This window comes from Lutra lutra, chromosome 1 (assembly GCF_902655055.1).
Source record: "Lutra lutra chromosome 1, mLutLut1.2, whole genome shotgun sequence".
NCBI classification, from domain to species: Eukaryota; Metazoa; Chordata; class Mammalia; order Carnivora; family Mustelidae; genus Lutra; species Lutra lutra.
This window is the reverse complement of record NC_062278.1, coordinates 220544432-220660157: the sequence shown is the minus strand read 5'-3', so window position 1 is coordinate 220660157 and position 115726 is coordinate 220544432. Positions and strand designations below refer to the sequence as shown.

At 57.9% G+C, this 115726-nt stretch overlaps 3 protein-coding genes across 5 annotated transcripts; 1 reads left to right on the top strand and 2 right to left on the bottom strand.

Moving 5' to 3' along the window:
* The first annotated feature begins 11294 nt into the window (after positions 1-11294).
* On the top strand, positions 11295-34966 carry PIAS4 (protein inhibitor of activated STAT 4). The gene is made up of 11 exons (XM_047706075.1): positions 11295-11403; positions 16351-16777; positions 27932-28016; positions 28774-28815; positions 29155-29245; positions 29340-29468; positions 29558-29663; positions 31604-31677; positions 31763-31923; positions 34197-34327; positions 34478-34966. The coding sequence occupies exons 1-11, from the start codon at positions 11377-11379 to the stop codon at positions 34747-34749; spliced, it is 1545 nt and encodes a 514-aa protein (XP_047562031.1). The 5' UTR covers positions 11295-11376; the 3' UTR covers positions 34750-34966.
* Positions 34967-41287: 6321 nt separating this feature from the next.
* On the bottom strand, positions 41288-58364 carry ZBTB7A (zinc finger and BTB domain containing 7A). 2 transcript variants are annotated; one of them, XM_047706053.1, is made up of 3 exons: positions 57711-58364; positions 46815-48097; positions 41288-43193 (listed from the first exon to the last, which is right to left on the bottom strand). In XM_047706053.1, the coding sequence occupies exons 2-3, from the start codon at positions 48080-48082 to the stop codon at positions 42695-42697; spliced, it is 1767 nt and encodes a 588-aa protein (XP_047562009.1). In that variant the 5' UTR covers positions 48083-48097; positions 57711-58364; the 3' UTR covers positions 41288-42694. The 2 variants fall into 2 exon arrangements, with proteins under 2 accessions (XP_047562009.1, XP_047562017.1); XM_047706061.1 differs by lacking the exon at positions 57711-58364 and adding an exon at positions 56457-56588.
* Positions 58365-75923: 17559 nt separating this feature from the next.
* Positions 75924-96190, bottom strand: MAP2K2 (mitogen-activated protein kinase kinase 2). 2 transcript variants are annotated; one of them, XM_047706046.1, is made up of 12 exons: positions 95783-96190; positions 92158-92368; positions 88007-88153; positions 83994-84071; positions 83295-83346; positions 83084-83208; positions 82273-82486; positions 80406-80470; positions 79027-79088; positions 77883-77928; positions 76166-76314; positions 75924-76115 (listed from the first exon to the last, which is right to left on the bottom strand). In XM_047706046.1, the coding sequence occupies exons 1-11, from the start codon at positions 95872-95874 to the stop codon at positions 76204-76206; spliced, it is 1203 nt and encodes a 400-aa protein (XP_047562002.1). In that variant the 5' UTR covers positions 95875-96190; the 3' UTR covers positions 75924-76115; positions 76166-76203. The 2 variants fall into 2 exon arrangements, with proteins under 2 accessions (XP_047562002.1, XP_047561996.1); XM_047706040.1 differs by having other exon boundaries at positions 75924-76314.
* Positions 96191-115726: the final 19536 nt, after the last annotated feature.

The window sequence follows — 115726 nt, the reverse complement described above, 5'->3', positions numbered from 1 at the left end:
TCCCAGGACTTTGGGATCATAACCTGAGCCGCCGGAGGCAGACACCTAACACCTGAGCCACCCAGGTGCCCCTGTTGACTTTTTCTTAAAGGGCCAAGTAGAAAGCATTTCAGTCTTTTGGGCCACACAATTTCAGCCATAGCTTCTCAGCTCTGCCATGGTAGCATGTAAGCAACCACAGACGGACTAGCAAGTGGGTGTGGCTGTGTGCCAATAAAACTTTATTGATGGACGCTAACATTGGCCTCTAATGCAATTTTCACAAGACATGAAATATTCCTGTCCACAACCATTTAAAAATGTAATAAACCAGGGGCTCCTGGGTGGTTCAGTCGGTTGAACCCCCAACTATTGGTTTCAGGTCATGATCTCAGGGTAGTGAGATCAAGTCTGCATGGAGCTCCGCAATCGGCACACAATTTGCTTGAGATTCTCTTTCTCCTTCTCCCCCTGCCCCTCCTCCCCTCCTCCCTCCACCCTCTCCTGTCTTTCTCTCGCTGGCTCAAAATAAAGAAATAGATCTTTTTAAAGATGTAAAAACCGCTTTTAGCTCCTGGGGCATACAAAAACAGACAGTAGGGTGGGTCTGAGCTTGGGGTGGCAGTTTGCCATCCCCTGCTCCGGGAGAAGGGTGTCCCTATGATTTATCATCCAAAAGGGAACACTTGATGTTGGCAAAGTTGTGACTGAAGTTTAACCAATATACAAAAAGGGCATAAGTCGAATGTAAAAACATCTGATGGCTTTCAGACACTAAGCACAGCATGGTAACCAATGAAAATTAATTAAAATGAATCAATTAATGAGTTAAAATTAATGAAATTGAAATACAGACTTTGGGGGTCAGTGGGTTAAGCATCTGACTCTTGATTTCTGCTAAGGTCATGATCTCAGGGTCCTGGGATAGAACCCCGCAGGCTTGGTGGGGAGACTGCTTGCGATTCTCCCCCCCCAGCCCCCAAGTGTGCTCACTCGCTTTCTCAAAATAAATAAATAAGGAAATAAATGAATCCTTAAAATACAGACTGTGACCAGCCTTCAGAAACCCTAGAAACGCCCCTGTGTCTCTTCTAGTTGCTACCACCCCAAATCAACCACCATTTTGTCTTCTAAGGACATTAGATTAACGGGGTGCCCCTTGTGAATTTTGTATATGTTCCAACTTGCTGCATGGGCTCTTCTCAATGCTGAATTTTCCTTTCGAGACCCTGGCACAACGTATCTGCCCGTTTCACAGTTGGTGGGTATTCGGGCGTTTTCAGTTTGGGGCGGTTATGACTAACGCTGCTGTGGAACATTCTAGCACATGTCCCAGCAGCATTTCTGTTGGGTGCATACCTCGGAGGGGAATTGCTGAGTCATACACTGTGCCTGATTCCAGCTCCTGTGGATGCCTCCATCTACCAGAGTGCAAACTAGGATAATTTGGAAAGCAAAATGCATGTTAATTTCATGATAGCAGCATGATAGTAACTCAGGGTTGCCCCAGGCCCCTGGGATGTGTGATGTCCCCCAGCAGACAGGGGAGGATAGGAGTAGAGACCCCAGTGAGAAGAACCTTATGTACAACATGCTGCCTGTTAAGTCTCCTTTTTTGAGGTGGAATGGGGAAGCCACATGCTGCTTCAGCAGGTAGCCTCCAGGAGCAATTTTGTCCCCCATGAGGCACCGGGCCGTATCTGGGGACATCTGTAGTTGTCACAACTGGGCGCGCCCCTGGCATCAAGTGGGTAGGGACTGGGGATGCCGCTCAAACCCCGGTGCCCAGGACACCCCAAAGTGCCCAGCATCACCCCATTTTAGAGCATGATCGGGTTCTGAATGTTCACAGTGCTAATGAAGTAAAAACCTACGATGTGATCATTAAAAAAAAAAAAGTGCTCTAGGAGCTGGCTCAGTCAGCAGAATATTTAAGTCTTGATCTCAGGATCATGAGTTCGAGCCCCATGTTTGAGGCAGAGATTATTAAAAGTAAATAAATAACTCTAGATTTTTAGAAGGTGTATGATATTCATCTGTCCCACAGGTATCTTGTGAGAAGTCTGCCAGACATTGACTGAGGGGCTGGGGACACAGAACAATCGTCCCTGTCCTGGTGGGGCTAGCCAGGGAAAGCATGAATACAAATACAGTATGTCAGATGGCGAGACGTGTTGTGGAGAAAGATGAAATGAGATTAGGGGCTGGGAGCATTGGGGGGCAGATGGTGGCACAGATTTCATATGTATAAGGACACAGCAGAGCAGAGACCTGAAGATCGGGGGCAGAGCAATGTGGGTATCTGGAGGAAGGGCATTCCAGCTGGGGAAAACAGTAGGAGAAAAGGTCCTGGGGCAGGACCATGCCTGGAGTGTTGAAGGAACGGCGTGGAGGCTCTGTGCCTGGAACAGATTGAGGGAGAGGGAGAGAGGAAGGAGGGAAGGGCAGGGAGGGGATGGGGAACGTCTTGCAGGGCCTTGGCAGCCACGGGGAGTACTCCCCATTTTTACCCCCAGGGAAGGGGGAGTCCTGGAGGGCTGTGGGTAGAGGGCAAGAATCTGACTCTGGTGCTCGCTCGTGCCCTCTGGCGGCTGCTGCGGGGAGAACGGACTGGTGGCGGTAGAGGCCAGTGACAATTTTTCTGGTTCAGGCAGGAGACCATGGGGCTTAGGAATAAACAAATGTGCCCCCAGCCCAGCACACTGGAATGTTATTATGCCCTAAAAGGGAGGGAAGTACTGACATGCTACAACGTGTATGGACCTTGAAAACATGATGCTCAGGGAGAGAAGCGGCATACAGGTCATATAGCACATAAACGTCCAGAACAGACAAATCCACAGAGACAGGACAGTGGGTTAACGGTTAACAGGGGTTGGTGGAGGAGGAATGGGGAGCCATGGCTAAGGACTATCGGGTTTCTTTTTAGGGTGATAGAAATGTTTTAAAATTAGAATATAGAGATATGAAAATTCATTACACACATTGTCTATGGATGGGGCACCTGGATGGTTCCATTGGTAAAGCATTGGCCATTGGCTCAGGTCATGATCCTTGGGTGCTGGGATCGACCCTCACATTAGGATCCCTGCTCAGTGGGGAGACTGCTTCTCCCTTTCCCTCTGCTGCTCTGCCTGCTTGTGCGCACGCGCTCTCTCTCTCAATAAATAAAACATCTTTTAAAAAAGTGCTTTGGGGGCGCCTGGGTGGCTCAGTGGGTTAAGCCGCTGCCTTCAGCTCAGGTCATGATCTCAGGGTCCTGGGATCGAGTCCCGCATCGGGCTCTCTGCTCAGCAGGGAGCCTGCTTCCCTCTCTCTCTCTCTCTCTCTGCCTGCCTTTCTGTCTACTTGTGATCTCTCTCTGTCAAATAAATAGATAAAATCTTTAAAAAAATAAAAAAGTGCTTTGGAATGAAATTAACACTTAAGTCAGTGGACTGTTAAGTAAAGTAGGTTGCTCTCCCTGATGAGAGCAATGAGTGGGCCTCGTCCAATCAGTTGAAGACTTGAATAAAACAAAAAGACCGACGTTCCCCCAACAAGAAGGAATTCCACTTCACATCAGAATCACGGTGGCGGCTCTTCCTTGGGTCCCCAGCCTGCAGATTTGGGGACTTGCACTTCCACAGTGGCCTTAGCAAATTCCTTAAAGGAAACCTTCCTCCCTTCCTCTCTCGCTCCCCCTTCCTCTCTACGGATGCGTATGCAAGTATGAATCTATACATGCAGAGACACCCCCAACATGTGTGTGAATAAACACACGTGAGCACGCACACACACGTGTGTGTGTTTATTCTATACTGCACGTGCTGTTTCTGTGTAACACACACTGTACTACGTGTACCCAGTGTATCGGTAAAATGCACGCATTTGTAACAAACATATTGCCGTCAACATCTCAAGATCCTACTATCTTGGGGCACCTGGGCAGCTCAGTCCTTAAGTGTCTGCCTTGTGCCCAGGTCATGGTCCCAGGGTGCTGGGATAGAGCCCCGCGTTGCGCTGGGCTCCCTGCTCAGCAGGGGGCCTGCATCTCCCTCTCCCGCTGCTGCTCCCCCTGCTTGTGCTCCCTCTCCCACTGTGTCTTTGTCAAATAAATAAATAAAAATCTTTGAAAAAGAAACAGAAAACAAGAAGAAGAAGAAGAAGAAGAGGAGGAGGAGGAGGAGGAAGAAGAAGAAGAGGAGGAAGAAGAAGAAGAAGGTGCTTCTATCTTTTTCCTTTGCTCTCCCTAGAGTGTTCCCCTGGTAGCCCAGGATAGTACACCACATGGTCACATTGCAGCCAATAGAAGAAGGAAAGAGGAAAAGGAACAGGAGTGTACAATCACTACCATCATTGGCCAGAATTTAGTCACATGACCATACCTAGCTGCAAGGGAATCTAGGAAATGTAGTCTTTATTCTACAAGGCCATGCCTCGCTTACACTAGGAAGTTTTATTTTTCTTTTTTAAAAGATTTTATTTATTTATTTGACACAGAGAAAGGGATAATGAAAGAGAGGGAGAGAGCGCAAGCAGGGGGAGTGGAAGGCAGGCAGAGGGAGAGGGAGAGGCAGGCTCCCTGCCAAGCAAGGAGCCCAACCTGGGGCTCGATCCCAGGACCCTGGGATCATGACCTGAGCTGAAGGCAGACACTTAACTGACTGAGCCACCCAGGTGCCCCAATAGGAAGTCTAATCACTGGCAGAGGGACAGATATGAGGAAACAATTCATCTTTACCACCCTATGATAATGCTAAGGATTTTGTGAGGCTTGCCACTTCTTGGAACACCCAGCACAAATTTCCCCACAAATCACACACTTCCGAATTTACCTGTGCTGAGCTTCGGACTCATATAAGAATATATTTCTATGGAATAAGTTTCTTAAAGTGAAAATGCCAGGCCAAGTTATATGGCTACTTTTAATTCTTTTTAAAGATTTTTTTATTTGACACAGAGAGAGAGAGATCACAAGTAGGCAGAGAGGCAGGCAGAGAGAGAAGGGGGTAAGCAGGCTCCCTGCTGAGCAGAGAGACTGATGCGGGGCTCAATCCCAGGACCAGGCAGAGGCTTAACCCACTGAGCCACTCAAGTGTCCCCCTACTTTTAATTTTTAATAATGACGTGAATGTGTCATTCATGTGAAACATGTGCCTGGATGGCTCAGTCAGTTAGGCATCCGACTCTTCGTTTCGGCTCAGGTCATAATCTCGTACATCGTGAGATCGAGCCCTGTGTTGGGCTCTGTGCCCAGCAGGGAGTCTGCTTGCAGATTCTCTCTCTGCCCCTACCCCTACTTGTGCTCTCTCATGCTCTCCCTCTCTCTTTAAAATGAATAAATGTTGGGGCGCCTGGGTGACTCAGTGGGTTGAAGCCTCTGCCTTTGGCTCGGGTCGTGATCACAGGGTCCTGAGATCAAGTCCCATATTGGGCTCTCTGCTCGGCAGGGAGCCTGCTTCCCCTCCTCTCTCTCTGCCTGCCTCTGCCTACTTGTGATCTCTATCTGTCAAATAAATAAATAATTTTTTAAAAAAAATGAATAAATCTTAAAAAAAATAATAATAACACGAATGTCAGGGCACCTGGCTGGCTTAGTCGGTGGAGCATTGGACTCTTTATCTCAGGGTTCTGAGTTCAACCCCCCATTAGGAGTAGGAATTGCTCAAAAACACAGTAACACGAATGTCTGATATTATACATGAGATCAAATTGCATATACTACTTTTAAGATGCTTCTAGTACTTTCGTAGGAGTATTTATAAATGTACTATGGTGGACAGACTCTTAGGGTGGCCCTCCAAATCCCCACCTCCTGGTACTCACACCCTTGTGCCATCTCCTCCCCTTGAGTGTGTGTGGGACCTGTGACTTGCTTCTAACTAACAGAACACAGCAGAAGTGGTGGATGTCATTCCCATGAATCGGTTACATAGGATTTCTGTCTCCAGCCGAGTTGTCTTACTCACGTGCTGGCGGGGATGGAGTGAACATCCATGTTGGGAAGTTTCCCATGACAAGTCCTGGAGGGTGGCTTCTAGCTGACAGCCAGCGAGGAGCTGAGTCCCTCTGTCCTACAACCACAAGGAACGGAATTGTGCCGGTGACCACAGCACATGTGGAAACATTTCCTTCCTCGGTCGGGCCTTCGGATGAGATGGTGGCTGCACACATGTAGACTTCAGCTCAGACTCTGAGAAGCAGAGCCACCTGAGCTGTGCATTGGACGCCTGAACTATAGGAACTGTGAGCTGATAAACAGGTGTTGTACTAAGCTGCTAAATGAGTGGTTATTATGTTACGCAGCAATAGCTACACAGACAAGTTAAAGGGACTGGTACAGGGGCACCTGGGTGGCTCAGTGGATTAAGTCTCTGCCTTTGGCTCAGGTCATGATCTCAGGGTCCTGGGATCGAGCCCCACGTCGGGATCCCTGCTCGGCAGGGAGCCTGCTTCCCCCCACCCTGCCTGCCTCTCTACTTGTGATCTCTTTCTCTCTCTGTCAAATAAATAAATAAATAAAATCTTAAAAAAAAAATAAAGGGACAGTTATAAAGAACCATCACATACCAGTTGCAATTATACAACAATCAAGATTTTACAAGCTTGTAATAAGTCCTATATGCAATATATTCAAAATTTATGGAATTTCCTAAAAATGTCATTTTAGGGCCACCTAAAGGGTGGCTCAGGGGGTTGAGCATCTGCCTTCAGCTCAGGTCATGATCTCTGGGTCCTGGGGTCCTGGGATCGAGCCCCACATCAGGCTCCCTGCTCAAGTGGGGAGTCTGCTTCTTTCCTTCTACTTGCCTCCCACTTGTGCGCTTTCTCTCTCTCAAATGAATAAATTAAAAATGTCATTTTAGTATTTTTGTCCTTCCTTTGAACAATGTATCAATTTCCTAGGATTGCTGTAACAACAGATCACAAACCGGGTGTCTCAACCAACAGGAGCTTGTTGTCTCCCAGCTCTGGAGGCCAGAAGTCCAAGATCAAGGTATCTGTGGCACTGGATCTTCTGAGGCCGTAAGATGGGATCTGTCGCATGCCTCTCCCTCAGTTCTGGTAGCTTCAGGTGTTCCTTGTCTAGGAGAGGGGCTTCTCCTTGTGTCCTCACATTGTCTTCCTTCTGTACATGTCCAAATCTCCCATTTCTTTTTTTTTTTTTAAGATTTTATTTATTTATTTGACAGGCAGAGATCACAAGTAGGCAGAGAAGCAGGCAGAGAGAGAGGGGGGAAGCAGGTTCCCTGCCGAGCAGAGAGCCCGATGTGGGGCTCCATCCCAGGACCCTGAGATCATGACCTGAGCCGAAGGCAGAGGCTCAACCCACTGAGCCACCCAGGCGCCCCTCGACTGTTATCTTGAGCTGCCAAATTTGGGGGCCATTTGTCACACAGCTATACAGAACTGATGCATTATTGCCTTCCTCTTTCATGGCTAAAGAAAAAGAGGCTCTGGGGCGCCTGGGTGGCTCAGTGGGTTAAGCCTCTGCCTTCGGCTCAGGTCATGGTCTCAGGGTCCTGGAATCGAGCCCCGCATCGGGCTCTCTGCTCAGCGGGGAGCCTGCTTCCTCCTCTCTCTCTGCCTGCCTCTCTGCCTACTTGTGATCTCTGCCTGTCAAATAAATAAATAAAATCTTGAAAAAAAAAAAAGAAAAAGAAAATGAGGCTCTGATAAATTAAGTAATCTGCCCCAGGTCACACAGAACACAGGTCCTAAACTTGGTATTCTTTCTTTTTCTTTAAGATTTTATTTATTTATTTGTCAGTGAGAGAGTGTGTGCACAAGCAGGGGGAGTGGCAGGCAGAGAGAGAGGCAGAAGCAGTCTCGATCCCAGGACCCTGGGATCATGACCCGAGCCGAAGGCAGAGGCTTTAACCCACTGAGCCACCCAGGCACCCCTCAAATAATATCTTAAAAAAAAATCGTATTGGCTATTTGGGGTCCCTTGAGATTCAATACGAATTTAGGATGGATATTTCTATCTCTGCAAAAAAAAGTGATCAGGATTTTAACGGGGATTGCATTAAATCTGTTGACCCATCACTTTGGGTAGTTTTTGACATCTGAATAATATTAAGTCAGGCACCCAGGGAATAGGAGAACATATTTGCAAATCATATAACTGATGAGGGGTTAAGGGCCACAATACATAAAGAACTCCAATAGTTCAACAACACAAAACACAAACGGCCTAATTAAAAGAAAGGGGGGAGGGACGCCTGGGTGGCTCAGTTGGTTAAGCAGCTGCCTTCGGCTCAGGTCATGATCCCAGCGTCCTGGGATCGAGTCCCACATCGGGCTCCTTGCTTGGCAGCGAGCCTGCTTCTCCCTCTGCCTCTGCCTGCCACTCTGCCTGCCACTCTGTCTGCCTGTGCTCACTCTCGCTTCTCTCTCTATGACAAATAAATAAATAAAATCTTTAAAAAAAAAAAATTAAAAAAATAAAAGAAAGGGGGGAGCGCAAAAGACTTGAATACTTTTTTCTTTTTAAAGAATTTATTTATTTATTTATTTATTTATTTATTTATTTGACAGACAGTGATCACAAGTAGGCAAAAAGGCAGGCAGAGAGAGAGGAGGAAGCAGGCTCCCTGCTGAGCAGAGAGCCTGATGTGGGGCTCGATCCCAGGATCCTGGGATCATGACCTGAGCCGAAGGCAGAGGCTTAATCCACTGAGCCACCCAGGTGCCCCTTGAATGGACATTTCTTAAAAAGATTTTATTTATTTATCTGACAAAGATAGAGAAAGAGAGCATAAGCAGGAAAGCAGCAGGCAGAGGGAAAGGGAGAAGCAGGCTCCCCTCTGAGCACGGAGCCCAACGCAGGACTCAATCCCAGCACCCTGATATCAAGACCCGAGCTGAAGGCAGATGCCCAACCATCTGAGCCACCCAGGCGACCCTGAGCAGGATTCCTTAGGAAATGCAAATAAAACCCCAAAGAGATACTAATGACTTCACACCCAGGAGGACGGCTATTGTTAAAACAAAAGACAGGGGCACCTGGGTGGCTCAGTGGGTTAAAGCCTCTGCCTGGCTCAGGTCATGATCTCAGGATCCTGGGATCAAGCCCTACATCGGGCTCTCTGCTCAGCAGGGAGCCTGCTTCTCCCCCCCACCACCTTCTCTCTCTCTGCCTGCCTCTCTGCCTACTTGTGATCTCTGTCTGTCAACTAAATAAATAAAATCTTAAAAAAAAAAATGAGACAAACAAACAGAAAAACCACGGAAAGTAACAAGTGTTGTTGTGAATGTGGAGAAATCAAAACCCTTGCCCACGGTCGGTGGAAATGGAAAATGCACCAGCTCCCGTCCAGAACAATATGGCAGTTCCTTAACAAGTTATACACAGAACTACCACGTGATCTGGCAACCCCACTTCTGGGTATTTACCCAAAAGAGCTGAAAGCACGTTCTCAAAGAGCTATCTGTACACCCACCAAAAAGTACATACGAAAACCAGAGAAATCGAAACATCTGTACCAGAGTGCACTGTATAGTACCAGCATCACTTTCCTGGTTTTTTTTTTTTTTTTAAGATTTTATTTATTTGTCAGAGAGAGAGGAGAGCGAGCGAGCACAGGCAGACAGAATGGCAGGCAGAGGCAGAGGGAGAAGCAGGCTCTCCGCCAAGCAAGGAGCCCGATGTGGGACTCGATCCCAGGACGCTGGGATCATGACCTGAGCCGAAGGCAGCTGCTTAACCAACTGAGCCACCCAGGCGTCCCCACTTTCCTGGTTTTGACACACGGTGTTTACGGTAGACTAGACGTTATCACTGGGGTAAGGGTTGATAAGACTCTGTACTATCTTTGGGATTTCTTGCAAGTCTGAAAATGGTTCCAAAAACTTAAAAATTGTAGTAATAATAAAACAAACCCTGTAGGGAGCCTGGGTGGCTCAATTGGTGAAGCTTCTGCCTTCAGCTCAGGTCCTGATCCCAAGCTCCTAGGACCGAGTCCCAGGTGGGGCTCCTTCCTCCACAAGGAGCCTGCTTCTTCCTCTGCCTGCTGCTCCCCTTGCTTGCGCTCACACTTTCTCTCCCTCTGACAAATAAATAAAATCTTTTTTTAAAAATTCTGTAAAATTAGGTCAGTGAGGTCATACGCAATTGGAGTTGGATTCTGTCTTAAAATTTTTGATATTTTCATCATCATGGATTTTTTTTCTCTTGCATTCTCACTTTTTAAAAAAATCCCATTAACAGGGGCACCTGGGTGGCTCAATCAGTTAAGCCTCTGCCTTCGACTCGGGTCCTGATCCCAGGGTCCTGGGATGGAGCCTCCAGGCCAGCTATCCGCACAGCTGGAGCCTGCTTCCCCCTCCCTCTGCTTGCGTGCGCGCTCTCTCTCCGCTAAATAAATAAAATCTTAAAACACACACACACACACACACACACACACACTAACATACTTTGTAACTGAGTGATTTGGAGTGTTTCCTTCAATTTCTCTTAATTCCTGCCCTGAGAACCATGAACTCAGGGTACGAGCCCTGGAACATACATTTTTTTAAAATTTTAAAGTATTATTATCTCTAAAGTCAACTCGCCCCCGAACGTGGGGTTGGAACTCACGACCCCGACGTCCAGTGGCGCTAGCGCTCCCGACGGAGCCAGCCGGGCGCGCCTGGAACACACATTTTTGTCCTCTTGCTCCGGACGCAGACAGGTTGGAGCTCCGCTGCCAGCGGGCGCTGGGGAGCCGAAGAGGTCTCTGGAGCAGGGGAGGCTCCAGTTCGTGCAGATTCCAAAGGTTACTGTGGGTGGGGAGGCGGGACCCGGAGAGGGTCGCCCGCAGGGGCGGGGCAGAGCGAGCCGCGGGAAGCTGGGGGGAGGTCCTGGTTCCCCCGCCCAGGGCCAGCCCGGGGGGCGCCACGCCAGGACCCGGATGTGCATCGCGCCGGACCCGCCGCGGCTGTGCGGTGCTGGACCGCGGGGAGCCCGGCTGCACGCGCTGGCGACAGCGGCGCCAGAGTCCCCGTCCCCTCCCCTGACGCCGCGGGCATCCGGGCGCGCACCTGGCCTTCCTCCCCGCGCGCGGGCCGCTGCACCTGGCTGCATTGTTGTCCCCGCCGCCCCCTCCCATCTTCCTCCCCTCCCAGCCCGGGATCCAGCACTCGCCCCCACCTGTGTGGAGCTCGTATCCCTTTAAGTGGACAGACGCCGCCAGGGGTGGGCGTGGTCGCCGCGGGAGAAAAGGTGGGGGACGGTGTCGGGCAGCCCTGATTGGCCCGAGGCCCGGGCGGCGGTCTCAAGCGCCTGCGCACTGACCAGCAGCGCGCGCCGTTGGGGGGTAGGAGGGCACCCGGGTGCTAATTGGCCGCCGCGACGGCCCCGCCCGCGAGTGGCGGGCGGTCACGTGACGCGACGGCTGGGGGCTCCCGGCGCGGGGGACGCTGGTGGCCAAGATGGCGGCGGAGCTGGTGGAGGCCAAAGTGAGTGAGCGGCGGCGGCGCCGGCCCGGGCGGGCGGGAAAGGGGGCGGGGGCCAGGCGGCGGGCGGAGGTCTGCGCCTTCCGCTTGGGGCCCCACGGCGCGGCCCGGTCGCGGTTCGCCGCCCAGCCCCCTCGCCCGCCCCTGGCCCTGGCGCGCCGGGTGCGGGCGGGGGGCGGGGAGGCCGGGGGCGGGGTCCCCCAAACCTTACCCCAGCCTTCGCGCTGGGGGTTGGTTCGCGGGCTTGGGGCGGGGTCGCCCCCCCGCAGCCCTTGTGGTTAGGGTCCAGTCTCACTAAGCACGGGGGACAGGGCCGCGCCTCCCAGCTAGAGGCACAGTCCCCCGGACAGCGTGACGGGCTGAACTGCTCGTCTCCTCCTCGCCCTGAGCCGGGCTCCTGTTCCGTGGGCTGGGGGGAGCGTCTTCGCCTCTCCGCCCCCCGTGGCACCGAGGGCTGGCATCTGGGTCTCAGACTCCCCACCCAGCAGGCCAGCTGGGGTTGGCGACTTCCTCCTCTGAAGGGTCCCCTGACCCTTCTGCCACCGAGTCCACCATCCGGGGTGATGAGCCAGGGTCCTGAAGCGGCCCCAAATACAGTGTGCTCTTGGGGTTCGTACCTCGGCCTGGAGTTTGGACCCCTAGTTCTGCTCCCGCGTTGGTCCCAGAGCCCCGCCCCCCTCCTGACACCATCTCTCTCACCCTCGGAGTGGGCACTGTGTCACTCGAGTTTGCTTTCCTGCCTGGGATGGAGTCCTGACCCCTGTTCCCAGTTTAAAGCCTTCCTCGTTCTCTCCTCAGTTTGGGGTCCTGGGCTCTGCCTTCCTCCCCTTTCTACACTCGGGACCGCATCTGTGAGGTTTTGGACTCTGCTCCTGGGGTCTCTAAACTTTACACTAGCAAGATCAGACCCCATAGTGGCTGTTTTCCCTGTACGCCCTCGTGAGTCTATTGAGATCGTCGTGCTCCCTCTGCACAGCTCCTGAACCCTACTTCAGATCCCTTTATGCGCCCCAGCTCTGCCTTTGGAGGCTTCCTCTCCTTTTTTGCTGGTTTCTTGTGTTGATCTGTGGAGATTCCCTGGTCTCTTTCTTCAGTGCTCTCAGTGCTTCTCTCTCATACTCCATTTTGGGGTTCTGGTTCCACATCCCATAGAGGCCATCCCTCTTCTAGGGATGTACCTTCTTCCAGGTGCCTTCCCAGCGGTGAGACTCCAGAGCCCTTGCCCGAACTACACTAGGATTGTTCCCTTCCTCCCTGAGAAGTATACTCAAGGTCTTTGGTGGCAGGGAGGTGGGGGACTGGACCTCCTCTGGACAGAGGCTCCGCCCCCGCCCTCCCGCTGGTCTCCCCTCCCCAGGGTCCTGACCTGTAAATGTTTTCTTTCTCCTGTTCTCTCTCTCCTTCCATCTCCCTTCCCTTCCCTCGGAGATCTGAAATGGAGCCCCCTTCCTCCTAGAGCGTCCACCCCAATGTCTGTACTACACACTCTGCCCTTTTCTAGGGTTTTGAGAAATTGGGACTTGCCCTAGAGATGCAGAAGTCTGAACTCTGCAAGTCCACGGTGGCAGCCGGTGGGCTTGAGGTCCCCTGGAGTCCTGAAATTCAGTGGTCCCATGGGGCTGTGACTCTGTGAGTCTGGGCCCAGGCCCCTGCCCCCACCCCCGCCAGAGGGTAGGGACTCAATTCAAGGCCCCATCCACAGCCTTGAAATATGATCTGATGAACTCCACTTGACCCTCCGGTGGCTGGGGCCCCCCATCCCAATTAAATCAAGTTGACCCTTTTTCCAAGTTCTCTAGAACGGGAGCCTCTGTTCAGTGGCACAGCTAGCTTTGAGCCTCGGGAGGCTTCCTTTAGTCTCTGGCTGTCGCTGTGGAGTGCCGTACGTGTCATTGAAGTGTTCTCTTCTTTTAGGTGCTTACCCAGCCTTTTGTATTAGGAGCTGGAGATTGCATCTTTTGGGGTGCAAAACTGGCTGGTCCGCGGGGAGAAGGGGGGAGCTTGTTGGTAAACTTGGAAATCAGACTCTTCCGCTGTGGCCCCTCAGAGGGCTTGGGGGGAGAGGCAGTCTGAGAACCCCTTGGGATGGTAGCATTTTTCACCGATCTCCCATTTCCTGGAGATAAGGACCTTAACTTTCCCCCACGTTCCGAGGAACCTATATGCGAGTCCGGTTCCGTTCAGCCCAGCAGACCTATCCAGGCTGATGCTTTTCCATGCAGCTTCAAGCAGGCCCAGAGCTGAGACCATGGAAGCCATCGGGGCCCGGTGCTGTTTATAAACAGACCTGAAGGGAGGCAGGGAAGGATGAAGCCAAGGCAGGAAGTGATTTTGCAAAGCGCTTGGGGCTTCTTCCGGAACGGTTGTGCCCCTCTCACGCTGTCCCCCTCCCAGTGTCAAGGGCAGCCTCCTTGGTGGCGGCAGCTGCTGAGAAATCTGAGTCGTGAACACATGGCAGCTTGAGGGATGTGCCCCAGGATGCTCTCGCGGCAGCGCTGGATGTCCAGCTTGGTGCGAGGGCTAGGCCTCGCGGGGGCAGGGCGCTCCCAGGGGTGGGGTGATGTTGGAAGACGTGTTGTGGTCGGACTCGGCACCTCGAGCCCACCTGCCTTTAGCGCCGTGGAGGGCAGTCCGCTTCCACATGACGTCGCCTCTCCCCTCCAAGGCCGTGGGCCTCTTCCAGAAGAAACATCTTGCCTGCAAGCCCATTTTCTCTGCTCCAGGTAGGAAGTCAGGCCAAGGAAGGTGAAGTCTTTGTTTTCACAAGCGTTCCGGGCTCTCCGAGGGCCAGCTCGCTGCTTTGGTCCCGAGGCAGGGGGTGTGCTGGGATGGAAGGGTCCCCAGGCCCCCCAGACAGCTGGGTGGGAGTGGGAGGAAGTGCCCGCAGGAGTCCAGTGGACCCTGCCGCTGACACGGAAGCTTTGGGCCAGCCGCTTCTTCCATGGGGCCTTGGTTTTCTCACCTGCCTGGTGGGCGTGGACCCTGGTGTGATTCGCAGCCAGGGAGAGCCCTTGAGCTTGGCGTATGATGGATGCCCCACGTCTGTCGCATGGGAGCAGGAGGAACGCCCTACTGCAGGAAGAGGCTCCCTTTTGAGATTTTGTAGGCGGGGCGGGGCAGTCGCACACGTTTTTGTCTGTCATTTTGTTCCTTGACAGCCCCTCTGCCACCTGTGGGAGCCTGGTATATGGCTGGGAGTGTTCTTAGAGGGTTTCCCATCTCTCGTGGCTAGATGAGGTGCCCAACGTGTAGAGAGGCCTGATGGAGGACCCAGGGCCCCTGAGTCTCGGTGCTGCCGTCAGACGCCACGCCTCACCCTTCGGCAACCAGGAAACGGGCAACACCAGAGCCTTCTGGCACTGAGACCGCTATGTAAACACCCTGGCAGGGTTCCCACCTACCTCCGACTGTCAGACTCTCAGGTTGAATTTAAGGGCTTTATGGATTTCCTTGGGTGCCGTCCTGCCTGGTGCCGGCCAGCTTTCCGAAGGCACCCTCGTCACTGGTACCCATCTTCCCCATCCCGCTGGAAGCGTCTTTTTCCCACCACATTTCGTTCATCACAGGCCGGCTTTGGGGCTCGGTGCGGGTGGCCCTGAAAGCCCGCTGGCCCGTCCATTCTTCAAGGACGCTTTGCTTATGTGGCATGTGGGGAAGCGCGCCTCCCCTTGGCGTCCCAGAGTCTCCCCGAGGCCGGGCCACGGTCAGGCCGCCCCAAGGAAAACACTGGCATCAGCTGAACTCCCGTGTTTGGTCTGATCGAGTCGGAGGGACCCTGCCAGACCGCTTTCGTCACTGCGCCTCAGCTCGCTTCACAGCCTCTGGGGCTGCTGGATTCTCAAAGCCTTCCTCTCGGGTCCACGGTTCTCCATGGGCCGATCCTGTTCCAGGGGACGCTGGGCGGTGTCTGGGGAACGTTTGTGATTGTCACCACTGGGTTGGGCAGGGGGCTCCTGGCGTCAAGTGGGCGGAGGCCAGGGATGCTGGCGAGGACCCCACAGCGCCTAGGACACCCCCACCCTGGAGAACAATCTAGCCCCAACATCCACAGTACTGAGGTGAGGAGGGCCTGCTGGAACGGTCAGCAGACGTTTGACGCTCGCCTGTCCTCAGCTCCGTGTGGACACCATAGTGCGACGGAGAGAAATTGCCCCCGGCTTTAGAGTCAGGCTTAGGTGTGAATCTTGGCTGTTACGTGGAGCCCCCCTGGGCCTGGCAGGGATGTTTTGAGAATCAGAGTTAAGTATGTGATCGCATGTGCAGCTCGGGTCCTGGCAGGTGATGACTATTAAGTCGTGGCTCCCATCCTCCAGACCGAAGGGAAAACATGTTTGTGGCCAAAGCTGATTTACTCTGCTTTCCGTATGTTACCTCCTCTGGTCCTTCCCACATCCCGACGAAGTGGATCCTGTCATCCTGACGAAGATACTGAGGGTCAGAGAGGCCATTAGTGTTCTTGACTAGGGAGTGGCTGAGGTTGTTTACGGGTAAAGATTCCCAGTTCCTGCCCTGGGGATGCTTTCAGGCTTGAAGATGGGAGAAGAGAACCTAAAATAGAAGGCAGTGGTGTGTGCTGGGGGGGCGGTCAGAAGCTTTTGCTGCGTTGGCAGTGCTGAGGAAGGTTTGAAGAGGAGGGGAGCAGGGCTGAGCTGGGGAGGGGGCATCACAGGGACGGGTGAGCAGGCAGCCTGAGCAAAGGCATGGAAGGGACTGAGCCTGGGCCAGTGGGCGTGGTGCCAAAGCCTTTTCCTCCTCCTCCTGGGCTCCTGCTCCTGCGGCTTGAGTGAAGGGGACCTGGGGGCAGGGCCAGGCGGCCCCCAATGGGCTCTCACTTCGCTGTCCCCCCATTTAGGGCCCAGGTGGCTCCAGGAAGCCCCTTGCCCCATTGGCAGTCCCCGAATCTGGCTATGTCTCCTCTGAGCATGTGTTCCTGCTGTTACTCTTCCCCAGAACATGGTGATGAGTTTCCGAGTCTCCGATCTTCAGATGCTCCTGGGTTTTGTTGGCCGGAGTAAGAGTGGACTTAAACACGAACTTGTCACCCGGGCCCTCCAGCTGGTCCAGTTTGACTGTAGCCCCGAGCTGTTCAAGAAGATCAAGGAGCTGTACGAGACACGCTACGCCAAGAAGAGCTCAGAGCCTGTCCCCCAGCCCCACCGGCCCCTGGACCCCCTGACCATGCACTCAACTTACGACCGGGCTGGCACGGTGCCCAGGACTCCCCTCTCGGGCCCCAACATTGACTACCCTGTGCTCTACGGGAAGTACTTGAATGGACTTGGACGCTTGCCCGCCAAGACCCTCAAGCCAGAAGTGCGTCTGGTGAAACTGCCCTTCTTCAACATGCTGGACGAGTTGCTGAAGCCCACAGAGCTGGGTGAGTCTGCCCTCGCCCTGGGGGTGGGAGCGGGGCTGGGGGTCTCCCCTTTTGCATTCTCCCCAGTGCCTGTGGCTAGCACGTCACCACCCGGGAGTGTCTTCCGGGAAGCAGTGAGAGCCAAGGGGTCACGGGGGGCTTTCCCTCCCAGGAAGCGCAGGAGCCACCTCTGGGTCTTTATATTAGCGACCTGTAGGGTCGTCTCGTGAATAAGCCTGAATCTCAGCAGCTTAGCACCCCAGACACCTGGCTTGGGAGGGTCAGAACTCGGGAGTGGCTTAGCTGAGTGGTCCTGATGCGTGGACGCTGGTGCGGTGTCTGTCGGGCTGTTGGCTGGAGGCTGTCTCATCCGAAGGCCCGGCTAGGGCTGGGGGCTGCGAGCTCACATGGTTGCTGGCCGGTCTCGGTTTCTTGCTGGCCTTGTCTGGGGACCTCGGTTCTTGACGTGCGGGCTCTGTGGCCTGTGGCCGCGTCCTCACCGTGTGGAATGGTGGTTTGCTTCCTCTGGAACCAGTGGTGTGGGGGTGGGAGGGTTGGTGTGCGGACAGGCCGCAAGTGTAGGAGCAGCCGGAAGCCACGTTGTTTCTCTGATCTCCACCTGGAAGCGGCCTGACTTTGTGTTCACGTTTCATCGCTCGCATAGGCCAGCTCTGTGCCTTGTGGCCTGGGACCTTACCAGCCTGCACCCTAAGCGGGCGGGTGTCACTGGAGGCCACCGGGGATGCTGGCTTCCATGCTCTCACTCCATGTGGCAGACAGGCTGGAAGTTGCGTCTGACCTTCTTCCTTCCTTCCCCCCACAAAAAGCTCGTTTCCTGCCGGGCAGCTTCAGGAGCCTTGGCCATTGGGCTCCGGCTGATCACCGTGGCCAGCTGGTTAGGGGACCGCTAGTGTGCTCCCGAGAGATGGGACACCGCCGGGACTGGAGGAGACCGTGCCAGGGCCTTGTGGTTCCTCTCTCTGCTCATTTCTCTGGCCCCCAGGTTGAAGGTGCGCCGCATGCAGACAGGCCCCGGCCCTCACCAGCAGCTGTGATGCGGGCCATGGCGGGCATCAGCCTGGTCCCCGCTTCACGTGCTCCCTCCCGCGCGCCCCCTCCCACGGCTGTCCGTGCCTCCAGGGCTCCTGATGGCGAGTCTAGGGCCACGGGCTTCTTGGCGCTCCTGGGATTTGACCAGGTGCCCGCCTGGTCCTGGGAGGCCCCTCTTGTCGTCATTCTCACGTCTTCCATCTTACTTCCCGTGAGGGCCTGCTGGATGGGTGCCTGTGGAAGCCCCACATTGGGGACGCGGCAGGGAGCAAGTAGGGCCCCCCATCCTTCGGAGGGTTCGCTCTGGCATTCCTCACTTAGGGCCTAGAGGTGCCCTGAGTGCATGTGGGCACAGTGGCTTGGGCTGTTCCCCTGCGGCCGTCAGCCACGTCTCCCGCTCGGCCCCGCATCTTTACGGAGCCTCTGCTTGCGTGCCCCAGGCTCTGGCCTGGGCTGTGAGTTGGTCTCTGCCGATGTGGCTGAGGTCACGGCCCTGCCGTGCCCCTGCCGTGCCCCTGCCGCCACGCCCCCTGCTGTGTGGTTCTCTCCCTCCCCCCTGCTGACCCAGCATCCCGTCTTGCTCAGCCAAGGGGCCCCTCTGTGCATGGAGGGTTCCGTGCCAGCCCTGTGCCCGCCGGCCCACGCGGTCCAGCCGTGGCTGCAGGGAAACGGGATTGCAGCTGTCTCTTTTCCTCCTTCCTGTAGACCTTGAGCTTCGTGAGGGTGGGTGAGGGGGCAGTGATCCCGCTGAGGCCGCAGGAGGTGGAGGAAGGAGTTCCTGGTGCTCCGGACCCTGGAGTCCCAAAGCTCCATTTCAACCCGAGGCTCTGCCCTCTCCTGCCTTCCCTCTGGCAGTGTTGTCACCAGCCCCCAGGTGGGGAGTGAGCTGGCCTGGCCGCCCCTGTCAAGGGGTTGACGTGGCAGGGCTGGAGAGCCAAGGCCCTTTCCTCAGTTTCTCCAGGACGGCCCCCACCCCCTGCCCCAGCTCCGCTCCTCCCCACTTTCCTCTCTATGTGTTGGAACTCGTTCTCTCCCTGTGCCCAGGGGCTCTCCGGCAGGCTCTGGGGGCCTTGGGGCTGGCTGGCTCTGAAGGTCACGCAGTTTGGGCTCCTCAGGACTCAAGGGTGATGTTTACAATAGGGAGGCTGGGTTTTCACTGGGAAGCAGTAAGTCAGGCTTGGCACTGGGCGGGGGACAGAGGTGACTTTGAACTCGGGGGCCAGCAGCCTCCCTCCCCTGCCTGGACCATGAGCTTCCTTCCTGCATGGCCCGCTCCCACTCCCGCCCCACAATGCATCACTTTGCCCTGAGCCCCCGGGGACCCCAGTCACCTGATCTCCGGGAGAGTCTGCTCCCCTGTCTACACCAGGAACTACTCTGCTGGCGGCTGGAACAAAGAGGCCGACCCCGCCCTGCCCTGGCTCCCACCCACTTCCCCGCCCCAACCTGAATGTACCCTTTCCCTGGGGCTGCGTCCTCAGGGACCTCCGCGCCTGCCAGGTCCCTAGGGAGAGGAGTCGTGGAGCACAGAGCTGGCCCGGAAGCCTCCTGGTCCCCTCTGTTCCCAGGCCAGCGGTTTGGGCCGCTTACTCCCCCACCTGGGGGCCTCCCTGTGGTGACTCGTGCAGCGCTGGCATTGCCCAAGAGTCGCTTCTCGGGGCTCGGGCTCAGCCGGTCTCCCCTTCCCCCTCGCTCCTGACCGTGACCTGCTGACCAGAATGAGGTCCAGACACTCTGGTCTGTTTCCCCGGAAGAGCTGCTGGCCAGCCCCAGCTTCGGGACGGAGAGCGCGCCGGGTGCAGAGGAGACATAAATCACAGGGAGCGGAATGTTTGGGTTGGGGGAGGGGAGGAGAATAATGGAGCTGGGAGGACCATAGGAGATGGACGATCTGCTCTGCTCCAGCGGGTCCGGCCCCTAGAAAGGTCGGGAAACTGACTCAAGGTCACACAGCGTCCGGAGGATGGGGCCCTGGGGCTGCAGGCTTAGCCATCTTCCTGACTCTCCCGCCTCCCTGAGTCCTCGGTGCTTTGCCCCTGGGGGCGGGGGTGTACCCATTTTGAAGCACATGAGGGTTCTGGACGTCAGGTCTCCTCTTAGCTCAGAGAGCCTGGCTGTCGCAGCCATCCTAGGGCACTTGCTTCCTGACCCCTGCAGAACCCACGGGGGAGCCAGGGAATGCCGTCCTGGGCATGTCACCGCAGCCCATCTGACGGCCACCTAGGCTGTGAGCGGCCACAGTGTGACCGAGGAAGCCCAGAGCTCCGCCAGGGTGCATGGGAGAAAGGAGAGGCCGGCGTGAGGCATGAGATTACGGACAGAAGGAAGTGCTGCTCTGTGGGGCTCACCGTGTCCTGTGGCCGGTGTCTCAGGCTGGGAGGCTGGGTCCCTACTGCCGCAGAGTGAAGGAGCCACCCCATGTCGGGACAACTCCCAAGGGTCTGCTGGTTGCCTCCGTGCCCTGCAGGGTGGCAGCACCAGCACTGGCTGGGGACTGCTGGTCCGGCGGCTGCGCTGTTGGGCAGGGCACATGTGTGTCCCTCGTCCAGCCTCTCCGGCCTTGGGCTGGTGTCACCCAAGCAGCACGGGAGGTGTGTAGTCCCCACCCTGGCGTGTTTTGCCGGGAAGCTTCACTAGAGGTGAATGAATCGGGCCAGAAGAGGAACGCTGTGCTTTCCCCGGGGTCAGGGCCAGGAGCTCCTGGTGATACATTCGTGGGGAGGTGGCAGGTAGGAGGCTTCCCAGAGGAGGCCCCGTTCCACACCTGAGGGCTGAGTAGCCAGAAGCCTGACCGAGGAAAGAGCAGGCCCAGGCCTGGCAGTGAGCGAGGGCTCCGGAACAGGAGTGGTCAGGCCTGGAGCCAGGTGTGGTGTGGGAGGAGAGACGGAGGGCAAGGCCAGAGAACGGAAGACAGGTGGGCCCCAGGGAGAGTGGCGATGGTTGGGACTATCCTGAGAGCTTCACGGGCGGGATCTGGTGAGCTTTCCTGGATTTCGTTTCCTGGGGTCCTCTCTGAGGTGGGTATTAGCCCCTGGGGTACACAGAGGCAGAGGGCCTGTGTGCATCCATGGGCCCGGTGGGGCTCCCATGCCGGGGTATGCTCGCTCTCCGGGTCCTCGGGTCCCTCCCGTGCCCTGGGGCTGGGGTGGTCACATGGCATCCCAGGTTTGGCCTCACAGCTCCAGGGGCAGGTGGGCCAACCCCCCCCTGCCCCCCCCCCCCCCGCCCCACAGCCCACCTGCGCAGCCGCCTCCCTGCTTTCCTTCCTCCACGTTGCCAGTCTCCCCCAGCAGCCAGAGGAAACTTTTAAAATAGCTGGCTTATTATGTTCTTCCTCTGTTCAAAACCCTCCCATGGGGGCGCCTGGGTGGCTCAGTGGGTTAAGCCGCTGCCTTCGGCTCAGGTCATGATCTCAGGGTCCTGGGATCGAGTCCCACATCGGGCTCTCTGCTCAGCAGGAAGCCTGCTTCCCTCTCTCTCTCTCTCTGCCTGCCTCTCCGTCTACTTGTGATCTCTCTCTGTCAAATAAATAAATAAAATCTTAAAAAAAAACAAAAACAAAAACAAAAAAAAACAAAACCCTCCCATGAACAACTGACTTTTCTGCTTGGTTTCTTCTCTGCTCTCCTCTCCTCTCTCTCCCTTCCCCTTGCCTTGCTATTTCTCCAAAACACCAGGCCCAGTGTTGCCCCGGGGCCTTTGCACGTGCTATCCCTTCTGTCTGTCACACTTTCTCAGACGCTTGCCTGGCCCTTTCCATCCCTGTCACCTAACCTGAAGCTTGTCTTCCTTTCCTCCTCACCTTTCCTCACCTTCTCGTCACCCCCCGCCTTTCCGTGGCCTTGCCTCCAGCCCTGATGTAGTTTATTCATTTGTTGGTGTTCTTCTTTAACACTTGGGCCGGGTCAGTTCATTCCCTCCCTACATCCACAGCGGGGAGCAGGGCAGGAGGCGCCCAGTTCCAGGAGCTGAGAAGCGGCCTGGGGCTGCTGTGAAGGTGACAGCGAGCTGGCGTTGTGCGGCGCTCCTTCGGTGTGTGACTTTTGTGAAAGTGTGTGTGCGTCGTAGAACATAGAATCAGGCCCCTGCTGGAGGCTTCGGCTTATTCTTGGTACCCTCTTTTCTTTGCCTGTGTGACCCTCCGAAACAGTGGCTGTGCCCTAACTACTGTTTTACCTACCCTCCTGCCCATTATGGCGTGAGCATCCGCTCGGGCCAGGAAGTGTTCTCTGCTGGTGGTGGTTTGCACAGTGGGCTGGCAGCCGGGGCGGAGATGGTCATGCTGGGCTCCTCGGTTGGTGTCTTGGATTGAGCCAGAGGCCGGTTCCCAGTCCTCCCAGAGGACCTGGAAGCAGGGGGTTCCCTCCCTTTCGTTCCTGGGGGGACTCTGAGGCCTGGGATGGGTACCTCATCCTAGCCTGCGCAGGGCCCCCACAGCCTTGGGGCAGCCTGTGGGACACAGCAAAGGCACTTTGGGGTCAGTTTGGTGTTGGCAGAGACACTGGGAAATTGTGTTGATTCTTTTTTTTTTTTTTTTTAAGATTTTATTTATTTACAGGAAGAGAGAGAGATCACAAGTAGGTAGAGAGGCAGGCAGAGAGAGAGAGAGGGGGAAGCAGACTGCCTGCCGAGCAGAGAGCCCAAGGTGGAGCTCAATCCCAGGACCCTGGGATCATGACCTGAGCCAAAGGCAGAGGCTTTAACCCTCTGAGCCACCCAGGCGCTCCAGTTGTGTTGACTCTTAGGAGGTAAACATTGTAGAGAAGAATCGAGTGGGCGGGGAGGTACGCGCAGTACCAGCATGGCAGGGGCTGTGGGGGGCTTCCGGCTTCTAAATAAAGGCAGTCAAGGTAGTCTGTCCTTCCGACGCCATTTGAGCAGACTTCGGAGACATCAGGCCATCTAAGTAGCTGGGGGAGGAATCTTCTGGAAGACGGGATGTTGAGCACAGAGGCCCCCAAAGCAGGATGTCCTTGGCACGTGAGGAACACGAGGAGGTGGCCTGGGAGATGGCTTTGAAATCAAGGCCACTGGGGTGAGGACAGCACCCTCAAGTGGCAGATGGTGAGCTTGGGGGGGCCAGGGGGCCAGCCAGGGGTCGCATACAGATCAGGGGGCAGGGGTGGTGGGGGAGGGACCTTGCTAGTGTGTTTCAGAATCGGAGCCAGCTGGGAGCCGGTGCTGTGGGTTGGGTGCCAGGAGTCGTGGATGCCGCCTATGGCCCAGCCCTGAGCAGCTGGAGGGCCGTTGGCAGTGAGTGATGGAAGCCGGGGTTTGGGGGACCCCCCACCTCCATCCTACCGTGCAGGGTGTGCTGTGTCCCCGTTGAGGCTCACCTCCCACTGGCCGCTTGGCTTCCTGAGGGAGCTGTCAGCCACCTGGGGCCCATGGCACAGCAGAAAATCTGAACGCCATCCCTGCGGGGGTGTCATCTAGAAGTGGCAGCCCTGGAAGGGACCCCAGACTCTTGGCCTCCCGTGACCATGCCCACCTGCCTGCTCTGTCTCTGGGGACAGCACTCCCTGGCCGGTGGGTAGGGTCACTGGTGGTACTCTTGGCTTCCCACTCAGCCCTCGCAGCCCCGCCTAGGTATGGGGAGCCGCACCCTGCCCCATCAGAAATAATTGCCCCACCTCCCCAGGGAGCCTGCGTGGCTCAGTGGGTTAAGCCTCTGCCTTTGGCTCAGGTCATAATCTCAGGGTCCTGGGATCGAGCCCCACATCGGGCTCCCTGCTGAGCAGGGAGCCTGGTTCCTCCTCTCTCTCTCTGCCTGCCTCTCTGCCTACTTGTGATCTCTGTCTAATAAATAAATAAAATCTTTTTTTTTTTTTTTTAAAGGAGTAATTGCCCCTTGGCTGTTGGGGCATGTCTGGGCCTGTGTGCACCCCCACCCCCCAGTTAGCCCTCAAGGGCGCCAACCAGGATTCCGTGGGGACTAGCCAGGCCCTCGGCAGACAAGCAGGAATTGATGGCAGCAGCTTGGTGGTTTCGGCGGCCCTCGCTGAGCTCCAGCCACACGCCCAGCTCTGGGCCCTGGGAACTGTTTCCCGTGGACAGAGGGCACCCAGGTTGGGGTGGGGGCAGGGATGTGTGCCCCAGGCAGAGCTGGGCTATGAACCCCCGGGTCTGGGTTCTGAGTCTGAGCTGGTTTTAAATCCAAATTGTGTTTGTGTTTTAAATAGGTGATCTTCTGTTGTGGTTTTAGAGTTCAGAAGGTTCTGGAGCTGGGGTGGGCCAACTAGGGCCAGGGGCCAACGTCACGGGCTGCCTGTTTTCCTAAACCAAGCTGTATTGACACACAGCAACACCCATCTGTCTGTTTACTGTCTCTGGTGGCTTTCGTGGTACGAGGCAGAGTGGGGACATTGAGGCAGAGACCGTGTCTCACTAAAACCAAGACTGTTTGCGCTCCAGCCCTTCATAGGAACAGCAGTCACGCCACTGTTGGAAGGGTTGGCAGTTCAGAGAAAGCTGGCTCCCTGCCTCTCCCAGTCATTCCGAGGAGGTGACCGTGACCATCCTTGCACAGATGAGCCGACCTGCATTTGCCCAGACCCTTCCCTCTGCGGGTGACCTGAGCCCGGGTGTGGTGCGTGCCTGCCTGCACCGGCTGCTTTCAGCTGGCAGAAGCATCTCGCAGGTTACCCCTTAGCGGAGCACGAAGAGCTCCCGGGTTCCTCGCTGTCTGCGTCAGGGTCACGTGCTCGTCCTCCGTCAGCTGTCCCGGAGCGCGTCATCGCCAGGCGGGCTCGGCGGGCGCGGATTTGGGGCATCCGCCGTCTGGTGGAAACCATTCTGAGCAGGGCTGTCTGCAGGCCTTGGGCGTCCTTTGTGTGTGAGCCTGTCTCGGCACGGCTCCTGTGTCCCACGTCGTGCGCGTGGCAGTGACGAGACGGCCTGCTCTCGAGTCTCGTCTTCTGATCAGGCAGCTTTTCAGTGTGGTTGGTGGGGTGTTTTTTTTTTTTTAAGATTTTAATTTTAGGGGCACCTGGGGGGCTCCGTTGGTGAAGCGTCTGCTTTCAGCTCAGGTCATGATCTCAGGGTCCTGGGATCGAGCCCCGTGTCGGGTTCCCTGCTCAGCAGGGAGCCTGCTTCTCCCTCCCCCTGTTCTTGTGCTCTCACTCACGCTCTCTCCCCCCCACCCCAAATAAACAAAGATCTTTTAAAAAATAAAAATTAAAATATTTTAATTTTAAGTCCTCTCTGCACCAACATGGGGCTTTAATTCACAACCCCCATATCAGGAGTTGCGGTCTCCACCAATGGAGCCAGTCAGGCGGCCCGAGTTCAGCAAAGACACCAGCGCTTCTAAGTTGAGGCAGAATTTACATCCAGCGAGGTCCGCAGATACTTAGTGTGACCTTGGAGTCTTACCAGGTGAACGTACCCCAGTTACCCAGATGCCAGCAAACAGAACACATCCGTCCTGTAAAGCCCCTCACCGTTGCTCCAGCGTCCCTGGCCACACCCCCTGGAGGCAGCTCCCATTCTGATTCTTGTCCCTGCGGGTTAGTGTCCTGTTGGGGGTGCAGCCTAGAGGACGTGCAGTGGGTGCTTCGGGCGTCTCTGACGGTGGCTCACCATCCTGATTTTAGATTTGCCCCTGCGCTCGCCTAGGTCACCTGTTTTATTTTACCGCGTGAACACACCGCCGTCTGTTTCTGCTTTTCCACTGGTAGGCACTCAGGTCGTTCCATTTCTGGGCTCTCAGGAATAAGTTTGCCATGAGCACTGTTAGGCAAGTCTTTTTTTTAGCCCATGTCCATTCATTTGGGTGTATGTTTAACTTCGCTAGCTGACAGTTTTATAGAGGGGTTGTGTTTGTGCAGAGAATCCCGCTCTCTCCACGTCCCTGCCAGCGCTTGGAGTTGTCGCTCTTTCCATTTTAGCCATGCTAGTGGATGAGTAGAATGCCGTCTTGTGTTCCTGGGCTAAATCCCAAGATCCTGGATATTTGCTGATATTTTCTAAAGGACTTTCGTGTCTGTCTTCATGGGAGGTGTTTATCTGTAATTTTCCTTTTTTGATGTGTCTTTGTCAGGTTTTGATACCAGGGTCGTGTCAGCCCTGTGAAGTGAGTTTGCTGTTCTCTTTGTTTTCTGAAAGTTCAGAGAAGTTTATTTACATGGTTTCTTAAATATTAGAACTCAGCAATTGGATCTGCAGTTTTCTTTGTGGAAAAGTTTTTGTTCTTTTTTTTTTTAAGATTTTATTTATCTGTTCATTTGACAGCGCATGCTTGCGCACAAGAAGGGGAAGCATCAGCGGAAGAGGGAGAAACAGGCTTCCCGCTGAGCAGGGAGCTTGATGCGGGGCTCGATCCCAGGGCCCTGGGATCACGATCTGAGCCGAAGGCAGAAGCTTTAACCCACTGAGCCACCCAGGTGCCCCTGTGGAAAAGTTTTAATTATGAATTCAGCTTCTTTAAGTGATAAAGGGCTTCTCAAGCTTCCATATTTTTTGGTGCGAGTTTTGGTAATTTGCAACTTCGGAAGAATTTGTCTATTTCATGTAAGTTATCAGTTTTATTGCTATAAATTTGTTGTTTTCATTCCTGTATTAAACCAAGAGACTGTAGGATCTCTTCTACTGTCTGTCTTTTGTTTCTGGCAGTGAGTGTGCTTGCGATCTTTTTTATTGTTTGTTCTAGTAGCTTATCTAAGAAGTTTGGCTTGATTGATTTTCTCTGTTGCTGACTTTCTGTTTTTATCTTTAACTTCTTTCTGGTAAGTTCAGCTTTAATTTGCACTTCTTTTTCTAGTTTCTTGTGGAGGAGTCAATCGTTTGAAACCTTTTTCTGTCTTTTTTAGGAGAAGCATTTAAGGCTGTGATTTTGCCTCCATCGACTGTGTTAGCTGCTCCCTCCCGGGTTTTGCAACACTGTGTCTTTTCGTTCAGTTCAGAGACTTTCTAGTCACCCTTGGGGTTCTCGATGCAGTTTTGTTTTTTTTTTTTAAAGATTTTATTTATTTATTTGACAGACAGAGATCACAAGTAGGCAGAGAGGCAGGCAGAGAGAGAGGAAGGGAAGCAGGCTCCCTGCTGAGCAGAGAGCCCGATGCGGGACTCGATCCCAGGACCCTGAGATCATGACCTGAGCCGAAGGCAGCGGCTTAACCCACTGAGCCACCCAGGCACCCTCGATGCAGTTTTTTTTTTTTTTTTAAAGATTTTATTTATTTATTTGACAGAGAGAGATCACAAGTAGACGGAGAGGCAGGCAGAGAGAGAGAGAGAGAGGGAAGCAGGCTTCTTGCTGAGCAGAGAGCCCGATGCGGGACTCGATCCCAGGACCCTGAGATCATGACCTGAGCTGAAGGCAGTGGCTTAACCCACTGAGCCACCCAGGCGCCCCCTCGATGCAGTTTTAATGGACAGTGAAAAGCCAGCTTGTCACCACCATGGTCCCTATCCTCTGGCAGACATTCCTCTACTTCTGCACCCACTGGGCATTTCGGGATAGCCAGTGTGGCTCTGTGTGTGGTGTCCCTGCGCCCTCCTCATGTCTTCTACTGTGCGCGAGGCTGTTCCGTGACTCTTGTTTTCTGCACTCGGAGCTTCGGGGCTGTTTCACTTGCCTCCCTCCTCCGCTGGCCATGAATGCCCAAGGCAGGACCTCTGTCCAGCTTGTCTCTGTTCCCTCCAGCAGTGCCTTGCAGGGCCTGTGCTGAGCACCACACAGACAGGCAAACACTTGCCGGGTGCCCAGAACAGTGGTGCGAGGTGGGAACAGAGTTGTTACTGGCATCTCACAGGCCCCAGGGGAAGCAGCTGGCCCAAGGGCATGCAGTCTGTCGCACTGCCTCCTGTCAGCTAGGCAGGCTTCTCTCCCTGGGCTGAGCACTTCTGTCTTCCTTAGAGACTCCTGAACCCCCGAGGGCTAAGAAGGTTGCTGCTTCCCAAAGGGCCCTTCCGGGGTTAGGGGTGTTCCCTGAATCATAGGCTGCGGTGTGACACCAGCAGGGGTTGCGCTCCCCACACCCTCGTCCCTAGTGGCCCTGCTTCCATCCCACGGGCCTGGCTGCCTGGGGGTGCTCAGCCTCCTGCTCCCTGCTTCCCCTCTGAGGAGGGGCCGGCTCCCTCCCTGGGGACTGGACATCGCCCTGACGCTGAGTGTGTCCTTAGTCCCGCAGAATAGCGAGAAGCTGCAGGAGAGCCCGTGCATCTTTGCGCTAACGCCGAGGCAAGTGGAGCTGATCAGGAACTCCAGGTGCGCTGCACCCTGCACCCCTGCTGGCCTCCCCAGCGGCCGCTTCGCCAGCGTGCTCTTGGGCCACCCAGGGCTGGGCTAGGGGCGCCTTCCGCAGACTCGATGTTGACCCTGTGCCCCATGCTGGAGGGACAGGGAAGCCCCGTGCGCCTGACTGCGTGCTCTCCCTGCCTCTAATCTGCAGCCTCCAGACATGGGCCCCTGTCCCCCTTTTAACAGGACTCCCCTCAGCACTGTTGATGTCAGGGCTGGGTCCCTCTTTGTGGGGGGTGCCCCAGGGGGTGTCCCAGGCCCTGTGGGGGGCTGAGCTGCATCCCTGGTCCCCACCCACTTGATGGCAGGACTCCCCTAGTTGTAATGCCCGTAGCCGTCCCGAAGCTGCCTGGGGTCCTGTCAGGCCAGCATCGCCCTGATGAGGACCCTGAGCCTTAACAGCAGAGAGACAGAGGCCGTTCCCAGTGTCTGCTGAGATGTAACTCCCCAGTGAAGCAGCCGCTTGGTGCCCCCATGGCCCATGCCGAGCTTACACCTGCCGACCTATTCAGTAAATCCCCACGGCCGCCCTGCCTCGTGCAGAGAAGGGAGGCCCTCTGCCCAAATCACAGTGAGTAAGCAGGAGAGAACGTTCCAGTCAGCACCCAGAGGTCTTCGGCTGCCGAGGGAGGTAGCGGGGGACCCTGTCTGGCTAGCCCAGGTGAAGGGCTCTCCTGCCTCACTGAGCCCTCTTCTCCTCCCCTCTGCTTCCGCGGCCTCGCAGAGAACTGCAGCCCGGGATCAAGGCCGTGCAGGTCGTCCTCAGGTAAGCCTGGGCCTGCCCGGAGACCCCGTGCCCGGAGCCCGGCCCTGCCCGCCCCAGCGCCTCCCTCCTGACGGCGTCTCAGGTTCTCCGCAGTCAGAGGTGGAGCCCTGCTCCTCCTCGCTGCCTGCCGTCTTTCCTTGCCTGTGCACCCGTCACCATGGAGCCTCGCTCAGGCCGGATCCGGGGCCCCGAGAGCCGCTCTTGCGGTCTGGCAAGGCGGCGCCCCTGCCACGTGGACGCAGCCCTCGTGGCCCCTGCGCCAGCCCTGCGCCCATGCCCCCGGGGCCACTCCTCTGTGCCGAGCCCCTGCTGGCCTCACGGTGCGCGCTGTCATTGCAGAATTTGCTACTCAGACACCAGCAGCCCTCAGGAGGACCAGTACCCACCCAACATCGCCGTAAAGGTCAACCACAGCTACTGCTCGGTCCCGGTGAGTGGGCACCCCTGGGCCGCTGTGGGGGACGGGGCAGGGGGGCCGCCACGGAACCCCTTTCCGAGATGTGAGCCCCCGCGTCTGCTTCCAGGGCTACTACCCCTCCAATAAGCCGGGAGTGGAACCCAAAAGGCCCTGCCGCCCCATCAACCTCACCCACCTCATGTACCTGTCCTCGGCCACCAACCGCATCACCGTGACCTGGGGGAACTACGGCAAGGTGAGGGGGGCCGCCACCCACCTGCCCCCTGCCCTGCCCCCCTGCAGGCCCGCCTCGGCCTGACCGCTCCTCCCCCACTTCTGCCCCAGAGTTACTCCGTGGCCTTGTACTTGGCGCGGCAGCTGACCTCTGCGGAGCTGCTGCAGGGCTTGAAAACCATCGGGGTCAAGCATCCGGAGCTGTGCAAGGCGCTGGGTGAGCTGCTGGGCCCGCGCGCCACCCCGGGGGGTGCACAAGGAGGGGGGCAAAGCAGTCAGTGCAGAGGCCCTGAGGCAGGGACGTGGGAGGCGGGACCAGCTGGGGTGGTGAGGTAGGGGCCAGGTCTGGTGGCATGTGGGCAGGGCGGGCACATGGGGGTCACCCCCACAGCAGCTGGGAAAGACCCCCGGGGGATGGGCATTTGAGGCCGATGCTTCTGACTGCCGGGTGGGGGCCGGGAGCCCCGGGGGGGCAGGAGCAGACCCGATTCACAGCTGCAGGTACGGGCTGATGGAGCCCAATCCGAGCCCAAACCAGCGATATTGGGGCCGGTGGCGGGGGTGACACGGGGAGTGTTGAAAGTGAACCACCGCCAAGATGGGTAGACAAAACCAGTCCTGTTTCTCGTCTTGCGTCCATGTGTGCGATGGCTGTGTGGCCTCAGGCAAGTCACTGGCCCTCTCTGTTCTCTGCGTCTTCTGACCAGATCCTGGGCCTGGGCCGAGGGACTAGGCGATGTCCCCATCTGACCATTGGGGACCCTGAGGCGCAGAGTGGTGGGGCTCCCACCTATACACCCCAGCCCACTTTCCTCAAAGAGCCCTTTCTTCAAACCCGCCCCCCCAGCCTGCGCATCACCTTCCCACTGGCCGACGTGACCAGAGGGGACAGGCATTGGCGTGGGGGCCAGGCAGGGTTCATCCAGGCCTTGGCCTGCAGGGGGGTGGGCAGGGCATCCGGAGGTCTGGCGGAGGCCTGGGAGGGGTGTGTGAGACCACTGGGGCTCCTGCTTGGCATGGATGGCCTGGTTTCCTCTTGGAAGCCAGCTCCCAGTGGGGTCGGCAGCCGCTGGGCTCCTGGTTGCCGTGGGAAGTCCCGTGCTTATCTCACTTGTAGCCTTTTTGCTGCACTGAACCCTCTCCTCTGTCGGGCGGGGAGGAGTGGGCCCAGCTTCAAAACCCGATGCACCCGAGTCTGTCGCTGGCGTTCAGTCTGAGAGGCAAGCCCTGAGCTGGGACTTCACGTGGGGGTGTGAAGGGCTGATGTGGCCTTCGGGACACGGGGGAGCTTCTGGAGGAGGGGCTGCAGGGGTTGCGTAGAGGAAGGAGGGGCAGCTCTGGGGTCAGTCCTGAGTCTCCCTGTTCCCACTGAGAGCAGAGCAGACGCAGGGCGAGCCTGAGAGAGAACGGAGAGGAGACTGTGCGCACCTGCGGACCTGCCTCGGGGTTCACTCTGTGCACCTGCCTCTCCGGTCCCTCTGCCAGCCCCGCGCTCACCGTCGCGAAGGGGCCTTTTGTGGCGTTGTGGGCATTTTGCACGCGGCCTTTGGCTTTGGGCACTGGCCGGCTCTTCCAAAGTCAGGTCGACTTGGTCACCCGAGAGGCTGCGCTCGTGGGCTCACTTCTGCCCCTGCTGGGTTTGGGGGCGTCCAGGAGTGGGGCCTCGTTGTGTCCTGGCTCCGCGTGTGGTGGCCACGAGGACCTTCCTGGAGCGGCCCGTCCCCCTCCTCGCCAAGTCTCGGGGATGGTTGGCGTGGCGTGCATGGTCGCAGAGGACAGCCCTGTGGGCGGCTGGCCCTTGCCTCCATCTTTTTCCGAAAGAGGCCCGTAGGCTGTGAGAACGCGCCGCGGAGTGGGCTTGTGGGCCAGCCTGCCCCGTCAGCCTGCCAGGTCGCACGAGATACCGGCTGCTGCCCAGAGTGCTTTCGCAGGTGACCCTTGCGGGCCCGAGCCCCAGAGCTGAGCCGTGCAGCTCATCCTGGGAGGAGGATGTGAGGTGCCCCGTGTGTGGACTATCTTCCCTGAGATGGAGGGGCTGAGGGTGCTTGCCGCTGCCTGCCCTGGCGTCGATGGGCACTGGAAAGGCCTGCCTCTCAGCTCCGCCCGCGCGGACGCCTCTGTCCCTTCTGCTAACGACGGCTACTCCCTTCTCCGCAGTCAAAGAGAAGCTGCGCCTGGACCCCGACAGCGAGATCGCCACCACGGGCGTGCGGGTCTCCCTCATCTGCCCGGTGAGTCGGCGCGCGTGCGTCCTCTGTCCCCACCTGCCTGCGGCGCACGGCTGCCCCGGGCCGCTGACCGCCCCCCTCCCCGCAGCTGGTGAAGATGCGGCTGTCGGTGCCCTGCCGCGCCGAGACCTGCGCGCACCTGCAGTGCTTCGACGCCGTCTTCTACCTGCAGATGAACGAGAAGAAGCCCACGTGGACGTGCCCGGTGTGCGACAAGCCGGCCCCCTACGACCAGCTCGTCATCGATGGGTGAGGCTGCCGGCTGCGCGGCCCTCTCCTCCCAGAGCCCCGCGGGTGCCCCGCCACCCTGGCCGCAGGGCCGGCGGGTGTCCTCCTTGTGGGGCTCTGTGGGGCCCTGGCGGCGCAGGCAGAGGCCACCGGCTTAGGCTCTCCTGGCCCAGGACCCCGCGGACCTGGAGTCTGCTTTTCTCCAACAAAGCAGGGGCCCCGAGAGCCCAGCTCGAGCCCTGCACGAGCCGGAGAGCCGCTCCCCGCACGGCGCTTAGTGCCGCTTCCAGCTCGTCCCCCGCACCGAGAGGTGGGAGGCTCAGCCGTCTGCCTGCCTCCGCTCTCCTGTGCCCTGCGTCCCGGGTGGCACCTGCATGCGGCCGGGCCCTCCCCATGTCACAGGGAGATGAGGGGAGAATGGCTGTTCTCCCCAAAAGGGAAACTTTGCTCAAGTCTTAGGTTTCCAGAAACTGAGCCCAGCACCTGACCGGGCAGCTCGGGCCAGACACCAGCCACACCCATCTCCTCTCCCGGTGCTGGGGATGGGGCGGGGAGGGAGAGGCTGCCCGGCTGGGTCTGTGGCCACACTCAGTGGCAGAAGTCTGTGCAGCCCAGATGCATGTTGCACGATGTGTGTGGGGGGGGGGCCTGGGGATGGCCCGCGGCCAGCAGGGGCTTGCGTACGTCTGTGCCCACATTCGAGCGCTCGTCTTCGTCTGGTCCCCACACGTGGGCGCTTATCAAGCCATCCCTCCCAACCGTACTGAGACGTGGTGGGCCTAGATCTTCCCCACCTTACTGACGAGGAGACTGAGGCTCAGAGGGGACAGTCACCTGTCTTAGGCGTGCCCAGTTCACAGGTGGCCGGGCCAGCTCTGAGCCCGGGTCCCCTCCTTGGGCTGAGCTGCTGTGCCCCAGTGTCCCCACACCGTCTGGTCTTTGGGTGGAGTGAGGAGGCCCCTGGGGCCGGGCACAAGGGCCAGGGTTGAATGGCTGCTCTGTTCCTGGCCTGGCAGCCGTGCGGCCCCGTGCCTGCCTCTCCCCTCACCCCCACAGGCCTCGAGCGGGTCACCCAGGCTCCAGTAGCAGCAGCTCCGACAGCTCCAGGGGCAGATGGGCCTGGGGCTAGGGGGTGTGGCTGTGCTCCATACACCACAGTCCCAGCACCCCACGGGGCCTGGGCATAGCCAGGGAGGCTTCCTGGAGGCAGGGGCCTTGATTATTCCTTTTTCTTGAGGATTTGGTATTTTGTCCCACCCTTGGCTCTGAGCCGGGTTATTCTGGGGTCTCCCTAAGGACTGTGTCCCAGACTGCCTTCAGGGAATCCCAGCTGGCTTGGGGAGCGTGGGGACCTGAGCCAGACAGAGACGCTCCTACTGCTTGGGCTCTGCGGGGGGCAAGAGACGCTGCGGACTGGGGCGTCCTGGTGGAGACGTCCACGGCAGGCAGAGCTGTGTTAACACTGCGGAGTGACCCCGGAGTGGCGGGTCTGTGAGTGGCCTGGGGGGGTGTCCTGGAGCAGGAAAGGGCCTCCCTCCCTGTGACTGCATTTGAGGTAGTTGAAGTCACATGGAGGCAGGTACTGTTTTGACCTGGAACAGATGCTGGGGGCCAGGTTGGCCCGTTGCCGCTGGGGCATGTGTGTCCCTTGTATGGGACCTGGCCCGGTGTGGGCCTCCCGGCCGCTGGAGTTAGTAGGGAGGTGGAGGCCCCATGACCGGGAAGGGGCAGAGCCAGGAATGGAGCCCAAGCGGCCTGGTTTCCAGCCTTGTTGGCTTCGGGGAGCTTCCCACCCCTCTCTGGGTCTCGGTTTTTCCATCTGTAAAATGGGTCTGGCCGAGTACCTTAGTGAAACGGTGCCCAGGGCCAGAGCGTGTCTTGCCAGGCCGGGCTCGTGATGGGTGCTCCCTTGGGGTTGCTATGGCATGTGGGAATCCAGTGTCCCCACTTCCGCTTCCTGCCCTGCCCCAGAGCCTCTCCAGGGGGCTGTGAGCAGTGCCCACCCTCTGCACGTGCCTGGCGTCTGGTCTTCAGAGAGGGGGAGGTGCGGGGACGGGACAGGAGGGTAGGGGGCCATGGGCCAGAGGGGGCAGCCATAGGCACGGGGCGCGGTGCAGGCAGGCCTCTCCCTCCCGCGGGGCATTGGGCCCTCAGGCCCTGGTGGGCGCCGTCTTGAAACCACTTCCACGGAGAAGGAAGCAGCTAACTTAGCGAGTGTCCCGCGGGAGTCCAAGCAGTCGGGGAGGGGTGACAGCGGCCCTGCCGGCCTGGGAGTCAGCTCCTTGCCTCTCCAGGCTCCTCTCCAAGATCCTGAGTGAGTGCGAGGATGCGGACGAGATCGAGTACCTGGTGGACGGCTCGTGGTGCCCGATCCGCGCCGAGAAGGAGCGCAGCTGCAGTCCCCAGTGTCCCATCCTCGTGCTGGGTGAGTCGACTCCCGGAGAGCCAGGCAGAGTGGGGCTCGGGGCTCTGGCTAGAGTCCTCCATGGTGTCCGATCGCCCGCCACGTGCCGGGCCCCTGCCCCTCGCTGGCCTCCATGGGCCTGCTCTGAGCACCGCCCCCTGTCGCCCTCAGGCCCCTCGGACACCAATGGGCTCCTGCCCGCCCCCAACGTCAATGGCGGTGGCAGCGGTGGCGCGCTGGGGGGCGCCGGTGGCGGTGGCGGCGCGGCAGGCGGTGTGGAGAATGGGAAGCCGGGAGCCGACGTGGTGGACCTCACGCTGGACAGCTCGTCGTCCTCGGAGGAGGAGGAGGAGGAGGAAGAGGATGAGGAGGACGAGGACGAGGAGGGCCCCCGGCCCAAGCGACGCTGCCCCTTTCAGAAGGGCCTGGTGTCGGCCTGCTGACTGCTTGCCGCCGCCGCCACCGGCTGGACACACGACTTTCCTGGTGCTCACCCACGCGGATGGGGCGCAGGCAGGCCTCGGGGTACAGAGGGAGGAGTGATTTTTTTTCTTTTTATCGTTGTTCATTTGTTTTTCCACCCCTTTCCCTGGCTCCTGGCACCTGTACCTCTGGACTCTCCAATCGGAGGATTAAAAAAAAGTAAAATGACAAAAAAAATACAAAAAAAAAAAAAAAAAGAAACGACAAAAAAATATCAAACTCTTAAAAACAAGGCATCTGCCCTCACAGCTGCTCCCCCAGCCAGAGCCCGAGCCCCGGAGCCTGAGCCGGCCCTGGGCAGCGGCGGGCAGACCCGGGGAGCTGCACGCGACGCCCGCCCCACCTCGCCTCATCCAGGGACCATTCCAGCGGGTGCAGAGGGACGGGGCGCGTGGGGCGGTAGGGCAGCAGGGGGACAGACGGCGCACGACGCCCTCCCTGGCAGCAGCCACGACTCTGATGTTCGTCTGTTCCTTTTGCTTTTTTTTCTCTGCAAACACGTTCTCTCGCCCAGAGACCCTGGAGCGCACCGCCGAGCAGGGAGCATTTTAGCCAAGAAGCCATGGAGTGGGTTCGGGCTGGGGGGGGGGCAGGGGGCACGGGGGGGGGGGGCGGGAGGGGCCAGGGAGGGTTTAGCCACAGATGTGTTGTATTTTTTGAAAGTGCAATAATTTGGTATTTTGAAGACCCAGCATGTGGCCAGGACCCCCCGTGGAAGGCGGGGGCCCCAGGGTGCGGCAGCGTGGGGCGTGGGGGGTCTCCGTTTCCTAGCAGCTACCTCGGTAACTCCAATTCAGGTTAACTTCCCTACGGACCAGCGCAGGTGTCCACAGATGCTGCCGCCGCCGCCGGCCCTCCTTGGAGGGCGGGGCGGGCGGCCACTTCCCGAGGGGCAGCAGGGACTCCCGCCCCACCCTCTCCATGTGGGGTGGCTCCTTCCCCCTCTTCTTGCTCTTGGGTTTTCCAACGGGTAGAGGCCTGCCTGGCCCCCCACCCCCCCCAGGAGCCTCACTCTCGTCTTCCAGCAGGACCGGGCCGAGGGCCACCCGCCAGCGACTCGCCCGGCTTCGGGGGTCCAGCCATCTTGGGGGGGCCCCCACCACTGCCCCCGATGCCTCCAGGAACCCGCGGCTGGGTGCCCGGCCCCCCGCCCAGCGTCCTTGTCCTCTGGAGGCCACGCTTGGTTCTCCCACCACCTCTGCCCTCTGTTCTGTTCTTTTTTTTTTTCCTTGCTGCCCCCCCCCAGCCCCAGAATAATTTCCTTTGTGTAAACAGAGCTCTTCTAGTCAGGAAGCAATACCGTTTCAGGTCTGAAGAAGAAAGGGACATCAATCTGGCCGAGGGCAAATTCAGTTTTACTGTATAAACTCGGCTGTGCAGCTCGGCCCCCCTCCGGCTGCACCGGCAGCTGAGGGCCGCGGTTTTCTAATATTTGTATTCTAATTTAATTGTTTTTTAAAAACGCAAATAAAAAAGGTCAAGGTGAAGCCACCGAGGCATCTGCTTCTCTGTGCGTCTGGGCACTGGCTGGGGCGAGGGGCTCAAAGGACAAAAGCTCCCTGTGGCCGGTCCCCTGCATTGCATGACGTTGGGGATCCAAAAGGCGCAGCATTTGGTCAAACGTGGAAGGTTTCGCTTTGCGCTGCTGGGCCAGGTGTCTCCGTGCTAGGCTGGGCCAGGAGCCGAGGCAGAGCTGCCAAGTCCAGGACTGTCCCCGTGGGCAGCTTGGAAGACCCCCACACGGCCCGTAAGCTGGTGGGGGAAACACGGGCCATGGCCCCGAGACCCCAGCAAAGCCCCGGGAGGGCTGCGGTCAGACAAGAGTGTCGGCGACGACACGGGGGACCGGAACCCTCACGCGGGGCCGGTGGGAATGCAAAGTGGGGCAGCCGCCCCAGAGGACCGGACAGTGGCCCCTCCCCGGGGGAAACACAGAGCGATCGCGGGACAGCCGTTCCAGTCCTAGGTTAGCGAGACAAGTTCACGTACAAACCCGCACACGTGTGCACAGCAGCCAGAAGGTGGAAACAGCCCCGCATCCAGAGACAGGCTAACGGATAAAGGAGGGGTGTCCCCCACGTGCGGGCACGTCTCTCGGCCGCAAACAGGAGCGAGGCTCCCACACACGTGGCTCTGGGACCAGACCCCGAGCCCACGAGGCTCAGGGAGGGGACTAGACACAGAAGGCCACACGGGGTGTGAGTCTACACACGTGACATGCCCAGAACAGGCTCCTCCACGGACGGGGAGGGGGCTCGTGGGGCAGTGTGTAGGGGTGACTACTAACAGGGATGGGTTTCTGGGGTAATGGAATGTTCTGGAAGTAGGGGGGTTCCTGGAATATGCCGATACCCCTCGTTTTACAAGATGAGTCCTGAGTGAGTACTATTTAAATTAAAAGCAAACCCCTCCCTCCTAGCGGGGGGGGGGCTAAGGGGGGACACCAGGGCGTGTGGGAAGAGGCCCTGGTGAGCTGGTGGCTGCCTCAGGCCACTGGTCCCACCGAACCCAGTCCACAGTGGAGGCCGCAGCTGCCGGCCTACACGTGACCCCGAATCCCTCCGCACGACCCAGCTCGCGTTCTCCCGGGCTGCGGCATGGCCATCCTGCCTTTCGGTCCCCTCCATCACCCACCCCCACTCCCCACTCAGGGCCCTGGAAGTGGCCATGTTTGGTAACCCCAACCTGGACGTCGGGGCTGCCGTCCGGGACCCCTCATTGTGGGTGGGCAACGGCCCCCCTTCCTCCTGGGGGCATGTCAGGGGAACAGCAGTCAGCACAGATCCTTGATCGTGTCATGGGGCCCAGTGTGGGACGGCACCCCGGGGGCCTCTGGCAGATTTGGGGCTCCCCAACTAGATGCCCCGCCCCGGCCTCCAGAAACCGAGGAGCTAGAGGTGAGGTGACCAAGAAGCCTGTCAGGCCAGTTCTCCCTGCCCGCCCCCGGGGCCCCTTCCTGGTGCCATCTGCCCAAGCTGGGGGCGTGTGGGTCACCTCCTCTGTAGGGGCCCCAGGCCTGCCAATGCTGGGGATCCCCACCCAGCCTGGGAGCTCAGAGGCCAGCTTCCAGGCCCAGTAGGAAGGGTCAGGCTGAACATGGTGTGGATGCTTGAGGGCCAGACCCTCGGTGATGGGGGCCCCCAAGGCACTCCGTCCCCACCCCCCAGCCACCCCCCCCCCCGCCCCCACCCAACAAAACACAAAGAACATCAAAATCAGGCAAATGAGGCGGCAGCTTTCGTAACAGGCTGCATTTAGTGGTTTTTTTATGTACAAGAAAAATGACTTTTTTTGTCTGGTTTTTCATCTTTTGTCTTTTTGTTTTTGTTTTTTTATTACTTTTAAAGCTTCTCCCCCCCACCCCCAAAAAGTGCATTTTTATCAATTGATTTTTTTTTTTTTAATCTCCCACACTTTATAAAGACTCTCAGATACAGTCTATGGAATGTCTGCTCTGTGCTCTGTGTCCCCGGGCGCCGCCCTGCCCCCCATTCACCAACCCCAGCCCCCCAAAGTCCAAGGCACCTTGTATCTGGGCCTGGGAGAGGCAGGGGGGAACCGGGGTATCCGGACCCCTGGCCGTGGCCTCCAGGCAGCTCTGACTCCGGGACGGGGGCCTCCCCGGCCCCCTCCATCTGCTGGCCCTGCCCGCCCACCCCCCATGTAAATCTATGTACTTAGTGCGAGCTAGTTTGAACTCTGAGGTTATGGCTCCCGGGGCCCCTGAGCCCCCAGGCCCTGACCCGTCCTGCGCCAGCCGCCCCTCCAGGAAGGCTGCTTCCTCAGCTTAAATAACTTTTTAAAATAAAACTGCAAATATAAATATCTTTCTTTCTCAAAAAATAGGATTTTTGCTTTTTTTGTTGGTTTTAAATTTTTTCGTCCTGCTTTGCCTTTACTCTGTCTGGCCTCCTACAAGCCCGGCTGCCTGGACCGCCTCGGTCCTGGGGTGGGGTGGGGTGCTCCCCGGGCCCCAGCCCCTGCCTCGGTGCCACCCTGTGCCACACATCCACCACTGCCCCCCCACCCTGACCCCGCACTCCCGCCACCATCACTGGGTCTCAGTAGTGCAGAGACGCCCCAGAGGGCCCTGGAAGGGACTGGGTTATCTCCCCTCCCACCTGAGACCCCCCTCCCCCCCTGGAAGGAAGCAAAGGGACAGCCCTGTACAAACGGAACGGGATGAGATGGCCGCATGGGGTCTCCTGGGCAAGCCACCCAACGGGGCAGACTTTGGTACGGCCTGCTGAGCCCGGCCGGGTGCAGGCCCACACCCGCGCCAGGCTGGGCCTGCTCCGGCACTTTACATTCACTGGGTTTTAAGGTTTTTTTCTTTTTTCTTTTCTCTTTTTTTTTTTTTTTTGCCTTTTTTTTTTTTTTTTTCCTTAATCTCAGAAGGCAGGGTCAAGGTTGGGGTGGGGGCCTAGGCAGGGAGCAGTAGCAAGGGTGTTAACCTCTCTCTCCAGGTCCCATAGGCTGGTGGACGGCTGGGGGTGGGGGGCTCCGGCTCCCCAACCCCGAGTGCCCCCCGGAGCGCCCCCACCCAGAGCCCCAGGCCAGGACCTCACTCTTACACACGCGCGCACAACACACAGCCACACAACTTCACCAAGATGATGGAAATAACAATTTCGCTTTGTTTTTCTTTCTTTTTTTTTTTTTTTGTACCAGGCAGTTAAAAAAAAAAACACCCCAAAAAAAGAAAACACAAAAAAACCCCAAACAACCAAACAAAAAAACGTTTTGCTGTGTCCCTTCTGACCAGTCAGCACGTTCCCCCTCAAATTTTTTGTTTGTTTGTTTCCTGAAACGCGAGAATTCAGCAGTATCTTTGGCAACACTTTATCACGACCTTAATTTAAAGAATAAAAATAAAATCGATCCACGTCTATATACAGTATGTGATTGCGCAGAGTTGGGGGGGCTGGGGTCCCGGCGCTGGGCCCATGCAGACCCTGCGGCCCCTAGGACGGGCTGGCGGGCAGCAGGAGAGGGTTAAGGCGGAATGGGTGGGCAGGGCTGTCAGAAGCTGAGCTCAGAGCTAGGGGCAGGGGTTTAGTGCAATTCCCGAGGAAGTTTGTTAAAAGTGTGCTCGGCGGGGGTTCAGCCCTTGCCCCCACCGCCATAGTCCCAGAGGCCTCGATCCCCCAAGTCCAGTCGCCCCCACTGGCCAGGACGACAGCTGATTTTTCAGTTGGTTTTATTGCAAGGGGGGTATACGGGTAGGGGGAGGGGGAGAGGACTGTTCCCTCAGGGAACTTCTCGGCTGGGGTGGGGTGGGGGGTCCCTGGCCTGGGTGCTCGAGCTCTCTGCTTGGCCTCCACAGATGGTTCCCCAAAAGAGCTCACTCCGTGACACGGGGGTGTGAGTGAGGCCACCCTGGGCTCCCTGCCACCCCCCTCGGGGTGGGGGGCAGTCCTGAGACATTTGGGGGAGCTGATGGGCTTGGGGGGGGACGAGACACAAAAACTATCCTGTAGAAACGATGATGAAAGTTGCCTTCTTAAAAAGCTTCCCTTTAAAAAAAAAAAAAAGAAAGAAAGAAAAAGAAGACGAGAAGACGGGGTCTGTGTCACAGAGCCAAGGGGCATGGGGAGATAGGCCAGCAGCTGGGGGGGGAGCAGGGGCCCCTCACCTTGGGCTTCGATGGGGAAGGGTCTCGGCTTGGCAGAGGGTCTATTTACAGGGTCCCACGCTAGGCATTGCATATGCGAGAGGGCGTTGGGGTGAGGGTGCCCTGGCCTCTGGCAACACGGTCCCCCCAGCCCTGGCCCCTGTCCGTGGCCTGTGGCTCGGTAGGTACCGGGCCTTTGGGGAGCCAGGGGCTGGGGGGAGGCAGGTGCCAGCCCCCAGATTACAGTCAGTGCCTTTGAATAAAAAGAGGGGTGCCTGGGGGGGGGAATGTAAGGCCCTGGAGGTGGGGCCCCGTCACCCACCTCGACGGGGATGGCATGTCCAAGATGGCAGCTCCTTGGTGGCCACAAGGAAGGGCGGCCATGCTGGAGGGCGGGGAGCCCCGAAGTGGGCGAGGGGCAAGGGCAGGGGCCGGTGGGGGGGGAGGAGGGGGGCTGGGGGGGGCTGGGCTGCTCTGGCTGGTCGGAAGGCCAGCCCTCTCTCGGGCCCATCCCTGAGCTGGGGCGTCAGTAAGGAGGGTCCCCGCGGACAAGGGTTGGCCATCAGTATGGCTGGCGGGTGACGAGACATCTCCAAATCAGAACCAAAAAGGGACAGAAGGGGGGTGGGGCCGGGGGTGGGGGACACGGCAGAAACACAAAAACCCCACGGTCCTGCCTGCAGCACAGGCCCCCGTGGCGAAGCACGAAGACGGCCTCAGCCCTGGCCCGTGCCTTCCTGACCCCCTCCTCACCTCGGGGAACAGAAGTGGATTCTGCATCTGTGGTGGGTTTTTTTTTTTATTATTTTGTACAAAAATAAATTGACTTTTAGGAATTTTCTTTTTGCTCTCTCGCTCTCTCTCTCTCTCGCTCGCTCTCTCTCTTTTATTTTTTATTTTTTTTGTCTTTTCGACTTTTCATAGAAGTTGGTTGCGACTTGTAAACATGTTTTTAAATTAAGAATTAAGATAAAGTGTAGTACCCGTTCTGTTACAAAGTGCCGAGACTTCTATTTGTGGTTGGTTGTCTTTTTTTTTATGTTTTTTTTGTTTTTTTTTTTTTTGTTTTTTTTTTGTTTTTTGTTTTTCCTTTCATTTTGTAAAATCTTGTTTTTATTGCTTTTGTGACACCGGAACTTCTGGACTCGCTCCCCTCCTCCCTGCCACCACAAGACCCTGGGCTCCCTCTGCTCTGGGCTGGTCTGCCCCACACTGTTGTCTGCTCCACTGAGGAAAGTATATTTTATATATATATATCTATATATATCTATATATAAATTTTGTTTTTAAGGAGGAAAAGAAAAAAAAAATCTAAAAAGTGCTTTAAAAACTTGGGGAGAGGGCAGGGGTCGGAGGGTGAAGACAAAAAAGTTTCGAATCTCCAAACGTCGTCTCGTGGGGTCTGGGCGGCCTGGTCAGGGAGTGCAGGTGGGGCCAGGGGGAGGGGGGCGCCCTGAGCGGAGGTCCGGGGTGGGGGTGGGGGTCCGCCGGGGTGTAAGTGCCGAGAAGGGAGGCGGCGGGAGCCCCTGGGAGCCGCCCTGGTGCCCCCCGCACCCCCCACGCCCCGGGGCTCCCCTCTCTCCAGGCCTGGAAATAAATAGATTTGTGTCACAGCGGCCAGGAGACACAGAGGACCACAGGCAGGACCAGGAGGTGGGGAGGCCATTGGGGAGACGGAGGCGGGGAGACCCCCACTTAGTAAGTGCCCTGAGGAAGGAGGGTGGGGGGTGGGGACGGGGTACATTTTAACGTCCACTCACAGCGGACAGAGAGCGTTTAAGGTCCTGTCTGAAAGACTCGTAGAAACCAGCGAGGGGAGGAAAACAAAAGCCCACCCCACCCCCCGTCCCCAGCCCCTCACGGCCACCCTCACCCCCACCTGGGGCCTAGGGCCCTGACCAGGCCTCAGATGGGACCCCAGACTCCGCGCTGGGGGACGTCCGGGGGCCTCCGCATCTGTGTCCCACAAAACCCCCAAAGTGAGCCCCGAAACCCATCGACGGGATGGGGGGATGGGGAGCCGGAGCGGGGGCGAGGGTCCCCGTGGAGGGAGAGAACATCATGAAGGAGAAAAATCTGAGAAAAGCACTACCCTAGATTCTGTGACGTTTCATATATATATATCTGTATATATATATATAGATATAGATATCTGTATATAGATAGATTTTCTTTTTTTGTGTTTTTTGGGGGGTGGTGGGTGATTTTCTCTTTCTCTCTCTCTCTCTCTCTCTGTCTCTGTCTCTCTCTCTCTCTCTCTCTCTCGGGTTTTTGTTTTCTCTTTTTGGTTTTCAGGCAAGTCCGGCCGCAAAGCTGCCGTCGGCGGTAGGCCCGGTGCCCCCGTCGCCTCCCCCTGCGCCGGCACCCGCTACATTCAACCTGCTCAGGCCCTCGGGGCTGGCCGCCTCCTCGTCCTCCTCCTCGTCCTTAAAGTGCTTCTCCTGGCCGTTGCGCCGGGCATCAGGGGAGCCGGGCGGGGCCGGGGCGCCAGGCGGGGCAGCGGCCCCCGGGGAGGGTTCGGGCCCTCCGAGCCCCCCGCCCCGGACGCGGGGCTTGCGGCCGCGGCGCGAGGGGACGCCGTTGCAGCCGTCCTTCTTGAGGTGTCTGTGCAGGTGGTCGGAGCGGACGAAGGTCTTGCAGCAGCTGTCACACTGGTAGGGACGCAGGCCCGTGTGCACGCGCATGTGGTTCTTCAGGTCGTAGTTGTGGGCAAAGGCCGCCCCGCACTGCTGGCACAGGTACGGCTTCTCGCCCGTGTGCTTCCTCATGTGCACCTTGAGCTTGTCCTGCCTGTGGACAGGGCGACGGGTCAATGGGCACCGCCTGGGGGCACCCCCGCCGCCCGCCCCCCACCCGCTGGCCTGGCTGGGGACGTGAGACATCGGCGCTGGAGCAGGGGCAGTGCTGGGCGTTCTGGGGCAGAGGAGGGAGCCAAGGGCCCAGAGGAATGGAAACGGGCCTCGGACCCCACTCGCTGTGTGGCCTCATGACAATGGCTGAACCTCTCTGAACCCCTTTTCTCAGCCACAGAAGGAGGAATATAAGGGGCTTCCCCCCAGGACTTTTATGGAGTGCCTGCTGAGTACCAGGCCCTATTCCAGGGTCTGAAATATACTGCAGGGCACAAGGCAGAATGCCGGGGTGTTTGGTAACAGATGGAGGGGCCAGCTGTCCTGGTTTTTAACACCGGCAGTCCTGCATCCCGGGGCCATGAGTCTCCACCCCACGGCCCCTAGGCCCCATCAACTCTCCCAGCACCTCTGCTTCTCTTGGCTGGCTCCGGCCACCCCGGCTTCCTGGCTGTCACAGCAACACACTAAGCACGTGCCTACCTCAGGACCTTTGCATGTGCTCTTCCTGATGCCTGGAGCACTTTCTTCCCAGATCTTCACATCTAAATTCCAGCTCAAATGTCACTTCCTCAAAGAGGCCCCTCCACCACCTACAGCTGACCCCACCCCATGTCACCCCAGCCTCATACCACCACCATCTGACTCTCATGCCAGTTTCCTTGTTCCTCATCTGTCTGCCTAACTGGACCATGAGTCCCAAGACAGCAGGATCGGGGTGATTCCAGGATCTCTGCCTGCCCATCTTGCCCCACAGGGAACAGCATGGACCTAGCTCAACCTGGGGCCTTTCGGTCCCCAAAGCTGGTCAGCGTGTCAGCCTTAAGCAACTTCAGGCCAGCTGCGGCTCTGTCCCCCAGCAGCCACTGCTCGCACGTGGCCCCTGAGCCCTTAAAAACATGTCCTGGCCGAACTGAGAGGTGCTAGAAGTGCAAAATGCATCCCAGATTCTGAAGACTTTATCTGGTTAAAGTAATGTAAAAAAAACTCATTTATGATTTGGCACACTGGTTACATGTTAGATGTATTTAAAAAAAGGATACAAAGTATGATTCAAATTACTTTCACCTGTTCCTTTAACTTTTTTAAAATGTGGCTATCAGAAAATGTAAAATCACAGCAGTGACTCACATGATGCTTTCCCGCACTGTGTTGGTCTGCATTCACAGGACAGGGCTCCTGCTTGGACCCATTCGGCAGGGGCAGAGACCTGGGTCTCAGGAGCCCTGGCCAGCAACGTCTGAGATACACTGGGTCTCTCACTTTTCACATGTGGCCAGCCTGGTCAGAGCCAGGAGTGACAAACTCCTATTCATCCTTCAAAGCCCCATCTCAAATGCCCTCCTCCTCCAGGAAGGCTTTCCCACCCCTCAGTCAGAGAGTTGGTCTCCCTGAGGTTCCTCTAGCCCCAGGTCCCTCCCTCTGGAATCACCCACAGAGCGGGTGTCCTTACTTCATCTAACCCTTTCTTGACTCTTTACTGCTCTGAGGGTCAAGGCCTGGCCCTCTGCAACCACACTCCTGCCTATTCTCCAGCTTTATTACTTCTAGATGCATCAATGGAACTCAGACCACATTGAACTCATCGTTCCCTGGGCTGACCGGGTCTGTCAGCAGTGAGGGGATGCAGCCGCCAAGTTCCCTTCCTCTCACCCCGCCCAAAGTCCACTAACATAGTCCTCCAGCTGCCTTGTCTGGATCCTAGCATGGGGCCAGGTCCAGACGGGACAGCAGCCCCTCGGACTATACAAGCAATGCACAGAGATTTCCCCACGTGAGGCCCAGAGAGGGAAAGTGACCTGCCCCAAGTTGCACAGCAGGTCGGGGCCGCACAGTGGTGGGGTGGGGGTGGAAGCAGCCTGTTCGTCACCCCCAGCCCTGGTCCGGGTAATTATAGCCCCGGCTGCCACAGGCCCCGCTTACTCAACTCTCTAGTGTGACTCAGAGGGGCCCCTGGGCTCCCTGGCCTGGAGGAAGGCGTGGGGGCTGGGGCCCTGGGTTGGGGGCAAAGAGGAGCCAGGTGGGCACATGGGGGAAGAGGCACAGCCCAGGGACCTTCTCCCTGCCTCAGCTTCCCTGAATGACAAACAGGATCAGCCCGAGTCAGGGTGGGGTAATCACAAGTACAGCAGGTCAGAATGAAACTGTCAGGCCTGTGGTTAGGGTAGCTAGGGCAGTGGGGCGGGGGTGCTCCAGGCCGCTGCTCAGCCTGGTCACCTCTCCAGACCCTGGCTTGCTGGGCCTCTATCAGGCTGCTCCTGGGCCCAGAGACCCCTGAGGGCAGGGCCCACAGACGCCTTAGGACTCCTGTCTGGAGAAAGAGGGAGGCCCCAAGACTCTGAGCACCCCAAGCTCACCAAAGGGGTGGGAGCTGGGCCACCAACTAGACTGCCTCCCTCCCACCTAGCACCCTTGGCCCCTCGCTGGGGATGCCGGGCCCTGCAGTCTGGGCCACACCCTCTTCTCCTGGCCTGCTGGGGAGGGGGCCAGGGGTCAGCCCCTCTGTCCTGTCCCCATGGGGCAGGGCCGGGAAGCTGGGACAATGGCCTCTTTCTTTAGCCTGGGTGGGCGTGGCTGGGGGAACCCCAGGGCGGGTGGGGGTAGGGGGTGATGCTGAGTCACCCAGCCTGGCCAGGCCCCTGCACGCCAGCCCCCCCACCCCCACTAGGCTGGTCCACAAGGCCCAACCAGCCAGCTCTGGACTCTTAAGATCCAATCACAAATTCCCCTAGCCTGGCCTCGGACTCCTCCTGCCTGGGGACCAAGCCCAGTGGCTTGTAGGCCCATTTCCCTCCACAGGTAGCTGCAACCCCCAAGCCCACTGGCCTGAGGACCTTTGCACCGGCTGTTCATGTTGCCTTTCCCTTGCCTCCTTGGGATATTGGCTCTGTTTAAAACAGCTGCTGCCCCCCACTCTGTTCTCTGTAGCTCTGCCAACTCATGTTACCAATTCTGTGGTTTCGTCTCAGATGCGCCCCCTCGCCCACACAGGGCCTCTAGCGTTTCTCTGCACTCCTGGGTCCCCACCGCCTAGGACCGAGCCCAGCACCCTGCAGGTGTGCCATAAATGTTGGCCAAGGACAGTGAGGCCCCCAGGACTCCCAGGAGACTCAAGGAGATAACACGGCTCCCCATGCCCTATGGGGCAGCCACCCCCTCCCAAGGCAAACATCCGCCTCCAGCACAGCGGAAAAGAACCACCCCTGGGAAAAGAAGAAGAGCGACTCCCTGTGCCTTCCCCTTGAGCCTCCTGTGGTTCAGCCCCAGCGCCCGCACACTCCCCGTGGTGAGCACCCAAGCTCCCCCTGCACCCGAAGGCTGTTCCCCGAGGGCCGTAGGGGAGGCAGGTGCCCAAAAGCGGAAGGAGCGCCCTTCCAGGCAGGACCGCGCCACCCCTGCGTGCGCCCGCGCTGTGTGCATGCGTGCGTGCTCGTGGCTGGGTCCACACGTCGGGGGAGGGCTCCACACGTGCCTGCAATCGAGGCAAAGGGCCCTCACAACACCCCCTGGCCACGCCCCCGCAGCAACCCCGCCCCCGGCCACGCCCCCACGGCTGGCTCACCTGGTGAAGCGGACCTTGCAGATGTTGCACTCGTAGGGCTTCTCCCCAGTGTGGGTCCGGATGTGCCGAGGCAGCTTGCCCGCGCCCTGGATGACCTTCTCGCAGATGGGGCACTTCTGGAAGGCCTTGGCCCGGATCTTCTTTTCCACCTTCTGCGACCAGGCCGGGTAAACATCCCCGTCGTGGGCGCCACTGAAGTACTTCAGGTAGTAGTCCACGACGCCCTTGTCGTCTGCCCGCGACTCGTCGTCACTGTCCCCCGCCGCCGCCGCCCCCGCCCGGCCCACCGATGACATCATCTGCTGCAGCAGCGTGCTGGCCGCCAGCCCGTCCGCTTCGGGCCCGTCCCCGTCCCCATCCTCGGCTGCACCTGACAGGAAGCCCGGAGAGTCGCCCGGCTCGGGGGCTGCCTCCGACAGCGAGGCCGCCTCCTCCTCCCCACCCCGGCCGTAGTGGCCGTTCTGCGTGGTGGTGGCCGGCGGGACCACGGGGGGTGGGAAGAGACCCCCGGTGGGGGCATCTTCATCCCGCTCGGGCCACAGACCTGGGTTGCTGTCGCCCTCATCCCCATCCCCGGCTGAGGGCCGATCGCCCGGCGGTCCCGGCCCGTAGAAGTCCAAGCCGTTGCAGTCGCCAGCGGCCACGGCAGCCACGGCCGCGGCCACGGCCTCCTTGGTGGCATCCAGGTCGTCATCGGACGCGCCGAAGGCAGACCAGGGGAAGGCGGCGGCGGCGGCAGCGGCGGCGGGGGGCAGGCTGTTCATGGGGTTGCTCTGGAAGAACTCGAGGTACTCCTTGGCCCGGAGCAGGTTCCGCTGGTCGGTCTGATCGACGAGGTCAAGCTGCCCGGTGTCGGCTCCTGCGTCGGCCGCCAGGATCTGCCGGTCGAGGAGGTCAGCGCAGACGTGGCTCACGGCGGGGATCTCGAGCAGGCGGGCGGCACTGAGGATGTCGCCCACGTTGGCCGTGCTGACGGTGAGCGTGGCCGTGTAGGCGAAGTCCATGAGGGCCGTGAGCGCCTCGGCACTGACGAAGTCGATCTCGTACACGTTCTGCTGGTCCACCACGGCGCCCGACGTGAACAGCTTCTTGAAGTACTGGCTGCAGGCCGCCAGCACTGAGCGGTGCGTGGGGAACTCCCGGCCCTCCACCAGGATCACCACGTCGCACAGCAGGCCCTGCGTCCGCTGCTCGTTGAGCCCGCTCAGGATGTCGCTGCTGTGGTCAGGGAACGGGATCCCGATGGGGCCGTCCACGCCGCCGGCCATCTTCCGCGCCGAGACCTACAGCGCCGGGGAGGGAGGGGTGCTCGTGAGGGTGCCAGCTGGGGACCCTGGGAAAGGAGCACCCCGCCCCGCCCCCCCAGCCTCAGTTGCCCAAGGCGGGGGGTGGGGGGATTGCAGTTCAGCACCATCGAGGTGAGATGACATCGGCAAAACCCACACTGGATGCTTCAGGGGGCGGACCCTGGTGCCCTGTCCTCCACTAGAGGGCCCACCAGACGACCCATCCAAGAGGTGATCTGCGGTGGGACGAGAGCACACAGTAGGTGCCCAACGAATGCCTCCCGGGACTTGCTTCCTCATGAAGCTGAGCACTGGCTTCTGCCCCTGCCCCCAGCCTCTCTAGGAGGCAGTGACACAAGCCACCCACCAGGTGCCAGCACACCCGAGCCCCTAGCCATCCCCCCGGGGCAGCACCATCTCTGCCAGGGAGATAAGAAACCAGGCCTCGGGGAGGAGACCAGTGCCCACGGCCCCACAGCTGCACCCCAGCTCAAACCTAGGGTGCATGACCCGAGGGTCCATGTCCGCCTGGCCTCTTGGCCTCCCGGACCCTCCCTCCCACCTCCCAGTGAGGCCCAGTTCTCTTGGGGGGCTCTGAGTCAGGGAAAGAAGAGGCTGAGACCCAGAGACCAGGCTGGGGTCACCAGGCTGTAGGCGTGCCCCGGGGGTGCAGAGCCAGGGACGTCACAACAAACCCCGGTGGCCTGGGGAGCCCCCATGGAGCAGTCTGGCCCTGGGACACTTTCCCCTGCCCGCCACAGATGAACCCTGCAGAGGCGGAGCAGGGGGCTGGGGGCTTCCTGTCCATGTCAGGCCCACCCAGCCCCCCCGAACTCTTGGCCACCCTGGCCACTGCTGTTCGGCCTGGGACTCAGTCTCCCCATCCGTTAAATGGACAGAGGGCTCTGGAAGAGCTGGCCATGGCGGGGGCGGCATTCAGTCCGTCCTGCCCCTCTTCCCCACTCCTTTTTTCCGCCTTCCCCTGGGCTGTGACTCATCCAACCACTCGGGCGCTTGTGCAACCCTCTGGCTCCTGTCCTCAGCCCTCCGCCCTCTCTGGGGAGCCCCCAGCTGCCCTGAGCCACCCAACACAACCCACAGTCCTCTGGCCAGTCGGCTCCCGGGACAGAGCTCCCCAGACGTCTCCCAGGAGAAGGACGCAGCTGTGCCTTCCTCAGCCTCCTCAGGACCTCCGGAGCGCCAGCCCCCAGCTCCAAGCAGCCCAGCGCGGCTCGAACCCAGATCCCTCCCTCCTCGAGGGGCCAGCCGGGCGGGCCACGGAGCCCAGGGTCGGTGGGGCCAGCCCCAAGGCTGCGGCGGAATGGTCCCAAGCCTGGGCCGCCCTGGGGACGGGGTCCAGGCCTTGGGGCTGACACAGAGGCCTTTGTGTGGCCACACAGGCACAAACTACACTTCCCAGGATGCCTCTCTCTGCGGCCCGCCCTCTTTCCCGCTGACCGCACCAGCTGCTTGGTTCCCCCCTCAGTTCCGCCAGCCTGTTGGCAGGGGGGGAGGCTGACAAGTCGCTGCTGGGAGCAGGAAGATGGGGGGCTGACCCCTTCTGAGAGGCTCAGCCCCGGGAAGCCTCGGAGGAGCCCCCATGGTGGCTTCCACCCCCTGCCACCATCTGCTGTCTGGCCCCAGGCCCCCGGGAGCAAGCAGGCAGATGGGCTCCGGATCAGACTGGCCTTGGCCGTCCTCACCCCCTTCTGATCCGCCTCAAGATGGCCACCCTGGCTGATCTGTCCCCCCCACCATGGTGCCCCAGCGTCCCCTCGGACCCTGAGGTGTCTCTGGGGGCCTCGAGGTCGGGCCCTGAGATGGTTCGATGATTCACCGGCCCCCCTTCCCCGGCCACTCCGCCCCCAACTTCCCACGGGCACTGAGCCCGCAGGGCAAGGGGGCCCGCACAGCCCTACTTCAAGGGTGAGGAGGCCCAGGTTCTCATTTGCTGGAAATTACCCGGCTGGGAAGGAGCAAGCCTGGGCCTCGGAATTGGTGTGAGGCACCAGGCCAAGTCCTGGGGTCTGCGCCGGGTCCGAGAGCATCTCTTTGCCCACGTAACCACAAGAGGTCCTCCGGAGGGCCTGGCCTGGGAGGATGGATACAGGCCAAAGAACCCCCCCTGCCCCGTGAGAGCAGCATGACTCCCACTGACAGAGGAGAACACAAGAGCCTAGACACACCTGGACCCCTAGCCTGGGGCGCCCGGCGACCCTAACCCTCTGGGTCTGGCCTCCCACGTCCCTGCTCCCGCCACCAGCCCAACAAGCCGTCACCTTGTCCCTCACCCTGGAAACTAAACTGGCTTTGCAGACACCTGGCCCACACCCTCTCTCCAGGAACACAGGCCACCTGCCCGCCACACCCTGGGCCACGGCCTCCACCCAGGCCTCCTGGGGCCCTCCCTCTAAGAAAGAGTTAGAAGACGGTGTAAGCCAGGAGAGGGGAGGCAGCTGAGGCCCTCACTGGGTCAGGTGGGCTCCTGGCAGCAAAGAGCCGCGTCTGCTCCACACCCACTGAGCCCTGCGTCTTCTCCTGGGAGAGCCTCACGGCTTCCTGTACTCCAACAGGCCCGGCTCACACCTGACGCCTAGTAGGTGCCCCCACACCAGGCGGTTTCCTTGGCAATGACAATCCAATGAAACTCCTCTCCTCCGGGAAGCCCCACCCCCATGCCGGCCAGGCAGGGAGGCTGGGGGGGTCCCCTGAGCTCAGGCCCACACCCACCAGGCCCATCTTTCATCAGGGCTCCGCCCCCGCGCTCGCCTCTGTGGGATTTCCGGGGTGCTGGGTGCTGACTCTGCGGCAGAGGGGCAGGCCTCAGCAGGCTCCTCCCGGGCTAGAGGTGGGGCACCCCTTCTCTCTATGCTCCCCGCCCACCCCCCTCCCGCCACCGCCGCGGGCGCGGGCGCACAGTAGGGGCGCAGCAAACCGGATGAACCGAAGACCACAGAGCCAGGCGCTGGAGAAAGCCCACACCCAGCCCCGCCCATCTTGCCACCGGGCTCCCCAGTCCCACCTCCCATCTAACCCGGGGTCGCTTGCCGCACTTCTTCCAGGGAGGCAGAACCCTGGCCGGTTTCGGCCCTTCTGGGGCCTCCTCTGTGCCCTGGACATTTCAGGAACTAATTCAGGCACTAACCAGGCACCTTGACTTCATCCTTCCCGCTGTAACCCTGGGCTTTGCAGACGAAGGGAGGCTCAGAGCAGTGAGGAGACCCGGGCAAGGTGACACAGCAGACCAGCGGCTGGGCTGGGACTCAGACTAGCAGACCCGAGCCGCTGCCACACAACGGCTAGGGCCCCAGGGTGAGGTCAGAGGTTCATTCTCCTGGTCCCAGGAGGGGCAGGTGCCACCAGAAAGGACCCCAGGACTGTAGGAAGGGCATCCCAAGCATGGGGGACAGCAGAGGCCCAGGCCCGGAGGTGGGCGCCTGGGAGAGGGAGAGGGAGAGGAGGCTGCATCTACCAGGCTTCCCAAGGTCAAGGGTGCAAAGTGAGGGCTGGGGCGGGCCTCCTCCTTCTCCCCCACCCCTCAGGAAGGAGAGGGGGCGGGCAGCCCAGGGTGGGCAGGTTAATGGCCATGTGACGTCTTCCTGGAGGAGTCCTGGGGGCGGTGCTGGGGACAGCTTAGTGAGGGGTCAAGGCCTCTCCACCCCTCACCCGCAGAAGAGAATGACAGGAAACCAAAGGGAACTCTAACACCTACTATGTGCCACACAGAGCAGCTGGGCCCATCCCGGCTCTTCCACTTCCAAGCAGTAGGACTCTGGGCAAAACGCAGGGTCTCTGTGCCCCGGTCTCCTCAGAGGTCACGACAGCGGCAAGGGGACTGCAGCTGCTCTAGGCCCAGGGTCCCACTCTCACCCACTGGGCAAATTCTGCCTGAGGACCTACTGTGTGCCAGCACCGGTCCCCAGAGGCCCAATGGGGCTGTTTGTTGACCCTCTCCTATGCACGGGGGGGGGGGGGGGGGGGGGGGGCGCTTGGAACTTAATCTCTGAAAGTTACTGCAGGAATTTAGCCCCTCCCCACCTACTGTGTGTCACGGGAGTGTGTGGGGGCGGGCCCAGGAGGAAGCCAGGGGAGAGGAGCTGTCACCTGGAGGGGAAAACCAGGCCCAGGCCCAGAGAGGGTGGGTGGCCCACCCAAGGTCACACAGCAAGTCTGGTGCCCAGGTGTGGCTGCCAGGCCCACACCCAGCCACCCCCGCCCCCTCCCAGGCCAGCGGCCTGTGTTGCAAGGTTGGTCCCAATGGGTAACCCCGCCCTGACCTGGTGCCAATCCCTGCCTGGCCCGGTCCCCGGCCTGGGGTTTAATGGGACAGGAATGCAGCGTCCCGATTAGGGAGTGGGGGGCACCAAGGGCCTGGCGTGGCTGCCAGGCTCCTAGCCTGCCTGTCCTCATAGGCCTCCCTCCAGGCCAGACACCAGCAAACAGGCCCTCGGCCATTTTATGTGTCCATTATTGCCCTAAATGGGGAGGGGCTTCCTGCCCAGGTCTTAAAGGGCCAGAGGCAGGAAGGCTGCAGGCCCAGTAGGAAGTGTAGGGGGGGAAAGGTGACGAGAAGGTCATGGGGATCCCATCTGACCCCCAACTCATGGGTGGGGCTGAGGCTCACCCTATTCCCACGCTCTTGAGTGCCGTCACAGGTCAGGAAGTGACAGCCCTGACACCAGTACCGGGTTCCAAAAGGAAGCCCCAGGAAGAGAGAGGCCATTCATGGTGTTAGAAGGAACGAGCTTCCCATCACCTGGGGTAAGTAAAGCCAAGCCTCACAAAATCCCATCCCTGCCTACCCCACCCCTGCTCAGGCTGCACCTGTTTGTACAAAAAGCCGGGAAGAGGCCTGGGGAGCCTCTAGGAGCCAGACTCCTCTGTACCTCCAGCCTCTTCCTCCCTCCCCGGAGGTCTGCTTGTTACCAGGAGGTGCTTGCACCAGCCCCACCCCTGCCCCCAGACTGGGCAGGCGGAGGGCTCCGCCTCCAAGCCCCAAAGGGGAGCTTGGCCTATCAGGGCCTTTTGGGGGGCCCTAGTGTCCCGTGCCCACAAAGCCAAGTTCCCTCCCATCAAATACATCCTGATGGGAGGTGGGACCAGGCCTTGTTTTCCAGTTAAACCAGAAAGGCGTGGGTGGGGACACTTCCACTGAGTGGCCGTTCACAGCCTGCTGGGGGGACAGATGGAGGGGCCGGTCCTTTGGCCACGCTCCTCACAAGCGCCGGATTCTCCGCAGGTATCTCTCCCGCTTCGGTACTCTGGACTCCGGCCTCCGGCCCCAAGGGCAGGGGCTGCTCCCCCACTTTGGGGGCGGGGGTGGGGGGCCCGACCTCAATCATCTCGACATCAAGCATCACAGGGTCTGTAATCACTGCCCCACTTTACAGGTCAGGAAACTGAGGCTCAAGAGAGGGGAAGGGACTTGCCCAGGGTCACAGGACAGAGCTGACTTTGAGCTCTGCACCGTCTAACTGGTCCTGCCAGGGCTCCTTCCCCCCCCCTCCTCCACACTGCCCCGGGGGCACCAGCAAGGGACTAAATCCCCCTCCCCTGGGGGCCTTGGGGCCGAGGACAGCTTATTCTCACGCCCCCTCAGCACTGCCTTGTGATAGCCCAGGAGAGGGATAGGTTTGCCCGAGGTCACACGGGGAGCCTGGGGCAGGCCTGGAGTCCGGAGCCCTGGTCCTCAGGAGAAGGATGCAGGAGGGGTTCTCCCAGGCCTTGACGCTCCCTGGGAATCACTGACCAAACCCTCAGGCCCAGAGACTCGGGCTGACGGCAAGACTGAGGTGGACAGAGGGGTAATGACCTCCCCAGGTAGACCTTGGGTGAGGCAAGGGGTAGGCTGGGACTGGGCCACCCTGGCCCCCACCCAAGCCTGTTCCTCTGGTCCCCACCGCCCAGGGCTGTGGCAGGGTGGTTTATGGCCCATCAGGTGCCTGGAGCACAAGGAGACAGGTGGGGGCTGCCACACGTCTCAAGGGGCTGGGCTGGCGACACACTCCAGCAGAATCCAGGTGGTGCCCTGAACTGACCTAGGGGCTCCCTCAACGGGGGAGGCAAGGAGCGAGAACACTGCAGCCACCAACCGCAGAATACCCTGTAACACCACTTTACAAGGGGTGGGGGGGACATCCAGACTCCGAAAGGCTGAGGGGCTTGTCCGACGTCACAGAGCGGCCCGTAGGGCGTCATTTGAAACCCCCGCAGAGCAGCCGGCCCCGAGACTCGGCTTTTTCAAGGTGACCTCAGTCATCTTGGGTATAATGGGTCATAAAACCCAGAGCCCTGCCCGTCTTCAGGGGCCAAGGTGCCAAGGTGCCAAGGTGCGGGACTGTGGCTCCAAGGGGGTGGGAAAGGCCTCAGTAAGTCGTAAAAGGGCCGGCAAGAAAAGACTGGGAGGTGAGAGGTCAGGGGTTTGTGCTGTGTGACCTTGGGCACCTCGCTGGCCCTCTCTGAGTCTCACTGTCCTCTTTGTGCAAAGGGGTTCGAGAGTCCCAGGAAAGCTCCATTTGGCTTCCAGACGCCTGCTCTCAACTCCCAGGCCCTCTGGAAGACAGGGGTGTGGGCGCCCCTCCACTGAGAGGAAGGAAGATTGGGCCTCATCCTGAGCTGGGAGGCAGGACCACAGTGGACAGACCCTGCTCCAGCGAGGTGACCTTGGGCTGCTCTCTGCTTGCCCCTGAGCCCTGGTCCCCACCCCCCTCACCACGACACAGGCTCCCACAGGCTCCCAAGGCTGCTGTAAGCCCCCCTCGCCAGGGTCCTCTCCCTGCCTTGGTTTCCTCCTAAGGCAACGGCGGCCAGGCGGGTGGGGCGGGGGGGGGGGGGGGTTGCCACCAGCCTGAAGCAGCCGTGGGTCGGAGGGCCCCGAGGAAGAGAAAGCAAGGAAAAAAGCAAACACAGGTGCTTGCTACTGCCTCGGGAGCCTGCCCTGCTGGACGGAAGCTGAGCTCTGCGGGCCTCAGTATCCCACAGGGAGAAAAGGGCACACCAGCTCCCCACCACAGCCCTAACACTGCTTCTCCCGGGGCCCGCGAGCGTGGAGAGTTTCGTGGCTCCCGGCCCGGGCCAGGGTGCTGACTGGCCACCACGCAGCCAATCAGAGCTAAATAATAAATACCCCCCCAAAGTGACCCACGAATTAAAATTTCAGTGTCCCCGTTGGCTCCTCTTTCCTTCATTAGGCATGCGGATCCCAGGGCTTCGCTCTCCCAGTCACCGGCTCCTGCCCCCCCTTCTCCCCTAGGCTCCCGTCGCCACAGCGATGGCTGGCAGTAAACAGAGCCCCGAGCCCAGCCGACAAGTGCCAGGCCCGGTGTGCTCCAGGGGCCCCACTGGGGGGTGGTCCCAGGGGAAATGCCCCCTGCCTGGAGCCCTCGGCCGGCAGCAGGGGGGCCCAGCCTGGACTCCCCGGACCTCTCCCAAGACCAGCTCTGCCAATAGGAAGTGATCGGCGGGTCGTGCGGAGGGCCCCCCCAGTGAGGGAGCGGCACACTCAGGGTTACGCCCTGGCCCTGTTGGGGGGTGGGGGGGGGCTGACATGGAATCCCGGATGCCCTCTCCAGCCAGCCCTGCTCCCGGAGGCAGCTGGCAATGAGGAGGGGGGAGTAAACCAAGCCTGCCACCCATGGGTGAACCAGGTGGGCACAGCCAGGGAAGGGGCACCAACACCTCTCTCACTTCCGCCGCCTGGCTAGGGGGAGAGAGAGAGAGAGGCTAGTTGTCGACCTCCCCCTGCGGCTCACTCCACTGCTGGCTGCATTTCCCAAACATTTCCTGGGCGCCCACTAGGTGCCCCGGCCTGGTTGGACAGCAGTCTCTTGCTGCGGTCCACAGGGCTCCCCCGCAGCCAGCCAGCGCGGGCAGTGCCTCCCAGAACCCGCAAAGGCCTGTGCCTGGGGGTGCACCGTCCCCAGCGCTCAGCTCAGGCCCCTGCCTGGTTCCCAGGCCTGGGGCCGGGGGAGGGAGCTGGTTCCCAAGCCAGGGAGGGAGGAAGAGCGAGGGAGGGGGCCGGATCCCACCAGCTCACCCCCTCCTCTGCCGGGGCTCAGCGTTCGCACGTGGTGGTGGCGTCAAGGGGAAGGAGGGGGGTCCGGGCCAGAGGAGACGGGGTCACGCGCTTTGGGGGCGCGGGCGGGGGACCAGGGGTGCTCTCCGCCCCCTCCTCGGGGGCCGGAGCCGCGCGGCCGCGCGCGGGCGGGGCAAGGGGCCAAGCCGGTCCCCCCACCCAAGGCTGAGTCAGGCCCGGGCGGGGGCAGGAAGCGGCCCCCTCCCCCGCCCCGGCCGCGTCGCGCGGCCCCCGCCCCGGCCCGCGGGCCCCCGCCGCGCCGCCCGCGCGGGGGGCTCCTACCTCCTTCCCGGGGCAGCGGCGAGGGGGCCCGGCCCCGGCGGCGGCGGTGGCGGCGGCTGCGGCTGGGCTGGCTCCCTCCGAGGGGCCGGGAGGCGGCAGTGAGCCTGGCCCCGCGCCACCCCCCGCCGCCGGCGGCCAATCCCCACCCGGGCTGGGGGGAGGGCGATGCAAATTACCCCGGATCTGGGTCCGCCCGCCCGCCTCCCCCACGCCCGAGCCCGGCCTGCACTAGGCCGCGCATCCCCGGGCTCGCTTGCGCCGCGCGGCCGCTCGGGCCGCCGCCCTCCCCGGGGAGCGCCGGGTGGGTGACCCCCCCCCCCGGGGCGGGGGGCCGAGGGGAGGGGGGCTGGGGACGGTTACACAACCAGGCTGGGAGGGGCCCCGGGGCGGGGAGGGGGCCGGCCCGCGGGCCGCGCAGCCGGAAGCCGGGGACCGCCACCGGCCCCCGGCGAGGGGAGCCCGGCTTCAGGCCCCGCCCCCAGGCCGCCTCGGCCCGCCCCCGCGCCGCGCCGCGCGATCAGCCCGCGCCCATTGGTTCGCTGGCCCGCCGCTCACCGCCCCTCCTCCGCACCGCCCCTACCCGCGGACCGCGGCGGGCCGCCGGCGCGAGGCACCCTGGGACGTGTAGTCCGAGCCGCCTGCCACCTGCCAGCCGCTAGCGGCGTGGAGACTACGACGTCCAGAAGCCCCCGCGGCCGCTCCCGCCCACCGGGACACTCCACCCCTTCCCCCTCCTTTGCAAAGCCCCCCTCCCTGTTTTTTCAGCCCCCTCCCCCCCATCCCCCATGGAGCTCAATCCTGGCCAACTCCAACGTATGCACGCAGCACCGAATAGGCCCCCGGGGGGCGAGAGCACCCCCAGTACCTAGCTGCAAACTTAGCACGCGACGCGCCCCCCTACCTCCCCACGCCGGTTTCCCCCACCCTCAATGCGGCCCCGCTTCCCCTCCCCCGCTCCCCGCGCGCCTGGGATCCCCGAAAAGCCATGCACTCGCGGGTTGGGGGGGGCGCTGGGGCACAAGTCCATGCACTTCGCCCCCAATCCCCCTTCCCGGGCGGCGCCCCCTCCCCGCGCTCGGGATCCAGGGTGCCTCCAGCCTCCGGGCAGCTGCCAACCACCCCCTCCTCTGAAACTTGCGGACCGTCCGCGGCTCCGTGATCTCCCCTTCCCGGGAGGGCAGAGGTGGGCGCAGCGCCCCCGGCCCGTCCCCGCCCTGCACCCTGTGCGGGGGGCCGCGCCGGGCGCTGACTTACCTCGCGCGGCCGGGCCGGGGCCGGGCCGGGCCGGGGCGCGAGGGGCCGGGGCCCGGAGTTGGGACTGGGCTCCTCGGCCGCTCGCCTCCGGGGTCCGCGTCTCTCGCTCTCCGCCTCTCGCGCTCTCCCCTCGTCGCTCCCTCGCTCCGGCGGCGGCGGCGGCGTCACTGCCCCTACAGTAACTGTACAGTACAGCCAAAGCCCCGTATGATGCTCGCGACTCCCTTCCTGGTTTCTCCGAGGGCAAGAGGGGTCCTCCCTTGTCTTAAAGGTGCCGCAGCCGCCGGCCCCCCCCACGCCCAGCCCGCCCCCCCCACCCCGGCCTCGGAGGCCAGAACAGGCTCGGCAGGTCCCCTCTTGCCACGTCTCTGCCCTCCCGTGGGGCTTCGCCCGCTGCGCCGGGGAGACCGGGCTGTTATTAGGTTTTGTCAAGTTGGGGGGGGGTCCAGCCCGCCCCCGGCGCGCCCCCCCTCCTCTGACCTCTCCGCCCCGCTGCGCGGCGCCGTGCCAGCTTGCCAGCTTATCTGGCCCCAGAGCTCCCCGGGGCGCGGGGGGAGCGGGCCCCCCGGGGTGGAGGGGGGGTGGGGGCCTCCAGATAAACAGGCCCCCAGCCTCTGCGCAGAGGCGGGCGCGGGGGGGCGCGGGCTTTGCCCCCGACGCCCGGGGCGTGGCAGGATGGCAGCGGGGGCGGGGAGGGCTGTGCGCACTGCGAGGACCGACGCGGGCGTGGGTCGCGGCGGCCCGGGCTGCTGGGGGTGGGTGGGGGCGCGAGGGAGTGGGGACCCTGGGCCAGGCGCCGGCCCTCCTGGGGCCTCAGTTTGCCCAGCCGCAGAAGGGACCCGGGGGCGGGCTTTCGAATGACGGCTTGGGTCCGCTGGGCTCCTGGGTCCCTAAATGAAGCAGCCAACCTGCCTGCCCGCGATTATATAAAAGAGTCGCCTCCGCCCGCTGCGCCAGGGGCGTAGCGGGGGAAGGGGTTGGCGAGGGGCGGGCTGGGCGGTTGTTTTCCCGGCTTTCCGAGTTCCCCCACCCAACTGCGGGCCGCCGGGCTGGACGGGGACCGGGCCCCGGACGTCTGGGTCCTGCGGGCCGCTCGCGCCAGGGTCTGCGTGGCTCCGGAGAGGCAACGATGGGGAGTGGGGAGGCGTTGGCTTAACCCAACTTTTTTCCCTGTCCATTTCTCCCACTTCCTCCCCGGTCGTGGGAGAGGTCCGGCGGGGGACGGGGGAGGGGGAGGAGGGGACGAGCGGTGAGAACAGCCTGACCCGGCCCGGCCGGCTGCCCGCTGCACACAGTAGGCGCCTGGGGAGGGCTGGCGGGTGCGGTCCGCCGCGTGGGGGGCTCGGGGCCGCAGTTTTCCCTTCCTCCTTCCCTTGCACGGAGAGGGCCGGCACCTGCTTGAGAGCTGACTTTTCCAGAGGGCTTCTCGAGTGGCTGGCTCTGTCCGGGGTCCTGTTTACCTCCATTCTAACATCTAATCGCATTATACTCATTTATTGCTATTATCATTACCACATTACCTTCCAGGCAGGAAACTTGCGCTGCCATGGGTAAGGCGAAGTCAGTCTGTCCTTCTCTGACTTCAAAGCTTCCCACCGCCCCTTGTACTTTATTACTTCTACGCACAACATATTAAAGGCGCCTTTCAACACCCAAACGGGTTGAATCGGCTTTTGTAATAATAATTTGGCTTTAAGGGGAAACCCGGGAGGCCCCCAGAGGGGAAGTGACAGCCCCAGGACTTGCAGCGTGAAACCAGCCCCTAGTAGGTGGGAAGGGACTGAGGGAGGGGCCACGTGGGTCCCGGCTGAGGGTGGAACCCAGGGACTTTGCTCTAACGACCCTGCCTGGGACATAAGCCCTTCTTCCTTCCTTAAACCACCCTGCCATCAGCCTTGGGATTAGAAGGGCCAAGCAGAAAGACAATTTGCAGATCTCAGGGTTGGGTCTGGTCTCCCGCAGATAACTAGCTTGGTCCTTATTCCCCGGTGGTCTCACCGCCCCTCACCCCAAGCTCCACCCACTCGGCCAGTACAGGGGTAACTCCGTTTTCCCTCCTGTACCACCTAACCTCGAATATCCGGCACCCTTTCTCTACCATTAATAACCTGATTCAGAATGGGAAGGGAATGCATATAGAAGGTTGGCGTTGGATCTTATTCTCAACACGGCCTGAAAAGAGGCAGGAGTTATATAATTTCCATCTTCCATATGAGCAAACTGAGGCCAGAGGGGGAACCCCAGTCTAAAGCTAATAGGGTTATAAAAGACTGTTACTGTGTGACCTTGCGCAGGTCTCCTTCTGACTGTTACTGTGTGACCCTGCGCAGACTAGTTAACCTCTCTGATCCTCAGAGTCCTTTCCAGAGAATAACGATAGAGACTTCCTAGGGTTCTAACAAGGGAGGCACAGGATGGTACCTATAACATTTGTTTTTTAAGATTTTATTTATTTGAGAGAAAGAGACAGAGACAGTGAGAGAGAGAGCACGAACGAGGAGGAGAGGGAGAAGCAGGCTCCCCACTGAGCAGAGAGCCAAACATGGGACTCAGTCCCAGGACCCTGAGATCATGACCCAAGCTGAAGGCAGAAGCTCAACCGACCGAGCCCCCCAGGCGCCCTATATGTGACATTCTTAAACAGCACAGGAGGGCAGGGCAGGAGAGAAGTGTTCCATACGAGAGAGATGGTACTCTATCGATGTTACTACTACCGTTTGGGCCATACCCCAGCTCCTATTCCTGGCAGGGCAGTGACGAAACCCACATTTCTAAGACGACTAGTTCACACACACACACTCGATGCATTTCTTACGTCATCGACAGACCCCCATAAGGTGCTCACCGAAAAGGTTCTCAGGGTATGTCTAGACCAGCTCCGTCTTAGCAATAAAATGACATGAAAATCAACAAATGCTTGGCACTTGCCTCAGAACAAATTTGTTCCAGGATAGGCAGGAACATCGGCTCTGGATTTCTGAATTCCACCTTTGAATGCAACAGGATGATGGTGCAGAGACCCAGAGAAGGGAAGTAATTTGCCAAAGACACACAGCGAGTGGATGGACAGACTTGAATTCGAGGTATGTTGGCCAGGCTCCCAACCAATATATTTTGAGCAGCTAATCCTTGTCGCCATAAGCAGGGGTTGCTGCTGGGATGGGGGGTGACCCGCCCAGAAGGGGATGGGGACCAGGGTTAGAGACCCTGTGTTTACTCTCTTTGATCTTTTGAATTTTGCATCATGATTTTTTTTTAAAGTCATCTCTACGCCCAACGTGGGGCTTGAACTCAGAGCCCTGAGATCAAGAGTCACACGCTCTCCTGACTGAGCCGGCCAGGTGCCCCGACGCACATATTGTTTATAATGAAATTTAAAATAAAGTCACATTTCTTGACTTCTGCGCTTCAGAGAATACCATCAAGAAAGTGAAAGAAGGGGCACCTGGGGGGCTCAGTGGGATAAAGCCGCTGCCTTCGGCTCAGGTCATGGTCTCAGGGTCCTGGGATCGAGCCCCACGTCGGGCTCCCTGCTCCCCTGCTTCCCCCTCTCTCTCTGCCTGCCTCTCTGCCTACTTGTGATCTCTCTCTGTCAAATAAATAAATAAAAATCTTTAAAAAAAAAAAAAGAAAAGAAAAGAAAGTGAAAGAAAAACCCACAGAAGGGGAGAGCATATTTGCGAATCATAGCTATAGCTATGGTCAGGGTCTGCTGCTCAGAAGAGGTGAAGAAATCTTAAACCTACCCATAAAAACAAAATAACCAATTGTTTTAAATGGGCAAAGGATTTTAACAGACATCTCTCCAAAAAAGATATACCAAAAAGAAAAAAAGATACACACAAAAAAGTTGCCCAACATCGCTAGTCATTAGGGAAATGCAAATCAAAACCACGATGAGACACCACCTCACCCCTGCCGGTGTGGGCTGAGTTAAAAAGGCAGACGACAGCAAGTGTTGGTGGGTATGGGGAGAGACTGGAGCTCTCCTGTCCCCGCAGGGGGAGTCCACGATGTTGCAGCTGCGGTGGCCGGGCCGGCACTTCTTCCCAAAGTTAAACAGAAGTTAACTTCCCCAAGTCCAACCTCTAGCCCGGCAAGGCGTGTACCCAAGACAAATGGCATCTAGTCCGCGGCGAAGCGTGCAGAGGCAAACCCACGGCAGCATTATTCCTAAGAGCCGCAAATGAAAACCAGTCCTAACGTCCATCCACCGATGGATAAATGGATACAGCGCGTCCGTCCACGCTGGGGAGTATCAGCCGCGAGCAGGGCAAGGCCCCCACGCGCCGCCTCTGGACGGACCCGAGCCCACGACGCGCAGGGAGGGAACCAGACACAGAAGGCCCCACGGGGGGTGAGTCCACGCGTGTGACACACCCAGACCAGGCTCCTCCATGGACGGGAAGGGGCTTGTGGGGCAGTGTGTGTGGGTGATTGCTAAAGGGGACACGTTTCCTTTAGGGGTGATAAAAATGTTCCAAGATTAGATCATGGTGATGGTTGTACAACTTTTGAGTACACTGAAAACCAGTGAATCATAAACTTTAAAGAGTGGATGTTTTGGTACATGGATGACATAAATTTTTAAAAAGCAAAGCAACACCCGTATTCACAGCAGCGTTTTCCCCAATAGCTGAAATGTAGACACAACCCAAATGCCCATCTACAAATGGACAAGGGGCACCTGGGTAGCTCGGTTGGTTAGGCATCTGCCTCCGGCTCAGGTCACCATCTCAGGTTCCTGAGATCAAGCCCCACAGTCGGGCTCTCCGCTCAGCGGGGGTCTGCTTCCCCTCTCCCTCGGCCTCTGTGCTCTTTCTCTCTCTCTGTCGCTCGCTCTCTCTCTCTCTCTCAAATTAATAAATAAAAATCTTAAAAAAAAAACACACACGAATGGAGAAACACAATTCGGCCTCATTCATACACTGGAATATTACTCGGCCTGAGAAAGGAAGGAACCCTGACCCCTGCCATGGTGTGGAGGGACCCCGAGGACACGGGGCTCAGCGAGAGCAGCCAGACCCAGAAAGACCCATCCCGCAGGACCCCACTCCCAGGAGGCCCCAGAGGAGTCCTGTCCGCACAGACAGAGAGGAGAGGGTGGGAGCTGGGCCTGGGGCAGAGGGTGGGGAGTCCGTGCTTCGTGGGGACAGAGTCTGTGTGGGGGAATGGAAAGTTCTGGAGACAGAAGGTGGGCATGGTGACATGAGAACATGAATGTGCAATGCCATGGACTTATACAGGTAAAAATGGTTGAAATAGTGAATTTTCTGCCATAAATAGTTTATCACAATAAAAAAGTAAAAAGAAAAAGAAGTGTCCCTGTAGGAGGCTATGAGGGTGGCCGTGTTCGATCTGGTTCCAAAGTCTGGGAACTTGTGTGGTCCCTGCTGGATGGCACATTCCGTTAGTATCTACGTGTGGTTATTGAGGAATAAAATTTTTTCTTCCAAAAAATTAAAATTAAAGGGGCGCCTGGGTGGCTCAGTCGTTAGGCGTCTGCCTTCAGCTCAGGTCATGAGTCCGGGGTCCTGGGATCGAGCCCCACATCGGGCTCCCTGCTCAGCCGGAAGCCTGCTTCTCCCTCTCCCACTCCCCCTGCTTGTGTTCCCTCACTTGCTGTCTCTCTCTGTCCAATAAATAAATAAAATATTTTTAAAAAATTAAAATAAAAAAATGGAAAGGTGCCCCAAAACGGTGTGAGGGGAAGGCGTTAGCACTATTTTAAGCAGATGACGGCCCGCCTTCATGCTCCCTTCGTCAGACCCGTGGCTGAGTGAGAACCCCTGGGGAGGGCGTGGAACCGCCCGCTGGGGACCTGGCGTGGGCATCCGGGGAGCACAGATGGAATAGTGGTGGCAGAATGAAGAATGGGTCTACTTTGAAGGTCAAGTCGAGAAGATCTGATGCTGCATTGGATGTCGGCAGGGGGCAGGGGATGGGAGGCAAAGAACCCCAAGGGCTTCTGGGTTTCACGGGGCGTGCGGCAGGCCGGGACTCATGGGTTTGGGAAGACAACGAGCGCGAGGTATGAGCCGTGACTCCGTTTTTCCTCTTCACCACAGAGACATGTCCATCGGGGGTCCAGAGGCAGTGGACAGATGAATCAGGAGTGTCAGGGAGAGGGTGGGCTTGGTGCTAGGGGCGTGGGGAGTGGTCTTCCCCAGCTCGAAGGCTGCGTGGCACCCCAAGGGGGCATGGACAGAGAGGGCATCCCCGGGCACCCTGATGCCAGAGTCCAGCAAAGGGGGCAGAGAAGGAGGCCAGCGGGAGACTAGAAGCGGGCAGGTCCCAGCCAGCAGTTTCCAGGGAACAGGCCTGGCCGCTCACTACCTAATCCCCGGGGCTCAGGATACGGTTCTGCCGAGCAAGCCATGCCGCTAAACCCTTGCTTGAAGAATGAGCAGTTGTCTTTAAACACACAGACGACAAAAAGGGCAAGCATCAGGAACCCTCCCACAATCACCAAGGGCAAGTCACAGCCAAGGGGACGTCTTCGTTGGCTTCTTAGATCAAAGCATAGAAGGAGACAGGCAGAGCGTACCTCGAACTCCAGCAAGGTCAGGAGCCGGATGGTGCCCAAGAGGGAGGAGGAGTGTGGGGAGGGCAGCAAACGGAACGGGGTACACGTGGCCTGTTCCTGGACCCGCCTCTGTGTGTGTGTGTGTGTGTGTGTGTGTGTGTGTGTGTGCGTGCGCATGTGAACATTTATTTTTACTCTTGATCTCAATTATATATAAATAATATATAGACGATTATTTTTTTAAAAGGCTCATGATCTTTCTTCCATCTTCAGAACCAGCGGCATGATGTTCTTCCAAGATCTCTCCTACCCTCCCACCCTCCTCTTGGAATGGACCCCATAAAATATATCAGCCGCTTTCTTAGGGCTGCCGTGATGGGCTCCCCAGACCCGGTAGCCCAGATCTCGGTTCTGGGGCCGGAAGTCCCAAGTCAAGGTGTTGGCGGAGCCACACTCCCTCCCAAGCCTCCACGTCCTGACATCTCTCTCCTGGCTTCCAGGAACCACGTAGTCCTGGATGGCTTCCTTGCGCCCTTCCTCCGTGTGGGTCTGCCTCTCCGTGTCCAGATGTCCCCTTCTTATAAAGCCAGCAGTCCTGTTGGATTAGGGAGCCCACCCTCCTCCAGCATCACCTCGTGTTAACGAATCAGATCGTCTTCCATAACCGTCTCTCCAGAGAAGGTCACATTCTAGGGTCCCGGATGGAGGTTGGGACTTGAACGTGACGTGGTGGGTATGAATGCGTGTGCGCGTCCCCGTGTGAACACATCTACTTACCCGGCCAGCTATCTACCCATCACCTGTCAGTTTTACCAGTGACTTGAGCGATGTGTTGAAGGCGAGCTTATCGGCCGTTTGGGAGTCGCGTTTGGGGGAACAGAGCGATGTGTGAGTTCGAGGCGGACCACACACAAAAAACCACCCGCGTGAACACCAAGTTTTCTGGAAGGGCCGTAAAGATTCCGCGCAGGCTCTCAAAAGCCAGCTCACTGCATGGGGATGGAGGTCCAATCTGAGAGGACGAGAAAGTTCTGGAGAAGGTTGGTGAGCGGGGCCGAGCCCCAGCATGACACTGTTCAAGGCCACTAATCTGCACACCCAGAAAGGGTTAAAATGGTAATAGCTGCGCAATGTATAATTTACTGCAATTATTTTTTAAGATTTTATTTATTTATTGGAAACAGAGAGAGAAAGACCACAAGTAGGCAGAGAGGCAGGCACAGGGTGAGGGGGAAGCAGGCTCCCCGACACAGGGCTCAATCCTAGGACCCTGAGACCATGACCTGGGCCGAAGGCAGAGGCTTAACCCAGTGAGCCACCCAGGCGCCCCAAATAAATGAATAAAATCTTTAAAAAAATGTATCTAAAGGAAATATTTTGGGTTGTGCTTTAAGACGTAGCTGCAAGGATGTTCAACTGAGCATTGTTTATAGAAGCAAAATGCGGGGAGATGATGCAAATGTCCTGTGGCAGGAGTTTCGGGTAGTGAGATACACAGGGGTGATATGCAGGATATTTCACCCACTGATAAAACCGGAGCACTGAGCGGACAAGTATACGAGGGAGGGATGTCAGACCAGCCCTTGGTCCCCTCTGAGCCTCCGCCTACTGTCTTGCACATTTCATGGGACTCTCTAGTCCCTGGCAGGCAGATGTGCACAACCCCCGGAGAATTTCCTGAGAGCCTTGAGGGGAGCCCTTCCACCAGACTCATCAGGTCCAGCTCCAAAGCGCTGACAGGGCTGCTGAGGCCTAAGTCAGAGACCCCAGAGGGAAGTTCAATTCCTAAAATTATGTTGGTGTTTGCACACCCACGTTTGTAGTTGCCCAAAGGTGCGAGCACCCTGAAGGTATCCATGCATGGATGGACACACACGGCGCGGTCCGTCCCCACACGGGAACACGGTCTAGCCTCAGGAAGGGAGGGACCCTGACCTCTGCCACGATGCGGAGGGACCCTGAGGACAGCGGGCTCAGTGAGAGTGGCCAGACCCAGAAGGACCTGTCCCGCAGGACCCCACTCCCAGAAGGGCCCCAGAGGAGTCATGTCCACACAGAGGAGACAGTGGGAGCCAGGGCTGGGGCAGGGGTGGGGAGTCCGTGCTTCGTGGGGACAGAGTCTCCGTGTGGGGGATGGAAAGTTCTGGAGTCCGAGGGTGGGGGTGACTGCAGGATGGGTGAGTGTGCTTCACGTCGCAGAGCTGTGCGCTTAGAGACAGTTACGATGGTGACTTATGTGTATCTTACACAATAAAAATATCAAGAGTTCTAATTTTTTTTTTTTTCCAAGACTAAAAAGAAGGAAAGCAAAGAATATCAGGGTCCAACTCCACAGAGGCCGGCCTTTTTGGTCTGACAAGTAAGGACATTAGGAAAAAAGAAGGGGCACCTTGCTACCCACAAATACAGAGACAAGCCCTCCGCCCCCACGGCCCGCCACCCCCAGACTCTGAGTCCCGCTGGGGCCGCAGCGCTGAATCTGTGGGCCGGGACGTTGCAGGCCACGGGTGCCCGTGGATCCCGGGATTGTGTGCGGGCACGAGGAAGGCGGGCTGCCGCCAGGAGCCCCCCACCACGCTCCCCTCCGAGGATGAAGCCGCCTCCTGCCTGGGCTGCTCCCAGGTCCCCGGGTCTTCACCCGCTCGAGCTCGAGCTCCGGGGCAGAGCTAACATTTAACCAGCAGCCCAGGGTGGTCAAACCAGGTGTGCAGGTCTGAAGGCGCTACCTGCTCGGCAGACACAGCTGTCGGAAGCGCCCAGAAGCCTCTCCCTAGGACAGCACCCTGTAGCCTCCTAGCTGCCTGCCAGCCCCTGGACCCACGGAGGCTGGGGAGAAGCCTGGCCTCAGTGTGCCTGGGGGGCTAGGGCGCCCCACACAGGCTGTTTAGACTTGGCCCACGAGGTGGAGGAGGGGGGCTTTCCAGGCACCGCTGCGGTCCTGACTGGACTCTGCAGCTCAGGATTCCTATCTGTGCAATGGGCCTTGTGGCCCGCCACTCCCCGAGGATGCCTCCCACTGGCCCCTCTCTCCGCCTGCGCCCTGGATGCCTCCGCACTCCCAGGCGGGACAAGGACCCTGGGGGCTCTCAGAACCTGGACGGGAGCTCCAAAGCCGGGGGGCCGGCTGGCTGGGAGCTCTATGCCTGCCCCTCTCTCGCCAACCTGGCTTCACATTGTAAGAATTTGCTGAGGGAGGCGCCTGGGTGGCTCAGTGGGTTAAGCCGCTGCCTTCGGCTCAGGTCATGATCTCAGAGTCCTGGGATCGAGCCCCGTATCGGGCTCTCTGCTCAGCAGGGAGCCTGCTTCCTCCTCTCTCTCTGCCTGCCTCTCTGCCTACTTGTGATCTCTGTCTGTCAAATAAATAAAAAATCTTTAAAAAAAAAAAAAAGAATTTGCTGAGGGCCGTGGGTTACATGAGAGAGGCTGATACCCCCTCCCCGGGCTCCCTCCTGGGACAGAGGCTGCCATCTGGGGACATCAATAGGGGTGACACTAGGGGGTGTTCCTGGCATCAAGGGGTTGGGGCAAGGATGCTGCTAGAGCCCCCATATGCCCAGGACGCCCCCCCACCCCGCCCAATGATCAGGCCCCAAATGGCCACACTGCCAATGGGGAGAAAGTCTGGCCTGGGTCTAAGGTCAGTCCTGCGCGCTGCTGAGCGTGGTCCTAGCTTCTCCCTCTCTGCGCTCTGCAGGGAAGGAAGACTTGCCCCGTGGCCCAGGACACCCCAGGTCTTGAGCCTCCCTCTGCCCCCTGCCCACTGTCCTGCTGCCCCCAGGCAGCCGGTCTCCACTCAGGGCCTCAGAGATGGTCCTGGGGGATCCGCTTCGCCTGAGGGACCCCAAAAGGAGCGCGTGGGTCCTGGTCCCGGCCGCAGCCCTGCTGGAGACAGCAAGCAGAGGAGACCAGGCCGCGGGGCGGGGACGGGGGCGCTGGGAGAACGCCGCTGCATTTCTGGTCCCGGTTCTTTATTTAAAATCACCGCAGTTGGCGTAGCCACTCCTCCCTCCGTCCTGCGCCTGCCACGTGGGCCGCCGGCAGCCGCCGCTGTCCCCGACCCTCCCTGGGCTGGGCCAGCGGCAGGCGCTTTGGTTTCACTTTCCGGCAGAAGAAAAGAGAGGCTGAGTGAGGGACGGAGAGCGCACCGGAGGCTCAGACAGCCACGGGGCCAGCCGGCAGCCGCCGCCTCCGCCGCAGCCGCGTCCCAGGCCACGGCCTCCAGCAGCCCCCACGCCCCGCCCTCCTCCTGGCCTGGGGATTCTCCTCTCTCCTGGAGTCAAGGTCAAGGGGTCAAGGTCAAGTTTGCTACTTGACTGTGGGCGGGGCCAGCCATCTCCTCCCTCTGAGCTCCTTTTGGCAAGCCCCCCCCCACCGGAGCCAGGCTGAGAGTCCCTCCGCAGGCTGACATCAAGGACAGTCGCACCGCGTTCCCAGTGGGAGGGGGTGGGGCAGGGTACAGGGCAGAACAGGAGGTCGGGTCAGCTGACCTTCCCCGGCAGGGGACCCTTTGGCCCAGAAACCACTAGGAAGGAGGTTCCGTGTGGTCTGAGTCAGGGCCTGGATGTGCGTGTGTCGGTGGGGGACAGGACAGTGTCCCCGAAGCCACCTGCGTGGCATCTATCTGGCAGACCCAGGCTGGAAGCCCAGCTGCTCCGCTGGCTTTCTGGCACACCTGCCCCACTCTGGGACTCGGTGTTTTCATCTGTGAAATGGGCGTGGCCTTGTTCCTTGCCCCAAGTGCTCCCCCCGGCCCTGGGGCAGCGGTGGGTGGGGGGCGGTGCGCGTCCCTGCTGCCCTTGTGCGGACGGGGGATCCACAGCCTTCGGAGCCTGGCTGAGAGCCACGCCAGGGCAGGACCCAGGGGGCCTTTCCCCTCTCTCCGCAGCACAGGCTCATGGCCTGAAAAGGACTTGCCAGACAGGACTGGGGAGTCATGCGCGGCCTATGTCAATATCGTGGCGCGGGCAACACAGGCAGCGTGTGTGCTGATGGGACAGGGTGGCTCGTTGTTTTTAAGAACAGCTTTATTGAGATATAATTCACTTACTCAACCACGTCAAGTGTCTAGTTCACTAGTTGCTAGTACATTCACTCAACTGTGCAACCACTACACTACCAATTCTGGAACGTTCCATTGCCCCAGCACAAGGCCCTGTCCCCATCTTCAGTCCCACCCTAGCCCCGACCCCCACGAGCCCCCTTCCCGTCCATGGGGGAGCCTGGTCTGGGAGTGTCACACGCATGGACTCACACCCCGTGGGGCCGTCTGTGTCTGGGTCCCTCCCTCCCTGAGCTTCATGGGCTTGGGGTCTATCCCCAGGGCAGCGTGTGGCGGGGGAGGGGGGAGGACACACTGTGTGCCTGCTGCTCAGTCGGTGGGCATCTGGCCTGTTTCCACTCTGGGCTCCCGTGAGTCACGCTGCTGTGAACGAGGGTAGGCATTAAGGTGCCCACAGCAGGTTCTGGCCAGTGTGTCCACCCACAGTAAGTGATGCTTGGGGACCCTGTGTTTTGTGGGGTAACAAGCATCACCAAGTGCAGGGAGAGGAGCGCCTGCGGGGGACTCTGGCACCCAGGCTCTCCAGGTCTCTGCTGGGCTCTGGAACCCCTTCTCCACCCCCTAGGTTGTGAACCCGGAGCCCCCAGGGCTCCCCAACACTCAAGGGCAGCCCTCAGTGCTGGCTGACAGCGCAGGGGCCGGGCACGCTGGGAACACAGGTCTGCAAAGTGGTCCCTTCCCTTTAAAGGGGAGGACCCCTGGGCTGCTGTGGGCAGGGAAGGGAGGGGAGAGGCAGGGAGGGGAAGGAGGATGGGGGAGTCGGAGTCACACAGGGAGTCACTTCTTACTCTTCAGTGTGGGGTGAAGACAGGAGACAGCACACCTAGGGCTTCATTCAAGCATCCCTCCTGACCCTCACTCCAGGACCCTGGACCTGGGCCTTGCCAACGCACCTCCCAGGTCCTGGGGCTGGGACCCTGCCCCTCTGTGGACCAGCCAGAAATCCAGCCCAGATCTGGGTGTCACCCATGGGGAACGAGGTCCAGTGTCCCTGTCCAAACCCTCGCTTGCTTTGTAACTGGGGCGACTGTCTTTGGGTCACTGAGCTGTAAGGGTTCTTTATGCACCCTGGACGCCAGACCGGTCTCCCGCTGTGGCTTGTCTCTTGATGGGGTCCTTTCACGCACCCGGGTTTTTGACTTTGATCAGTCCGAGCGTACCTGTGTTTTCATCTCCTGTCCTGCTGCAGAGCCCACTGCCAAGTCCAAGAGCATGGAGATGGGGGGGGGGGGGGGGAGAATCCAACAATCAGTGATGCTGAAGGTCCCTGGAAGGTCTGGTGGCCCTTGTGGGGGGGTGGAGGGGGAGGAGCAGGCCGCCCTGAGTTGGGGGGGATGTCTGTCCTGAGCCTGAAGTTTGAAAAGAAGTTGGGGGTGGAGAGGGGCAATGACAGAGAGAAGCTTCCAGAACAGGGAGCAGCAGGTGCACAGACAGGGAGGTAGCAAGCGTGAGAGATTTGCATTTCCCCTGTACCCCTCCCCTTTCTCCCCTCTCCTCCCCCAACCCCATGACCCCTGGGTAGGCCCTAGGTCTGCACCCTGGGTTCTGGGGCCAATGGGTACGGGGGTGATTTGACTGTGTTTAGAAACACGGGTCCCTGTGAAAAAAATCCAAGCCTGTCCCTGGAAGGAGATGGGGGTCAGGGCAGGGGGATGGCCAGTGCCCCCCACGTGAGCTTGTACGTGAGCGGAGGGGGTGACTGCAGCCACACAGGACGGTTACAGGGGTGAGGGAAGCGGAGGTGGCCTCCCTGAGAAGGCGTATCCTGAGCAGATGCCCACCTATCAGTGAGCAGGAGCTCGGCTGGCGCAGAGGGAACAGAGTGTGCAAAGGCTCAGAGGCAAGCAGAATGGGACGTGCGCAGGGAGAGGACAGCCAAATCAGGTGCGCTTGGTCCTTTGGGGGAAGAGGGGACCCAGGACAGCTTCTCAGGGGCTAACCTTTACCTGCACAAGAGGCAGGCCCCCCAGCTAGGGTCTCTGTGGCTCTAAGGGCTGGACCCCAGAACAGGCCATGTGGGGGTCACCATGGGATCTCCAGGCCAAGGTGGGGGTCACCATGGGATCTCCAGGCCAAGGCCTCGCCCTGCCTTTTAGGACCCAGCTCTGTGACGTTCTTTGCAATCTGAGGTCTGCTTCCCCGGGGCTCCCTCTTGAACCTGGACATGCGCTCCAGCATCACTGGTGTGGCCCCCAAAGAGGACAGCCACGGTATGGGCTGGACCCCCGTGTGGGGTAATCTGTGCGTCCTGCTCCGTATGAACTCAGCTTCCTAAACCTGTTTGTCTGAGGTTACTGCCTGGCTCGCGGTCGGCAGCTGTCCCTGGCACAAACGACTAGTTTCTTAGCCAGAGCCCAACTGACCTGGCTCCCCGCGCGGCCACCACCCAGTCCTGCACCTAAGGCCGGTGGGGGGTTGCCCCATTAATAGGCTTCTGTTTCCCCTGCTGGCCAATGTCCTGTCCTGTTTCCCACTGTGACACCCGAAAGGGTCGGTTGACACAGGGCACAGTTTTGGGGGGGCGGCCCCCTTCTGAGCCCAGGTCCCTTCCCACGTCCAGGGGAGCGCTGACTGCTCTGCGGGATGCCTGGTAAATATTTTGAGCCCCATCCCGCCTCCCCAGCCCGGCAGATCTCCTCCAGGGCCCATGCAGGCTCCCCTGCTGGGGACGCCCTCTGCCTGGCACCCTCGGCAGCCCTCCCAGCCCGGGCCTATGCGAGTTCCGCTGCTGGGGTGCGCTCTGCCCGGCCCTCGGGACCCCCTTCACGGTTCCTGTCGCTTTGCCTTTAGCCTCAAGGGCTCCGTGAGCGGTGTTCAGCCTCAGGCCAGGCTGCGGGCCCCGCCATGGGGCACCAGGGGACGGAAAAGACAGCGGGTGACAGAGTCAAGAGGAAGCATGGCTCTGGCGAGGGCTGGATGACCAGCGTTTGTCCTGGGGGAGGCGGGACCCTCTGGGGTCAGAGAACTGTGCTGCCCACATTCCAGGCTGTGGCTAGGGTGTAGGGAGAAGGGATTTGGGCTGCCCTAGAGGGTCTGCTCCTTCCGGGGGGAGTGGCTGGCGCCATCTCTGGGCTCCAGGGAGGACCCCCTCCTGCTGGCGGGGGGCAGGGAGGGAATGGGGCCACAGACCCAGGGGGACAGTGATGTGGGTGTCCCAGGGGAAGGGGCAGGGCTGTGGGCCCGAGTCCCTCCCTCACCTGAGGCCCCTGGTTCTCCAAGAGCTGCTCTTCGGCCTCCCTCTGTCCCCTGGGAAGCCCGAGCAGAAACCCGAGACAGCCCGGGCCTGGGTTCATGCCGCGATGGGGCCCAGGCCTCTCCCTCCGGCCCTCCTTCCTCCTCCTCGGTTGCCATGGGGACGGCCGACCAGGCCGGTCCTCCTCTATGCACCTGGCTGGGCAGCCCCCGGGCTCACACACCTGGGCAGCTCCGGGCCCCGAGAGGGGTGGCGCCTGGAGGGCCCTCGCTGCTTTCGTTTTGAGGGGACCCCCTCCCCACCCCACTCCTGCTTGGACCCTGCGTTCTGGGAAACCCTGTGGCAGTTTCCTCTGACCTCTGTTAACCCGGAGTCGGTGGCCCACAGAGAGAGGCCGACTTCCGCCTCTGACCTGAGGCTTCCTGCCCAGCACATACCTCCGCCCCGAGGGCTGGCTGAGCACCCTGCTCTGGACTCCCCACCTTCCAGAAGGTTCCGGGGCCCCTCTTCCCAATCCCTCCTGACGCACCAGGCCCCAGGCTCCGGCCACCAGAAGTCCACTGGCTAGGGCACAGAGGCCTCTGCCTCTTGGGGCATTGAACTGGGGTGGGGTTTAGGGCTGGATTGTCCTTGGGGCGCTGTGGGGACGGGGAAGCACCCCTGGCCCCACCCCTTCAACACCAGGAGCTCCCCAGTGCGACCACCACAGAGGTCCCCAGACAGGACCGTGTCCCCTGCGGGGCAAGTCGGCCCCAGGTGAGACCCTGGATTGGGGGTTCCACCAACCCCCCAGGTCACTGCCTTCCACGGTCATCTGACTGCAGAGGTCCTGGAAACTGCACACATTTAAAGGCGAACACTGGGGGCGTCTGGAGCACGGGGCTCTTGACCTCCCGAGCTCGAGCCCCACGTGGAGCTTAAACACACACACTGAGTGGGGGAGAGGGGGTGACTCACAGACACCAGGGTCACCTGGGCTGTACCCCTGACCCCTGGGGATTTACTCTGGTGTCTAGTGTGTACAGAGTTCCCCCCACCCCACTGCGGCCACGGGGAATCCTTCTCTGCGGGGCCACCCAGGGTGCGGTGGGGGCTGAGTAGCACCCCTGGCCCCCGTCCACCACAGGCCAGGAGCCCCCAGTGTGACCACCACAGACGTCCCGGACACGGCCCTGCGTCCCCACGTAAGACCCAGCGGGCAGACAGCCCGAGCGGACACAGAGCAGAGCAGAGCTGGGCCTGTACTGTGCAGTCCTGGCCACGCGTGGCCTGGGCCCCAAGATGTGACCACGCCGGCCTGAGAGGCGCTGTGAGGGCAAAACACACGCCCGATTCCAAAGGCTCATGGAAGAAGAAACACAAAAGAACCTACAAGACCACACTGCTCGTCTCTCGTGTCGGTTACAAAATAAAAGGGTGGGGATTTGCTGCTACTGGGGCGAATAAAACATACCATCAGGTTACATTCCCCGGTCGTTCCCCGGCCTAGACGTGGCTGCCGGGAGGTCAGGCTGGGGCTGGCACGGTGTTACATGACCTTGCCCGGGTCTGCAGGCCTGTGCCCTGCGGAAAGGGAGCGCGGGCCCACACAGTGCAGGTGGGCTTTCCTGGGAGGGGCAGGGCCCCAGCGGGCCCTCCGGATCCTGCCCACCGGGGACGCAGGGAGCAGGATGAGAAAGGCTGGCGCAGACGGAGAACCCACCCGCTGCACAGGACTGCGGGGCTCTGACGCCTTCGCTGGTTGGTTGCTTGGAGAGAGGGCATTAAGAGGGGGTGCCCCGGGTCACAGGTGTGTCTGCAAGGGTCCCCGAACGTGGAGGCGGGGGGGCTCCCTTGGGGCTCCTGTACTTGATGGTGTCATGATTCTTCAAGAAGAGCCGAGAAACCTCAACGTGGCCACACAAAATGCTCCCTCTTTCCCAAGGGCCACCTTGTGCCCTGACCCCCAGGTAAGGAGACACCAAAACCACCAGCTCCTACAGGACTCCCGAGGAGCCTTGTCCCCTCGCCAAGGAGCCCCCGCCATCAGGTCTGGCCGGCAGAGAGCCCGGCGTGTGCAGGAGATGGCAGTGGGGAGGAGACCCCGGGAGGCACTGGCCTTGGTCCCCGAGGCTCTCGCGAGCCCCTGGCTTCCCAGGAGCCTGGTCTGGGGCAGACATGGAAGAGAAAGACCCACTCTCTGCAGTCCGGCCCTGCAGCAGCGCGGAGCGGAAGCCTTGGGGCGGCACCCAGACCTTTCTGGGGTCCTGAGCCTGGAGACATCCTGCTTTGGAATCGGCCTCCCCATCGATTCCCAATCCTCCCCGAGCCCTCAGGACCCAGCCACCATGGTCTCTTACTCCTTGAAAATGGCAGCCCGTTACTGGAGGCTCAGCAGCTGTGGCTAGGCGTGGGTGGGACAGGCCCCAACATGTGGCCCATCCTGGTGGCCCGCACTGGACCCCACCGCCCAGATGCTGACCCACCTTCCCGGCCCCACAGAGGGACAGCGGCAGACTTCAGGATCTTCTTTATTCTCCTCTCAACCAGGTGAGACTTTGGGGACTAGCAGTGGTGAAAACCTGGGAAGCTGGCACCAAGGAGCCAGCAACTTGTCTCTTCTTTGGCGTCCACAGAAAACAAGGCAGGAGACTAGAAGGGCTGCCTCCAGAAGCACAGGGCTGGCCGCCGGCCATGCCCCGCAGAGCAGCTGGACCCCGTGACCTGTCACGGTGTCCAGGGAGTGGCTCCCCCGTCTCCAGAGGTGGCCCTGCTTTCCAGCCGCAGTGGCCCAGGCCTGAGTCCTGGGCCATGTGCATGACCCGATGGACACAGGAACCGGGACCACCACACCCTCACCGTTTCCCTGCCTGGCAGCTGTGGCTGGACGGCTGGAGGGCCTGAGGGACGCGTCCTGGGCGAGCAGAGGGGACGCGAAGAGCCACGGCCTGCAGGTGCGGGGACGGCGCAGGCTCACCGGCGGGTCTTCGGGGCTTCTCCACCACACGGACAGCCTGGAAGCCCGCTGCTTCCTTTCTGCCAAGTGTCAGCTCAGCACCTGCCACGGAGAGCCAGGAGGGTGGCCCGGGCAGCACAGGAGGCGGTGAGCAGGTCCCTCCTGGGGGCATGTCACAGGCGGGTCAGTGGCGTGACAAGACGGGGTCAGGGAGTGGGCCCCATGGCCACCTCCAGCCGGGCCGTCGAGGGCAACACAGGAGCGCAGGGCTGTGGCTGTGGCGCGTCCCTTTCTCTGGCGAGACGCCAAGGTCTAGAGGGTCCCCTGACGCTGCATCCCTTGGAAACAGAGCGAAGCCAGTTCCCGGAGCCTCCCCTACCCCACGATGCTGCCCCCAGGTGGGCAGGGGGCTCATGGGGAGCTCTCCCAGCCTGGGGCTAAGCCAGAGGCTCACCCCCCCACCGTCCCCCCGCAACAAACTGAACAAGGAGTACACTGGGCACGGTTTGCATTTTCTTTCCCTGTTTTGTTTTAACCCTAAGAAGCAGGTCTGAGAAGACCCCGCGAGCAGCGTCACCCGTCACCCTTCCCCGGGGAACAGAGGCCACACCAGCTGGGACAGGCGGGAGCAAGGCTCAGTGTCCCTGTGGCATGTGCGGGTGGCTCCGCAGCCGGTGGAGGGAGAGGCGGGCCGGGGAGGGGAGGCACTGGCCTGGCCTGGCCTGGGCGGGAGGGGCGGGGCGCGGGTGGGACGGCGGGCAGGTCACCCGCAGGACCCCGTCACACGGCCGTGCGCGTGGGTGTGCTGGGCTGCTTCAGCCGCAGCGTTTTACACAACCAGCCGGCAAAATCCACTTCTTCCACCTCGGACCGCTTGATGAAGGTGTGGCTCTGGAGGGAGGAGAGGCGCGTCAGGAAGGCCACAGCCCGCCCAGTGGAGTTCACGGGGTGGGTGGGTGGGTGTGTGTGTGTGTGTGTGTGTGTGTGTGTTTTGGCAGGTGAGGTGGGCTCGTCAGTCCTGGTCACGCTCTGAGGGGGACGACACTGTCCCCGGTCCCTTGACGCCCAGAGCACCCCCATCGTGAAGCCTGCAAGGTCCCCAGACACCACCCGCTGTCCCCCACAGTCGCTCCTGGGAGAGAACACCGGATCTGGAAGGAGAGAAGCGTCTGCGAGGACAGTAAGTCCCCAACACGTTCTGTTTGGTGCGGCAGCCACGGGCCATGAGAGCCTCCTAAGGCCCTGACACTGGGCTCCCGGGGCTGAACAGAACTCAGCGTTCTGTTTCGTTTCCAGAACTGTGAGAGCCACATGAGGCCGGTGGCAACTGCACAGGACGGGACACTGGCAGCTCCTTCCTGAAGGCTGGGGGGCATGAGCAAGGCTGTCCCCAAGGGTGTGCAGGGCAGGGGCGGCCCTGGGGGATTGGGGGGCACGGGAGGGGTGCAGGCCTCCACGAAACGCCCAGCTGGGTGGCAGGACTCCCACGGTCTGGGGCAGCAGGCCCCACAGGAAGTGGTTTAAGTTGGGGCAGAGAGACCGGGGTGCCCCATGGGGACCTCAATACTAGGAGCTCATCTAGATCACTTATCTGTACACCTTACACCTGACACATATTAGTGATGTCACACGTGCCTATAACACATAAAACTGGAACTCTCTGCTGGAACCGGGGCACAGAGACCCTTCCCACGTGGTGCCCTCGGTGGCGCCCATGACCAGGAGACCCTGGCTGTCACCGAAACTAACAGACGAGGCAAGACTGGACGAGGTGCCTGGGGACACCTCACAGGAGGTGCCAAAGCAGAGACCCCTGGATGGGGACAAGCCAGCTAAGAGGGCCACAGGCGGTATCCCCCAGGGAACAGGACTGTCCTGTGCAAAGGCCCTGAGGTGGAGACTCTGTGAAGGAGGCAGGAAGGCCGAGACTCCCTTCCTGGAAAGGCTGTGTCCTGACACTGAATAGAAGGCTCACGTTCTGCCGCGCCACAACGGGGGCCCAGCGCCCGGGACTCACACAGTCTCGCGTTGTGGAGGTGGGTGAAGGGCAGGCTGCCGCAGGCGTGGCAGGGCCGTGGGGATGAGAGCAGGCAGTGGAGGGGACTGAATGCGCTAGTGGACTCACTGCCCCGTGTCCCCTGCCCTGCCAGGGGAAGGGGAGTTTCGACACTCACCCTGGTTCTCAAGGACATCAGATGACAACCCTGGGACGGACAGGGAGGCTGGCAACCCTGGGTCTCCCCAGCCTGTGGGGCCCCACCAGCCCCAGGAACACCCCTGACCACGCCTCCAGGAGCCAAGAGCGCCAGGGCCGCTCTAGACCCGCCCACTAGTGGAGCCAGGAGACCACAGACAGGGGCTCTCTGGGGGGACACGCCGTGCAGGACGGCAGAGCCTCTCTAGGGCTGCCTGGGGTCTCTCCTCTCCCGGGGGTGAGCCAGTGCCCTGGGGTCACTTACCGTGAGCATCTTCAGATCTGCTCGCTCTGCTGGGTTCTTTACTAGGCTGGAGAGAAAGAGAGAGAACGGGGGAGACGATGCAGGGCAGTTAGCCAGCGGCCATGCGACCCCACATTCTGAGCCATGACAGGTCAGCCCCGCCCCCGCGCCTGGCCCAGCTGAAGCCGGTGGCGGCAAGGAGCAGGGGTGAGGGCAGGACCCCTGGGGAGGAAAGGGCAAGGGTCTGACACCAGGACAAGAAGGAAGGGGAAAGGCTGTGGGGACCCCCGGCCGCTGCTCAGTCTGAGGCCTAGCAGCAACAGCAAATAAATCCCCCTGATCTGGGAGTCTGAATGCCAAAATGGAACTTTTTCCTTCAAAAAAGCAGAACTGCTCCTGAAGACAGTTGCTCAAACCAGCCCGAAGTCAAACGGTGGCTGTTCAGAACCAAAAAAAATGCAAGGTGTAGAAAAACATTTACACACACCCCTGGTTCGTGCGGCAGTGTGCTCGCCAGTGGTGGCCCAAAGGGCCAGTGGTCCCTTCACCACCGGGAGTGGGTTTGCTACCGTGTGGGATGCAGTCCCCAGGCAGTAATGAGGCCGGTAGACTCCACCCGCCCTGACCTGGAGGACTGCCCTCAAGGTGAGGGGGTGGCCCCAGGCCCCCTTCCTACGCCAGAGCCTGCTCACCCCAGGCCCATGCTGACGCACTGAGAACAGCTGGCCACTTGCCAAAACCCAACTTGGAAGGCTTGTTTGGAAGCTAGTGGGTTACAGGGCTCGAGGAATTAGGAAACCGGGATGCCTGCTGGCGGAAAGCAAGGCGGGAATGGCGTCATTTCCAAAGAGCCTGAAATCCTGGTTTGTTCTGGGCTTTGGGGACAGGATGGGGACAGCAGACGGACACCACGACTCAGCAGTCTTGGAAAGGGAACCTATCTGGGTTCTCAGGTGAGCTCCAGGTGCCCCCCGATGCCACTGCCCATGGGCAGTCCTGCCATTGATCCAGGAAGGGGGACCTGGCCTAGGACCAGGAAGGAAGTGTGCACCTGGGCCGGCGGCCGGGGTGTGGGAGCTGTCCCGGGAGGCAGGCGGGGCCTCTGGCGGCATGGCATCCTGCCCTGGCCCGCCCGGAGACCGTGCTGGGGGTGGTGGCACCTTACCATTTATTTACAAACTCCTGGAAATCCTGGGTGAAGACGCCACTGGGGAGCTTGGGAGGCGGCTGTGGGAGAGAGCAGAGAGGTGGGGATTAGATGCTTGAAGAAGGTTCCAGAATCCTGGGGAGGTGCTTCTGGGCCTGAATCCATGAGGACAGCCCAGCACTTTTGGGGGGCCCTCAAAAGGCATCTCTCCTGGCCTTAGTCCCTTCCCCTCGCCAGAGGCGGAGCCCGCCCTGACCTGTCTCCTGGCAGCTTCCACACAGGACCTGTTGCCCGTCCTGCCAATTTGGTCTCGGGCTCATCTGGGGTTCTCTTTGGGAAGTTCTGGTTTTGGGATCACAGCTGGTTCCAGGGGGTAGGAGAACAGGGCCCACCTGTCTCCAGCTGGGGGTGTGGACCACTGGGGGAAGGGGTGGGGTATGAGGCAGCCGATTCCAGAAGCCCAAGGAGCCTGGCCCCATGCGTATGTGCTGGGGTGGGCACAGCCGGGTGCAGGGTCAAACCCCTGTCAGGGAAGGCAGCGGGCAGACTGCCCGGTGAAACCCGAGGGGCCCCCTCCAGGCAGGGATGGGAGGTGGCGGCAGCCTCCCTGGGAGGACGGGCTTGCTGGGCCTAGGTGTGGCTGCAGGTGCAGGGCGAGCTGTGTCACCAGAGCCTGCCCGTCCTGTTCTGTCATGACCAGCCCTGCTCCAGGCCACTCACCCACCACCCTATGCTAAGCCAGTGCCACATGCCATCCCCTTTCTCTGCCCTGACTCCAAAGGGCCCCTGGAAGCATACTTTGGCCCAAAGGAGGCCTAGGAGGGGCAACACGGCCAGGCGGGGAGGGCGGGCTTTGGGGACAGGTCCCACTCTGTCCCTTTCCAGCCGCAGGCCCGAGGAGGCTGCTCCCATCCTGCGATGTCTACGACAGAAACAACCCCACTACCTGCTTACGCGGTGGTGAGGAAGATCTGGGGGGTCGGGCCCACCACGCCTCCTGCCCCGAGCTTTCCCTGGGGAAGGGGGTCATTTGTGACTGTGCGTGCAAGGACTCCGAGATGCGTGGAGAGCTCCCGGGGGTGGGGGGCAGCTTGGGCCGGGGGTGGGGGGTGTTCTGCAGCAGGACTATGGGGTTGTCTTACTCCCCCCATCCCCACACGTGCACGCACACACGCACACACACAGGCACGTGAGCTCCTCCTAGGAAGTGGAGGACTCGTGTGGCACAGCAGGAAGGTCACATTCCTACCCCCGACGACTAGCCATCGGGAGGTCCTGCCCATCCCGACTCCTCCCCAACACAGTCCGGTTTCCGTGCGGCTCTAGGTAATGACTTCCTAGTCCAAAGGTTTCACCCGCCCGCGTGAAGACAAGCCAGAGGGGCCTCAGGTACGCACCTCATTCACAATATAGTCCAGCAGCTCGAAGATGGCCATGGCAGGCCGGCTGTCTGTCCCGTGACCTGCATGGGCCGAGACAAAACAGGGGTGAGGCAGGCGTCAGCCGAGTATCCTGCCCCTGACACTGGCCCAGACCAGGGGAGGCGCCCTGGCGGGCTCCCTGCTGCTAGGTTCGCTTTCTGGGGAAAGCAGCTTCTCTCTGAGCCTCCGGTGAATTAACGAAACAAAACAAAGCAAAATGCCAAAATGAACAGGAGCGTTTTTTGAGAAGTCACACATTTGGCACGGTGCTGCTTCCAGGCTGTGCCAAAGTCACAAGCCCTGCCGTGTGGCGCCTGGCGAGGCTGTGCGGGTGGTGCTGACCAGCAGCAAGGCTGGCAGCATGACCTTGCACGGAGCCGCGGGTGAGGGCAGCGTCAGGCCCCAAGTGCTGTCCAGACTGGACGGCCAGCTGGGGGTAGCTGACCCCTGTCTTCGACCCAGCTGGACTTTTGCCTTCTGTCCCCTGTCCTGAAAACGGGCATGAGGGCCGGGGCTGGGGGAGGTGCTGGCAGGCCAAGGTGGCCTGGCATGGCCCGCCACTCCTCCCTGCTGGGACAGGGCCACAGCTGAACACCCGCGATGCCATCTGGGAGTTGGTGCTGGGAGGGCCAGGGCCCGGGGACACAGATGGGAGCGGGGGTGGGGGGGTTTCTCCCCTTGGAGAAAATCAAGACACCCCAGCGGTGAGGGTCTGTCCCTAAAAAAGGAGAAGCTGGGCATAAAAATACTGTGAAAGCTGCTGTTGGATGGCCCCTGTCCGTGAGCTGCAAAGACAACGTGGTCCACTACACTGGGACACACGGCTGCGAACAGGAGCAAGGTTTTGACCTGTGCCATCCCGGGGACAGACTCTGAGCCCACGACACTCAGGGAGGGAACCAGACACAGAAGGCCCCATGGGGTGTGAGCCCACACATGCAACACACCCAGACCAGGCCCCTCCACAGACAGGAAGGGGGGTCGTGGGGGCCGGGGGAGGAGATGCGAGTGGGTAAGGGGCTTCTTTTGGGGGTGATGGAACGTTCTGAAACTAGACACTGGTTATGCTGGCACAACCTTGTGAAGATACAGAATTCCACGAACCGTACACCTACCACAAGTGAGGCCTGGGGAGCGTGAGGCCTAAGGGCTCCACAAAGCCGGCAGCAAACGCCCAGCCGTGCTCAGCCACGCGCTCCCTTGGCCTCGCTCAACTCCCTTCCTGTCACTTGACTTGAAAAATGGAAATCAGAGTCCGAAGCGCTGCTTCGTAATTACGCTGCGTCCACTGTAACCCTCACTCTCCCCACCTCCAGAATGTGCCCGAGGGAGCCCCCCACCTCCTGGGGGATTGTGCTGGCCCGCAGAGTCCCCCAAAGCCCCCTGGCCTCTTGTCCCCTTCCCACACTGTGTGTCAGGACTGAATTGGACAAGCCGCCCAAGGAAATTCTGAGCCATCGCTTCCAGATTCTGCAAGGCCTGGCCCCAACACAGCAGAACGTTCGCCGTGCAGCGGGCACGTAGAAGGTTTGCGGGGCCATCCTCGTGCGATGAAATGCCGGAAAACCCACCAACCAGTAGCCCGGCTGAGGAGGTCGTTTCAGAACAACTGCCCCCCCCCCAGGCTGGCCACAACACGCGCAGCTGCCTTAGATGGCAGCGGCCTGGGGAACTGTCCCCAGAAGCCTCGGGACCACCCGGGGACGCTGAGCACAGTTAGCGTGACCGGGGACAGCTGGTGCTGAGCGGGGCCAGAGCAGAGGCAGCTGCCGCCCCGCGCACGGCACTCCCCATGTGCGGCTCGCGGCCTGTCCCAGCCCGAAGTTCCAGAGTCAGGCCGTACCGCTGATGGGGCGTCCAGGGGGTCTCGGCCGCGGCGAGATGCTGTGAGGCTCTCCTTCTACCCCGTCCACCACGGGCCGGCCAAATATGGCCTCCAGCTCCTTGGCGTCTGGTGGGGGGATGGGGTACCTTCCGATGGACAGCTCCACCAGGGACAGCCCCATGCTCCAGATGTCTGACTGCACGGAGTAGTGCGTGCCCTGCAGCCGCTCCGGCTGTCGGCGAGAGAGCAGAGAGACGCCCCGATGGGCGCTGGGACCTGGGAGCGTGTGTGGCGCTCCTCCTGCAGCCCCATCCGGGCCTGGGCCGCCCTCCAGAGACCCAGCCACGGAGAGAGAGCGACTCCCTCTCCTCCCTGCCCCTGCCGCGGGACCACGATGCTCCCAGCTGGGGCTGACAACGGTGCTCAACAGCCAGACCTCCGGCCCTTTTGGAAAAGGGTGGCCGCCCCAGGAAAGGCAGAGGGGTGCCTCCTCTTCCACGACAATCCCAAGACTAGCTTCTTAGAGTCTGCTCCTGAGGTCACCCAGATGTTTCCTAAGCTATCTGGGGGGTAGACTCTTGGCCCAGAGGCTGCCTGACTGCTCTCCTGGACGGGGCTCTTCCTGTTAGCGGGAGGTACCGGGTGGGCACTTCCAGAGAGAGCCCCGCGTGAGCAGACAGCCACAGCGAGAATCTGGACAGAAAAGAGAAACCAAGCGGAAACGGCAAGTGTACTACGGAGAACTGCAGGCTTTGGAAAAGCTTCTGGAAAACAGAACAGCTGACAGGCTGGGGAAGATCCAGACCTCCTCACGCCGCAACGGACTTACAGACATGTAGGACCGAGTTCCCACGAAGGAGTTGGCCATGGAGTCAATGAGCTGCCCGCTCACCCCAAAATCGCACAGCTTAATCTCCCCTCGGGAGTTGACGAGGATGTTGGAAGGTTTCACATCTACGGGCGGGGCCGGGGCAGGTGAGGGGGGAGCCGGGCCTGCCTGCCAGCCCCGCCCAGCCCCCAGGCACCCCTGCCCGGCTCACCTCGGTGCATGATCTGGTGCTTTTCCCGGAGATACGCCAAACCCCGGAGAACCTGTGGGGGAGCCCCAGGCTGGGGTCAGCAGGGCAGCACTGTGGGCAGACCTAAGGGGCCGCTAGTCTGCTAGACCTAAGGGCCCACGAGTTCAGGGAGGAGCCCCTGTTGAGGGGCGGGGGCAAGTGAGAAGAGCAGCAGGGACAGTCATACTGTCCCAGGTCAGTGGGCACATGCCCGGCTCACCTACCTGCACGCACGGCCCACTGGCCGGGCAGGCGCTCAGCAGGGACTGGCCAGGCCCAAGGCCCAGCAGGAGGGCCGCCCTGCCCCAATGGGGATAGTCTGGGGAGTGCTTCTGAGCTGGGTTTGCATGGAGGCCCTGCAGGCGGACGGCCATTTCACCGAGGGACAGTGGCACTGTGGGGTCCTATGCAGCTGGGGCCCTTGCCACTCGGGCCCTGGGCACCCCGACACCTGAATGGGGAAGGGAAGCATCACTCCCATTTTATAGGCCACAAGATGCCACTGGCCAGGCCTGCAGATGGCAGAGATGGGTGTGGGCTGCAGTCCCGGGCTTCTGGTGGCTGCTCTGACTCTGGCCATGTGGAAGGGGGTGGGGAGAATAAACCCGGGCAGAGCACTGGGCCAGGAGCATGAGCACGGCCCCCAGCGCTTGCCTGGCCAGAGGGGCCGGAGCCACTTACCGCAATGCTGACCTTCCCCAGGATCTCCTCGGGAATTCTCTTGGCTTCTTTCAACACCTGGTCCAGGGAGCCACCATCCTAGGATCAGCACAGAAAAAAAAAAAAGCCAGCCGTGCTGAGTGGGCGGCCGGGCAGGGCAGAGGATGGTCCCGAGAGGGACACCGGAGCAGCAGGTAGGAAGGCGAAGCATTTCCCCGGTTCCCGGCAAGCTGAAGCCTGGCTTCCTCCACAGGAAACAGAGGCCAGACCACTGCCAAGTGCCACCCGCTGGCCCAGAGTGGGGCCTCCTTCAGGCCCCAGCAGCTCTGGGGCTCCCGAACAGCCCATCCAGTAAGGAAGGACAAGGGTGGCAGTACGCTCCCTCAGCAGCCTGGCTTTCTGGGAGCCCAGGCCTCTGACTCAGCGGGCCTTCCCAGGTTGCCACGGCAGCGGCGGGCGAGGCAGAGAGCCGGGCTGGCAACCGGAGCAACCACGAAGGCGCCAGAGCTCCACCGCCCGCTTCTGGGGCCTGGGTTCCAGTCCTGCCAGCCCGCAGCAGCCCCACCGCACCGGGGTCAGAGGGCTGGGAAAGGAGGCCAGGAGGCACCAGGGGAGGAAGAGACGGAGGGAGTTGCTCCCCTGCCTCTGGCCAATAGGTCTGGTGCTGTGCTCCCTGCACAGGTCCTCCCGCTCAGCTCCCCACCCCAGGCCTGGCCTTAAATCCACAGGCTGCCTGACAGCAAATCTGGAGACCAAGCCCAGGCCAGGGTCCTCACTGGGCCCCGGGGACGCCAGGTGGACACGGCGGGGAGGGCTGGGGCCTGCTGTCTCCAGCACTCCTACCCCAGCCTTGCTCAGTTAGAAAGGCCGGGGGTGGGAGCTCTAGAACACCCAGCGCGCTGTGAAGCTTCTACAACTCTGGCCTAGCTTCTGCTGGGGTGGGGGGTGGGGGTGTACACAGAGAGAGGCCGGGCCCCGGGAGAAACCCACGGGCCGGCCTTCCTGGGTCTGCTGCAGGACCAGCGGGAAGGCCTTCTAGGGTCAGCTCTCCCCTCTATCACCCGACCGTAAAAGCATACTGAAAAATTCCTTCTAAACTAGGACCCTGCTTTGCAACACAGCTCCTTTCGCTCTGGACTTTTTCATGGAGCCGCGGCAGGTTTATAGATGAGGACGTCCGGGGAGAGCACCCCAGAAAGGCCACGGTAGGCCAGACCCCGTGCGGGGACCTCGTCAGCGGCTCTGACAGTTTGGGGAAAGGACAATTCTGTCCCCTCTCTGGCTGCTGCTGCTTTACCCCATGCCGGCGCCCACCACAGACGCCCGCAGACACGGCCCAGCGTCTGCTGGGGCAGGATCGCTTCCGGACAAGACCCCGGTCCACGCTGAGAAGACAGTAAGTTGCTCAAGTCACGCTGACAGGAAGTGGTGCAGGAGACAGCACAACTGGGTCCCTCTGGCCCCAAATGTCACACCCTGTGCGGCGTCACGCGCTTTCGCTTTGTGTGTGTTCTCAGTGTCCCCGGAACGGCGCTTACTAAGCAAGCGTCGCTCGAATACCGTCTTAGAAAAAGCTCAACCGTAGGGGCGGCCGGGCAGCTCCGCTGGGGCGGCGCCCGGCTCCCGGCGTCGGCTCTGGTCGTGATCTCAGGGTCGTGAGGTCAAGCCCCGCGTCTGGCTCTGTGCTCAGTGTGGAACCTGCTGGAAACGCTGCCCCTTCCCCTGCTCACGCTCTCCCCCCCCCTCAAAACAAAAGCAATTATAGGTAAGCGACACTCTCCTCTCCCTAAATTTCCACTCGCCTCCCCTGAAATGTGGCTTCCAGATCCTTCTGTGTATTTGCATACGTTCCCATATGCGCTAGAAAACACGGTGTTTAAAAACTGTACGGAAGTGGGCTCCCATTATGCGCATTTTCTCCTGCAGCACATAAGCACCATCTCCCCGCCCTGCCGGCAAGTGGCCCGGTACGGGTCCTTACCCCTCCCTGGGCAGCGGGTGTGTGATTTTCACTGTCACAGAACAAGAGAGCACGTGCTTCAGACGCAACCAGACGCTCAAATACCAACAGGTACCGCTGGACAGGCAGTAAGCCGCCCCCCACACCCCCGAGTTGTCAGTGACAGCCCCAGAAGCTGGCAGGTACCACCTGGAGAGTCCCCCCTCCTGTGCTGAGTCTGGGTTGCTCATCCCCCACTCGGGGGTCTCTGCTTGGAAGCCGGGGCTGGAATCGACCCGTCGGGAACAGGAGCCGATTCACACCCAAACCGACATAGAGACGACGTCTCACCCTCTGCTCCCTGCTCCAGACTCCGCGGGAAGACTGGATCCCTCCACCCCCACCCCGGCCCCACGGGCAGGCACTGCCACCCCTCAGGTGGAGGTGAGGAGAACCTGGTCCCAAATCACGCCTTTGGGAGGTGGGCGGTGAGTACAAGCCGACCCCAAGCTGTTCTGCAATGTGGCACATGAGTGAGCGTGGCAGGAATGTCCCGCACACTCAGAAAGGCCCTGGGCACACGGGGCAGTTTTGTGCACGGGTCACGTGACGTGGAAACACCACGAAGGCCAGTGGGACAGTCTCCCCCTTCCGGTACGTTATGACCTGGTATTTTATAATCCGTCTGTTCTCACCCCTTCCTTGCCGGCAGCGCCCCCTCCCAAAGGCTCATGGCTAACCTGCGAACTGGGGCATCGGAGCTCGGCGCGCTGTGCCAGTGCACACCTCACCTGAGGGCGTCTTTGCCAGAGGGAGCTGCTGCCCTCCTCCTACACCCGGCAGGAAAGCTCACCGAGAAAATCCAACCAAGAATAAGCAGCGGATGGCCATGACACACCCCTGGGACTGCCAGCACCTCCCCCGCCCCGTGTCACAGCAGCTCCTCCTCGTGCTGCTGGGGGCAGACGCCTCACGCAGGAAACCTCTGCTTAGGTTCACCGACAACTGAAGCAAAAGGCAGGCCAGGCTGAACCGCTCCCCCTCCTCTATGAGGGCAAGAGGCACCTCTAAATTCCCACTGCGTTCAGGGAAAACAGGGAGAGGAGGCAAAGGGCGCCCCTTGGACCACAAAGGGACGCCCCATCCTTTCTCGCGCTACATGCCTGTCTGCAGTGACCGCCAGGTGGGCGGCGGGTTTGACCTCCCTCTCCCTCTGCGCTGGGTCGCTGCGGGGCCAGGAGCCTGGGGGCCAGGTAGGGGCAGAGTGGGAGGGCGGGAAGTACCTTCTCCAGGGCAGGGTCACACCACGCGGCTGCTCACAAGGCACTCCTCCCGGCTGCTTGCTCAAACTCACTTCCTGCCCCCTTACAACACCATCAGGGAAGAGGGCGCTGTGCCTGCAAGGCGTAGCCAAAGCCCCCGGGCCCAAGGTCACCGCATCCTGGTTTTGCAAGGGCCCCAACGGGCAGGAGCCCCGACAGCCCAGCAGCAGGCAGCCCCGTACCGGACGGCTCAGGCTCCCCCCAGGGCCCTCAGCGTTGACCACTTCTGCTTTCGTTATCCCCGATCCCACCCATTTCTGAGGTTCAAGACCAGCGTTTCTTAACAAGGGGGCTCATCAGAACCAGCAGGGCGGTTTGAAACAAGATCAGTTCCTGGGTTCCACCCCAGAGCTCTGATTCTACAGACCTGAGCTGGGTGGCAAAGCCAGGTCTCACCCTGAACAGAGCGCGCAGATTGCTGCCCCCTGCTCCGGGGCCGCTGGGCCCAGCAACTCCGCCTCCGGGACCTCATCCCACCTCTGGCAAGGACATTCCTTGCGCTGCTGCTCCCAACAGGGGGAAACAACCTGTGTCCGCCACCCCGATGGCGCTCGATGAACTACCTGACAGGCTCTCGCCGTGGCCGGGACATGGACCGTGGGGAAAGCGACGCCGGCTGCCTGCGTGCCAGTGGGGAAAGGCTTCCACTAGGTGTGCGGGTGGAGGCCAGGCTGCAAGGGGGGCGTCTCGTGCACACAGAACCGGGGACCTAGGTGCATACGGCCGCGCGGCACGGAGTGCCTCCAGGGACCGCTGGCAGTGGGCACGCTCACCATGTGCTCCATGCAGATGCTGATCTCGCCGTCGCTGTAGAAGGCCCCGTAGAAGCCCACGATGTACGGAGAGTTACACTCATGTAGCACCTGCAGCTCGCGGATGATCTGGTTCCGGATGGCTGGCTTGATCTCCAAGTGGATCAGCTGCGGGGGGAAGCGAAGGGGGCTCACAACCAGGCTTCTAGGGGGCCCAGGAGGTGGCGGCTTTGGCCCCCGACCCATAATGTGCTCTCGGCAGCTTTCGACACTGTGCAGTCCGCGCCGAGGCACTTACCTAGAGAACAAAACCACACGTCCACACACAAACTCATCCAGCTGTGTCCACAGAGCAGGACTCACAACGGCCAGAGTGCGGCAGCCGCCCAAGTGTTCCCCGCCAGGTGAAGAGATACGCGCCGCCCACACCCACACAGGCACGCTGCTCTGCCAGGACAGGAGCGGGGCACCCCATGCGCTACCCCGGGGATGGGCCCCAAGCGCACGACGCTCAGGCAGGGAACCACCTGGAGGAGGCTCCCGGCTCCCCCACGACATCCCAACGTTCACATGGGAAGAAACCAAGGACTGTCTGGAGATACAGTCACGGCTGCATCAACGCCGACAGCCCGACAGGAAAGTGTCGAAGCTGGGGCTCCGCGTCCGGGCCGCTTAGAATCCCAGCTGCTCCGACCACTGCAATAGGACAACAGAACGTTATTTCCACCTGCCTGTCAGGGGCATCTGAACCTATCGCCAGAGGTCCCACATTTCATTGGAGCCCTGTGACAGGGAGAAGGAGCGGCAAAGACTTGCTCGAAGGGGACCCGCGCCTGGAAGGACAAGTGGGAGTTGGCCGGACGGATGTGGTGGCCAGTGGGGGGCAAAATGCTGACTGAGGCCACCAAGGCAGGAAGGGGTGTGCGTCAAGCTCAGGGAGGTACACAGTATGTATGGGGAGCAACACCTGCTCCCCGATGACTCCGGCCACCTTGAGAACAGCAGAAGGGCTTGGTGGGACGATGCCTGGTACCTCTCGCCACTCCCCGGCAAAGCTTCATGCCTCCATTTGTGAAGGCAAGCTCTGGCCACGGGTTCCAGGCCCTGTGCTCCCTGCCACGGCGACCCCCAGTGGGACCTGGGGACGCTCTCTCCTCTGGGGGGACTGCACCTGTGACGTGATGCCAACAGGCACACACGAGATGCTGGTCTGAAAATGAAGTGTTGCCGTCTACGTGGAAGGCAGGAGGTCTGCTCTCCAAATCCCGGGAAGACTTGTTGAGGCCGAAGGATGTGCCCCACAGGGTGACAGAGGCCGACATCAGCCACAGAAATGCAACCAGGCCTTGCGTTCAGTTGTAGACCCTCCGGCGGCCGCATCACCAGAGTGCAAAGAAACAGAAGTGACTCTTTCCACGTATTTTAATTCAATGCAGCATATCAAAAAATGACTGTTTCAAGGGTTCCTGGGTGGCTCAGTGGGGTAAGCCTCTGCCTTCAGTTCAGGTCATGATCCCAGGGTCCAGGGATCGAGCCCTTCATCCGGCTCTCTGCTCAGTGGGGAGCCTGCCTCCCTTCCTCTCTCTCTGCCTGCTTGTGTCCCCCCCCCCCAAAAAAAAGACTGTTTCAACTTGCAATCCATGTAAAAAATATTCATGCAATGGTCCCATACTGAGCCTCTGAAACCTGGTGCCGTGGTTCTCTGCACGACAGCACACCCCGGCCGGACCGACCGCGTCTCGGGGGCTCCGTGCACACGGCTGACCGGGCTGGCCGCCACGGACACTGCAGCTCTCGGCCGAGAACTTCAAAGGAGCCACAGATGAGCGACTGAGCTGGGGAACAAGAACTCCAGGCTTGCACCAGAGGAAGGGGTGGACAAAGGTGGGCGGCACTGGATGGAAACCCAGAGGTCACAGGAGCCTGGAGTTGGGGCCTGGCATGGGAAGGACGGCCACCAGAAGTCAAGATGCTTCTGGGAAAGATGCAGGGAGGACGCAGGGGCTCATGGGCCACTTCTACCCGGGCCTGCAGGGTGGGCCTTCCAGGTCCCCAAGGAGCCACACTGAGAGCATATGGACAAAGAGCGGGCATGGGAAGGGGCACGCTTCTGAGCACACGTTTCCACAGCAACGTGGGGACGGGAGAACCGCCCCCACTGCAGGTTCTAGAGGCTCGATCCTGTTTCAGGGGCACGCGGCTGCCGAGCGGTCAAGTGTGTGTCAGGGCCAGGCTCCCGGATCACCAAACCCACGCTCTCTCCACGCCACCACCTGGGGTCAGGCACGCTCCGGGAGCTGGTGACACAGGGACGGCGCAAGCCATTCAAACCCAACACCAAGCCCGTCCAGGAGTTTCGGCGACTTTTACGGCGGAATGGGGGTGCACACAAGAAAGAGAAGGGAAGACATTCTGGAGGCAAAACGCTGACAGCTTCCTCCAGGTCAGGCCCAACGGGAAAGGGCAGGCCCGAGAGGGCTCACACCCAACTCAGACGCCGACCCACCTTGGCCCGTTTCCTTGTGTGTAAAATGGAGCTTTTGCTCCCCTGAGACCAGAACAGGACACCAGCTCTGCCGCGCAGCAGCCACTGGAAGGATGGCAGCCAGGACCACGACGCGGCCTCGCAGGGGCCACAGACCCCCATCAGAGGCAAGCAAGCGCTCGGGGCCCACACAAACGCGATGCCCAAACAGGCTCCTCTGCCCGAGTTCTGGGGAGCCCAGGAGAGCACGTGCCCAACACACACCCTAATTCATCCTACGGCTCCCGGGGCCCGAGCAACGCAGAGGTCTCGCCCCCGGGGCTCGCAGAAGGACACAGGAGTCAGAACACAACGCGTGGGTCAAGAACACACTTTCTATTGCACGTGATTGTAAACCTCAAGACCAGTTCACTCGGGGCTTACATGACTGCTCTCCCTGCTCTCTCCCAGCAGGTCATACTGGTTAGGAAAGCCCTCTGCCGATCCAAGGGGCCACAGGGATGCTGGCAGCAAATGGTGCTGCACGGGGAGAAGCACCGCCCCAGGCTGTTTCTGGAGATCTGGTGACCTTATGTCCTCACAAAGCCATACACAGCACCTGTTGGTGCCCCTGGTGACCGCTCAGCTGGTCTGGGGGATCTCCAAGGTCCCCAATGCCGACCTGGGCCAGCACGCTGTTCGCAGGGTCCCCCTCCCCACCAGCCATGGAATCTCACATCTGCCTTTCTATCCCTGCTCACGGCGTGACGCAGACCCGAGATTTCTCGGGTCTCCAGCTCAGCAAAGGCTGCCTGCGTGGAGGGGGCAGAGCCAGGTCTCGGAGAGCTGGCGTGCTCCAGGGACAGGAGAAACAGGCCAGGGGACAGCCAGCCAGCGCAGCGCTCCCGGGAAAGGCAGGACAGCGGGCACCCACGGAGGCATGGGGTTCCCGGGTTTCTGAGCATGCGAAGTAGGACCTATGGGGAAGGGGATTCCAGAAGAGGTGATTTTCCCTGCCTGAGAGAACGTGCCCGTAGGAGCAGAATAATTTGTCACACAAAGTCCCCTGGTTATGTGAGCCACTATCCCCAAAAGTCACATCCTCCTCTTCTCCACCCATCAAGCTTGCAGGAAGGACTCTAGACCGCTCAGCTGGGAGGGTGAGTGCGCCAGTCTAAAATGATCCGGACGTTTCTGAGGACGGGAGTTTAAGTTCTGGAAGGCAGAAGTCAGGGATGGAAGGGAAGAGATGCTCAAGGCAGAGGGGCACTGCTGTGTCCTAACCAGAGGCCGGCTCTCCCTGAGGACGGGGGAGCGCTGAGCATGCCAAGCCCAGGGGCCAATCAGAAAGCAGAGGCCTGGGGCGCCTGGGTGGCTCAGTGGGTTAAGCCTCTGCCTTTGGCTCAGGTCATGGTCTCAGGGCTCTGGGATCAAGCCCCGCATCGGGCTCTCTGCTCGGCACGGAGCCTGCTTCCTCCTCTCTCTCTCCCTGCCTCTCTACCTTACTTGTGACCTCTGTCAAATAAATAAATAGAAATCTTAAAAAAAAAAAAAAAAAAGGAAAAGAAAAAAAGCAGAGACCTGCACCTTTCAAACCTCCCTCTTATTTCGGGGGGTGGGGGGTGGTGGTGGTGGGCAGGGGCTGCCCCACCACACACCGCCGCAGGGCACAGGGATGGAGGGCCCGCCTTCACCGACCACCCCTCACCTTTCTCGCCATGATGAGTCCGGATGGTCTGTGCTGGACCTTGGTGACCACGCCGCCGTTCCCAGCACCCAGCTCCGAGATCCGTTCAAAGTCATCATCCTTGAGCTCCCCGACCTTGGCCTTCTGGGTGAGGAAGGCTTCTAGTCGCTTCTTCTGCTGCTCATCCAGTTCTAGCTCTGCCAGCTTCTTCTGGAGGTCCACCAAGTTTGCTCTGCAAAGACCCAAAGGGCAAGGGCCAGTGAAGACAGTGCAGGCTGCAGAAAGAGGACCGGACCCGGCCGAGCTCAGGGTGAGGCCGCGGAGTGCCAGGCCCCAGGTGCGTGGCCGCAAGGACACTGGGATGGATCAGACACCAGCCCCTCCCTCAGGACCGGCTCTGGCTTACTGGTGCTAGTCTCAGACCCAGGAGCTCCCGTTCCTGACATGAGGACTCTAGACCACATGGGAAGGAGACGCAGGAACAGGGAGGGGATGGGCTGGGGGCAAGCCATGGGTCAGGTGAGGGAAGGCTCAGGCGGACACAGAGGAGGAAACTCGTTCTGAGCGGGGTCACGGCCAAGAACAAGAACTGTGGGGCAGAAGACAGAAGTTGCAAGATGCCTGCCTTTAAAGTACACGAATGACACAGGGGCACTTGAGGGGAAACGAAGAGGGGCAGACAGCAAACAGTGCAGACATTTCCAGGGCGCGGCTGCCCAGCCAGCAGGTTCTTAGGACGTTACTGTAAACACGAAGCATTTATGTGCACAAACGTTCAAATGACCAGGGGCGCCTGGGTGACGCAGTCGGTTAAGTGTCTAGCTCTTGATCTCGGCTCAGGTCATGATCTCAGGTCGTGGGATGGAGCCCCACATCGGGCTCCATGCTCAGTGTGGCGTCTGCTTGGGGTTCTCTCCCTCCCCTGTGCTCTCTCAAATAAATAAATAAATCTTTAAAAAAAGAAAAAAAAGGAAAGGAAAAAAACCAACACCCCACCATATACACCCCTTTGTTAGGTGATATGAGGAATTTCCCAAGGAATTTTGACTGAAAGCTATTCTCACGAATGCCTTGACTTTGACCCAGACCTGGAGTCAACAGCAGGTCCCTGTAACAGGTGGGCAGACATTAGCTCAGTGCACCAAAGGACTAACCCAGTGCTGTCCCAAAGAAATAGAATAAAAGTCACGTGGGCAAATTTTTTTTTTTTTACACGTGTACAATTAAAATTTTTCTGGCTACGTTAAAAAATATCTATCAGGTGAAATTAGTTTTACCATATTCAATTTAACCCATCAAAAATACAAATTTCACGGGGCTCCTGGGTGGCTCAGTGGGTTAAAGCCTCTGCCTTCGGCTCAGGTCATGATCCCAGGGTCCTGGGATCGAGCCCCGCATGGGGCTCTCTGCTGGGCGGGGAGCCTGCTTCTTCCCTCTCTGCCTGCCTCTCTGCCTACTTGTGATCTCTGTCTCTATCAAATAAACAAATAAAATACTTAAAAAAATACAAATTTCAACATGAAATCAGTATAAACAAATTAATGAAAACTTATTTTTCCTTTTTCTTCATATAAAGCCTCTGGAATCTGGAAGGCATATTACACATCCAGCTCCCCTGAATTCGGACCTGGGACATGTCAAATCCCGGCGGTGGCCTGGGGCTAACTGGACCAGAGAAGGTGGGCAGCTCAGAGAGTCTCTAAAGGTCCCTGGGTGATGCCTGGCCACCGATTTCTGAGGGTTTTTAAGAGGCTGACCCCCAACTTGGGGGAGACCTGCTGGGGGGATTCAAGCAGAGAATGAAGCGGGGGACTGGGGCACTCTCAGGATACTTCCAAATCTCAGATTTGACTCTAACTGGGCTAGAACGTAGAGGTTGAACAAAGGGGCACAGCTGGGAATGAGACGAGGGAAGTCATCGGAGCTGCTACATCGAGAAGCTGCTAGAAGGCAGGGGACTAGGTGCTACTTCCTGAACACACATCAGGGCTTACAAATACCACCCTGTTTCACTCTCAAGATTTTCCTGGGAGGTGGGTATCTTGTAGTCCCAGCCCACATAGGAGGGAACAGGCTCAGAGAGGTTAAGTAACCTGCCTGTGGGTCGCAATGCAGGGAAGTGGCAATGCCTGGAACCAAACCCGTGACCATCCTCACTGCCAAGCCCTGCTCATCACGGCACGGTGCTGAGCCGGGACCGAGGGCCTACTAGGCGCTCCCTGAAAGCCTGGGTAACAGAGACCTGGACGAGGAAGGGAGAGAGGAGGGAAGGCAAAGGAATCAATGTACACGACAGGATTCTTTCCTAAAGGACTGAAGAGGTGGCTTTTGAGGCCAGACTGTGCAAAGTCGTCTTCGCAGGACCCTGCGATGTGAACGTGCGTCCTGGTAGTCAGCTGGTCCATCCACTTTCCATGCAATAGCAACCCAGCTGAGGCTACAAAGAAACCCTGGAATTCCAATGGCTGGCTTCCTCTGCAGGGGGCAGTTCTGGAAGGGGTGGAAATCAGCAGCGAGTAAAAGAAAGCAGAGAGAGAACGGAGAAGGCGCTCTCCTGCGAGAAGAGTAAGCAGCGGGCTTTTGAAAATAAGGACCCCGTCCCCATGTCAAGCTGCCTGCTCAGAGACAGAGAAAGAGGTCAAGTCGCACACGCAGGCATCAGACCCTCTTGCCCGGGGCACAGGGGCCGGGTCCCCTGAGTGGGGCCACACACGATGCTCCCCCATCGTGCCTGGTTCTCAGGGGGTCATGCCACACCCACAGCAAACAGACCCCAGCCCAGGGCCTCTGCAACCATCCTGCTCCTCTTTACTGTGAGGGACAGGAGTGGGGAGATCCCAGGGACGTCTATGGCCAAGGGATCACCCTCGCTTGACCTCGCAAGTGTGTGCCCCTCCCACAGTAGGATTCCCGGTCTCAAGACCCCCCTGTCCCAGATGCTCCTTTCTGTCCCTTCCCCCAAATCCCTCCTCTCTGCTTCCGTGCCTGCCTGCGGCTCCATCCTTGTCCTCCTCCCTGCCAGGATCCTGCAGCTGACCTCACCGCTCAGGGGCCTCACCTGCCCCTGTGCCCTTAGAGACCCTCAACTAGTCTTCTCCCTAGGGGGTCCTGGCTCATCCTAGCCCTCTACCGCCCTTCCCCTCCAGGGACCCTTCCCCCCACTCTTTGGTAGGCAAGCCCCCCCCCCCAGTTTCACTACTGGGGCCCCATACCCCATCTTCTTCCTCAGGGACCTCCCCCTGGCTTCATTCTCCACTGAGACTCCCCGCCCCCCTCCGGGCAGGAGCCCTCCCTCAACTCCATTTCCCTCCTCCAGAACTCCCACCCCGTCCTCTTCTCCCAAAGACCCTCTCCCCAGAACACACGACAGGGACCCCCTCTCCTGACTCAATCCTCAGGGTCCCGCATCCCGTCCTCTCCACTCAGTGACCCCCTTCCCCTCAACCTCACTACTCAGAGCGCGGCACCCCATCCTCTTCGCCAAGGGACCCGCTGCCCCGACCTCACTACTCAGGGCCCGCACCCCATCCTCTCCACTCAGGGAACGCCCGACCCACCTTTTCCTCTCAGGTCCCCCCTCCTACCCACCTCACTACTCAGGGACCCCCCGCCCCTTCCTCACCCCGGCCAAGCCCGGCCCACTCACTCGGAGGCGCCCTCGCTGGTGGGGGACGGGCCCTCGGCGATGGCGGGGTTGATAGTGAGCGCCGGCAGCACCGGCTTCCTCCGGGCCAGCATCGGGGCTCCGCGGGCCGGCGGCGGCGGCACCTCTAACCGGGGCCCATAGGGGGCGGGCCGGGAGCGGACGGCGCCGACGCGAGCCCGGGGCTGCGGCCGCGGCCTAGGCGGGCGCCGGGGCGGCGAGTGAGGGCGTCGCTGCGGACCCGGGCCGAGGCGCGCCGACGGGCACCGGGGCTGAGGCCGAGAAGCCGCCGCCGCCGCCGCCGCAGAGGAGGCCCTTCCGAAGCTGACGCTGCAGCCCGAGCCCGGGAAGCCGAAGGCAGGGAGGGGGAGCAACGAAATCGCGCGCCGGCCTCTCGCGAGAGCTAGCGCCAGGAGCCGCGAGGCCCCGCCCCCTCACCGCGGCGCGTGCGCACCAGCCGGAGGCCGCCTTCCCGTGGTGGGGCGGGAGAAAGGGGCGAAGATCTACCGAGACGACGCCAGGAGCGTGCACCATTGCTCGCTACCTTCAGCTGGTTTGCGCATGCGCCTGAAGCTCTGGGCGGAGGCGCAAAGGAGGCGGAGCCGGCGGGAGGCGCCTTGCGTGCGGTTCGGAGGCCAGCCTCCCGTGAACCCTGTGGGTGCCGACTGGGGCTGCATGAGCCCCTAAGATCCCCAAACGTGTGGGAGACCACTCAGAGTCCATTGCAGTCTTTTTGTCGTTTATGGACACACAGTCCCCGGAAAGAAAGCTCATTTCCAAACTTTATTTTTTTTATTTTTTTTTTTTAAAGATTTTATTTGTTTATTTGAGAGAGAGACAGTGAGAGAGAGCAGAGCTAGGAGAAGGTCAGAGGGAGAAGCAGACTCCCCATGGAGCTGGGAGCCTGATGTGGGACTCGATCCCCGGACTCCGGGATCATGACCTGAGCCGAAGGCAGTCGTCCAACCAACTGAGCCACCCAGGCGTCCCCCAAACTTTATTTTTAAGTCGTGCTAAATACATATGGCCTAAAATTTACCACTTAATGTTCAGAGTGCACAGCTCGTTGGCATGAAGCACGCTCACTCGTCCTGCGACCACCCCACCCTCCGTCTCCGGAACTTCCATCTCCCCAAACGGAGGCTCTGTCCCCGCCAAGCACGGACAGCCCTTGCCCCAGCCCCGGCCCCACCAGGGTTCCTCTCTGCCTGGGTGGACGGGACTCCTCTGGGGACCTCAGATCATTGGAGTCATATTGTTACACAAGAACAGGCCCCAAATGGATTGACTCATGTTAAGCCCCAGGTCAGGAAAGCAAGTTTGAGACCGAACCTAACTGTGGTTTTGAGCTTTCCCAAGAGTGGGACCTTTAACTAGCCAATCTGGAATTCCTAGGTCCTCCCTATCGAGGCCATCTACCTGACAGACCCCTGTCTTCCCCCGAAGGAAGGAGAATCCTGCCTGAAACAATCCACTCTTTGCTACAAACTTATTTATGCTGCTTGCTTCTGCCTATAAAAACCTTTCCATTTGTACAGCTTCTCAGCGTTCCAGAGATGGGATGCTGCTCATTTTTATTAATCATTAAATAAAGCCAATTCCAACGTACATTTACCTAGTTGAATTTTGTTTTTGTTTTTTTTTTTTAAGATTTCATTTATTTATTTGACAGACAGAGATCACAAGTAGGCAGAGAGGCAGGCAGAGAGAGAAGAGGAAGCAGGTCCCTGCTGAGCAGAGAGCCCGATTAGGGGCTTGATCCCAGGACCCTGAGATCATGACATGAGCCGAAGGCAGAGGCTTAACCCACTGAGCCGTCCACGCACCCCTTGTTTTTTTTGTGTGTGTTTTGTTTTGTTTTAACAGTATTTGTTCTTTTGGGTCTGCCTGATTTCCCCAAGCGTCGCGTCCTCAAGCTTCCTCCACGTTTTAGCAGGTGTCAGAATTTACTTCCTTTTTAAGGCTGAATCATATTTCGTTGTGTGGATGGACCCCATTTTGTTTAGCCTGTCATCCATTGGTGGGTGTTTGAGTTTTTTTTTTTTAATTTTTATTTTTTTTATTATTTTTTTAAGATTTTATTTATTTATTTGTCAGAGAGAGAGAGGGAGAGAGAGCAAGCACAGGCAGACAGAATGGCAGGCAGAGGCAGAGGGAGAAGCAGGCTCCCTGATGAGCAAGGAACCCGATGTGGGACTCGATCCCAGGACGCTGGGATCATGACCCAAGCCGAAGGCAGCTGCTTAACCAACTGAGCCACCCAGGCGTCCCTTGAGTTTTTTTATCTTCTGGACGTTACTCATTGTTGCTATGAACACGGTGCAAAATATCTGTTTGAAACCTGCTTTTATTTTTTATTTTATTTTATTTAAAATTTTTTTTAAAATAATTTTTTAAAAAAGATTTTATTTATTTATTTGTCAGACAGAGATCACAAGTAGGCAGAGAGGCAGGCAGAGAGAGAGGGAAGCAGGCTCCCTGCTGAACAGGGAGCCCAATGCGGGGCCCGATCCCAGGACCCTGGGATCATGACCTGAGCCGAAGGCAGAGTCTTAACCCACTGAGCCACCCAGGTGCCCCTCAGTCATTCTTCTGAAGGTTGGGTTGCCTAGCTCTTTATGTGACAGATACTGTGCTGGGCACTAGAAATGCAATGCTTAAAAAGTAGATACATGATAAATATATGCATAATTGCAAAATGTAACAATAATCCAAAGTGCCGTGTTACTATGGTTCTCCCCGATTAAACTGGTATGCATGCGTGCTTCTCCATCTCTAGAAGACGAGCCGTTTTGGTTTTTCCTCCCACTGCTCCCACCCACTCACGGAAAGTTAGGGAGAAGGCTTATCTGCCTTCAAATAATGCCACGACCTTCCCCAGCTCTGCGTGTTTTTCTACCTTCCCTCTGTTCCGCAAAGTGATCTCTCCATCACTGTATTTTATTTTAGGCTCCACGTACATATAGTCTTTTTATGGAGCTGTAACATCCATATAATAAACCCACAGGGGGCACCCGGGTGGCTCAGTGGGTTAAGCTTCTGCCTTAGGCTCAGGTCATGATCTCAGGGTCCTGGGATCGAGCCCCGCATCAGGTTCTCTGCTCAGCAGGGAGGCTGCTTCCTCCTCTCTCTCTGCCTGCCTCTCTGCCTACTTGTGATCTCTGTCTGTCAAATAAATAAATAAAATCTTTTTAAAAAATAATTAATAAACCCACAGTTCTTGGCTATTCCATTCCTTGAGCTTTGACAATTGTATATGCCCATGTAAGCACATCCATGTACCAAACAAGATGCAGAGCCCATCCATCACCCCAGAAAGTGTCCTCTGTACCTTTTTCAGTAAATTACCCTCACTCCTATCAGCGGTGGTGTGCTAGTAAATGTTTAACAATTTTTTTTAAATTTTATTTATTTGGGAACTTTATGGAAATGTACAGTAGGTACTCTTTGGCATCTGACTTCTTTGGCCCTGCACGATGCTTTGCCATCCATCCACGTGGTTGCGTCTAACCGTGATGGGCTCTGTTGCCTCGCTCCGGGATATGTGTCCTCTGGGGATTGCCCTTTCCTCTTCATTGAGGAGGATGAAGCGATCACATCTTTTCTAATGTTCAGAATTGTTGGTTTCCACTAGTTCAGACTTGAGGGCTCAGCCCCCAAGCCCCCTTTTCCATAAACTTATAAGTATAAACTATGGATTCTGCCAGTGGCCTCTGGCCCCCTCCTTCTGGAATTTCTGATATACCCTGCCTGTTTCCGGCTTTTAGCTCTTGTCTTCCAACCCACCATAGTGCTCTTGGATTATGTCCTCCCCACTAGTGATGAACGTTCTGAGGGCAAAGAGGTTCTTGGGTCTGTGTCTTTCTCCCCAAGCCCTGCTCCTTGGAGATAACTAAAGCTTCCTACATATATGCTGGTTGAACAAATGTAATGGCTGTTGCCCTCCGGAGGGGGACAAGGTTCCTGCTAGTCACGTGATTCTCAGCACTTGATAGAGAACAATTTATTGTTGAGATAACAGTGTGGATTCATGCCCTCTACCCTCTTCCCTATCTCTGCTAGCAAGCACATTCTGCTCTGAAGCCTCTCCCTGCTACCTATCTCTGTAGTTATCATTGATTCTAATCACAGCTCTCTTCGAACTTCTGTTCCCTGGTCCCAGAAACTTGGGTGTCTCCTGAATCTGCCCCCAGCCCAGGAAATAAATTTCTAATAGCTTTGTTGATAGATTCAATCCAACGTGACATTTATCTCGTATTTATGCACAATCCCATATTAATAATGCATGTGTACACTCTTCTATCTCGAAATGTACCCTGAACGTTATCTTTCTCACCTGTACAACGGATTAACAAAAACAATGTGGACAGGATCCATTTGGAAAGCAGTTTAGTACCATCTAGAACACATACAACCCAGCAATTCTACTCTTCGACATCTAACCTAGGAAACGCCTGGCTTGTATAACCAGGAGCCATAGCCACAAATGTTCTCGATGGCAGGAATCTGGAAACTACACAAGAACAAATCAATGGAAAAAATATGATCTAGAATAGTCCCACAAAGAGATACTAAGCATCAGAAAACTCACAAATTAAGCAACATTAAAAAAAAATGCCTTGGCAATAGGGGGTGCCCACTGGCTCACTTGGTAGAACAGGCAACTCTTGATCTCAAGGTCATGAGTTTGAGTCTCACACTGGGCATGAAGCTTACTTAAAAAAATAAAAGCCTTAAAAATATAGAATTACAGAATATGTCTTTATGATCAAAACCCCAGTAAGGTACTGCTACTGGTGCATCCCATTAGAATGGCTAAAGCAAAAAAGTTGACAATACCAAGTGGTGACAAGGATACAGAGCAACTGGGACTCACACTTTGCTGGTGGGAATGCGAAAATGGTACAGATTCTCTAGAAAAATGGTTTAATGGTTTCTTAGAAAGGAAAATAAACACTTCCTCTATGACGTAGCAATCCCACTCCTGGATTGTTTACCCAAGAGAAAGGAACTCTTAGGCTCATCCCAGATCTGAACATGATTCTTCAAAAAAAAGCATGATGGGTAATAGACCAAAAACTGGAAACAACCCAAGTGTTCTTCAATGGGTGAACTGATAAACAAATTCTTTTTTTTTTTTAAAGATTTTATTTATTTATTTGACAGAGAGAAATCACAAGTAAGCAGAGAGGCAGGCAGAGAGAGAGGAGGAAGCAGGCTCCCCGCTGAGCAGAAAGCCCGACATGGGGCTCGAACCCAGGACCTGGGATCATGACCTGAGCCGAAGGCAGCGGCTCAACCCACTGAGCCACCCAGGCACCCCTGATAAACAAATTCTGAATTGAATGAGTAAAAAAAGAATTATGGATTAACTGCACACAGGGAAATACTACTCAGTAATGGAAAAGAATGAACTGAGTACATACATGAACTTAAAGGCAGTTCAAGGGCAGTATGCTGACAAAAGGAAGGTAATCACAAAAAGTTACATGATGCAGGATTCCATGTATGTGAGGTCCCTAGAGAAGTCGCATACGTGGAGACAGGAAGTAGATGGTGGGAGCTGGGTGGGGAAGGGGATAGAGAGCAGTTGTTTAGTGGATACTGGGTTTCCTTTTGGGGTGATGACAGTGTTTTGGAACCAGAGAGAGCTGACGGTCACAGAACATTGTGACTGTTTTAAATGCAACTGAATTGTTCCCTTTGAAAGAGTTAATCTTTTTGTTTTTTTTTTTAAGATTTTATTTATTCATTTGACAGAGAGAAAACAGTGAGAGAGGGAACACAAGCAGGGGGAGGGAAAGAGGGAGAATCAGGCTTCCTGCCGAGCAGGGAGCCCAACTCAGGGCTCGACGCAGGGCTCGATCCCAGGACCCCGGGACCATGACCTGAGCTGAAGGCAGACGCTTAACGACTGAGGCACCCAGGCACCCCTTACTGTGTACCTTTTCAACTTGACTTCATTGACATCATATTGGCAGCCTGAAGTGGGCCATGGTGGGAGTATTTACATCGTGGGAATTAGTAAATGTCACAAACGAGGGCTGAATGCATGATGTTTTTGGTTCTCTAGATCGAGGGTCAGAAACCTCTTATGATAAAGGATCAGGTAGTACATGTTCTGTTTTGTGGGCCCTTCCCCTCTCTGTTGCATCTGCCTAACCCTGTCGTAGTGAAAAGCAGCCATAAACCACATAACCCAATGGGCGTGGCCATGTGCCAATAAAACTTTATTTACATATACAGGTGGAGGGCCACAAGCATGTCGGTCCCTGGTTTAAGCTTTAAAGAGTGATGGAGGGACGCCTGGGTGGCTCAGTTGGTTAAGCAGCTGCCTTTGGCTCAGGTCATGATCCTAGCGTCCTGGGATTGAGTCCCACATCGGGCTCCTTGCTCGGCGGGGAGCCTGCTTCTCCCTCTGCCTCTGCCTGCCTTTCTGTCTGCCTGTGCTCGCTCTCTCTCCCTTTCTCTCTGACAAATAAATAAAATCTTAAAAAAAAAAAAAGAGTGATGGAGAGGACGCCCAGGTGCTTCAGCTGGTTAAGCATCTGCCTTCAGGTCAGGTCATGATCCCAGGATCAAGTCCCACATCAGGCTCCTTGCTCAGTCGGGAGCCTGCTTCTCCCTCTGCTCTCTCTCTCTCTCTCTCTCTGGTAAACTAGTAAATAAAATCTTTTAAAAATAATAAAAAGAAAATAAAGAAAAATAAAAAGTGATGGAGAGGGACACCTGGTTGGTCAGTTGGTTGAAAATGAGTCTTGGTTTCAGTTCGGGTCATGATCTCAGGGTGGTGGGATCAAATCCTGCTTCGGCTCCGTGCTCAGTGTGGAGTCTGCTTGAATTTATTCCCCCCTCCCTCTCTCCCCTACTGCTCCCTGCCCCAGCCCCCCCCGCTCCACCCCACCGCCACTCATGCTCTCTCTCTTTCAAAAATAAATAAGTAAAATCTTTTATAAAAAGTGGGGTGCACCTGGGTGGCTCAGTTGGTTAACTGTCTGCCTTCAGCTCAGGTCATGATCCCAGGGTCCTGGGATCGAGTCCCACATCGGGCTCCCTGCTCACTAAGGAAGCCTGCTTCTCCCTCTGCCTGCTATGCCCCGTTTGTGTTCTCTCTCTCTCTCTCTCTGAAATAAATAAAATCTTTAAATAATAATAAAAGTAATAATGATAATAAAAGTGTGATGGAGAAAAATTAATAATGCAAATTACACTTTAAAATGTGTCTCGTCTAGGAATGCCTGGCCGGCTCAGTGGGAAGAGCCTACAACTCTTGATCTCAGGGTTGTAAGTTCGAGCTGCATCTTGGGTGTAGAGATTACATAAAAATAAAATCTTAGAGGCACCTGAGGGCTCAGTGGGTTAAAGCCTCTGCCTTCAGCTCAGGTCATGATCTCAGGTCCTGGGATCAAGCCCCACGTCGGACTCTCTGCTCAGCGGGGAGCCTGCCCCCCCCACCTACTTGAGATCTCTATCTGTCAAATAAATAAATAAAATCTTCAAAAAATTAAATAAAATCTTAAAAATAATGCCCTGTCTCTAGTTGTTAGGTTATGAAGAGCGCAAAAAAAGTGGAGCAACGTTTTTTTCCCAGTATTCCAAAACTATTAACGGATTCATCAAAGAAGACATTCAGGTTATCAACAAACAAGTGAAATTCCAACATGTCCTCACTTTCAAATTACTTTTTTCTTAAGATTTATTTATTTGACAGAGAGAGAGGGAACACAAGCATGGGGAGTGGGAGAGGGAGAGGGAGAAGCAGGCTCCCCACAGAGCAGGGAGCCCGATGCGGGGCTCGAGCCGAAGGCAGATGCCTAATGACTGAGCCACCCAGGCACCCCTCATGTTACTTATTAACATAAATGAAAATATTGTGGACGTTCATGTCAGAACTACACTTGTTCCATTGGCAAAATCATATTGTGAGAGTCAGGGGACTATCACAGTAGACTTAATAATGAAGTGTTGCCTATTTTATTATTTGTAAATGGTGTGCTGCACATCCTTTATGTCAGTGACACTTACAACACATACATGTTCTAGACAGGCAGTATGTACGCTGCATTCAACACATAGAGATAGTGTGGTCCCCTCTCTGGAGAGGGGTCGATGCTAAACATTGACCAGGACACCATCACCTTCCTACACTTGAGAGTGGAGTTTCCCTTCAATACCATGTTCATTCATTCAACCATCATTAATTTCGTGTCTGTTTCCTGCCAGGCAGAGGGATGCATCCCTGGGGATATGGATATCCAGCAATTACTTCACTCAATGAGAGTATCTTGTGACCCTTCCCCTCATTGCCATTAGTCCAAGGGCCCAGCTAGTCAGAGGGAAGGAGGGAAGGGAACAGAACGTACCAGCTTGGGAACAGGATGTGCAGAAGCCCAGAGTCCCCCTTGTGTTGGGGTGGGGTGCCATTCTTAGAGAGTTTTTCTTTTTGTTTTGTTTCCTCATCTGCTTTTTTTTTTTTTAATTACTTTTTCATTGTTCTATGGTTGGCCTGTAATATCATGTTAGTTTCAGGTGAGCAGCACAGTGATTCGATGTATGTATATATAGCGACGTGACCAGTGCTCAGCTAACAAGCATCACCTCACATAATTACAAACTTTTTCTTTCCTTTTTCTTTTTAAAGGTTTTACATTTATTTATTTGACAGAGAGAGACACAGTGAGAGAGGGAACACAAGCAGGGGGAGCAGAAGAGAGAGAAGCAGGCTTCTCCCCGAGCAGGGAGACTGACGTGGGGCCCAATCCCAGGACCCTGAGATGATGATCAGAGCTGAAGGCAGACGCTTAACCACCTGAGCCACCAAGGGGCCCACAATTCAATTTTTTTTAGCATATTCCCTGTCTTGTGCAGTCATCATCACAAGCTTATTCTGGAACATTTCCATCATTCCAAAAAGAGACTCCGTCCCCATCAGGGGTCAGTCTCCATTCCTCATGCCCCCAGCCCCTGGCAACCAGGAAGCTGCTTTCCATCTGTGTGGACCAGGAAGATAATCGCCCCGCATGCCTCTCGCTACCAACTTCTGACTGTGTTAACAAAACACCTCCTCAGGGAGCAAGTCAAAACGGGGTTTTGATATGATGTTGTAATCACTGCGATCAAAGTCCTAAACTCAAGGTTTCTAAAAAGACCAATGACTTTTTTTTTTTTTTTTACAGGGGCAATTAAAAAATCTCCAGGGCTTGGCAAGACCAGATGGGTGTGTACAGATTTCTCTGTCAAGGTCGGTAACATGACCTTCTCTTTATGAAGGTACTTACTCGTGGGTCCGATTTCTGTGTTTCTTGTAAAAAAAAAGAAATATTTGAGGTATTGTTTGGATAATTTGGCAAATGAAGAATCCCTCAGAAATGTGGAGTCTTGAAAAACTCACTTCAACCCACGGGGCCTCAGTTTCCCCTTGGGGAACCTGATATTCTCCTTTGACACGAAAGCAGGGCTCTCCAAAGGTTTTCCGTAACAAACAGGATAGTAAATATTTTCTGCTTTGAGGGCCAGACAGTTCCTGCCACAACTACTTCCCTCTGACTCATAGCTGGAAAGCAGCCTCAGCTGATACACGGACAAATGGGCCATGTGCCAATAAACTGTATTTATGGACACTGAAATTTGAATTTCGTATCATTTTCAGTGTTGGAAAATAGTCTTAAATTTTTTTCAGCCATTAAAAAAAATGTAAAAATCACTCTTAACTTGTAAGCTTTGCAAAAACAGGTGACAAGCTGGGCTTGGTCCCTGGGAGGAGTAGAAGGCAGGACTAGGACAAGGCTGCAGTTTAAAACAGGATGGCAGGGAAGGTCTCATTGAGAGGGTGACATCTGGTCAAAGACATAGACAGTGGGAGTGTATCCCATGGGTACCTGGAGGAAGGATTCTGAGGCAGAGGACATAGCCTATGCAAAGGCCCTGGGGCAGGACTGGGGCTGGTGGGTTGAAAGAGCGGGGAGGAGACTTGCACAGCTGGGCAGAGTGAGAGAGGGGGAGAATGGCATAGCACACAAATGCAAGGCATGCAGGTAAAAAGCACAAATTAAGAGTTTGTAGGTTTATATTGGAAGGGCCTTTGGAAAGTAATAATTGTTCAAATTTGTTGGCATCCTTGACATTAGCTGAGTGTGATTGAATTCGAGTGTGTCAAGCATGGCGGGATAGTGGGAGCATGATCCCAGGTGGGGGGCCTAGAGACCTTGCCAGGGGCAGGGGGCAGAATCAGGGCGAGGAAGATAATCCCCCCACTTCCCGGGTGTGGGCATGCCCTAAGGAAAGGAGGCTGGGAAGCAGTTGCCAATAGTGTCCACTAGAGGGCGCCAGGGACTGGGAAGCCGATCTTAGGGTCCCCCAGCCTCAGGCCTGGCCTGGGTGGAAAGGGAGGGAGGGTCGCCCACCTTTGCTGGGCGGCTGGAAGAGGATGAATCTGGAAGGCCTTTACTATGCTTCCAGAGTTGGGGTTTGGAGGAGAGGGTTAGACAACTTCGGGCAGGAGTCCGCAAACTTTTTCTTAAAGGGCCACATAGTCAGGAGTTAGAACGGGAGTGTGTCTAGGTCAAACTGCTCACCCCTACCCCTCCAGCTCCCTGACCGCCCCACACCACACCTCGGCAAAGGCGCCAGGCTCCGTGCCCATGAAATGTAGTTTCTGCAAGCTGAAACGTGGAGTTCATGCAACTTTCCTGGAACACGAAATAATTTTTCCCCTATTTTTTGAACCACTTAAAAATGCACAAACTGGGCATGCCTGGCTGGCTCGGTGGGTAGAGCACACAACTCTTGATCTCGGCGTCGTGAGTTTGAGCCCCACGTGGGGAATAGAGATGACCTTAAATAACTAAATAGTGAAAAATATAAAGTCCAAAAACTGTTCCAAGTTCTCCGGTTGTAAAGAGGCAGCCTGGGCGGCGGGTCGTGGGGTGGGATGGGTGCGCAGTGTGTCGGTGGGGTAATTACGGTAATAAATGTTTGTTTGACACTAAGTTCCAGGCAGTAAGTACTTCAAGGCAGGTGTCATGTTAACAGCCCTAAATCTACATCTTCAAAAGCTTCAGGAATAATTACAAAAAGCAAACCCATAATGGGAATGTCCAGCAAAGAAATCCCGAGTGAGGATCACGTGGGTAATCGTGTCAGCAACACAGGTAAAGTAAATGTTACCGTGCAAAAAAAGGGGAAAGAGTAATGAGTGGATACCTTTTCATTCCATTCCTTTCTTTTTTTGTTTTTTAAGATTTTACATATTTATTTGAGAGAGAGAGAGAGAGAGGGAGAAGCAGGCTCCCGGCTGAGCCGGGAGCCCGATGCGGGGCTCGATCCCAGGACCCTGAGACCATGACCCGAGCTGAAGGCAGATGCCCAACCAAGGGAGCCACCCAGGCGCCCCCCCTTTAATGACTGTCTTTTAAAGAAATGTTATCCTTCTGTCCTGTTCTGCCCCAGTGATGAGTAATAGCATGACTGATAACTGGAAGCAATCGGATGAAAAGATCAATTTAAAGGAAGAAGATACTTTAATGTAAAGATATGGCTCAAGTCTCAGTAAACACACTCTGTGTTTGAATGAAAATCTGAGCTGACCCTTCAAAACTGGCATAAATTGCAGGTCAGCCCACTGTCAAAAATTTTAGACACAATGAGAACCTACAGGTGTTCAGATATAATAAACGAAGTTAAGTGGTCCAAACCCTATTTCTTTGCATTTAAAACAACTGGGTTAGCATTGTTTCTTTTGAATCTACTGTTTAAAACTTTTATTTCTTTCTTTCTAGGGGGAGAGAGAAGCAGACACCCCTCTGAGTGCAGAGCTGGAGGACCCAAGCTCGACCCCACAACCCTGAGATCATGATCTGAGCCAAAACCGAGAGTTGGGGGCTTAACCCACTGAGCCACCCAGGTGCCCCAGATGTACTGTTTAAACAGGAGAATGTGTTAACACCACAAAGGTGCCCAATGAGGGATCAAAAGCTTTGGGACAAGATGGACACATGTAGCTGGGTGTGTGTTGAGGCCAAATGCCCAGCACTGGGCTCTCCAACGTCCTTTCCAAATAGGATGATATAACATTTACCAAAGGATAAACAATGAAAACGTGCTAATTCACAGCTTCTATTAAATATCACGAGTACAGGCATGAATTAGACCAAGAGGGGACAAACCATGGCTTTGCCGGCCAAATCCGGCTCGTGTCTATTTTTGTAGGAACTAAGGATAGTTTTTCAACTAGTTGGGGCAAAAAAAAGTCAAAAGGAAAATAATATTTCATGGCATGAGCAAAGTATATAGGATTCAAATATCAGCGTCAGGAATAAAAGTTTGTTGGCACGTAGCCACGCCCGTTTGTTCACAAACTGTCCGTGGCTGATTCCCATCGGGGCCTCAAGTTAGTAGAAACCACATGGCGCACGGGGCAGAAAATATTTACTCTCTGCCCTTTGATAGGAAAAGTTTGCTGACCGCCTGTTTAGACCAATGCAAGATTTCTTCAGGTGAAGATTCTTAGGTCATTGACATTGTTCAGAATCGCCTATGCACAGATATGATAAAAACACAGATCCCACAATAGGGTTTATTATCATTTTTTGGAATTTTCCTTAGACAATGGGCCTCTGCGGCTAGCACCTGCAGGGGTCTGCTTCCCCCATCCCATCCTTGGTATGGCACTGCTACGGGTAGGAGTTCACTGGGTCTGTACTGTTATCCCCATTGTAAAGAGGAGAATGCTGAGGCACAGGGAGGCCAAGTAACTTGCCCCAGATCACACAGCCTGCAAGACGAGGGGCTGGGATTGAATCCAGAAGGCCGTGAACGTGACGTCCCATGACCATCCTGCCTGGCATCGCCAGGAGCACTGCCGCTAAAGAGTGTCACTGCCTGGAATCTTGGGATTGCCACATACAAACTCCCCGTAAGCGTTTGGACAAAAGACATCCCCTCCCCACTGCTCCTAGCACCTCAGTTTTCTCATCTGTAAAATGGGTGTCACCAAAGTCCCCACTCACTGAGATTTCTAGAGGATGGAGTTTACGTGTGTACTCAGCACAGGGCCTGGCATAGTGAGGGATCGATGACTATTAGCTGGAGGGGGCGCCCGGGTACCTCAGAGAAGCATTCGACTCTAGGTCTCTGCTCAGGTCTGGATCCCAGGGTTATGAGTTCAAGCCCCGCACTGGCCTCCATACTGGGCGTGGAGCCTACTTTAAAATAAATAGGTAGATACACAGATAGATAGATAGACAGACAGATGGATATTGGCTGTAGTTTTTATTAGATTGCGTGCTTAGATCCAGAAGCTGAGCCTAGAGGGATGGTGGTTTTCCTTGGACAAAGAAAGTCCAAGAGAATGGGGTATCGCGGGGTTTCAGTGCACAAAATGAGTTTCTGCATGCTTGCAGGCACGTAGCACACACAAAATAAACCAAATGATAGGTAAGAGGCTGCTTCCGTTTCAATACAACCTTTTTTTTTTTAAGATCTTATTTATTAATTTGACACAGAGAGAGAGGTCACAAGCAGGCAGAGAGGCAGGAGGAGAGAGAAGGGAAAGCAGGCTCCCCGCTGAGCAGAGAGCCTGATGCAGGGCTCGATCCCAGGATCCTGAGGTCATGACCTGAGCCAAGGCAGAGGCTCAACCCTCTGAGCCACCCAGGCGCCCCAATCCAAACTTAAATTTTTTTTTTTTTTAATTTTTAAGTCATCTCTATGCCCAATGCGGGGCTAGAACTCACAACCATGAAATCCAGAGTTGTACACTCCACCAGCCGCATCAGCCAGGCGCCCCTCAATCCCCTTTTAAATCTTCTGATTCTGTTGAGAAGTACACAGACGGGGGGCTTCTGTGTCTCTAATATCTATTTGTTAACCTCTTTTTTTTTTTTTAAGATTTTATTTATTTATTTGAGAGAGAGACAGTGAGAGAGAGCATGAGCGAGGAGAAGGTCAGAGAGAGAAGCAGACTCCCCATGGAGCTGGGAGCCCGATGCGGGACTTGATCCCGGGACTCCTAGGATCATGACCTGAGCCGAAGGCAGTCGTCCAACTAACTGAGCCACCCAGGCGTCCCTGTTAACCTCTTTTTAAGAATCCCCTAATCCAGAACCTTCCACAGCTAACAGTAGCTGCCTAAAGTTTAGTAACATTGTTTCTTTTCCTTTGCATCTACTTTGGGCATCAGATACTGTGCTGTTGTTGTTGTTGTTTTTTAATCTACTCCAGTATTACAATGTTTCCTTCTAAGATAAACGCATTAGAGGAAAAAAGTTCAGTACAGCCTTCCATGTTATCGTGAACTTTGGGTTTTTTTCTTCATTAAATTTATTTTAGAAAGATGATTAACGACCTGATGGCAAATTGAGAACGATATCAGATGCCCCCAAAAGAAGGTAGCTGTGAAAAATAAATGTTATTAAATCCCACCAAAGGTGGGGCAATCTTTCCAGCATCTTCCAACCTGGAGATTCTAAGTTGGAGATCCGAGGGACCTGAGGTTCTGCCTGCTGTGGGCAGGGAGTTCTGTGAGGAAGTTCATAGCAGGTCCCAGGGAGAAGAGCCAAGGGGAAGTGTTTTCTGAAAACCCCCTCTCAGCATGGCCAACCTCGCTCCTGTGTGGGTGGGGATTGGCCTCTGACTGGTGGGCTTCTCCATGCACCCAAACTGGACCCGTAGCTCCAATCGAATGCCACTTCCGATCTGATTTTCCCTGGGGTTAAACATCCACCCCTGTGGGGCCCCTGGGTGGCTCAGTGGGTTAAAGCCTCTGCCTTTGGCTCAGGTCATAATCCTAGGGTCCTGGGATTGAGCCCCGCATTGGGCTCTCTGCTCAGCAGGGAGCCTGTTTCCTCCTCTCTCTCTGCCTGCCTCTCTGCCTACTTGTGATCTCTGTCTGTCAAATAAATAAATAAAATATATTTTTTTAAAAATCCACCCCTGTGTTTGGCCTTGCAGGGACTTTATATAACCTTTAGGTCAATCCTCACATTTTACAGATGGGGAGACCGAGTCTTGGAGGGGAGAAGTGATGTGGAGACAAAGCCAAGTTTATTGCTGAGCTGGGGGTAGGACTGAGGTCCCCGGGCACCCGGTCCAGAAAGCCACTGTGCACAAAATGGGAGAGTCAGTTATGAACTGATGAGAGACGATGAGGTGGACGCCCCAAGCTGGCCAAGAACAGGCACAATTATCGTGGGATCCATGGTGCACGCCAAATTGTGGGGTTCATTCCACAAATGTGTTTGAAGTCACTTTGATGCTCACGGGCCATCAGTGGCCAAAATAGACTAGAGCCTGTTCCCTGGGTGAACAGGTAGCATAGATAAACAGAGCCCCTCCCCACCCCTAGGTGCCCTGCCTCTGGCTGGGGTGCTCAGGATGGCTTCTTAGGGAGGTGACCATTGGGCTGAGAGCACCAGCTTTGAGAAGGTGATGTGGGTTGAATTATGTGCCCCCCCATTCCTAAGTTGTAACCCAAGCCCCCAGGACCTCAGAATGTAACTGTGTTTGGAGATAGGGTCTTTACAGAGGTGATCGGGTTAAAATGAGGTCACCGGAGTGAGCCCTGATCCATACGACAGGTCTTTATGAAAAGGGGAAATATGGACAGAGACACAGGAAGAAGATGGGGTCTACACAGCAAGGAGGGGGCCTCAGAAGGAAGCAGCCCCGTTGACACCCGGATCTTGGACTTCCAGCCTCCAGGACTGGGAGGCAATAAATTCTGTTGTTGAAGCTCCCGGCCTATGGGATTCCTTTCGACAGCCTGGAAAACCAACTCAGAAGGTGAAGGATGAAGGGTCAGGACTCATTCAGGATCTGGAGACGTGGAAATGCCTCTGCACCCCTATACTGTGGGCTCCTTTCCAGAATCCTCTGGGGGTGGAGCCAAAGGAGACATTCCCTCAGCTGCCGCCCCCCCCCCCCACCCCGTGGCCATGAGAAGGAAGCTGGGATGACCACATTCTCGGCCAATGGAAGCCTCCCTTCCCCGTGAGAGTGTCCCTGTGACCCTTGGACCAGCCAGCCATAAAGCAATCACCAAGATTTGATGTGGAGGGAGGGGTGGGCCGGGAGAGGAGTGGGGGACCAGCTCTGCTCACCGCCCCACACTCAAGGCCCTCGTGGGGCATGGTCCCAGGGTCGCCCATCCTCCTGAAGCTGGGGGACCACGTTCCTGTGGGCGGCTAGGAGCGAGCCCCAGACTCCAGGCTTGGGGAACAGTGTCCCTGACAGACCAGGCCTCTCAGTTCCAACCATACACACGTCACACCCAGACCCCTCGCAGAAACTTCTAGACCCATTAACGACTGGCGTCACAGGCCTGACCATCAGCCTTCTCACCCCGGAACAGGCCCTCAGCATCCTTACCCTCGTCTGCCTTCCTCGCTGAAGTTCAGCCCCTGCCCTCCCTGCCGTCCCTCTTTGTTTCTATGCACGGTCTCTTCCTCCTACCCATTTACGTGCTTATGTGCAAATGATTGTGTTTGGCCCCTGTCTTCCCCCATTGGAACATAAACCCCATCAGGGAGCCGAGTGGGGGATGATTCGGTTCTGGTATGTTCCCTCCTGTGTCTGCGACACCTGGCCCAAAGCAGGTGTTCAGTAAACAGCGGCCACAGGGATAAATGAATACACGAATGATGAATTCTCAGCCCTAGTGTCCTTCATCTTTTAGTGAAAATGGAGGGAGCTCACTCCCTGCCAAGCATTCCTCCCTTGGGTGCTTGAAGGGCCTGGTGCAAATCACTGGTCTTCACCGCCCACCCCTCCCAGAGCCGGGAACTTCCAGGACACGCCGAAGCACGTGGTGTAGGAGCAGGGAGGACCGGCAGCCCCGAGGACGGGGAGCTAATCACTGGGCATTGACCAAGAGGTAGATCAGAGTCCCCCTGTCCCCCCCTCCCCCGCCCCATAACTGCCCCTGCCACACCCATATCACGAGGGCTTTACTCACTGCCCAGCCTGGTGGTAGAGGAAGAGGAGGAGGAAGAGGAGGAGGAGGAAGGAGGTGGGGAGAGGAGGCAGGCAGGGAGTTGGCCAAGGAGCCACAGCTCCCAGACCCCCTGCTTCTTTTTCCCAAAACTGACCTTAAAGGGAAGGGGAGGGAGAATCCTCCATTAAGAAGTCAAAGTAATGGAGAGGTGACATGGTGTCCATGGGTAAGCCCCCGCCCAGGGGGACAGGGACAGGGAAACTGGGCGTTGTCTCAACCGAGGCTGACTCACGGAGGGGCACGGTGAGTCATAACCCCTTATTAGCCTCTCCGTCCTCATGGGCAGAGTGGGGACTGTTGTCATGACCAGACCAAAGAGCTAAGGAGGAAAGCCAGAAGCCAGAAAGCGCCAGGCAGGCGTCCGTCCAGTGTCTCAGACTGGGAGAACCTGGCATTGCTTACGGGTGGATGTACTGGTCATAATGGAAACCTGCGCAAAGACAGTGGATCTGGGGACCCGGGTCCGCCAAGGTTCCTTCCCAGCATCTTGCATGCTTTCATTTATCGACTCCGGCCAACAATCTGGCGAGGCAGGGCCTTGAACCCCTTTTGCAGATGAGGAAACTGAGGCAGGGAGCAGTAGAGTCACGGGCCCATGGTCACGCAGCTACACACAGCAGAACGGGCGCTCCCCCAGGCTCTGCTCTAACCCCCGCCTTCAGACAGAAATGGCACGTGTCCTCTGAAAATTTCTAGCAACTGCATTGTCCCAGCACACCGTGAAATTAAGTTTCGACTTTGTAACATAGTTGGTTGATCCAAACAATTGAATTGATACATCCAAATGATGATCATTTCAACATCTAATCAATACTGAAACGATTTTTTAAAAGATTTTATTTATTTATTTGGCAGAGAGAGAGCACAAGCAGGGGGAGTGACAGGCAGAGGGAGAGGGAGAAGCGGGCTCCCCGCTGAGCAGGGAGCCCGATGCGGGGCTCGATACTAGGACCCCGGGATCATGACCTGAGCCGAAGGCAGAGGCTTTAACCCACTGAGCCACCCAGGTGCCCTAATATTTCACTTTTTGAGATACTAACTCTTGCATATCCCTAGCGTACTTCACCCTTAAAACACATATCAATATGGACCCTAAATTTCCATCACAAAATCCTTGATCTGTCTTTATAGAGTTCATAAGATTTACAGTCACAAATGTAGACTCATGTACCCAAGCTCTTCCACAGGTACCCAAAGCTGTCCATTAACTGAGTTGAGTATCGGTCTTTAAATGCAAATTAACAAAAATGAATGAACACTTCCAACCCAGTTGGCCAGTCACCCTGCGTATGTCAAAGGCTTCGATAACTGGGTGACATGGCCCCCGCCTTGGGAAGATCAGGTCTCATTCAGCAACCCTGTGAATTACAGAGCGCTTTTTCTGTAAAGGGCCGGATAGTAAATATTTTCAGCTTTGCAGGGCACAGGTCTCTGCCGCAACTACTCACCTCTGCCAATGTTGCAGGGAAGCTACCATAAACAATAAGTAAACCAAAGGGCATGGCTAGGTGCCAATAAAGCTTTATTTACAAAGCAAGCAGAGGGCCAGAATTGTCCCACAGGCTATAGTCTGTCAACTGCGCACTCAATTCTGTGGTTATATTTAAACATTTTCTGTTGTTCCTTCCACGAGCATTGATTGGGTAGCTCTTGTGGGCCAGGCATGGGGGATACTACCTAGGTCTTGTCAAATTTTTGCAGATAATCCTAGCTGGAGATTTTCTATCTCTCCACCCCACAGCCTTTCTTCTCTCTGATAAGTTAAGCACCTGGATCAATGTTGATGCAGGGAAGAATCAAAAGGCATTTTTTGGTTAATGAAACAATGAATGAATATTCGTAAACCCCTAGGGTGCATCCCTCTGCCTGGAGAAGGCACCCAATAAATGCTGAATGAGCGCATGCCCCAATAAATAAATAAAATACATGGTGTGTCAGGTGATCGTTAAGTTTCTATGAGGAAACGTAAAGCAGGATGGGGTATGGGGACCGAAGGGGCAATTGCAATTTTGGAGGGGATGGTCAGGGAACAGGTGGATCTGAGCAGAAATCTGAAGGTGAAAAGAACCAGCCACAGGGAGATCTAGGAAAAGGAATTCCAGGAAGAGAGGAGAGCATGTGCAAAGGCCCTGGGGACAGCAAATGCAAAGACCCTCCACCAGTGTGGAGTGAGGGAGAGGGAGAGCAGGGAAAGGCAATGCTAAGGTGGTGAGGGAGACAGACACAGCCCCTGTAAGGACTTCTGTGAGCAGACTGTAGGGGGAGTGAGGGCCAAACCAGGAGGAGGGCAAGATGGAGGAGAGTGCTGATGGGGCTGGAGGCTGGACCAGGATTCAGGAACCAAGCAGGCAGGGAATGAACGTGTTTTGAAGGCTGAGCCACCACGACTCACGGATGAATTATAATAAACGTGAGCAAATCCCATTGAAAGATAAAAATAAGTATGAGAGGGTGGGATGTAATGAAAGGAGGTAAGTGGCAGATATTCAGGAAATGGAGCAAAAGGGCATGGAAATCAGAACAGTGGTAATGACTAGGAAGGAGCTTCTGGAGTGCGGGGGACGTCCTGTGTCTTATTCTGGAAGGTGCTTACACAGATCGGTATAGATAAGAAAAAATTCACCAAGTTGTACACTTACTATTTGAGAAGGCTTGTATTATACAGCCTTATATATAATATATAGAACATATTATATATATTATATACATGTTCACATATAATATATAACATCTATCATATAATATTATATTTATATCACATGTATATTATACTTTAAACAGTTAGGCTCTGGCTGAAGTTAATGCTAGTAGCATACCATGAGAGTAAATAATTTAAATAATTTCAGTGATTCAGTAATGGGACCTTGACAGTCAAAAAATAGGGAGAAAGAAACCAAAGATGTGTGGGTAGGAAAGAATCTTTTTGGCAGATTCAGAACTGGCCATTCCTAAGTACT

What these genes read in the sequence shown, in the direction of transcription:
- PIAS4 (XM_047706075.1), top strand. Translation starts at nt 11,377, where the DNA reads ATGGCGGCGGAGCTGGTGGAGGCCAAA. An exon ending in CGGAGCTGGTGGAGGCCAAA is followed by an intron (nt 11,404 to 16,350) that starts GTGAGTGAGCGG and finishes ACTCTTCCCCAG; the next exon opens with AACATGGTGATGAGTTTCCG. An exon ending in GACCAGCTCGTCATCGATGG is followed by an intron (nt 31,924 to 34,196) that starts GTGAGGCTGCCG and finishes TTGCCTCTCCAG; the next exon opens with GCTCCTCTCCAAGATCCTGA.
- ZBTB7A (XM_047706053.1), bottom strand. Translation starts at nt 48,082, where the DNA reads ATGGCCGGCGGCGTGGACGGCCCCATCGGGATCCCGTTCCCTGACCAC. An exon ending in TGCAAGGTCCGCTTCACCAG is followed by an intron (nt 43,194 to 46,814) that starts GTGAGCCAGCCG and finishes CCCTGTCCACAG; the next exon opens with GCAGGACAAGCTCAAGGTGC.
- MAP2K2 (XM_047706040.1), bottom strand. Translation starts at nt 95,874, where the DNA reads ATGCTGGCCCGGAGGAAGCCGGTGCTGCCGGCGCTCACTATCAACCCC. An exon ending in TGGGGAAGGTCAGCATTGCG is followed by an intron (nt 83,347 to 83,993) that starts GTAAGTGGCTCC and finishes GCTCCCCCACAG; the next exon opens with GTTCTCCGGGGTTTGGCGTA. An exon ending in CAGATCTGAAGATGCTCACG is followed by an intron (nt 76,315 to 77,882) that starts GTAAGTGACCCC and finishes TCCTCCCTCCAG; the next exon opens with AGCCACACCTTCATCAAGCG.